General features: G+C 40.4%; 1 protein-coding gene across 8 annotated transcripts; it reads left to right on the top strand.

Annotated features, from left to right (window-relative positions):
• Positions 1-43,891: 43,891 nt before the first annotated feature.
• On the top strand, positions 43,892-101,507 carry NLRP3 (NLR family pyrin domain containing 3). Of its 8 annotated transcripts, none has more exons than XM_081233793.1 (12): positions 43,892-44,066; positions 45,705-45,825; positions 46,039-46,100; positions 46,267-46,587; positions 50,439-50,546; positions 51,062-52,835; positions 57,299-57,466; positions 60,103-60,273; positions 61,321-61,491; positions 96,619-96,789; positions 97,296-97,466; positions 100,835-101,506. In XM_081233793.1, exons 4-12 carry the CDS (start codon positions 46,305-46,307, stop codon positions 100,932-100,934), a joined length of 3,117 nt encoding a protein of 1,038 aa, XP_081089919.1. In that variant the 5' UTR covers positions 43,892-44,066; positions 45,705-45,825; positions 46,039-46,100; positions 46,267-46,304; the 3' UTR covers positions 100,935-101,506. The 8 variants fall into 8 exon arrangements, with proteins under 8 accessions (XP_081089919.1, XP_081089917.1, XP_081089920.1 ...); XM_081233791.1 differs by having other exon boundaries at positions 43,892-44,173; XM_081233794.1 differs by lacking the exon at positions 45,705-45,825.
• Positions 101,508-121,226: the final 19,719 nt, after the last annotated feature.

The raw sequence follows: 121,226 nt of genomic DNA, 5'->3' as shown, positions 1-121,226 counted from the left end.
CCGGACACTCCAAGCCCTTGGACTTCTCCCTTGCTTTCTCCACTGAACCCTCACGCCTTGCGTAATTCTTTCTACTCCCACCCCATCTCCACCGGTGGCCCCCGCCCGGGATCCAGAAGTTTCTGGGGGTCAGCCCCGCCAGTGCCACTTTCGTTCTCTGACGCAGGTGGTCGCGCCTTACAAAGGCCCTGAAGCCTAGGGAGGGGCGGGCTGGCCGCAAGGGAGGGTCTAGAACAGCGGCCTCTCTGCCGTCTCTCTACGGGCTGGGAAGGCGAGGATCGGGGAGGTGTGCATCCTGCCAAGTACATAGGCGCCCGCGCGGGAATTTCTAAGGGTGGGCGCTGTATCTCAAACAGGCTACTCCGGCAGACGGCTGGACCCAGGAGCCGCCCGCCACTGTCGGTAACCACCGGTCACCAACTTTGGTTCCGGGACACCGCGGTAAGAAGGGCTCGCGCTGGCCCTATCACCCTTGGAGGGGTGACATTGCGGGGTCTTAGGTAGTTCCTCCCCTCTCCCATAGATGAATGAGAGAGGGCTTGGGGATGAATGTTTATTCCCAAATTGCCATGCAGGTATTTGAAATCAGAATTAACCGGAATTTCAGTTCTCCCATTTCTAGGGCGGAAGGTTGTTCAAAGAAATTTTAAAAGCAAATCGTTTTCCTAGGGAATCTTCTGAAAAAAGGAAGCGAACACGTTTTTGTCTCTCGATTGTTCCGATGCGTCGTTGATGACAAATTGAATAAACAAGAAGAAAAGGCGTGGCACCGCGCTGGCTTTCCTGCACCGCTGCTGTTGCGCACCTGCGGGGATTCCTCACATTCGCAAATGAAAAAGAAAAGCTGGTCTCCCAGAGTTGAGAACCACTGCCGAAGGGCAAATCGCCCCCGGGTCTGAGCTTCCATCTTCTCCTTCGACTACAGCTCCTCACGAGGTTTTACGAATTTGCCTTTCCTCTCCTTACACTTCCACCGACATCTCTGATACCAAGCGCTTTTTGCACTCGTCTTTCCTACTGGGGACTTTTTTAAAAAAAGAAAAAGATCTGCGAGTTCAGTTTCTTTGGACTGTTGTCCGCCCAGGTCCTGAGGGCTCAGTGAATGCCACTCAGAACGAGAACAGGGAGCCCTTTAAACCTGGAACCTCGCAACAAATCCTTTCCCAACAGGTCTTAGACTGGTGTGTTTCACCCTGTGAGTTGTGCATGGCTTAATCAACGTAGTGGTCCAGTATTATTATTTTTTTAATGGAAGAGACTAGTGGAGATTAGATGGCCAGAGCACATTGTTCTAGTTTTGGAAATGAGTCCATAGACTCTGGTATGTCTGAAATAGGGCTTTTGTTTTCTCAAGATCTGCGAGAAGTAAGAATGAGGGGAGTATCCACCAGCAAGAAACCACTGGTTACTTCATTACAGTTCCTATCTCCACAAGTTTATGGGGTCTTTTAGAGAACAAAAGGAGACAGCCCCGCCTCCCAAATACTTCGGTTTGGGGATCAACACTGGGAGTCTGGGAAGTCCTCAAAAGTAAACTCACAATCTATGTTTGAAAAGCCATTCAAGCATGTGTTTTTGAAATCTACCATAAATACCCATAGATAAAGTGGAATTTGCATTTGAAAAGGGATCCAAATATACATTTAAAAGAGGAATCAGAGGAGTCCCGGCTTTATTGGGAACAACAAAGAGAAGCAGGACCTTGAGTGAGGAAAATGAAAGGAGTTTTTTTGTTGTGTTACTTTAACTTTTAGAACACTTGACAAAATTCTGATTATAGAGGGGGCTGTTTTTTCTTATCAGGCTATGTCAGGTAAATATTGTTCCCTAAATTTTGTTCCCATTTTATACATACATGCATATTTACATACACATAAATACATATGTACTAGATACAATGTTAAATATATTTCTTTGGCTTTCAATTTTAAAAAGTGTGAGAGACAGTAACCATATTATTAGATTATGAGTTCTTAAACAGCAGCCTTTGAAACTGTGTGTGTAATGAAAATTCTGATTCCTGGCTCCCTCCAAAACCTTCCAAATTTTAAGTACTAGGTGAAAGTCTTTCCAATCTGCATTTTAGCATCACTGGTCTGTCAGTATTTCTCAAAGAGCAGTGGGAGCCCACCTACATCAAAACTACCTGGGGTATATGTATATATTGTGAAGTAAGTTTAGTTAACACAATTTTAGCTAAATCCATCACCACACAAAGTTACAGTTGTGTGTGTGAATTTTTTTAAAATTTATTTATCTTATTTTAGGCTGCATTGGGTCTTCATTGCTGCTGCACGCGGTGCTTTCTCTAGTTGCAGTGAGAGGGGTCTACTCTTCCTTGCCATGCCCCGGGCGGCTTCTCTTGTTGCAGAGAACAGACTCTAGGTGCACAGTCTTCAGTAGCTGTGGCTCGCAGGCTCTAGAGCGCAGACTCAGTAGTTGTGGCACGCGGGCACAGTAGTTGTGGCTCACGGGCTCTAGAGCGCAGGCTCGGTAGTCGTGGCACATGGGCTTAGCTGCTCCGCAGCATGTGGGATCTTCCTGGACCACGGCTCGAACCCGTGTCCCCTGCATTGGCAGGCGGATTCTCAACCACTGAGCCACCAGGGAAGCCCATATGTGTGAACTTTTAAGATCTACTTTCTAAGCAACTTTCAAATATCCGATACACTGTGGTTAACTACAGTCACCATGATGTACTTTACTACCCCAGGAAGTAAACTGGAAGTTTGTACCTTTGGACCACCTTCACCCATTTCGCTTCCCTCACCCCCAACCATTGGTGGTTTTTTTGTTGTTGTTTATTGTTTTTTGGCATGTGGGCCTCTCACTGTTGTGGCCTCTCCCGTTGCGGAGCACAGGCTCCGGACGCGCAGGCTCAGCGGCCATGGCTCACGGGCCCAGCCGCTCCGCGGCATGTGGGATCCTCCCAGACCGGGGCATGAACCCGTGTGCCCTGCATCGGCAGGCGGACTCTCAACCACTGCGCCACCAGGGAAGCCCCAACCATTGTTTTTTAATGAGGAAAAAAAAAGGAAAATTCCCCAGGCAGGGCGGGGCTATAACGCCTGAAGCATCCCTCTCTGCCCAAACTCCAGGGGTGGCTTTAGAGTTTAGTTGGGGCGGGCGCGACTCCTCTCTCTGCTGGAGAATGGGAAGGCAGAGATGCACCTCGGTACCCCCCGTAGTGGAGTGGGGCGTTTTAAGTTATGAACTTCCTCAAATGTCTGCTCCTATCGGCAACTCTTCTAAAATTAAAGTGGCTTGCTGGCTCAAAGGCTGAAAAACACTTTTATAAAGTGTACTGCTGCGCGCCGCCTCCCAGGGGAGATCTTGGGGCTCCACCCTTTTTGGGTCTCCCTGGCCTGGGGCTGAGGAGTTACCTCCTTGCAGTCAAAGTCAAAACTTGTTCAGGGGAGTCCAGGACAGGAGGCCCAGAGCCTGCCGGGAGCACACCCAGAGGTCCTGGAAGACAGGAGGGAATACAGTGACAAAGGCGCGATCCATTGTGCGGGGCGGATTCCAGGCCTTCGGAGCACCGCGGAGGTGTTCCGAGGACATCACATTCAAACTGCATCAGTTGGGAAAATGCACTTTCGTTGAAATGGTGACCCGTGGAGAGCCACAAGCTCTGGACATTTAAAAATACAAATTGCAAGATCATGCATTTTCCTTCTCGAGTCGTCATAAATCTATTCCTTGCAACTCCGAGCTCAGCGGGAGTTGAATTTCTCTAGCAGTTTCACTTTGCTGTGACCACCAGAGGGCGCAGAAGATGCTTCGGGCGGTTTGCGGGGTTCAAAATCATCCGTTGAGTCCAGCCCGTGGGCTAGAAAATTGGTGGGGGAGTGTTAACACCACGAAACCCGAGCTACCTTCGCAGAGCTAACCCGGCTGGTCGAATATGTATTGCTGGAAATGCGGAAGCAACTCTCAGGGGAGATGAGCGGCAGACATCCGGGCATCCTTGTCCCGCGCATGCCAGGACCGGCTGAGCTCCCCTTCACGCTCACGCGGGTCCACTTCGGTGCCGCGCGCTCCACACACAGGCCCCTAGACCAGCTCACTGCAGCGCCTGGACAGGGCTTCTTTTTCCTCTTGTCTTTGTTTGACTTAGAGGTACAGGACTGATTTCAGCTGAGCAAGTCCAAGGCTTCTTTCCTGCCTGTTGTGGAAACAGTTGGCTTCTCTTCACACCCATGTGAAAGGGATTCATCCCTGACTCTCCTCAGGTGACATTTGCTTTACAGAAGCAAAGGAATGAAATGAAAAGGGCCTTCCGCTTCTTTCTTTCTTTCTTTTTTTTTTTTTGCCGTACACGGGCCTCTCACTGTTGTGGCCTCTCCCGTTGCGGGGCACAGGCTCCGGACGCGCAGGCTCAGCGGCCATGGCTCACGGGCCCAGCCGCTCCGCGGCATATGGGATCTTCCCGGACCGGGCCACGAACCCAGGTCCCCTGCATCGGCAGGTGGATTCTCAACCAGTGCACCACCAGGGAAGCCCTCACCTCTTTCTTCTTCTTCTTCTTTCCCCCTTCTCCTCTCCCATGCTCCTCCCCTTTGTCCCCTTCCTCATATTTCTCTTCCTCCTCCTACTTTTTCTCCTCCCCTTCCTCTTCATCCTTCTCCTCTTCTAACTTCTTCGCACTGAATTAGGGATTTAAAAGCCCTTGGAGAGGAGTTCTGAAGGCCAGGATGGTATCAGTCTTGCTGACTTTGTCCAGTTTCATGATTTTTGTTCACAGTTGGTTGTAGCAATGTTGTTGGAAGGAAATAAACTACAAAACTTAAGTACATATTTGTGGTTTTGTGTATAATACACACACACCCAAATGTGAATGTTCCCTCATCATATCGTTCTTCTCTATAATTGACTGTGCAACTTTCTAGATTTATCTTTATCTGTATTCAGATATCTTGGGGCATAGTTTTTATCCAGAATGTCTCTGTTCACAGCCCTGCGGGTTAAGGAGTGAACAAGGTATGCAGGTTTCCTGTATTTTTGCTGGTGTGTGTGTGTGTGTGTGTGTGTGTGTGTGTGTGTGTGTTTATCACCTGCATGGGAGATTAAAAAAATTATTTTACTTAAATTCGATCACAAGATACATATATTTGGCATGAAGCTTTCTTCATTTAGCAACATACTATGTGCACTGTGGGTACGATATGAAATAATGATTCCTTATTCATGGGCATTCTTTTCTTTATTCTCTTTGTACAGCAAACAGTTCTTCCCTGAGTACCCCTGAACATAAATCATGTGAACATAAGTCAGTATTCCTTCAGGAGAGAAACCTAGGAAGTGGAGTCACTACTTCAGAGGTTAGTGCAAATTATCCTTTCAGTGCACACTTCCAGGATAAGGTGTAAGCATACCCACTTGCCTGCATTGTGGTCAATGATAGATTATGTCAGACTTTTAAAGTTCCTGCTAATCTAACAGAGAAATGGGTTCTTTTTGTTATAATTTGCATTACCTAATCACTGGGGGGACAAATATCTTTTTATATGGATAACCATTTTTATGTTAATGGCAGCCAGCATCCAAGATGACCTCTATTCCATCTTCTGCTGTTCACACCCTATGTGGCTCCCTCCCACATCCTACCAGGGTTAGTTTGTGAGACCAACAGCTTAAGGCAGAAGGGATGGTATATCCCTTCCAGGATTAAGTTACAAAAGCTTTCATCTTGGTAGCTCCCTTGCCCACTTGTGCTCTCTCCCTCTGTCTATCTCATCGCTCTCATAGAAGTTGGGAAGCCAACTTTTATATTGTGAGCAGTCCTATGGGAAGGGCATTGTGGCCAGGAATTGAAGCCTCTTGCCAGCAGCTGAGTGCCAGCTTGGAAGTGGTTCCTGTAAACACAGGCAAGCCTCAGAGCCTAGCAACTGTCTGAATCTTTTTTTTTTAAATTTATTTATTTTTGGCTGCGTTGGGTCTTCATTGCTGTGAGCGGGCTTTCTCTAGTTGTGGTGAGCAGGGGCTACTCTTCTGCAGGCTTCTCATTGCGGTGGTTTATCTTGTGGAGCACGGGCTCTAGGCACGTGGGCTTCAGTAGTTGTGGCTCGGCGGGCTCAGTAGTTGTGGCTCTCGGGCTCTAGAGCTCAGGTCAGTGGTTGTGGCGCATGGGCTTAGTTGCTCCGCGGCATGTGGGATCTTCCAGGGATCAAACCTGTGTCCCCTGCATTGGCAGGAGGATTCTTAACCACTGCGCCACCAGGGAAGCCCCAACTGTTTGAGTCTTAAATGCAGCCTCCGGAGAGACCCTGAGCCAGAAACACCCACCAAACCACGCCCACATCCCTAACACACAGACACTGAGACTACAATTGTTTGTTGTTTTAAGCAACTTGTTATACACTTGGCAACAGATAAATAATAAAATGTCTTATTTGCTTCTTTATTTTTAAGAGCACTTTACACATTTTGGATATTAATAATTTATTATATAAAATGAGAATCTTGGGTCTACCCTGGTGGTTCAGTGGTTAAGACTACACGCTCCCAATGCAGGGGGCCTGGGTTCAGTCCCTGGTCAGGGAACTCGATTCCACATGTTGCAACTAAAAGATCCTGCGTGCCGCAACTCAGACCCGGCACAGCCAAATAAGTAAATGAATAAATAAATATAGAAAAATAAAATGAGAATCTTTTCACAAATATATAATTCATCATTTATCCTTAAAAAAATTTTTTTTCTGTTATAGGTTATTATAAGGTATTGAGTATAGTTCCCTGTGCTCTGCAGTAGGTCATTGTTGGTTATCTATTTTATATATAGTAGTGTGTATATGTTAATCCCAAGCTCCTGATTTATCCCTCCTCTCCCTTTCCCTTTGGTAACCATAGGTTTGTTTTCTATGTCTATGAGTCTGTTTCTGTTTTGTAAATAATTTTTTACTATTTTTTAGATTCTACATATAAGTGACATCATAATAGTTGTCTTTCTCTGTATGACTTACTTCACCTAGTATGATAATCTCTGGGTCCATCCAGGTTGCTGCAAATGGCATTATTTCATTCTTTTTTGTGGCTGAATAATACTCCATTGTATATATATACCTCATCTTCTTTATCCCTTCATTTGTCAAGGGACATCTAGGTTGCTTTCATGTCTTGGCTACTGTAAATAGTGCTGCTGTGAACGTTGGGGTGCATGTACCTTTTTTTTTTTTTTTTTCTCTTTTTGCGGTATGCGGGCCTCTCACTGTTGTGGCCTCTCCCGTTGCGGAGCACAGGCTCCGGACGCGCAGGCCCAGCGGCCATGGCTCACGGGCCCAGCCGCTCCGCGGCATATGGGATCCTCCCAGACCGGGGCATGAACCCGTATCCCCTGCATCGGCAGGCGGACTCTCAACCACTGCGCCACCAGGGAGGCCCGCATGTACCTTTTTTTAATTAGCGTTTTCTTCTTTTCCAGATATATGCCCAGGAGTGGGATTGCTGGATCATATAGTAACTCTATTTTTAGTTTTCTAAGGAACCTCCATACTGTTTTCCATAATGGCTGCACCTATTTACATTCCCACCAGTAGTGTAGGAGGATTCCATTTTCTCCACACCCTCTCCAGCATTTATTATTTGTAGACTTTTTGAAAATAGCCATTTTGATTGGAGTGAGTTGACACTTCATTGTAGTTTTGATTTGCATTTCTCTAATAATTAGTGATCTTGAGCATCTTTTCATGTGCCTGTTGGCCATCTGTATGTCTTCTTTGGAGAAATCTCTATTTAGGTCTTCTGCCCATTTTTTGATTAGGTTGTTTGTTTTCTTGTATTGAGTTGTAATAACTGTTGGTATATTTTGGATATTAAGTCCTTGTTGGTCACATCATTTGCAAATATTTTCTCCCAGTCCATAGATTTTCTTTTCATTTTGTTCATGGTTTCCTTTGCTGTGAAAAAGCTTATAAATCTGATTAGGTCCCATTTGTTTATTTTTGCTTTTATTTCTATTGCTTTGGAAGACAGACCTAAGAAAATATTGCTATGATGTATGTCAGAGAATGTTTTGCCTATGTTCTCTTCTAGGAGTTTCATGGTGTCATGTCTTATATTTAAGTCTGTAAGCCATTTTGAGTTTATTTTTGTATATGGTATGAGGGAATGTTCTAACTTCCGAGATTTACAAGGGGCAGTCCAGCTTTCCCAACACCACTTGCTGAAGAGACTGTCTTTTCTCCATTGTATACTCTTGCCTCCTTTGTCAAAGATTAATTGATCATAGGGGTGTGGGTTAATTTCTGGGCTCCCTCTTCTGTTCCACTGAGCTATATGTTGTTTTTGTGCTAGTACCATGCTGTTTTGATTACTGTAGCTTTGTAGTATTGTCTGAAGTCTGAAAGGGTTATGCGTCCAGTTTTGTTCTTTTTTCTCAGGATTGCTTTGGCAATTCTGGGTCTTTTCTGGTTTCACACAAATTTTAGGATTGCTTGTTCTAGTTCTGTGAAAAATGTCATGGGTAATTTCATAGGGATTGCATTAAGCCTGTAGATTGCTTTGGGTAGTATGGCCATTTTTTTATTTTTTAGTATGACCATTTTAACAATACTAATTCTTCCATTCCAGGAGTGTGGGGTATCTTTCCATTTCCTTGAATCATCTTTGATTTTCTTTATCAATGTTTTATAGTTCTCAGCATATAAGTCTTACTTGCTCCTTTATTTTCAGGAGCCCTGTACACATTTTGGATAGTAATAATTTATTATATAAAATGAGAATCTTTTCACAAATATATCCTTCATCATTTTTCTTTTAACTTTATATATAACATCTTTTGTCAAATGCAAGATTTAGAATCAAGGAAATATGAAGCTGAGTTTTGCTAAGTGACTGGGGGTATAAACATTTTAAATTGAAGTAGGGAGAGAATATTATAAAATTGAAGAAGATTCTTTGAGGTACTGGGAAACAGTGACCAAGAACCTTGAGATAGGTCCACATTCAGGCCTGGGACTCAGACAAGAGCAGTTTAGGGGAGTGTTGAGAGCAAAGGATTTGGGGCTGCACAACTTTATTTTTTTGGCTGCACTGCATGGCATGTGGGATCTTAGTTCCCTGACCAGGGATTGAACCCACACCCCCTACATTGGAAGTGCAGAGTCTTAACTACTGGACCACCAGGGAAGTGCCTGTGGGGCTGCACAACTTTTAGATCAGCTCAGCTGCCATGTCCCATGGTGTGATCTTTTTTTTTTTAATTATTTATTTATTTATTTTATTTTTGGCTGCGTCAGGTCTTAGTTGCTGCACACAGGATCTTTATTGTGGTGCTTGGGCTTCTCTCTAGTTGTGGTGCACAGGCTCTGTAGTTGTGGTGCGTGGGCTCTCTAGTTGTGGCTCTCATGCTCATTGGTTGTGGCACGGGCTTAGTTGCCCTGCGGCATGTGGGATCTTAGTTCCCCAACCAGGGATCAAACCCACTGCATCCCCTGCATTGGAAGGCATATTCTTAGCCACTGAACCACCAGGGAAGTCCCTTCTATGGTGTGATCTTGTGCACTAATGTAACTTCACTGTAGTTCAGTTTCCTCAAACGATAGTAATCATAGTTAGTTCTCACCCTATAGGGTTATTGTAGGAGTAAAACATTTAATAGATGTGTTATTATATAATGTAATAATATCTACTAATGTACAATACTTCTAGGTTATAGAATAGTACATTTTATATAGCATATGTGTGATTATATAGGCACTATACTATAATTTAGAATACAGTCTACAATATATACAGAACCATTTCTTAAATATAACACGCTGTATTGCAAGCAATGCTTATTATCTAAACTTCAGTTCCCTCATTAATAGAATAAGGATGTTGGTAATAAGAAACATGTATTTGGTCTTTGTCCCTAGTTCCTGACACAGAGTTTCTAAAATCCTTGATACTCCCTGAGTGATATGCATGAGAGAGTATATTTTTTAATTCAAATAAGTCCCTTTCAACCATACCTGAGTTTATACTTATTTGAACTTATTTGAACTCAAGTTGGGCTCATAGGTAGCTTCAGGATGGGGACTGGTTGCCACAGGAACCAATAATTGTGATGAGAGGGTTGGAACTTTCAGCCCCACTGCCCAACCTCCCAGGAGGTGAGAGGGACTGGAGATTGAGTTCCGTCACCAACGGCCAATGATTTAATCAACCATGCCTATGTGATGGAGCCTCCATAAAAAAACCCCTAAATGGTGGGGTTCAGAGGGCTTACAGGTTGGTGAGCATATGGAGGTACTAGGAGGGTGGTGTGCTTGGAGAGGGCATGGAAACTCACCCCCACCCCATACCTTGTCCTATGTGTCTCTTCCATTTGGTTGTTACTGAGTTATATCCTCAAAAAAAAAAACTACTAAATACTTTCCTAAGTTCTGTGAGTCATTCTAGAAAATTATCTACCTTTTATTTTTTATTTTATTGAAGTATAGTTCATTAACAATGTGAATTTCTACTATACATCAAAGTGATTCAGGTATACGTATATATGTATATATATATATTTTAAATATTCTTTTCCATTATGATTTATCACAGGTTATTGAATATAGTTTCCTGTGCTATACAGTAGGACCTTGTTGTTTATCCATTCTGTATGTAATAGTTTGCATCTCTAGCAAATTATTGAAACTGAGTTGGGGAGTGGGCATGGTAACCCTTGCGTTTATAGCTGGTTGGTCAGAAGTACCCGTGACAACCTGGACGTCTGATTGGCATATGTAGTGGGGTCAGTCTTGTGGGACTGAGCCCTTAACTTGTGAGATTTGACACTAATTCTGGGTAGATAGTATCAGAATTGAGTTGTAGGACACCCAATTAGAGTCCAGACATTTGCAGAATCAGTTGTTGGGTAGAGGAAACCCCCACACATTTTGTGTCATGAATGTGAGCAAAAATAGTTCAGAGGGTTAAATAGGGTGATGTCAGCAAAATGTTTTGCATAGTCCTGGCACAAGATTTTCAGAGTAGATTACCTTGAAATTGCTGAGGAAAAAGAAATTGAGTCCTTTTAAACTAATGCATATAATCAAACAGAAATTGATTGTGTACTCTATTTGCAAAACTTGGTTCTGAACCCTGGGAGAAGAAGATGAGGAGGCAACCATGTGTAAGATGGACTTTGAATGTGCTTTTTTTTAAAAAAAAATATATGTCTACTTCTTTATTATGCGGTATTTTTTTTGGAATGTGCTTTTATTTTTAAATTTTTTGTAAATTTATTTATTTATTTTTGGCTGCATTGGGTCTTCATTGCTGTGCACGGGCTTTCTCTAGTTGTGACGAGTGGAGGGCTACTCTTCACTTCAGTGGAAGGGCTTCTCATTGCAGTTGCTTCTCTTGTTGGGGAGCACAGGCTCTAGGTGCGTGGGCTTCAATAGTTGTGGTTCGCGGGCTCTAGAGCGCAAGCTCAGTAGTTGTGGCACACCGGCTTAGTTGCTCCGCAGCATGTGGGATCTTCCCGGATGAGGGCTAGAACCTGTGTCCCCTGCATTGGCAGGCAGATTCTTAACCATTGCACCACCAGGGGAGCCCTGAATGTGCTTTTAATAGTTAGAAGTAAAGGAAATTAGTAATACAACATTGTCAATCAAATATATGCCAATAAAAATTAAAAAGAAAAAGCCATTGGCACACCTACTTAGAAAAAGAAAGAAAGGAAGGAAACTAGAGAAAATTGGGGGAGCATAACAGTCTGACCATTAACTTCTTCCTTCTCTTCCTGATTTCCTCTGGGTTATTCCAGGGGTGTCCAAGGTTCAACCTTTCTGAGGTATGTCGTGGAGTGTGTTTGTGATAGAGGTGAAAGTTGGGCAGTGTTGGAGGGAGGGGATTGTAGGGCCATGGTTCTCCCATGGTGCCCTGGAGACATGGGCCATGCAGGCAAAACTTTGTCTCAGCGAGCTTGGGCTGCTGTAACAAGGTACCACAGACCGGGCAGCTTCAACAACAGAAATTATATCTCACAATTCTGCATGCTACAGGTCTGAGATCAGGGTGCCGGCAAGTTAGGTTTCATTCTGAGGCTTCTTGTCTTGACTTGTAGGTGACTGGATCTTGCAGTGTGCTCCATTACTTCTTCTTTGAGCTCAGAGAGAGAAAGAGGTGTTGTCTTTTTGGTGTGTGGGAAGAGGGCCATGGAGAGCTGGGGCACTTTTGGCTGTTCTTCCTTTTGCTATATAAGTAATCAAGTGTCTGAACCTAAAAGTGGTTCCTTGTATCTTTACCAGCTGGATCAGTCACACAAATCCAAAAGAGGACTCCTAGGACATGTTGGGCTGTGTGGATGGGCATTTCCAGTTGTCAGGACTGAGGAACACAACTAGCATTAAGTGAGGCCAGGGTCTGCCTCGAGGAAGATTATGCTTTTTAAAAAAAATTTTATTGAAGGGTAGTTGATTTACAATGTTGTGTTAATTTCTGCTATATAGAAAAGTGATTCAGATATATATATATATATATATATATATATATATATATATTCAGATATATTCAGATATATATTCAGATATATTCAGACGTGTATATATATATATATATATATATATATATATATATATATATATCCTTTTTCGTATCCTTTTCCATTATGGTTTATCATAGGTATTGAATATAGTTCCCTGTGCTATACAGTAGGACCTTGTTGTTTATCCATCCTATATATAATAGTTTGCATCTGCTAGATTATGCTTCTTGTTTTTGGCTGTATTTGGTCTTCATTGCTGCACACGGGCTTTCTCTAGTTGTGGTGAGAGGGGGCTACTTTTCTTTGCAGTGTGTGAGCTTCTCATTGCAGTGGCTTCTTTTGCTGCAGAGCACAGGCTCTAGGTGTGTGAGCTTCAGTAATTGTGGTGCACAGGCTCAGTAGTTGTGGCTCACGGGGTCTAGAGCACAGTGTATTCTTTTATAATGGAAGGATATTAAACTGGATGATATCTAATATCTTTTTATTTCTAAACAATTGAAAGAGGCTCGCCTGCAGGTTTACAAGAGCCTTTCTTGTGAAAGGGTTTTGATGAAGGGTGGACAGAAGGGCATTTGGTTAACTTAAGTGAGGTGGAGGGGAGGCGCCCCGTGAAGGTGAGTGCTTCACAATGTCGGTCTCTTGGTTACAAAGAGGGGGAGGTTCCTGCTTCCTCGTTTTGCACAGGTGTCAGCCAAACATTTCTCCCCCACCTCCTGTAAGTAACTATATTAATGTTCATCTAGAAAAACAACATCTTTCCCCAGTATCCAGTCATTCGCCTCTCTCCTGGAAATTTCAACACCTTGCACACTCTTTCCTTCAGTGACTAGCTATCTCCTTTCTCTGGTCCTCTGCACTCTCTTCTAGTCCTTGCTTTTCTTTCTTTGTCTCCTTAAGCTAGGAAGGAGGGTGGAAGGTTGAGTGCTACTAACACCCATGACCAGCAGAGGGTAGCAGAGAGTAGCAGAAGCAAATCTGCGGGGATTCTCCCACCCTAGTTAAGCAATGAGGTCAGTTGTTGGGGGCTGCAGGCCAGGCCAGGCCAGGTGGCCGGTTTTGCTTAGAGTCCTAAAGAGGAGAAGAGAGGCAAGGCCTAAGAAGTGTTGAGACCCCCGTGGCCCAAGATGCAGCTGGAGCCGGTTTCTGGAAAGGAGAAGTGCCCAGAATGTGGGCAGGAAACGCATTGTGACAGCAGTTCCAGGCCACTTCCATTTTTTTTTCTTTCCCTTTTATTTTTTTTGTTTAGAGAATCCCAGTACATAAAAAAAAAAAAGAAGAAGTGACAAAGCAGGATTACGAAATTGTGGTGTGTTTTATTTATTTATTTTTTAAATATTTATTTATTTATTTTTGGCTGCGTTGGGTCTTCGTTGCTACGCGCGGGTTTTTTCTCGTTGCGGCAAGCGGGGGCTACTCTTCCTTGCTGTACGTGGGCTTCTCACTCTCTTGTTGTGGAGCACGAGCTCTAGGTGCGTAAGCTTCACTATTTGTGGCACGTGGGCTTAATTACTCCATGGCATGTGGGATCTTCCTGGACCAGAGCTCGAACCCATGTCCCCTTCATTGGCAGGCAGATTCTTAACCACTGCACCAGCAGGGAAGTCCCTGTGGTGTGTTTTAAATGTTTACCTTGAATAAACCTCCCATTTACAGAAAACTGAAGGTCCAGTGCAATGATAGGTTATTTATTTTTATTAAAAATTTTAAAAATATCAATTATTTATTTATTAAAAATTAAGTGACACTTGACATACAATATTAGCTTCAGATGTGTAACATAGTGGTTTAATATTTTTATACATCATGCAATAATCACGCTAAGTCCAGTTACCATCGATCACCATTAAATTTATTATAATATTGACTATATTCCCTATTCTGAATATTACATCCCATGATTTATTTACTTTTTTAATTTTAAAAAATTAATTATTTATTTATTTGGCCACACTACGCAGCATGCGGGATTCCCTACCAGGGGTCGAACACATGTGCCCACTGCAGTGGGAGTGCAGAGTCTTAACCACTGGACTGCAAGGGAAGTCCCGATTTATTTATTTTGTAACTGGAAGTTTGTGCTTCTTAATCACCTTCGCCTATTTCACTCCCCCTGCAACTATTAGTTTTTCCTCCATCTGTGAATTTATTCTAGTTTTGTTTTTTAAATTCCACATATAAGTGAAATATGGTATTTTTCTTTCTTTGTCTGACTTCTCTTACTTAGCATAATACACTCTAGGTCCATCCATGTTGTCACAAATGGCAAGATTTCATTCTTTTTTATGACTAACATTTTATATATATATACATATATACATGTATATATATATATATATATATATATATATATATATATATATACACACACACACACACACACCACATCTTCTTTACCTGTTCATCTGTTCGTGGATACTTAGGTTGCTTCCATATCTTGAAACCTGCAATGAACATAGTGATGCATCTCTCTCTTTGAATTAATGTCTTTGTTTTTTTAGAAAAAATACCCAGAGGTGGAATTGTTGGATTGTATGGTAGTTCTATTTTTATTTTTTATTTTTTATTTTTTTGCGGTACGCGGGCCTGTCACTGTTGTGGCCTCTCCCGTTGCGGAGCACAGGTTCCAGACGCGCAGGCTCAGCGGCCATGGCTCACGGGCCCAGCCGCTCCATGGCATGTGGGATCTTCCCGGACCGGGGCACGAACCCGTGTCCCCTGCATTGGCAGGCGGACTCTCAACCACTGCGCCACCAGCGAAGCCCTATTTTTAATTTTTTGAGGAACCTCTATACTATTTTCCACAGTGGCTGAACCAATTTACATTCCCACCAATGGTGCCTGAGGGTTCCCTTTTATCCACATCCTCACCAACAATTGTTGTTTTTGTCTTTTTGATAATGGCCATTCTGACAAGTGTGAAGTGATATCTCATCATGTGGGGTTTTTTTTGGACTTATTTATTATTTATTTGTTTATTTTATTTATTTTTTGCTGCGTCGGGTCTTACTTTCGGCACATGGGATCTTCGCTGAGGCATGCGGGATCTTTCGTTGCGGCACACGGGCTTCTCTCTAGGTGTTGAGTGCGGGTTTTCTCTCTCTAGGTGTGGCACGCAGGCTCCAGGGTGCGTGGGCTCTGTAGTTCAAGGCACGGGGGCTGTAATTGAGGTGTGCAAGCTCAGTAGTTGTGGTGCATGGGCTTAGTTGCCCTGCGGCATGTGGGATCTTAGTTTCCTGACCAGGGATCGAACCTACGTCCCCTGCATTGTAAGGCTGATTCTGTACCACTGGGCCACCAGAGAAGTCCCCTCAATGTGGTTTTGATTTGCATTTCCCTGATGATTAGTGATATTGAGCATTTTCATGTGCCTGCTGGCCACCTGTATATCTTTGGAAAAATGTTCAGGTCCTCTGCCCATTTTTTAATTGATTTTTTTTTATATTGAGTTGTATGAACTCTTTCTATAGTTTGGATATCAACCCTTACTGGATAAATTATTTACAAATATCTTATGATAGGTTTATTTTGTGCACAAAAAGAAAGAAATATCTGACCTTGTGCAAAATTTTGAAGGTTTTCTTTTCTTTAGCACAAAGATCTCACTCTAGGACTTTAGATGAACTGGATTATATTATACCATTAGGAGCCTGAGCAACAGCTGTTGTTAAATAATTATTCTGACATTTGCTAAAATGGTAAGGAAGACTTTACATAGGACTATTGCAATAGAGGAGAGAGATTAGGCTGAACTCCAAATACAGTTGCTTTCAAATATTTTACTTATCTTATTCATATATTTTAATGTGGACATTTAAAATGTGTAAATCTTTTAGACAATTCATTGTTTTCTAGGTGTTTTCACCTGTTATTTCTGAACTTCTATAGTCCATTTTCCTCTAGAGGTGGGGTGACTAATGTTTTTCACTCTCTCCTTCCTCCCTTCCTTCCTTCCTTCCTTCCTTTCTTCCTTCCTCTCTCTTTCTCCCTTCTTCCTATCTTAGCTATTTTTTAATTTATAATTGAAGTGTAATTAACATACAATGTTATATCAGTTTCAGGTATATGACATAGTGATATGACATTTATCTACATTATGAGATGATTAACACTGTAAGTCAAGTTACTATCTGTCACCATTTAAAGTTATTGTAATATTATCACTATATTCCCTATTCTGATATTATATCTCTATGAATTATTTATTTTATATCTGGAAGTTTGTGCCTCTTAATCCCCTTGGTCTATTTCACTCTCCCCCAACCCCACAATCATCAGTTTGTTCTCTGTATCTATGAATCTATTCTCATTTTGTTTTGTATTTTAGATTCCACATAAGTGGAATCATATAAGTGAAATCATATGGTATGTGTCTTTTTCTGTCTGACTTTTTTTACGTAGCATAATACCTTCAGGTCCATCCATATTATCTTATTTAAATTTTTTATTTTTATTGGGGTATAGTTGCTTTACAATGTTGTGTTAGTTGCTGCTGTATAATGAGGTGAATCAGCTATATGTATACATATATCCCCTCCCTCTTGGACCTCTCTCCCACCCCACCTCCACCCCATCCATCTAGGTCACCACATAGCACCGAGCTGGGCTCCCTGTTCTATACAGCACGTTCCCACTAGCTATCTGTTTTACACATGGTAGTGTATATATGTCAATCCTAATCTCCCAGTTCATCCACCCTTCCCCCAACCAAGTCCACACATCCGTTTTCTACATCTACATCTCTATTCCTGCCCTGTAAATGGGTTCATCTGTACATTTTTCTAGATTCCACATGTATGCATTAACATACGATATTTATTTTTCTCTTTCTGACTTACTTCACTCTGTATGACAGACTCTAGGTCCATCCACTTCTCTACAAATGACCCAGTTTCATTCCTTTTTATAGCTGAGTAATATTCCATTGTATACATGTATCATATCTTTTTTTATCCATTCATCTGTCAGTGGACAGTTAGGTTGTTTCCATGTCCTGGCTATTGTAAGTAGTGCTGCAATGAATATTGGGGTGCATGTGTCTTTTTGAATTATAGTTTTCTCAGGGTATATGCCCAGTAGTGGGATTGCTGGGTCATATGGTAGTTCTACTTTTAGTTTTTTTTTTTTTTTTTTTTCTTTTTGCGGTATGCGGGCCTCTCACTGTTGTGGCCTCTCCCGTTGCGGAGCACAGGCTCCGGATGCGCAGGCCCAGCGGCCATGGCTCACGGGCCCAGCCGCTCCGCGGCATATGGGATCCTCCCAGACCGGGGCACGAACCCGTATCCCCTGCATCGGCAGGCGGACTCTCAACCACTGCGCCACCAGGGAGGCCCTACTTTTAGTTTTTAAAAAAATATTTATTTATTTTTGGCTGCGTAGGGTCTTAGATGCGGCATGCAGGATCTTTCATTGAGCTGCATGGGCTTCTCTCTAGTTGTGGCACGTGAGTTTCAGAGCACATGGGCTCTGTAGTTGTGGCATGTGGGCTCTGTAGTTGTGGCACCCAGGCTTAGTTGCCCTGCGGCATGTGGAATCTTAGTTTTCCAACCAGGGATCCAACCTGTGCCCCCTGCATTGGAAGGCGGATTCTTAACCACTGGACCACTAGGGAAGTCTGTATTTTTAGTTCTTTAAGGAACCTCCGTACTGTTCTCCATAGTGGCTGTATCAATTTATATTCCCACCAACAGTGCAAGAGGGTTCCCTTTTCTCCACACCCTCTCCAGCATTTATTGTTTGTAGATTTTTTGATGATTCTGACCTATGTGAGGTGATACCTTGTACTTTTGATCTGCATTACTCTAATAATTAGTGATGTTGAGCAGCTTTTCATGTGCCTCTTGGCCATCTGTATGTCGTCTTGGAGAAATGTCTACTTAGGTCTTCTGCCCATTGTTTGATTGGGTTGTTTGTTTTTTTGATAATGAGCTGCATGAGCTGTTTGTATATTTTGGAGATTAATCACTTGTCAGTTGCTTTGTTTGCAAATATTTTCTCACATTCTGCGGGTTGTCTTTTCATCTTGTTTATGGTTTTCTTTGCTGTACAAAAGATTTTAAGTTTCATTAGGTCCCATCTGTTTATTTTTGTTTTTATTTTCATTACTGTAGGAGGTGGGTCAAAAAAAATCTTGCTGTGATTTATGCCAAGGAGTGTTCTTCCTATGTTTTCCTCTAAGAGTTTTATAGTGCCCAGTCTTACATTTAGGTCTTTAATCCATTTTGAGTTTATTTTTGTGTATGGTGCTAGGGAGTGTTCTAATTTCATTCTTTTACACGTAGCTGTCCGGTTTTCCTGGCACCACTATTGAAGAGACTGTCTTTTCTCCATTCTATGGGGTTTATCTCTGGGCTTTCTATCCTGTTCCATTGATCTATGTGTCTATTTTTATGCCAGTACCATACTGTCTTGATTACTGTAGCTTTGTAGTATAGTCTGATATCAGGGAGCCTGATTCCTCCAGCTCCATTTTTCTTTCTCGAGATTGCTTTGGCTATTTGGAGTCTTTTGGGTTTCCATATAAATTGTAAATTTTTTTGTTCTAATTCTGTGAAAAATGCCCTTGTAATTTGATAGGGATTACATTGAATCTGTAGATTGCTTTGGGTAGTATAGTCATTTTCGTAATATTGATTCTTCCAATCCAAGAACATGGTATATCTCTCTATCTGTTTGTGTCATCTTTGATTTCTTTCATCAGTATCTTATAGTTTTCTGAGTACAGATTTTTTACCTCCTTAGGGAGGTTTATTCCTAGGTATTTTATTTTTTTTGTTGCACAGGTTAATGGGAGTGTTTCCTTAATTTCTCTTTTTGATCTTTCATTGTTAGTGTATAAGAATGCAAGAGATTTCTGTACATTAATTTTATATCCTGCAACTTTACCAAATTCATGGTTTAGCTCTAGTAGTGTTCTGGTGGCATCTTTAGGACTTTCTATGTATAGTATCATGTCATCTGCAAACAGTGACAGTTTTACTTCTGCTTTTCCAATTTGTATTCCTTTTCTTTCTTTTTCTTCTCTGATTGCCGTGGCTAGGACTTCCAAAACTATGTTGAATAATACTGGTGAGAGTGGACATCCTTGTCTTGTTCCTGATCGTAGAGGAAATACTTTCAGTTTTTCACCATTGAGAATGATGTTTGCTGTGGATTTTATAAGGCCTTTATTATGTTGAGGTAAGTTCCCTCTATGCCCACTTTCTGGAGAGTTTTTTTTTTATCATAAATGGGTGTTGAATTTTGTCAAAAGCTTTTCCTACATCTATTGAGATGATCATATGGTTTTTATTCTTCAGTTTGTTAATATGGTATATCCCATTGATTGATTTGCATACATTGAAGAATCCTTGCCTCCCTGGGAAAAATCCCACTTGCCCATGGTGTGTGATCCTTTTAATGTGTTGCTGGATTCTGTTTGCTAGTATTTTGTTGAGGATTTTTGTTTCTCTGTTCATCAGTGAATTTGGTGTGTAATTTGCTTTTTTTGTGATTTTTTTCTGGTTTGGTATCAGGGTGATGGTGGCCTCATCAAATGAGTTCAGGAATGTTCCTTCCTCTGCAATTTTTTGGAAGAGTTTGAGAAGGATGGGTGTTAGCTCTTCTCTAAATGTTTGATAGAATTTGCCTGTGAAGCCATCTGGTCCTGAAATTTTGTTTGTTGGAAGATTTTTAATCACAGTTTCAATTTCAGTGCTTGTGATTGTTCTGTTTATATTTTTTATTTCATCCTGGTTCAGTCTTGGAAGTTTGTAACTTTCTAAGAATTTGTCCATTTCTTCCAGGTTGTCCATTTTCTTGGCATATAGTTGCTTGTTGTAGTCTCTTATGATCCTTTGTACTTCTGCAGTGTCAGTTGTAATTTCTCCTTTTTCATTTCTAATTTTATTGATTTGAATCCTCTTCCTTTTTTTCTTGATGTGTCTGGGTTAAGGTTTATCAATTTTTTTATCTTCTCAAAGAACCAGGTTTTAGTTTCATTGATTTTTGCTATTGTTTTCTTCATTTCTTTTAATTTATTTCTGTTCTGCTTTTTATGATTTCTTTCCTTCTACTAACTTTGGGTTTTGTTTGTTCTTCTTTCTCTAGCTGCTTTAGGTGCAAGGTTAGGTTCTTTATTTGAAATTTTCTTATGTCTTGCAGTAGGATTGAATTGCTGTAAACTTCCCTCTTAGATCTTCTTTTGCTGCATCCCATAGGTTTGGATCATCGTGTTTTCACTGTCATTTGTTTCTATGTATTTTTTAATTTCCTTTTTGATATCTTCAGTGATCTCTTGGTTATTTAGTAGTGTATTGTTTAGCCTCCATGTGTTTGTGTTTTTTCCAGTTTTTGTTCCTGTAATTTATTTTTAATCTCATAGCATTGTGGTCAGAAAAATGTTTGATACTATTTCAATCTTCTTAAATTTACTGAGGTTGATTTGTGACTCAAGATGTGATCTATCCTGGAGAATATTCTGCTGCACTTGAGAAGAAAGTATATTCTGCTGCTTTCAGATGGAATTTCCTATAAGTATCAGTTAAGTCTATCTGGTCTATTGTGTCATTTAAAGCTTATGTTTTCTTATTTATTTTCTTTCTGGATGATCTGTCCATTGGTGTAAGTGGGATGTTAAAGTCCCCACTATTATTGTGTTATTGTCAGTTTCCTCTTTTGTGGCTATTAGCATTTGCCTCATGTATTGAGGTGCTCCTATGTTGGGTGCATAAATATTTATAATTGTATGTCCTCTAGGATTGAATCCCTTGATCATTATGTAGTGTCCTTCCTTGTCTCTTGTAACAGTCTTTATTTTAAAGTCGATTTTGTCTGATATGAGAATTGCTACTCCATCTTTTTTGATTTCCATTTAAATGGAATACTTTTTCCATCCCCTCACTTTCAGTGTGTATGTGTCTTTGGGTCTGAAGTGGGTCTCTTGTAGACAGCATATATATGGGTCTTGTTTTTGTATCCATTTAGCCAGTCTATGTCTTTTGGTTGGAGCATTTAATCCCTTTACATTTAAGGTAATTATTGATATGTATATTTGTATCACCATTTTCTTAATTACTTTGGGTTTGTTTTTGTAGGTCTTTCTCTTCTTCTTCTTCTCTTGTATTTCCTGCCTAGAGAAGTTCCTTTAGCATTTGTTGTAAAGCTCGTTTGGTAGTGCTGAATTCTCTTAGCTTTTGCTGGTCTGTAAAGCTTTTGATTTCTCCGTTGAATCTGAATGAGATCCTTGCTGGGTAGAGTAATCTCGGTTGTAGGTTTTTCCCTTTCATCACTTTAAATATATCCTGCCACTCCCTTCTGGCCTGCAGAGTTTCTGCTGAGAAATCAGCTGATAACCTTATGGGGATTCCCTTGTATGTTATTTGTTGCTTTTCCCTTGCTGCTTTTAGTATTTTTTCTTTGAATTTAATTTTTGTTAGTTTGATTAGTATGTGTCTTGGCATGTTCCTCCTTGGGTTTATCCTGTATGGGACTCTGTGTGCTTCCTGGACGTGGGTGGCTATTTCCTTTCCTGTGTTTGGGGAATTCTTGACTATAATCTCTTCAAATATTTTCTTGGTCCCTTTCTCTTTCTCTTCTTCTGGAACCCCTATAATTTGAATGTTGGTGCGTCTTGTGTTGTCCCAGAGGTCTCTGAGATTGTCTTCAATTCTTTTCATTCTTTTTTCTTTTTTTAAATAAATTTATTTATTTATTTTTGGTTGCATTGGGTCTTCATTGCTGTGTGTGGGCTTTCTCTAGTTGCAGTGAGTAGGGGCTAGTCTTCATTGTGGTGCACAGGCTTCTCATTGTGGTGGTTTCTCTTGTTGTGGAGCACAGGCTCTAGGCACACAGGCTTCAGTAGTTGCAGCATGCGGGCTCAGTAGTTGTGGCACATGGGTTTAGTTGCTCCGTGGCACGTGGGATCTTCTTGGACCAGGGCTCGAACGCTTGTCCCCTGCATTGGCAGGTGGATTCTTAACCACTGTGCCATCAGGGAAGCCCTCATTCTTTTTTCTTTATTCTGCTCCTTGGCAATTATTTCCATCATTGTGTCTTCTAGCTCACTTATTCATTCTTCTGCCTCAGTTATTCTGCTATGCATTCCTTCTAGTGTATTTTTCATTTTAGTTATTGTGTTGTGCATCACTGTTTGTTTGTTCTTTAGTTCTTCTAGGTCCTTGTTAAACATTTCTTGTATTTTCTCAGTCTGTCCCTCCATTCTATTTCTGAGATTTTGGATCATCCTTACTATCATTACTCTGAATTCTTTTTCAGGTAGGTTGCCCATTTCCTCTTTATTTATTTGGTCTTGTAGGTTTTTACCTTTCTCGTTCATCTGTAACATATTTTTTTGTCATCTCAGTTTTTTTGATGGGTGGACCTGTGTTCCTGTCTTGCTAGTTGTTTGGCCTGAGGCATCCAGCACTGGAGTTTGCAGGCAGTTTGGTGGACCCAGGTCTTGGTGCCAAGATGAGGACCTCCGGGAGACCTCACACCAATTAATATTCTCTGGGACCTGAAGTTCTCTGTTAGACCAGTGGTTTGGACTTGATCCTCCCAGCACAGGAACTCAGCCTCAACCCCTGACCTGGGAACCAGGACCCCATATGCCATGTAGTGGAAAAAAAAAAAGGCAACAAACAGAAAAGAGCAGAACAGTAGCAAAGAATAAAGAAGTAAAATTAGAAAAATATATATACTAGAAAAATTAACAATAGAAATGAAACAAAAACAAACCAAAACAGAACCACAACAGCAAAAATAATAATAATAATAAAGAAAGACAATTAAAAAATAAGAATAAAAATAAAAGATAAAAAAATTCCCTGGTGCCTCCTCTATCAGTGTCCTTGCACCCATGGTGAGCTGCAGCCTATCCCTGCCTCCCCATTAGGCCTCCAGGACCTCTAGGTAGGTCTCTGGACCCACTGTGTCAGCCCCACCTCTGTGTGTGTTCCTCTCACCAGCATCTGTTCCTGGATCTGGCCCAGAGCACACATGCCTGCACAGGTCAGATGGGGTGCAGGCCTCTAGAGGCATGCCCCCAAGGGCTGGCGCAGCTGCAGGAAGCCTTGGAGGGGGGCAGTGCTCAGCCCACCTAGACCCCTGCAGACAGAGGAGGCCCTGTCTGGGGTGGCACATGGTCTTCCAAGACCTGCACAGCAAGAGGAGTCTTTGACAGAGGCAAGGCTCACAGTCAGGACCTGTGTGGCTAGAAGAGGCCTTGGCAGGGTAGGGGCTCAGGCCTGGGGACCCACATGGCTGGGGCGGCCCCGGAGGTTAAGGGTTCAGCCCTGGGAGCCCAGCAGGCTCACCAGGGCCTGAGTGGGTTGGGGAGATTCTGGTTGTGTTCCCCTCTGATCCTCTGATCCCCCTAAGGTCCCTCTGCATCCCTGCTGATCTCCTCGTCATGGCTGGGCCCCTCCAAGCATGGGAACCTCTCCCCTCCCCCAGCCCCCACTCAGGGATGCCAGTCCTGTCCCACCTCCACCTTTCTTCACCCCCTACCCTCCCATGTCCTACGTGGTAGTGTGGGGATTCCTCCTGTCCTCTTAGGTGTCCAAAGTCCACCACCAGCACCTGGTAGGTGCCCTGGTTGTGAGGAGATGTGAACTCCACATCCTCCTACTCTGCCATCTTGGCTCCGCCCCTCCATGTTGTCTTAAATGACAAGGTTTCATTCTTTTTTATGACTGAGGAATATTCCATTGTATATACATACCACATCTTTTTTATTCATTCGTCTTTCAGTGGACACATTGATCGCTTCCATAACTTGACTATTGTAAATAATGCTGCAATGAACATAAGGGTGCATAAATTTTTTTTGTTTCTGCTTATTATATTTATTAAAAATTCTGCTTTTATTTGTACATGCACATGGTCTAAAGATTTAAATGTTATAAATAGAATACAGGGGAAGGCAAGTCTCCTTTTCATTCAGATCTCTAGTTTCTGAATTTCTCCAGTCTTTCTTTCCAGAGGTGAACACTGTTGCCAATTTGTTATAACTCTTTCCAGAAATACAGATATGTGATTGAATACCTCTTTCCTTGTTTTTACACAAATGAAAAGCATTTAAAAACATTAATCATGAATACATACACACATGCTCAAGATTTTTTCATAAATATATTTTCAAAAATAACTCAATAGTTCTTTCCCATTCTTTTTCAAGACTGAATATTTTTTGGTTGTACCAAAATTGATTTATACATTCCCCTAAATCAGTGTGGCTGAAAATGCCAGTCCATGAGATAAGGAAGCTAATCAAAATGTAAATCAACATATTACCTTCTTGTTTGTGGTTGTTTTGCAATGTGCTGAGTTATGTAATAATATAGATGCTGGCACAAGTTTCTCCTCTTGTCACACAGTGGCTACAAAACAGTTTCCAGGCTGACCCTCACCTGTGCTAATACCACCCAGATATCAGGTTGTTACCAGTCTTGAAATATCACAAACAGTACTTCAATGGACATCTTTGTATACATTATGTATTTTTCAAATACATTAAAAATACATATGTAGGATTAATACTTAGAAATAAAAATGTGGGCTCAGTGGATATGTTTATGAAAAATGTCAGTAGCTATTTGTCAAATTGTGGGAAGTTACAGAAGTTTATACTCTCAAATGTGTGATGGTGGCTATTTCCCCATATTCTTGCCAACACTGTGTTTACCACATATTTTAATCCTCATTTTTCTGAAATATAAAAAATATGATTTTTTTGTTTTAATTTCTAATTAATTATCAGTACAATTAAGTATATTTAAAAATATTTTTAACAAGCCATTTGAATATTTGTCTTTTCTATGAACTATATGTTTAAATTCTTTGTCTATTTGGTTTTCTACTGGAATGTTAATTTTCATTGAGTTGATCTATAAGAACATTTTATATAGTTAAAAACTGACTCTTCACTGCTGATATTATTTTTCAACATTGTCTTTTTTACTGCCATTAAAAATGTCTATCTTTTACATGATTACCAGTATTGTATGGATTTGGGGTTACATATCATAATTTAAAGGCACTTACCAATGCAAGATTATGAAAATAATCTTCTTTTGCTTACTTCCAATATTTTTATATATATTTAAATTTTCTTCTATATGACAACTAATGTTATGGGGCAGAAGAAACTACCACCTATAGTGTGGGCAGAGGGAGATGAGATTAAAAAAGAACACATTAAGACAAAAGAGATTAGAAGTCAACCTGCCTTACCCACAGAACATCAGCAGCCAAAGGTCAACTGCTAATGTAGAAGATTAGTAGGTTCTTCTCTGGAGAAACTGGATGCATCTAGAGAAAATATCTTCTCATTCCTAAATTTGGAGTATCCCCAATAAAATTCATAGTTCCATACTCAATTCCACAAGAGAAGTTCCCCATCCCCAGTTTATAAGCCTCATCCATGCCTTCAAACACTTAATCTATTATTTTAGTGCCTCACTGTTAAATATAACACATAATGAAGGATCTAGAGACATTTAAGGAAAAGTAGCAAGATGAGAGGACAATATGTGAGGAAACAATGCAGAGGAAAAATCAATCTAAAAGAAAAAATTTAACAATATACTTATAGATAAACAAGAACAAGATATTGTAAAGTAAAATAATCTGATAGCTAGAACTCTTGGAATTTAAAATTTTGAGTCAAAATTAATAAGAAAATAGAGGGGCTGGAAGTTAAAATAAATAGAATCTATTAGAAGATAGATTCAAATAATGAACAGTTGAAAGAGCTTGGGTCATCAACCAGAAAGATAAAAAAATGCAATTATTAGGATTTATAGAAAAAGAAAACAGAAAACAGAAGGGAGGGAATAATCAAAGAAATACAAGAGGTTTTTCCAGAACTGGTTGGCATTCAGTTTCAAATTGAAATTGCTCCTTGGCTATCCATGCATAAAACATTCACATTATTTTAGAATTTTAGAACCATGGAAGAAATCATCTTATAAGCATCCAGAGAAAAGAAGAAGATGAACAAAGGGAAAGAAATCTCATATAAAGCAATAAGAATATAAATGTTATTATGTTTCTTAAAAGCAACATTTGGTGCCAGAAGCATTATCAACCTAAATTTTTAACCCAGATAAACTGTTAGTCAAGTGTGAGTACAAAACATAAACACTGTCCAGGATGAAGGGCTCAGAATATTTATCTGATGGCTTCTTTCTCAGGAAGCTACTTGCTTCTGCAAATCAAGGGAAAAAATCAAGAAAGAGAAAGGTATGGGATCCTGGAAATGATGGCTCCAACTCAGGTGACTGGCAAGGAAAAGTTCTAGATGGTGACCTTGTAGATCTACAGAAGAACCTGTCCAGGCTGTGTCAGGAGCATTGAGGACCTGAAGGGCAGTCTTTAGGAAAAAAAAAAAAAGGAGACTTCATAGAATTGATTATTTGATAGATTATGTAATGGAGTGTCCAGATATACAAAAATTTATGCAAAAATTATGAAAAAATAAAGGCATATTATTCTCATATTCTCATATTAACTATGAGAAAAAAAGTGCAAGGAGATACTCTTGGTTCAGTCCTTGGCTTTACAGTGAAGAACATGAGCAAAGCCAGCAATTTGTAAACACTGAATGGTTTAACTTAAACTAGTGATAAACTGTACACTAAGTCCCCTACATATGAACCTTCAAGTTGCGAATTTTCAAAGATGTGAATGTGTGTTCGCATGTCCAATCACGTAAGTTAGTTCACATGTCTGGCATACATTGTCACATGTGTGCATCCTCTACAAGTGGTTGTGCTTTTGTGTACTTTACTGTACAGTACTGTATAGATTATAGTAATATAGTATCTTTATTTCAAGCTCAGGATGTCTGGAAACAAGCGTAAAAGCACCAGTGATGTAGCTAGTACTGCTAAGAAGTGCCAAGAGATAAAAATGTAAACAAAAGTGAAAATAATTGAGAGAGTGGAGTGAGGCGAAAAGGTGGTAGACGTCACTCGTTCTTATAATGTGAATCATTCAACCATTGGCACAATTCTAAAGAACAAGGAAAAGCTCATGGAACATGTGAAGTCTGCTCTGCTGATGATGTTGATAGTAATATTGAAGAACCATGGAAAAGTGATAGAGGAGATGGAGAAACTTCTCAGTATGTAGATGCAGGATCAGCATCAGTGTCAAGTCCCACTCAGCTTAATGCTGATTCAAGAGAATATAAAAGCCTTTATGAAGACTTGAAGAAGAAACACGGTGAAGAATCAGAGGGCGCATCTTTTAATGCCAGCCATGGCTGGTTTCATTGGTTCAAGGCTAGATCCAACCTTCACAACCTAAAAGTAAGTGGTGAGGCAGTGAGTGCAGATACAGTAGCTGCCTGGGAATTTCCTGAAATGCTTCAAGAAATTATTGATGAAGGTGCATATTTACCCAAGCAGGTTTTTAACTTGGATGAGACAGGATTGTACTGGAAGAGGATGCCACACTGAAGTTACATCAGTAAGGAGGAAAAGTTGATGCCAGGCTATAAAGGCAGCAAAGGATAGGCTAACTCTGTTGTTTGGTGGCAATGCTTCTGGCGATATGAAGCTGAAGCATCTCTAAGTTTATCATTCAGAGAACCCAAAAGCCCTTAAAAACATAGCCAAGGGCTCTCTTCCTGCTGTGCAGAAAAGTAACCCCAAAGCCTGAGTTACACAGACAATTTTCTAGGACTGGGTTTTCTACCACTTTATCCAGGAGGTAGAGAAATATTGCTTAGAGAAGGACATCCCATTCAACATTGTTTTGCTGCTTGACAATACCCCCCATTCATAGACAACTTTCATCCTAACATCAAAGTAGTGCATCTGCCCCTGAATCGTCGCTCATCTAACCTATGGACCAGGGAGTTACAGCGACTTTCAAGACATATTATTTACATCACGCTTTTTGTCAGGCCGTAAAGGTGAGTGATGAATTGGGAACAATCTTGTGACAATTTTGGAAGGACTACAACATCTACAAGGCCATAAAAAAATTGACTTTGCTTGGTGTGAGTTTACAGCCATCACCGTGAATGGGGTTTGGAAGAACGTTTGCCTGCAGTTCATGATTTTCGTGGATTTGAGAAGGTGGATGAGGAGTCCAAAGAGGTCTTCAGCAACTTAGTGACCCTCAGAGAGAAGCTGGAGCTAGATCTGCAAGAGGATGACTTCACTGAACTCCTTGCTGTGCAACACAAGGAACTTACTAATGAAAACCTGATAGAATTGGAGGCCCAGAGAAAGGATGGATAGAGACAAGAGGAAGAAGTAACTGAAGAACTGAAGAGATTCATGACGCATGAAATGGCAAGGGGATTTTCTTTATTTGAGGAGGCACTGGTAGTTTTTGAGGCACAGGATCCAAATGTAGAATGGTACACGAAGGTTGCAGCAGCTGTGCAGACTGCAATCCAGTGCTACCGTGTCATCTATGATGAGAAAAAATGAGCTACTACCCAGATATCACTGGATTGTTTTTTCAAGAGGGTAGATAGAATTGAATCCAGCAAGGAACCAGAACCTGTGCCATCAGCGTCAGGTGTGAATGAAATTGTAGCTTGCCCTCCCTCTCCTATTGCTGATGATCCTTCAGCTCTACCATCTCCCACCTCCTCTCCCTTCACCAGTCAATAACTCTTCTTGTCTGTTTACTCCATGCCAGCCCCTGTATGCCAGCTGTTGTACTGTACTTCTGTATTTTTCAAGGTACTGTACTGTAAGATTAAAAATGTTTTCTTTGTTTTTTGTGTTTGTTTGTTTTTTATGTATTATTTGTGTGAAAAGTATTATAAACCTATTATAGTACAATATTATATAGCCGATTGTGTTAGTTGGGTACCTAGGCTAACTTTGTTAGACTTACAAACAAATTGGACTTATGAACATGCTCTTGGAAAGGAACTCGTTCATATGTAGGGGATTTACTGCACTGGGGGAAGAGAAGGAAGGGAAGTGAAGAGAAGGTGTTAAAAAACTAAATCTGCAACTGTCATAAAAGGAAGTGAACAATGTCTAAAATGGAAAAATCAAGAAATTAGCAGTGTAAGCAAATTTAAAAGTAAAACCATAAACATAAAAAAAGAACCAAAAATGTTAAAAGTAGGTGCTTCTGAGAGTGGAATAGGATGGAGAGGGTAGTTGTTTATCTAAGATTTTCACTTGGATGCATATGACACAAAGCCCAAATCATGGTGACTTAAATAAGACTTTGTTGTAGTTGTTTGCTTTCTATTCAGAGGAAGGGGACTGGCTCATGATGCCATTGAGGTCACAGATACTTTTACTCTTTCTGTGCAGTCTTTTTTAGCATGTGGCTTTTGTTCTTATAGATTCAAGATGGCTTTTGTACCTCAGGTTCTGCAGCTGCATACCAGGCATCTTAGCATGTGGCTTTTGTTCTTATAGATTCAAGATGGCTTTTGTACCTCAGGTTCTGCAGCTGCATACCAGGCAGAAGAGGAAGGACAAATTCTAAAAGATACATTCCAGCTGTCTTCTTTTTTTAAAAAAATAAGAGCTTTTAAAAAAATAATAGTTGTGTTGATATATGATTATTCATATACTATACAATCTAACCATTTAAATTATGCAATTCAAAGTTTCTTAGTATATTCACATAGTTGTGCCACCATCACAGTTAATTTTAGAACATTTTCATCAGTACAAAAAGAAACCTTGTTTCCATTTGAAGTCACATTCTATTTCCTCCCAAATCCTCAGCCCTAGGCAACCATGAACATACATTCTGTCTGTATAGATTTGCCTACTATAGACATTTTATACAAATGGAATCATACAATATATGGTCTTTTGTGAGTAGCTTCTTTCACATAATATGTGTTTTAGGTTCATCCATGTAATTGCATATATCAGTCACTGGTTACTTTTTATTGCTGAATAATATTTCACTGGGTGGACATGCCACATTTTGTTTGTCCACTCATCAGTTGAACGTTTGGGTTGTTTCCACTTTTTGGCTATTATAAATAGTGTTGATATGAACATCCATATAAAAGTTACTGGCATGGAAACTCTACCCTATGAGTAAGTTGGTGCAAAGGCCATTGGCAAATACTCTCAGTTTTCCATGGGTGAAGGGTAAAGCTAGAATTTTACCCTCTGTAACTTGGAGTTGGAGGGGATGAGAAATATTGGCTTCTTGTCCTTTCTGGTGATATCCCTTGATTGACGGATGAGGTTAAGGGTTTACTATTTTCTTGGCCTCACTCACCCAGATTGAAGCTTTCCTCCTGCTGAGGGAGTGCGTAGGGGATGCAGATAGGAAGGGAAAGAAGGGGCTGGTTGCAGCTCAAGGGCCACAGATTCTCACTGTTCCTATGGAGATTTAGTAGATTTTCTTTAGTAAACGCTTCATTTGCTGTCTACCTTTAGGACAATTTCCTGAAACTTTAAATGGTTGTTATTTTTACAGTTTTCACCAGTTGTTGTTATTTTGCTTGGGAATGGGTCCATAGGGCTCTTCACATTGTCATTCCAGAAGTGAAACTTATACAAGAGCTTTCTTAGAAGAGCAACTCAGTGACTTCTGCTAATATCTCATTGGCTAGTATTGTGACAATGGCCACTCATGTCTGTGAGGGAGGCTGGGAATGAGCCACTTAACTAGACACATAAGCACCCCATGTAGGGCTGGTGGAAAATGGGGTTTAACCAGTGCTATTGTCACAGAAGTGTTGAACTACTATGTGGTTTTTGAAATAAATTATTTTGATAAAAGTTAATTTCTAGAATGTGAAAACAAATTCACTGCCCATGAACATCAATTTACAACATCTTCTTTTTTCATTCCATGATTGGCTTAAGTTTGTACTCTAGTAGGTTTGTTTTTTATTTTATTTTTTCTCTTTTCCAAAAAGCAGGCATGGAAATGGTACTTTTTAAAAAATTAATTAATTTATTTGTTTTTATTTTTGGCTGTGTTGGGTCATCGTTGCTTTGCACGGGCTTTCTCTAGTTGCGGCAAGTGGGGGCTACTCTTCGTTGAGATGTGTGGGCTTCTCACTGCGGTGGCTTCTCTCGTTGCAAAGCACGGGCTCTAGGTGCGTGGTCTTCAGGAGTTGTGGCACATGGGCTCAGTAGTTGTGGCTTGTGGACTCTTGAGCGCAGGCTTAGTAGCTGTGGCACACGGGCTTAGTTGCTCGGTGGCATGTGGGATCTTCCAGGGCCAGGGCTTAAACCCGTGTCCCTTGCATTGGCAGGCAGATTCTTAACTACTGCACCACCAGGGAAGCCCTGGAAAAGATACTTTAAAAGTTCTTATCTGTTTAAAAATGTTACTCTTGGGACTTCCCTGGCCTTCCAATGTTTAAGACTTCACCTTCCAATGCAGGGGGTGTGGGTTTGATCCCTGATTGGGGAGCTAAGATCCCACATGTCTTGTAGCTAAAAAGCCAAAACGTAAAACAGAAGCAATATTGTAACAAATTCAACAAAGACTTTAAAAATGGTCCACGTCAGGGCTTCCCTGGTGGCACAGTGGTTAAGAATCCGCCTGCCAGCCACATAGTACAGGGAGATCAGCTCGGTGCTTTGTGACCACCTAGAGGTGTGGGATAGGGAGGGTGGGAGGGAGACGCAAGAGGGAGGAGATATGGGGATACATGTATATGTATAGCTGATTCACTTTGTTATAAAGCAGAAATTAACACACCATTGCAAAGCAATTATACTCTAATAAAGGTGTTTAAAAAATGGAAAAAAAAAAAAGAATCCACCTACCAATGCAGGGGACACGGGGTCGAGCCCTGGTCCGGGAAGGTTCTACATACCGCAGAGCAACTAAGCCCGTACACTGCAACTACTGAGCCTGCACTCTAGAGCCCACTGTACCACAATTACTGAGCCTGCGTGCCACAACTACTGACGCTTGTGAGCCTAGAGCCCATGCTCAGCAACAAGAGAAGCCACCGCAATGAGAAGCCCGTGCACTTCAATGAAGAGTAGCCCCCACTCAATGCAACTAAAGAAAGCCCACACACAGCAACAAAGACCCATTGCAGCCAAAAATAAATAAATAAATGTTTATAAAAAACCAAAAAAAATGGTCCATGTCAAAAAAATCTTTAAAAAAATATGTTTCTCTTTATTATTTGCTTAAAAGAATGTTGGTGCTATATACAATTCTTAAGCCAAACTTTGCTTTAAGATTTTGATGAAACATTGCTGAGATTTTGATCAGAAGTTTGTGGGCAGCTTAATTGCTATTCTTAATAAATGCTTTTACCTGCTTATTTTTGTCCATAGGATTATTTTTTCAGTCTTTGAAAGGTATGCCCAAATGTTGCACATTCTAAATCAGTTTTCCCTGTGACACACTGTGCCTTTTCAATTAGTAAATTCAAGCATTTCTCTATTTTAGGAAGTTTTCTTTAAGTCTTTGATATTTTTTCCTATTTCATTTGCTCTTATCTTCAGGGACAAAATTTATGTATATGTTGGATCTCCTTTGTCTTATATACCGTTCCTTTGGCTTTAAAATTCTCTTAAACACTTTGTCCTTTCTTCTTTCTCTTTCTCAATTTCTCAAGCATGTTCTCCATGCTTGAATGATTTAGCAGATTCTATCTTTCTTTTCTGCTGCTATGGTGATCTTCATTTCTGCGAGGCTTTCCCCTTTCCATTTGACCTGAGTTTGTCGGCTCATCATTTTATCTCCCTTTCTTCATGTTGTCCAATGCTTTATGCCTGTTCTTCAGACTCTTATGTGTAATAGATACTGTTTTTGATAAATTAAATGATTTCATGGAGAACTAGGGGCTCTTGTTTTTTAAAAAAATTATTGAATTATAGTTGATTTACAATATTGTGTTAGTTTCAGGTGTACAGCAAAGTGATTCATTTATACATATATGTATATTCTTTTTCAGATTCTTTTTTATTATAGGTTATTACAAGATATTGGATATAAGTCCCTGTGCTATGCAATAAATCCTTGTTGTTTATCTATTTTATACATAGTTGTGTTTATCTGTTAATCCCAAACTCTTAATTTATCCCTCTCCCCACTTTCCCCTTTGGTAACCATAATTTTGTTTTCTATGCCTATGAGTCCGTTTCTGTTATGTAAATAACTTTATATTATTTTTTAGATTCCACATATAAATGATATCATATATTTGTCTTTTCTGTCTGGCTTACTTCACTTAGTATGATAATCTCTAGGTCCATCCATGTTGCTACAAATGGCATTATTTCATTTTATTTTATGGCTAATTTTCCATTGTATATATGTACCACATCTTTATCCACTCATCTGTTCATGGACACTTAGGTTGCTTCCATGCCTTGACTGTTATAAGTAGTACTGCTGTGAACATTGAGGTGCATGTATATTTTCAATTTAGAGTTTTCATTTTTTCTAAATATATGCCCAGGGGTAGGATTGCTGCTTCATATGCTAACTCTATTTTTATTTGTTTATTTATTTATTTGGCTGTGTTAGGTTTTCGTTGCTGCGTGTGGACTTTCTCTAGCTGTGGCGAGCAGGGGCTACTCTTCATTGTGGTGCTCAGGCTTCTCATTGTGGTGGCTTCTCTTGTTGCAGAGCATGGGCTATAGGTGTGTGGGCTTCAGTAGTTGCAGCGTGCAGCCTCAGTAGTTGCGGCACGTGGGCCCTAGAGTGCAGGCTCAGTAGCTGTAGCTCATGGGCTTAGTTGCTCTGCGGTATGTGGGATCTTCCTGCACCAGGGCTCGAACCCATGTCCCCTGCATTGGCAGGTGGATTCTTAACCAATGCACCACCAGGGAAGTCCTAGTTTTTTTTAAATTAATTTTTATTGGAGTATAGTTGCTTTACAATGTTGTGTTAGTTTCTACTGTACAGCAAAATGATTCAGCTATACATACACATATATTCCCTCTTTTTTGGATTTCCTTCCCATTTAGGTCACCACAGTGCATTAAGTAGAGCTGCCTGTGCTATACAATATGTTCTCATTACTTGTCTATTTTATACATAGTATCAATAATGTATATGTGTCAATCCCAATTTCCCAATTCCTCCCCCCACCCTTTCCCCCTTGGTATCCATACATTTGTTCTTTATGTCTGTGTCTCTATTTCTGTTTCACAAATAAGATCATCTATACCATTTTTCTAGATTCCATGTATATGCATTAATATACGATATTTGGTTTTCTCTTTCTGACTTGCTTCACTCTGTATGACACTCTCTAGGTCCATCCATGTCTCTACAAATGACCTAATTTCGTTCCTTTTAATGGCTGAGTAATATTCCATTGTATATATGTACCACATCTTTATCCATTCATCTGTTGATGGACATTTAGGTTGCTTCCATGTCCTGGCTATTATAAATAGTACTGCTATGAACATTGGGGTGCATATATATTTTCGATTTAGAGTTTTCATTGTTTCCAAATATATGCCCAGGAGTAGGATTACTGGTTCATATGGTAACTCTATATTTAGTTTTTTAAGGAACATCCATACTGTTCTCCAAAGTGGCTGCATCAATTTAAATTTCCACCAACAGTGTAGGAGGGTTCCCTTTTCTCCACACCCATTCTAGCATTTATTATTTCTAGATTTTTGATGATGGCCATTCTGACTGGCATGAGGTGATACCTCATTGTAGTTTTGATTTCCATTTCTCTAATAATTAGCCATGTTGAACATTTTTTTCATGTGCTTGTTGGCCATCTATTGTCTTTTTTGGAGAAAAGTCTATTTAGGCCTTCTGACCATTTTTTGATTGTTTTTTTTTTGTTGTTGTTATTGAGTTGTGTGAGTTGTTTGTATATTTTGGAATTTAATCCCTTGTCAGTTGCATCATTTGCAAATGTTTTCTCCCATTCTGTAGGTTGTCTTTTCATTTTGTTTATGGTTTCCTTTGCTGTGCAAAAGTTTATAATTTTGATTAGGTCCCATGTGTTTATTTTTGCTTTTATTTCTTTTTCCTTGGGAGATTGACCTAAGATAATATTGCTATGATGTATGTCAGAGAATGTTTTGCCTATGTTCTTTTCTAGGAGTTTTATGGTGTCATGTCTTATATTTAAGTCTTTAAGCCATTTTGAGTTTATTTTTGTGCATGGTGTGAGGGTGTGTTCTAACTTCATTGATTTACACGCAGCTGTCCAACTTTCCCGGCACAGTTTGCTGAAGAAACTGTCTGTTTCCCATTTTATATTCTTGCCTCCTTTGTCGAAGATTAATTGACCACAGGTGTGTGGGTTTATTTCTGGACTCTCTATTCTGGGAGGACTAGGGCTTCTTAATTGTATTAGTTTTCCATGGGTGCCATAACAGATTGCCACAAACTTATTGGTTTGAAACAATAAAAAAATGATTAACTTTTACTTCTGCAGGTCTGAAGTCAAATATGGGTCTCGGGGTGTTAAAATTATGGTGTCGGCAAGGCTGCATTCCATTCTGGAGGCTCTAGGGGAGACCCTGTTTCTTTGCCTTTTCCAGCTTCTAGAGGTATCTTTTCCTTGAGTCCTCACATCAAATCACTCTGAACTCTTCTACCTCCCTCTTCCACTTATAAGGACCCTTGTGATTATATCAGTCACACCTGGATGATCCAGGATACTCTCCCCAGTTTTGTCACCTCATTAGCAAACTTGATTCATGTGCTCCCTTAATTCCCTTTTGTCATATAAGTTTATATATTCGTGGTTTGTGGGAACTAGCATGTAGACATGCTGGGGGGGGGGTGCACTATTGTGCCTGCCCCACTAACTTCCACCTGCTTTGGAATGCTACTAACTTCCACCATGCTACTGTATTTAAGTGTTTTCCATTATCTTTTATTTGCCAGATGCCTTTTCTTCTTTTGTTTTTCCCACCTGCATTATCTTTACATAGTTTCCATGATAGTTCCTTTAAAAAATTTATCACTTTTCTTTGAAGTAATGGCGTTTTTCCTGTACAGCTCTTTTTGAAAAAGTAGTTGGAGGAAGAGGTAGCATATATCCCCAAGGCTTCTGTGGATATAATTCAGGGGGTCTGTTAACTTGGATGGGAAAATTTTTAATCTTGATTTTCTCTAATGAAGGCAGGCAACACAGCCCAGTAGTATACATAGATCCTATACATTTGTCACCAGTAGATATTAAAGATATTTTCTTTTTAAAAAAATAAATTTATTTATTTATTTACTTACTTACTGGCTGCATTGGGTCTTCGTTGCTGTGCACGGGCTTTCTCTAGTTGCAGCGAGCAGGAGCTACTTTTCGTTGTGGTGCGCAGGCTTCTCTTGTTGTGGAGTATGGGCTCTAGGAGCCTGGGCTTCAGTAGTTGTGGCATGTGGGCTCAGTAGTTGTGGCTCGTGGGCTTAGTTGCTCTGCGGCATGTGGGATCTTCGCGGACCAGGGCTTGAACCTGTGTCCCCTGCATTGGCAGGTGGATTTTTAACCACTGCGCTGCCAGGGTAGTCCCTAAAGATATTTTGATATCACTTTACAGATATACTGAAATACCAGTTACCCTCGTCATTTCTTCCAGATTATAACAGTTATTAGGCCCACTGCTAGATCTCATTAATTGAGGCATAAATATCACAAACTTAAAAAAATATTTTGGTACCTGTATTTCAATATGTATCCCTTTGTAATCTTCTGTGCTTTATTTTATGCATTTGAAAATATTATTCTGAGAGGGACCCATGCACGTCAGCAGGTTGCAGTGTGGGTCCAGCCTTCCTGCCTTTTGCCCTGTTCTTGCTGTTCCTCTCTGCTGGGTGTGGTCCCCTTCCGAAAAACAGGAAGTCTCCTTGACTCATGTCAAAACCCTGCATGTCACAGTTTTTGGGTGATTTAGCTTGGACTTCTCCTTAGCTATCCAGTGTCAGAAAGGATCAGGCTCCTAGTGGTTCACTCACAGTTTCTCCCCACACTGGTAACAGTTAACCACCCACTCTTGAAAACGTATGTCCCTGTTTCATCCCAACATCCTTCCACTACTGTGGTCCACAGGGTTCAAAGATGTTTGGTGATTTGCCCATATACCCAGACCTTGCAATTCAAAGGAGGGTGAGGCTGGGATTGCTGTTTCCCACTAGTGTGTGTTCCCTACTCTGGAAAACCTTGGATTCTCTTTATTTGCCTGCAGATGGTCTCTCTCATTGTGTCCCTTCTCACTCCAGTCCCAGGCCCTAAGAGCATAGGGGCCCTCTCATGATTGGTGACTTCATAGAAGTGGAAGTTCTTCTTTTGCTTCTCTTTGTTGTTCTGGGTTGATTTCAGAGAAGACACAAGAGTTAGAGGTTTCTCTTCTGCTATCTTTAATAGGAAATCTTTTTAGCTTCTTTCCATAACTTTTAAAAAGTTGCCGAAATTCATTATAATAGAGACAATACAGAATTGCATGTAGTGGAAATGTCTCCTTCTTACCACATAGTGACCTCTTTTAGGGATGATATCAGAAGCAAAAATGTGATGTGTGTCTATTTTCCAGTCTTTTCTATATATTTATATAAACATTTAAAGTATCCAACCATCCACAATTTATATAGATGTAGCTGGTAAAGTGAAATATAATTGCTTACTTTTAACTGAGTGCTAGGAGTAGCACTTGTACTACAGTTTTTCTTTACTCTCTTCTGGGTTAAATGAGAGAGAGGGAAAATCAGGGGTGGAAATGTATAAAACAACTGATTTTCTTCTTTTTTACTGTAGAAAATATATATAACATGCAATTTACCATTTTAATAATTTCTAAGTGTACCATACAGCAGTGTAATGTACATTCACATTGCTGTGCACCATCCATCTCCAGAACTCTTCTTCTATTTGTTTGTTTTTGGTCATGCTGTGTGGCTTGCAGGATCTTAGTTCCCTGACCAGGGATCAAACCCATGCCCCCTGCAGTGGAAGCACAGAGTCCTAACCACTGGACCGCCAGGGAATCCCAAGAACTCTTCATCTGGCAAAACTGAAACTTTGTACCCATCAAACAATGAGTCCCCATTTCCCCCTCCCCTGGGTCCCTGCCAACCACCATTCTTTCTGTTTCTGTGAATGTGACTATTCTGAGAATCTTACATAAGTGGAACAGTATTTGTTCTTTTGTGACTGGCTTATTTCACTTAGCATAATGTCATCATGGTCATGTTGTAGTATACTGAGGAATTGCTGATAAGGAGGGTGGACTCTAATTTATAGGCAAATTATCAACTGTGCAGAAGGTAGCATCCCTTAACCCCTGCCAGTTGTTTAAGGGTCAACTGTACTTCTGAGTAGTAGTTTATCTATTTTCCTCTCAAAACGTTTATCTGTTTTCCTTCTGGTTTTGAGTTTGCAGTAAAAGCTCCTAGATTTGCTTCAACTTGGAATGTGTCTTCCAGAAACACAATAGGGAGCACTGATGGGTGGGGGGGATCATTTAAAAGTAGATGAGACAGTAAGCCATAGTTGGAACCCCATGACAAGGGTCTCTGACCCTAATGCTGTTTATAAAAAGTAATTCTAGAGAAAAGCTTATGAACACAGAAAAAGGGAAAGCTAAATGGGAACAAAGATACTGATTCCAAATATGATTCATGGGATGTTTGTGTGGAGGACTTGTCTCTTAAAAAGCAGGACTTGACAACTTTTTTCACAATTGTCAGCCAAATCTTCTTTAATCCATTACTCAGAAGGTATAGAGGTCCAAGAATAGGGGGTCTTTGAAACACTTGGGCTCATAAGCCCATGGAAACCCATCTCAACTGGGGATGGTGACTGCCAGGACAAGGGTGTGTTCCCAGCATTCTGAGCCCCAGGGAAATACACCTTGTGGGAAAGAGGGAAGAGCACAGTTGCAACATAAAGTGATTATGCCAGGCTTCTCCCTACAAAAGATCCCGAAGACTCAGTAATGCTAAATTGTAACTTTATTTTCAAAAATTGAATTTGTCTTTGTGAAAATTCAAATTGTGCATCACTGCCCCTTCCTGCCACATAATGTTTCCTGCCATGTGATTTGCCCAACAGTCACTTTCAGTTTAAAATGCAGTCTCTTTCTAAGAAAGCTCAGCTGCCTTGGGACTCTCTACCTCCTGTCTCTTCTCTTCTCCCTAGTAGGGGAAGGGTGTCTGGCTGCTGGACTGATCTCTGTCCTTTCTGGGCCCCTCTGAAATCTCCCCTGGGTACCAGCATCCTTCCCAGCTGCTTCTGGCACCACATCCTCATCCTAGTCTTAGGTGCCTTGGAATTTCTGGTTGTCCTAGAATGCATGCTCCCTCCTTGGGTCTGGGCCAGGTAGGGTTTTGTGAATATGTCATGGCCTGCCCACCTGGCATCTCAGGCACCATTTCCTTGTTTTAGAAGATAGACTTCTCTGGGAGGTGTGTACTCTCTCTGGGCTACATCTGGGACAGTGAGGCATGTTTTCCTCTATTCTCAGATCCCCTGCATCCACTAGTAGTTTCTGTAACTCCTCATCCTGGAGCTTGGGCTGCAGGTATGCTGTTGGGCTTTTGGTCCTTACCCAGGGACTGTGTTAGTCAGGGTTCTCCAGAGAAACAGATGTATGTGTGTGTGTGTGTGTGTGTGTGTGTGTGTGTGTATAATATACTGAATGTTTGTGTCCCTTCAAAATCCACATGTTGAGACCTAATCCCCAGTGTGATTATTATTTAGAGGTGGGGCCCTTGGGAGGTGATTATGTCTGAGGGGGGAACCCTTATGAATGCAATTAGTGCTCTTCTTATAAAAGATCCCAGAGAGGTCCCTCACTCCTCCTGCAAAGTGAGGACAGAGTAAAAAGATGACCTTCGATGAATCAGGAAGCAGCCCTCATCACTCATTGAATCTGCTGGCACCTTGATCTTGAACTTCCCAGCCTTCATAACTATGAGAAATAAATATTTGTTGTTGAAGTCACCCATTTTTTTAGTATGGTATTTTTGTTATAGTAGCCTGAACACACTCAGACAATATATATGTACATATATATATATTGTGTGTATATATATATATGTATATATATATCACATTTATATATATGTAACTATGTCTATATTTATATCAACATCTATATCTATCTATCTATCTATCTATCTTGAGGGATTTTAAGTATTTGGCTCATGTGATTGTGCAGGCTGGCAAGTCTGAAATCTGCAGGGCAGGCTGGAGACTCAGGGGAGAAGTTGATGTTGCATTGTTGAGTCTGAAGGCAAACTGCAGGCAGAATTCCTTCTTTCTTGGGGGATCTCAGTCTTTTCTCTTAATACCTTCAACTGATTATGTGAGGCCTAACCACATTATGGTGGGTAACCTGTTTTACTCAAAATCTACTGATTTAAAAGTTAATCTCATCTAAAAAATACCTTCACAACAGCATCCAGACTGGTGTTTGGACAAATGTCTGGGTACCATGGCCTGGCCAAATTGACACATTAAATTAACCATTGCAGGGACTCTCCAGTCTCCTGTTGAAATGTTCATGTTCTTTGAAATTGTTCTCGTATCACCTTACAATCTTCCCTGTGCTATAGTTTATGAGATAAAATTTATTTTATGAATTCATGAATGCTCATGCTATTTGGAGCTCAACGAAGATTTTCTCTCTCAAAAAGCCTACATTCTTTCATAAAAGCCTTCCATTCAAGACCATTGTTCTACCTTGAAATTCAGAGCTGGCTGATAACTCCTTATTTTGTGGCCATGCTGCCACAGGGAAAAACTATGATGAGCAAATGGTGAGGAAATGGTAGCGGCTGACAGCTAGGGTCTTTTGTAGAACTATTTAACAATCCTCAGGACACTGATGCCCACCCGTTAGCCCAGGCACAAGTCGATAGCCATGCTACACCTGTACTGGTGAGTATTAGCTCAGTGTTGACCTCAGGGAAATCAAAACTCACAGAGAAGAATAGTCAATCATACCTCACCTCAACAATGGCATCTATGTATAAGTTGCCTTTGGATTTAAGGAACAGAGAAACCATATTAATTGGCTTAAACACCCGAGCATTTCACTCTTGGGCTGGTTGCTTCAGTGGACATGTTTCTTCCATCTCTGGCTCTGCCATCCTTAGAGTCTTTTATGTTCCCTTATAGTCATTAAATGGCCACAGCAGTTCCAGGCATCATAACCTGATGTGACCACATCTATTGGCAGTAAAGGACCAAACCTTATGGAAAGTCTTTCTTCAGAGCACAGACTGTTTTATATGAAGTCCTGGTCTTATAACCAGAACTTACTCACCAGCCCACTCCTTAAACAATCATTATTAGGAGAGCAGGATCCAATTATTGGGTTATATAAACCCCCCTTAATTTGGAGAAAAGAATTAACTTTTCCCGAGTCCTGTAAGGAAAAAGTGAAATCTTGCACAAAATTGGGGTCCTTTTAGCAAGGAAGAAGGCAGAATAACAAGCAAAGCATGGTGATTTTTTCCCCTGATTAGTTATTATACATGATTAGAGTATATTTTCAAAATTCTGGAATGACATTTGAACATAGAGTATATTTTCAAAATTCTGGAATGACATTTGAACACTGCTTTCTACCTTACATTTCCCTCTCAGGTATTGTTTGATTGATCTGCTGTCTCTCTCTCTGGCCTCAGCATCTGGATTCCTCACTGCTCCTGCATGCACCCTGGCCCTTAACAACATGCAGAGCTTTAGACTCAGGTCTTGCTATCCTGCCCTTACTTCAGTGGGAGTAGGTGCCTCTCTTTCATCTCTTGGAGCATTTTGCACATAATTCTGTAAAAATGGTAGTAACAGGAGCTACCCATGGATGCCAGCTTCTTTGATTCAGGCTGTGTTCCAAAGGCCTCACATCTACCCATTTGCTCTGTCCTTATGACAACCATCTCCTACTGGTGCTATTGTCACCCCTATTTCACAGATGAGGAAACTGAGGCATGAAGTAGCATACCAGTGCCCCTCTGTTAGACTTGGATGCTTTTCCTTCTTGCTCCAAGTTTCCTGCACTCTCCTGGGGGTGGTGAGTGCTTCTCACTCACCATGCTCTATGGAACTCATGCCACTGTTGGACTGTGGTCCTGCAGCCATATTGAGAGCTAGAAAAGCAGGTCTGGGTGTCTCTCTCTCCTCCAGCTCCTCTTAGGTAAGACAAGGTGCTTTTCAGCTTTGTGTTCATACCTGACACACACTAGGTACTCCATAAGTGTTAGTTGAACAAGTAAGTCAGTGAGTCAGAGAGCAGAGTTTGTGCCCATCCAAAGGAATTTAAATCAGGATCTTGAAGAGATATCTGCTCCCATGTTCATTGCGGCATTCACAATAGCCAAGATGTGGAAACAACCTTGTCCATAATAGAAGAATGGATAAAATGTCCATAAATAGAAGAATGGATAAGACAAACAAAGCGTCCATCAATAGATGAATGAATAAAGATGTGGTATATATATACAATGGAATGTTATTCAGGCATGACAAAGAAAGAAATCCTACCATTTGCAACAACATGGATGGATCTTGATGACATTAATAAATAAATGAGACAGGAAAGATAAATACTGAATGAAATCACTCATGTGGAATTTAAAATAGTCATTGAAACAGAGTAGAATGACAGTTGCCAGGGGCTAGGGAGAGGAAGAAAAGGGAAAATATTAGTCAGAGGGTGGGCAGTTTCTATTATGCAAGATGAAAAAGTCCTAGAGATCTGCTGTAGAACATAGAGCCTGTAGCTAATAATACTGCATTGTGGACTTCCCTGATGGCACAGTAGTTAAGAATCCACCTGCCAATGCAGGGGACATGGGTTCGAGCCCTGGTCCAGGAAGATCCCACATGCCGTGGAGCAACAAAGCCCATGTACCACAACAACTGAGCCTGTGCTCTAGAGCCCACGAGCCACAACTACTGAAGCCCGCGTGCCTAGAGCCCGTACTCTGCAACAAGAGAAGCCACTGCAATGAGAAACCCGTGCACCACAACGAAGGGTAGCCCACGCCTTGCTGCAACTAGAGAAAGCCTGCGCTCAGCAATGAAGACCCAACACAGCCAAAGATAAATAAATAACTAAATAAATGTATATAAAAAATACTGTATTCTGTACTTTATATTTGGTAAAAGGGTAGATCTTATATTGTGTTCTCACAACACACAAAAAATCATAATCATAATAGGGTGGGGAGAAACTTTGGGAGGTGATAAATATGTTTATAGCCTTGATGGTGGTGATGGTTTCACAGGTATATACTTACCCTTAATAAAGTGGTCAAAAATATAACAGTCAATTGTTATTGTACTGTCTGCAGACTGCCTCCACGTGACAGCTTGAAAGTGCATGGGATTTGCAGTCTGATGGCCAGGTTATGCTCTCAATTCTCTATATTCCAGCTCCGGTAGTATTCTCCAACGTACTTCCCTCTCTGTCAACAAAACACTCACGTGGCTGCTGTCAGAGTTACAGGGAACATCCACTGAGTAGCAGTTGAATTTCCTCCCATTCTCTACCCCAGTGGCCACGGAGGAGAGGCTGACATCTCTGGCTACAACCAGTCTCAGCTTTGAGAACTTCAGTTTGGAAAATCCAGTGATGTGAGTAATCGTTAGTCTCTGCCTTTGTCTGTGATGCAAGCCTGTTCACTCCATAGTGAGACCACATCCTTCCTGCTGGGCTGTGACTGCTATAAAATTCATCTAGTTTCCTCTCCGGCTGTTCCTGAGGCTGGCATCTGGGTGAGTCCAGCTCTGTGGAGCGGGATGGCTGAAATGGTCTTGGGAAGAATGGGGAGATTGTGTCAAGGGCCAGAACTTGACTAGAGGTTTCTTTTGCCAGCCTTCAGGTCTGTCCTTCAACAGTGCTTCTGGAATGTTCTTTTATGTTTATCAGTATTTGGGTGCTATGTGTGCGAGTGCGAGTGTGTGTGTGTGTGGGGGACGGGGGGTGAGGACAGGAGCAGCAACCACTGCTTACACCCATGACTCCAGCAGATTTGCCAAGCATTCCCCCAGGGAGAGGATAGATGGGATGCATAAAAGCAAATGAGTATTTTAGAAACCAAGGGACAGAGAAGGTAAAGGTCAGAGTGAGGTGCACTAGGGTTAGGGATAGGGGAGCACAGAGGAAAGGCAGAGTCCTGATGTGGATGGAAAGATCAATGGAATGGGACCTGGGAGGGTCTGCAGAGCTGGTGGATCTGTCTGGAGTGCCCCCTCCCTTCCTGCCACCTGCCAGATGCATAGGGAATGTATTTGGCATGGGGTGTATGAGGCCAGGAGTGGAGAGGCAAGAATGAAGATAGAAGGAGAGATGAACATGTTTGAGATGTCTTGAACATTAAACTGTGTTCTTTATAAATTCCATTTTGGAGAGTTCCAAAGCTTCATAGGGCCCCTCCCTTCCTTTAACATCACTTATGTCTTTGGGCTAATGTTGTGCTTTTCCAAATTCAGTAATATGAAGGGATAAATTCCAAACAAAACCAATGTGTTCATCCATCTAAAATCTAGGAGATGTGTATGATCAAAAGATATAGCAGCTTATTTCTAGTCTTTGTGGAGCTCAAACTCTAGTTAGGAAACTGAATTGTTGAACACTATAATGAAAGACTCTGTGTGATAAAACCTGGGAAAATGTCTTTGTCTTTTAACCATTTATTTTTTTTTTTATTTTTTTTTTTTTTTTGCTGTACGTGGGCCTCTCACTGCTGTGGCCTCTCCCGTTGCGGAGCACAGGCTCCGGACACACAGGCTCCACGGCCATGGCTCGCGGGCCCAGCCGCTGCGCGGCATGTGGGATCTTCCGGGATAGGGGCACGAACCCGTGTCCCCTGCATCGGCAGGCGGACTCTCAACCACTGCGCCACCAGGGAAGCCCTAACCATTTATTTTTATCATCTTCGATAATTTTTCCTCCTATCTGACTGAGATACCTACTTAAGTGGTGGAAGAAACGGTCTCACACTTTTTAAGCTGAGAAAAATGCAACGTTAGGGGCATGACTCAGAAATCAATGACCCTGGTCTAAATCCTGGCTTTGTCCCTCCTGGCTGTGAAACCCTGGGCAAGTCACTTAGCCTAAGACTCAGTCTCTACTTCCATACCATGGGACTAGGAATATAATCTTTGGGCTTTGTGCATCAGTGCAGCACCTAGCCCATGAGATGCTCTCAATAAATGTGAGTTCTAATAATTATTATAATTGTGATTTTTGTAAAGAGACATTAAAGAAATATATGTGTTTATTATTCTCCCTTATCACCCCAAGTTCCATCCCATTTCAGTTTTTATCAATCAGTGGACTGATAAAAGGGCTATTGCAGACCATCCTCTCCTCTACATGCTTTTATGTTCTCTCTCCTTTTCTCTCTCTAGACATATGCTGCTCTGTTATCGCCATAATTACTCATTCCTGGCATCCCTCTTTTGTCCCTTACTCATCTTTCCTTGGTTCAAAACAGAAACAAGAAACCAGAGTCTTTCAGTTGGAAGGAATGTAGAAAACATATTTTCCACTCTGTCATTTTATAGACGAGGAAACTGAAGTTGAAGAATAGTGAAGAATTTGTCCAAGGTCACACATAGCCAGTGATCAGTGGGACCAAAGTTCTCTTGGTGATACATCAAGGTGGCATCAGGAAGTGGTTTAAGATACACATTGCAATGTTAATGTGACTGTGTTTGTGGGTTTAATTGTTTCTCTCCACAGGGGCACTTTTTTTCCATGGCTCAGGACACACTCCTGGGTCAAGTCAATAGGAAAACTCTCTGGTAAGTATTTGACTCACTTTTCAAAACTAAAGATGGCAACTCGTTAGTCTGGTGATTTTTTTTTTCCTTTCAATCTTCTGGGTTTTTGACAGTTTAGTTCTCTCTGAGGGTAGACTTCTTAAAAGACTTATTATCCATATGCTGTTTTCACCACCCGGTTCCCCAGTGTGGACCTATGCCCAAGGACTCTGACCAGGGCTGCAGATGAGCATGGCAAGTGTCCGCTGCAAGCTGGCTCGTTACCTGGAGGATCTGGAAGATGTAGACTTTAAGAAATTCAAGATGCACTTAGAAGACTATCCTAGTCAGAAGGGCTGCACGTCACTTCCTCGGGGTCAGACAGAGAAAGCAGATCACGTGGATCTAGCCACTCTGATGATTGATTTCAATGGAGAGGAGAAAGCATGGGCCATGGCCAAGTGGATTTTTGCTGCAATCAACAGGAGAGACCTTTACGAGAAAGCTAAGAGGGATGAGCCAGAATGGGGTGAGTGGAAGGAAGACAGTATATTTTTTTAAATTGTGATAAGATACATATAATATAAAACTTACTGTCAACCATTTTAAAGTGTATGATTCATTGGTGTTAAGCACATTCACACTTTTGTGCAATCAATCTCCAGAAATCTTTTCATCTTTTTTTTTTTTTTTTTTTTTTTTTGCGGTACGCGGGCCTCTCACTGTTGTGGCCTCTCCCGTTGCGGAGCACAGGCTCCCGACGCGCAGGCTCAGCGGCCATGGCTCACCGGCCCAGCCACTCCGTGGCATGTGGGATCTTCCCGGACCGGGGCACGAACCCGCGTCCCCTGCATCGGCAGGCGGACTCTCAACCACTGCGCCACCAGGGAAGCCCCATCATCTTGCAAAACTCTGTATCCATTAAACAACTATTCCTCATTCTACCCTTCCCTCAGCCCCTGGCAACCTCTTTCTGTCTCTATGAATTTGACTATTCCAGTACCTTTTATAAGTGGAATCATACAGTATTTGTCTCTTTGTGTCTGGCTTATTTCACTCAGCATAAACATCCTCAAGCTTCACCCATGTTGTCACATATGGCAGGATTTCATTCCTTTTTAAGGTGGAATAATATTTTGTGGTATGTATATACCACAGTTTGTTCATCCATTCATCCATCAATGGACTTTCTGGTTGCTTCTAGCTTTTGATTATTGTGAATAATGCTGCTATGAACATGGCTGTACAAACCTCTTTGAGACCTTGATTTCAATTCTTTTGGGTATATGCCCAGAAGTGGAATTACTGGATTACATGGTAATTCTAGTTTAATTTTTTGAGGAATGTTTTCCGTAATGGCTGCATCATTTCACACTCCCACTAGCAGTGTACAATTGTTCTAATTTCTCCACATCCTTACCAACACTTATTTTATATATATACTTATATATTTTTGATAGTAGCAGTCCTAATGGGTGTGAGATGGTATCTCATTGTGGTTTTGACTTGCGTTTCCCTATTGACGAGTGACATGAGCACCTTCTCATGTGCTTGTTAGTCATTTGTTTATCTTTGGAGAAATGCCTGTTCAAGTCCCTTTCCCATGTTTTAATTGGGTTGTTTGTCTTTTTTGTTGTTGACTTGTAGGAGTTCTTTATATATCCTGGATATTAACCTCTCATCAGATATATGATTTGCAAATGTTTTCTCCCATTCTATGGGATGCCTTTTCACTCTGTTGATGGTATCCTTTGACAAATCAAAGTTAGTATGTTTGTTTGTTTTGTTTGTCTGTTTAAATTTATTTTATTTATTTATTTTTTGGCTGTGTTGGGTCTTTGTTGCAGTGCGTGGGCTTCTCACAGCGGTGGCTTCTCTTGTTGCAGAGCACAGGGTCTAGGTGCATTGGCTTCAGTAGTTGTAGCACTTGGGCTCAGTAGTTGTGGCTCGTGGGCTCTAGAGTGGAGGCTCAGTACTTGTAGTGCACGGGCTTAGTTGCTCTGCAGCATGTGGGATCTTCCTGGACCAGGGCTCGAACCCGCGACCCCAGCATTAGCAGGCGGATTCTTAACCACTGTGCCACCAGGGAAGCCCAGTATGTTTGTTTTTTAATCACTTGTTTTATTATCTTGGTTTCATCTTCTTTTTTCTTCTCATGATAGTGCTATGAGAAGATGGAGGAAAGCAGTTTACTTTTTTCTAGCTCATTTAAAAACCTAACTCAGGGCTCACATACCACTAGGAATCTTCTCTGATTAGTTACACTTTATCCAAATCTCCCCTGTGCCTGAAACTTCCTCCAGGTCTCCATCTAGCTCCTCATGTGTCTGCCTGCATAGTCAACAAACTTGAATCTCTGCTTCCCATGGCTCAGGGGGCAATCATCTCTCACCTTATAGAGCTATGTAATTTCTTGGGAAAAGCTTTTCCTATGGGCATTACTTTGGGTGTTGGAATGATCAAAGAAATTCTCTTCATCCTTGTGGACATGCTGAGGGTGAGGTTCTTCCTTCTGGCTCTGGTTCTGAGCAAGGGAAGGGTACAGGGATGGGCTCAGAGGAATCTAGAAAATCACAGGATGATGATGTTGAGCTAGCGGAAAGGGGGAATAAAAATGAATCAGCGTTTCTGAAATGGTCAGATAAAAATGGTGGTGTGTATGTAGTATATCCATGTGATTTGAAGCCAGTTTTATATATTTGAACTTCTGTTTTCTAATGAATGTTTACCCTGTTTACCCTGTTTTTTCTTCCAACCCGGTACTGTCCATATTGGCATGTCTAAAGTCAATTAAAATGTATTTATACTGGCAAAAAAAAATGAATCATCAGGTCAGAAGCACAGTGAACTGGGGAAGCAATATGGGTCTATTGAGGGAGATAAAAATAATATGGGGACATGAGGGCAAGGGCATACACCAGTGGGATGTTATAAACAAATTGCGTGTAATAACACAGTTATAAATGTGTCAGTACTTACATACTCAGTAACCTTTTTAAAGTATAATAATCATAGTGGCAGAAGTAGTTCACTAAGCAGTTTTTGTGGATTTTATTCATTCTTCACAAGAACCCCGGGAAGCCTGTGCTTTTTCAAATGAACTTTCAGTTTTATTATACTGAGTGAAAAAAGCCAGTCACAACCCCTGGTGGTTGCCAGAGGCTGCAGGGAATAGGGAATGAGAATTGTTGTTAAATGGGTATAGAGTTTCATTTTTACAAGATGAAAAATAATTCTGGAGATTGGTTGCACAACCATGTGAAGTAAGCCTGGAAAAGGTTTTGGTTGTCCATGACTCTGTTCTAATCAGAGCGAAGACTGGGATTCAATGCCAAGTGTGTCTTTGGTGGAAGCCTGGCTCTTAACCACTGTGCCATTTGGCTTCTACATCTGGGTTTTGGGGTGGAGGAATTATAACTAGGGTTAGAAGTTTTTTGTTTTTATGGGGGGTGCTGGCTAGGGTTAGGTTTTAGGTAAGAATTAATTTTAGTCTTGGTTTGAGTTAATGTTTAGATTTTGTTTTGTGGTTTTGTGTGTGTTGGATTAACAGCATTGCCATTCAGAATAAGTAGACACCTATCAGGAATCCTTTATGTAGCTCTTCGGTTCCTGCCCACCTAGAGTTTTCTGTCCCATGTGTTTCCCTTGGTGCCTAGCTCTTGTTCTACTGTGTCTAATTTCTCCTATAAGATGCTTCTTTGGAATATGGTTTTCACTGATTGTTTAGATCTGTGATTCTCAACTGTGGATGCATGTTGGAGCTTTTAAAATATAGTGGTGCCTGGGCTCCACCTCAGAGAATTGACAAAGGATCACTGGGGGTGGAGTCCTGGAATCAGTGTTTTTAAAGCTTTCTAGGTGAATCTAAAGTCAGCCAGGATTCTGAATACTGAAATAGAGAAATAGACATAAGCCAGATTGGTTATTCTTACTCTTGAAGACTCAGGATATGGGTAAGATGAATTTCAGGTGTTTGGAGACAAGGAAGGATGATATTGCTGGCCTTTAGCCATCTTGAGGATATTGGAAAGTGTGTGGGATGGCCTTGAAACCAGAGCACCAGGGAGGGAGTCTGCCAAAGACAAATGAGGATAAGAAACCTTGATGCCTCACATGTTTACTGTTTGATTTCCAGGCTTGGGAGACAGATTCCAAGACTGGATACAGTGTGGACATAATTCTGGGTGGTATCCATTGCTTTGAAATTAGGAGTACAGGAATGCCCCCAACTGGACGTTCAACTGAGCTGTATTCTGGTTTAGGAGATGTTCAGGGCAGGTGCCTTTGACCTGTGCCAGGTGTTAGATATTGGATCTCAATGACCACTTTAATCAGGAGTCCTGGGTTTTGACACTGAATTTTTCTTCCTTTTACTCTCAGACAATGCAAATGTTTCTGTGATAAGCCAGGAGGAAAGCCTTGAAGAGGAGTGGATGGGTTTACTGGGGTACCTTTCCAGAATCTCTATTTGTAAAAAAAAAAAGAAAGGTAAGCAATGGGGGTGGCACTTCTAGTTGGGTTTGGAGACCTGGTTCTGTAGGTACTTGAAGCTAGGAAGGTGGATAACTTGGTGATCCTAACATGTTCCTGCCCCTTGGGGTGAAAAGTCCTGTCTCAGGAAATCCACTTCAGCTTAAGAAATAGATTCATGTTTGCATGGCTCCTTGGAGTCCCAGAACCAAGGGGAGGCAATTGAGTGTTTCAGGTTTTATCAGGCATGAGCTGTAGACTACCTAAAGGAGTAAGATTGAATAAAAAGGATCTTCTGGACAGGGCCAGTTCATATGGTGCTTTGCTGTTCTTTTGTTTAACCGTGTCTAGGAAGATTTTGACACCCTAGATTTTCTGGGGCTGTTCATACCCAGGCAGTGGAGAGAAACTGCAACTCCCATTCCTCAATTCCAGTTACCATTCCTTATAGACCATCGGTCCTTGTTGATAGCTCATCTCTGGTGGATGTGCTCAGGCTTCTTCCAAAATCTAACTTTCTGTCTCTGCCACAGATTACTGTAAGAAGTACAGAAAATATGTGAAAAGTAGATTCCAGTGTATCAAAGACAGGAATGCCCGTCTGGGTGAGAGCGTGAACCTCAACAAACGCTTCACCAGGCTGCGTCTCATCAAGGAACACCAGAGCCAGCAGGAGAGAGAGCATGAGCTCCTGGCCATTGGTAGGACCTCAGCCAAGATGCGGGATGGCCCCGTGAGTTCCATGAACTTGGAATTGCTTTTTGATCCTGAGGACCCACACTCTGAGCCTGTGCACACGGTGGTATTCCAGGGAGCAGCGGGCATTGGGAAAACAATACTGGCCAGGAAGATCATGTTGGACTGGGCGTCAGAGGAACTTTACCAGGACAAATTTGACTATTTGTTTTACATTCACTGTCGGGAGGTGAGCCTTGGGATGCAGAGGAGCCTGGGGGACCTGATCGCCAGCTGCTGCCCTGGCCCAAACCCACCCATAGGCAAGATTGTGAGCAAGCCTTCCAGGATCCTCTTCCTTATGGATGGTTTTGATGAGCTTCAAGGTGCCTTTGATGAGCACACAGAAACACTCTGCACAAACTGGCAGAAGGTGGAGCGGGGAGACATTCTCCTGAGCAGCCTCATCAGAAAAAGTCTGCTTCCCGAGGCCTCTCTGATCATCACCACAAGACCTGTGGCCCTGGAGAAACTTCAGCACTTGCTGGGCCGGGCTCGTCATGTGGAGATCCTGGGTTTCTCAGAGGTCAAAAAGAAGGAATATTTCTTTAAGTATTTCTCAGATGAGCAGCAAGCAAGGGAAGCCTTCAGGCTGATTCAGGAGAATGAGATCCTCTTCACCATGTGCTTTATTCCCCTGGTCTGCTGGATTGTGTGCACTGGGCTGAAACAGCAGATGGACAGTGGCAAGAGTCTTGCTCGGACATCCAAGACCACCACTGCAGTGTATATATTCTTCCTCTCCAGTTTGTTGCAATCCCAAGGAGGGAGCCAGGGGCACCACAACTCTGCCACCCTCTGGGGTCTCTGTTCATTGGCTGCAGATGGAATCTGGAACCAGAAAATCCTGTTTGAGGAGTGTGATCTCAGGAATCATGGCCTGCAGAAGGCAGATGTGTCTGCTTTCTTGAGGATGAACCTATTCCAAAAGGAAGTGGACTGTGAGAAATTCTACAGCTTCATCCACATGACTTTCCAGGAGTTCTTTGCTGCCATGTACTATCTGCTGGAAGAGGAGAATCAGGGGGAGATGAGGAACATGCAGCGGAGTAGTTTGAAGCTTCCCAACCGAGATGTGAGGGTCCTTCTCGAAAACTATGGCAAGTTTGAAAAAGGGTATCTGATTTTTGTTGTCCGTTTTCTCTTTGGCCTTATAAACCAGGAGAGAACCTCCTACTTGGAGAAAAAACTGAGTTGCAAGATCTCTCAGAAAATCAGGCTGGAGTTGCTAAAATGGATTGAAACAAAAGCCAAAGGCAAGATGCTACAGATTGAGCCCAGCCAGCTGGAATTGTTCTACTGTTTGTATGAGATGCAGGAGGAGGACTTTGTGCAAAGGGCCATGGTCTATTTCCCCAAAATTGAGATCAAGCTCTCCACCAGAATGGACCATGTGGTTTCTTCTTTTTGTATTGAGAACTGTCGCCACATGGAATCACTTTCCCTGAGATTGCTCCGTAACTCATCCAAGGAGGAGGAGGAGGAAGAGGAGGAGGAGGAAGAGGAGGAAGTTCAACACTCTGATGTGAACCATTGTGTCCTCTCTGATCCTCATGTTGCATATCCTCAGCGGTAAGGAGATTCTGCTTCAGGCAGGTGGTAGTATATGTCTTCTATTTTCTAACCACCTATCTCTTGGCACTTGCTCTCTCTCCTTCTCAACTGTCTTGCAAATGCAGTTGCCACAGCTACATAATAATGCCACCACCACTCATTTCTACCAGACCCCTTCATTGGCATATATTGACTAGTAGAGAAAGGGTAGGTGGACAAACACCATGAGAAAAAAGCCAATGAAACAAAAAGCAAATGTTTGGTGGATGCCAATTTAGCACAAGGCATTCTGTGGGGGAAAGAATGGAATAAAAATGTTCATAAACTCAAATTGCTTGTAAAGTACTTGGGGCTTTAGTGCATAATACCCTATCAGTACCTAAGGGGCAAAACAACCCCTTTGACTCTGCCCAGGAACACAGAGGACAGAGGGCCCTCGGTGTTGGATGCTTGGGGGAGGTTTCTTGGAGGAGTGAAGTTTGAGCCTGCCGTGAAGGACTGATAGGATGTGTGTGAGTGGAAGAGAAGGTAAAGGGATTTGTGCAATGGGTTCTTGTATGAAGAAAGCATGAATATGGTCTGAGGAAGAGTACTTATGTTGGAGAAAATGGGGAGGGATATGGTTTCACTGGAAAAACCAATGAGGGGAAATCGAGGGAAATAGGGCTGGAAAGGAGAGAGTGCTCCAAGGCCCCCACCTTGTGTTTGCAGCCAGGCATTCATCAACAGCACCCCCTTCAGGGTCTGTTCACCCACTTGCTAGGGGGTTGGACGCCAGTTGCTGTGTGTGTACAGTGAAGGGATTGAGTTCCTTGACTTCTAAGTCCTTGCACAGAAACTGCCACTGCTACAGTGGCTGTGGGGAGGTGGCTGCTCTGTGAATGCTTGGGTTTAACCGCTATAGAAGACACTTGACATAGGACAAAATTAAGGAGAAAGAGAGCTGACCCTTTCACTGGCAGCAATACATTTTCAGCTCCCTCTCTTTGCCTCAGCACCACTACCAGGATGACTTTTCTATTTACTGTCGGGTCATCAAGGACCACCTGCTGGGGTTTCAGTGGTGGCTAAGACCAAGGTCCTGCTCACAGCAACTTACAGTTGGGTTGTGGGGACAGGCAGAAAACAAGGGCAGTTGGTAGAGAGGATGGGCTTTGGCAAGAGCACTGGTGGAGTGCACCTGAAGCACATGGGTGGAGCCCTTGAATAGCCAGACCCTGAACGATGGGGCATGAGAGAGCCATGAATGTGCAAAGGGCAGCCCAGATTGAGGGAACAGTGGGTTCAAAGGGTGGGAGGTGGGAAATCAGGGTACATTTTGACAATGGCAAATAGTTCAGAATAGCTAGAAAGAAGATGGGAGAGGGAGAGAAAGAGAGAGGGGGACTAAGAGAAAAGGATCTGCTCTCTAGGGCTCTAAAATTGAAGCTGAGTAAACAAGACATCTGACAAAGATCACACAGCTGTGAGGAAGGCTGGCGGAGACTCAGACTAAAACTCGTGATGAAAAGCCTGATGCCCATCTTGCTAGATGACAGCTACCTTCTTCTGAGGGCAGGAGCTTGCTTTGCGTGTTCTAGAGCCTTCGAAGGGCCAGCAGCATGGGCATCCACCTGGTGCCTGTTAGAAGTGCAGGACTGCAGGCCTAATCCTAGATCCATGGAGTCAGAATCTGCATTTTAACAAGAGCTGAACTTTGAAATCACCTAGAAGTCTTTTTTTTAAACATTTTTATTGGAGTATAATTGCTGTACAATGGTGTGTTAGTTTCTGCTTTAGCCACTATGGAGAACAGTATGGAGGTTCCTTAAAAAACTACAAATAGAACTACCATATGGTCCAGCAATCCCACTACTGGGCATATACCCTGAGAAAACCATAATTCAAAAAGAGTCATGTACCAAAATGTTCATTGCAGCTCTATTTACAATAGCCAGGAGATGGAAGCAACCTAAGTGTCCATCATCGGATGAATGGATAAAGAAGATGTGGCACATATATACAATGGAATATTACTCAGCCATAAAAAGAAATGAAATTGAGTTATTTGTAGTGAGGTGCCTGGACCTAGAGTCTGTCATACAGAGTGAAGTAAGTCAGAAAGAGAAAGACAAATACCATATGCTAACACATATATATGGAATCTAAGAAAAAAAATGTCATGAAGCACCTGGAAGTCTTAAAAATATCAATATGCTTGGTACCACCTCAGAGATTCTGACTTTATTCCTATGGCCTGGCCTAGGGATTTTCGAGAGCACTGCTCATGCTATTGTGCAGCCAATGTGAGAACTGGTCTCTGGGTCACTTAGCAGAGTGTCCAGGGCCATGGGCAGGAGAGCCGACTGTTGAGGGAGGAGAAGGATGCCTGAGGGAAGGGCCAGAGGGTATTCATAGTCAGCCAAAGCCACAGGCTCTTTCTTAATTGTTTTTTACTTTTAATTTTGTTATTATTATTTTTTATTGAGGTATAGTTGATGTACAATATTATATAAGTTTCAGGTATATAGCATAGTGATTCACAATTTTTTTTTTTTTTGTGGTACGTGGGCCTCTCACTGTTGTGGCCTCTCCCGTTGCGGAGCACAGGCTCCGGACGCGCAGGCTCAGCCGCTCCGCGGCATGTGGGATCTTCCCGGACCGGGGCACGAACCCGCGTCCCCTTCATCAGCAGGCAGACTCTCAACCACTGCGCCACCAGGGAAGCCCGTGATTCACAATTTTTAAAGGTTACATTCCATTTATAGTTATTATAAAATATTGTCTATATTCCTTGTGTTGTACAATGTATTCTTTTTTTTACATCTTTATTGGAGTATAATTGCTTTACGATGGTGTATTAGTTTCTGCTTTATAACAAAGTGAATCAGTTATACATATACATCTGTTCCCATATCACTTCCCTCTTGCGTCTCCCTCCCTCCCACCCTCCCTATCCCACCCCTCCAGGCGGTCACAAAGCACCGAGCTGATCTCCCTGTGCTATTCGGCTGCTTCCCACTAGCTATCTATTTTACGTTTGGTAGTGTATATATGTCCATGCCTCTCTCTTGCTTTGTCACAGCTTAACCTTCCCCCTCCCCATATCCTCAAGTCCATTCTCAAGTAGGTCTGTGTCTTTATTCCTGTTTTACCCCTAGGTTCTTCATGACATTTTTTTTCTTAAATTCCATACATATGTGTTAGCATATGGTATTTGTCTTTCTCTTTCTGACTTACTTCACTCTGTATGACAGACTCTAGGTTTATCCACCTCATTACAAATAGCTCAATTTCGTTTCTTTTTATGGCTGAGTAATATTCCATTGTATATATGTGCCACATCTTCTTTATCCATTCATCCGATGATGGACACTTAGGTTGTTTCCATCTCCTGGCTATTGTAAATAGAGCTGCAATGAACATTTTATAGTGTATTTATTTTACACATAGTAGTTTGTACCTCTTAATCCCCTACACCTATCTTGTTCCTCCCCCTTCCTTCTCCCTACTGGTAACCACTAGTTTGTTCTTTATATCTGTGAGTTTGTTTCTTTTCCATTTTACTCACTAGTTTGTTTTATTTTTTAGATTCCACATATAAGTGATATCATACAGTATTTGTCTTTCACTTATTTCACTTAGCATAATACCCTCTAAGCTCATCCATGTTGTTACAACAAAATTTCATTATTTTTAAATTTAATTTAGTTTTTAATTTTTATTTCTTTAATTAAAGTATAGGTAATTTATAGTGTCATGTTAGTTTCAGGTGTACAGTGCAGTGATTCAGATAAATATATATGTGTATATATATATATATATATATATATATATATATATATATATATATATATATATATTCTTTTTCAGATTCTTTTCCCTTATAGGTTATTACAAAATATTGAATATAGTTCCCTGTGCTATACAGTAGGTCCTTGTTGGTTATCTATTTTATATATAGTAGAGTGTATATGTTAATCCCAACCTCCTAATTTATTCCTACCTCCCACTTTGGTAACCATAATTTTGTTTTCTATGTCTGTGAGTCTCTTTCTGTTTTGTAAATAACTTTATTTGTATTATTTTTTAGATTCCACATATAAGTGATATCATATAGCATTTGTCTTTCACTTATTTCACTTAGCATAATACCCTCAAGTCCATCCATGTTGTTGCAAATGACAAAATTTCATTATTTTTTATGGCTGAGTAGTATTCCATTGTGGTGTGTGTGTGTGTGTGTGTGTGTGTGTGTGTATACATCGCATCTTCCTTATCCATTCATCACAGGCTCTTTGAATCATAGGTGTGTAGAACAGTCTTACCAAGGCTCCTCTAGCCTTTTTCATTCCTCAGTGCACAATCTTTGGTTCTGTGACTCATTTCTTAATTCCCAGGAGGCCTTCGAACTGGTGTCAGCCACTCCTGGCCCCTAGATTCAGTTTGCTATTCTTAGAGACTGACTTTGTTTTCTGTCCTTCCTTCCTTCCAATTTCTAGATTGGTGAACTATCTCACTTCCAGCATTTGCAGGGGCATCTTCTCAGTCCTGAGCGATAACTGGAACCTCACTGAATTGAACCTCAGTGGCAATACCCTGGGAGACCCAGGGATGAAGGTATTATGTGAAACACTCCAGCAACCTGGATGTAACATTCGCAGATTGTGGTAAGAACACGTGTGTGTGTGTGTGTGTGTGTGTGTGTGTGTGTGAGGGGGAGAGAGAGAGAGAGAGAGAGTAAGGGAGAAGAAGGACCAGATTAGTGATTAGTTTTCTAAGGTTGTCATAACAAAGTACAACAGACTGGGAGGCTTAAACAATAGAAATTAATTTTCTCACAGTCCTGGGGGCTAGAAGTCCAAGACGAAGTTGTCAGAAGGGTTGGTTTCTTCTGCATCTTCTCTCCTTGGCTTGTAGTTGGCTGTCCTCTCCTTGTGTCTTCACATGGTCTCTGTGTGTGTCTGATTTCTTCTTCTTACAAGAACACAAGTCATGTTGGATTAGGGCCTACCCTAATGACCTATTTTAACTTAATTACTTTTTAAACACTGTCTCCAAATATAGTCACATTCTGAGGTCCTAAATGTTGAGACTTCAACATGAAGTATTTGGGGGGATGCAATTCAGCCCATAGCAAGTGGGAAGGCAAAGTTGATTGGAGGACAGTTGTTTGGGAAGTTTAAGATGGGGAAGAATAAAGGGGAACTGAAAGTAGGTCATTTGTTGGTGTCATGAAAAGATGTGACTTTCAGTGTCTTCCATTTCTTCATTAGCCATGCTTACAGATGAGATTTGAAGAGTTTCATCAAATACAGCAATGGCTACCTGGGCTGGAACCCATCAAAATATTTTGCATAGATTAAATTGTCACAGGGAATCTCTTGCAGATTTATTAATAAAATGCTTGCTGTGAGCCCACACTGTGAATCAGACTCGCATGCCCTGAGTTGAGCACACAGTTGTATTGGCCATCCCTCCAGCCCTCTTCCATCACACATCTGCATTTCTGATGAGCTACACAGCCAGTGTTAAAGCCCACCACTCCAGGACATTTTCATTCCTTCCTCCCTTGCTCATCATAACCACTCCATCACCAGTCTTATTTTACCTATTACACAAACCATTGTTCACTTTTCCTCATCCTCACTTTATTACTGACTAGAGTCCTTAGACTCCTTAATTAACAGAAAGTAACTAGAGGCCAGATGATGAATTCAGGTAAGGCTTTATTGGGGCTCGTGCTACAGCACAAGGGAAAAAAAACAAGTAACACGTTCCCTTGCTCACTCTCTGAGTGGGGGTGAGCTGGTCCTTTAAATGGGGTGAGGGTAGGGGCCAGAGGTGTGGCTTAGGTGGTCTGCCACCCCCTTGGTGGTGCTCTGTGCAGGGATCATGCGCAGTACCCTGCTTTTGCTCCTGGGACCTCAGAAATGGCAGTTGGGTTTTGACCTTTTTGTATCTTATTGTTCATAATTTGCCCCAACTGCACACATGAATGCAGTTATGTTTAGTCCCTTATAGTTTCTTTGTATTCTGTTGCTTGAGCAGATATTTGTCCAGGTGCAAGCACTGCAGTAAAGAGTCCCAGGTCCCAGCCTATCTCAACTCCACCAGCCCAGGTCCAACAACCACCATGATTTGCCTGGATAGTGCAATAGACTCTAAGACCATAAACTTCTCATGACAGGATTCATGTTTGTTCTGCAATTGTCTCTATAATGTCTGGAGACATTGTTCTTACCATGTGTTCATGCTCAAAAATACATATTGAATGAATGTTGGCTGTTTGGTCTCCCTGCATCTACTTTTGCCACTCACCAATCATTCTCTGTACAAAAGACAGAGTGTTATTTAGAAAATTATACTTTGATCATGGCATTTCTATGCTTAAGTGCTTTTTCTTTGCTCTTTTGACAAATTTAAAATGTTCTTCTTGCCTTCAAGGCTCTGACTGGTTTTGACATTTAACCTTCCTCTCCACCATCATCCCATGCCACCCTCCCCATCGCCCCTGTGGGTGCCCCTGTGTGATTCCAGAAAGTGAGACACAAATGGGGAGGCATGGGTGAGAATGAGATGTTTTGCAGATAAGATCTATCATCCATTCGCTTCTGGTTGGTGTGGAAATGGAGGCAGAAAAGATGATCCAACAAGCTCCAGGACATTTGAACTATTCGCCTGGAGATGAGCTGGAATATTGTTCTTGCTCCTCTGATAGGGACTAATTGTTGTTGTTGGTGGTGATGGTGGTGACGGAGTGTGTTTGTGTGTGTGTGTGTGTAAAGCAAATCAAGAATCAGAGCTGCTTGCTCCTTCAGTTTAGATGAAGGGCTGGGATTAAATCATCAAACAGTATAGCAGGGACAAGGTTGGCAAAGAGAAAAGGTAGAAGGGTACAACCCTAGAGAGAACAGTATCCATCCAAAGGAGTTTCAGCTGTTAGGAACATGTGGTAAAAAGGTGGAACCCATAGGTTCACCATTATTTTCATTTACAAAACAGGAACTTGCCATTTACATACTCATATATATGCCCATTATTTATGGAGGGTGTTCACTGGCAGCTGTGGTCTCAGACTGTGAGCCAGTGAGCCCAACAGCTAACTTCCCAATATGTCTTAAGCTGTAGTCAGGAGTTCTGATAAGATGATACTTTCTTTCATAAAAATTTAGTTATAACTTTCTCTTTGTAACGTGAGAACACAGTGCCCCTTCCTGGCGCTAAAAACCAACCTAGACCAGAAAGCAGCAACAGAAAAGCAGCCCAAGTTCTGATGTTTTCTGTTTCTGTGCTTGGCGTGAAGGTTGGGGCAGTGTTGCCTTTCCCATCAGTGCTGCTTCAACATCTCCTCGGTCTTGAGCAACAATCAGAAGCTGGTGGAACTGGATCTGAGCCACAATGCCCTGGGAGACTTTGGAATCAGACTTTTGTGTGTGGGACTGAGACATCTATTTTGCAATCTGAAGAAGCTCTGGTGAGTCTGAACTAATTTCCCTCAAGAAGTATGAGCTGGGGCTTCAGTGAGTCACGATGGTTAGAATTTTAGTGTGAGAATGGCCTTTGCTGCTCAGAGGAATCCCTCTGTTTATCTCTGGGTGTTTGTCAATAATTAATTCAGTTAGTGTTTGTTGTAGTAAAAGCCATATACTCAGCCCTGGAGGGGAACTTAAAAAATCAGAAATGTCATGCTTGCCTTTAAGGTATTTACAACCTAGCTGAGAAAATAAAACCAATGTACTGCATTGCTATAGAAGAGTTTTGGGACTTGATGACAGGGCCTTGGTCCACACAGAATAGGAAAAACGATACTAAAGCAATGCAGACACTTGACATTCTATGCAGCTCTTCATTAAATGCTTCTGGGAGACTTGAATTTTGAAGAAGACAAAAAAGCACTTGAAAATGGTAGGGCTGATTCACACCCATTAGGGTGGCTATTATAAAAAAGCAAAGCAAAACAAGACTACATATTCAGTAAAATAAGCCAGAAGAAAAAGGGCAAATATTGTATGATTTCACTTATATGAAGTACCTAGAATTGTCAAATTCATAGAGACAAGATGTAGAATGGTGGTTTCCAGGGGCTCAGGGGAGGTGAATTGGGAGTTATTGTTTAATGGGTACAAAATTTCAGCTTGGGAAGATGAAAAGAGTTTTGGAGATAAACAGCGGTAGTGTTGCACAATTATGTGAATGTACTTAAGTGCTACTGAATTGTAGCACTTATAGATGAACACTTATAAATGTTTACAATGGTAAATTTTATGTTATGCATATTTTACCACAATAAAAATACATGTAGAGATCTGGTAAGATGTTGTAACATTGCATGGGCTTGGAAGGTGTTTACATGCTATTATACCAACCAGAAAAAGAAGCAAAAAGTTAATAAAGAGCTTGGATGTACTCTTTCCATGTGTGGACTGGACTATAGGCAAAGGCAGGACAAGTGCTTTCTTGAGTCGCAGCAGAGTGGGGAGTGGGATGAGAGAGGTGTTGTGACATTCTGCCATTTCTGAAGGTTGGTCAGTTGCTGTCTCACATCGGTGTGTTGTGATGATCTCGCATCTGTCCTGAGCACCAACCATTCCCTGACCAGACTCTACTTGGGGGAAAATGCTCTGGGAGACTCAGGAGTTGGAATTTTATGTGAAAAAGCAAAGAATCCACAATGTAACCTGCAGAAACTGGGGTAAGTCTTCACGAGTGTCTCAGCAATAAAGCAACTTATATTTAGGGATACATTGTTTGGAAAATGTGAATGGGGGTTACTCTAAAAAAGATTAATCAGATGGAGTTGAGGTTAAAGAATGGAAGAGACAATATCTGAAGTAGTTTGAAGCACTAGATACTACCCACTGCTAGTAAGTTAGTTATGTCTATGCTACTGAATGCAAGTTCGTGTGCCCAGCACACAGTGAGGCAAAACAAACTGAAACATTGCAGTTTGGAGTAGAGAAATGTTTATTGCAGGGCCATGCAAGGAGATGGGCAGCTCATGTACCCCCAAACCCTGCACTCCTTTAGGGGTTTCAGCAAACATTTTTAAAGGCAAGTTGAGGGAAGGGCGTGGGTGGTTTTTGCAGACTTCCTGGTGTCATAATCCCTTGTTCTTGCACTGTCCACGTAGGTCAGGTCACACTGTTCCCATAAACCTCCAGCAAGACAAATGTTACCCTCTGTTCTGCAACTTTTTATCTCCAAATGGATGACTCTTAAAAATCAGAGCCTTGAGAATAGGCTATTCTGGCTACAGGCAATGTTCTTATACAAAGGGGCAAAGCATGACTCAGCACAGGCAACAGAGCACAAAGATTAAAGTAAAAGAACCAGATCTAATATGGAGTCAGATTTGTTCTTCTCTATTACATATAGAAGTGGAGATTCTCAGAGTTGAAAGAAAGTTTAGGAATTGTGCAGCCCAGTGAAGCAGCGAAACATTTGCTTCTAAGACGTTCACGTGGGTAGTCACCCGTTTTACGGGTAAAAATTTCTAGGCATGCTAGTCATTGCTACACTGCCTGCAGTTCTTATTTCTATGCAGCCCCTTCTTTGTTTTTTGTGCGTTGGTCCTTGTTCTGTTCCCCAGGGTCTGCTAAGAGATGCTGATCTCAATTCCTCAGAGACAACAGTCACACTCTAGGTCTTCTCATATTTTGCCTGGATGTCTCTAAACCCTTAACCCTTAACTTGGCTTAGCACCTTCACCTATTTAGTTATGTTGTCCTAGGTGAGGGTTGGTCTGTTAATGTCTCTATTCGAAGTACAATGCCCAGACCTGAACCTGATACTCCTAAAGATGTGTGGTGGATCTTTCACCTCCTGTGGCAGGGCACTATACTGTCACCAGTGAAGCCTGGGATTTCCTTATATTTCTGGCAATCACATTAGATCATGAGTTCTACTGGATGTCTGCAGTCAATAATAATACACATTTTGGGGGCGTTTCTAACACCAGTAACCAATTCTCTGCAGACACCAACTGGGTGTCTTACAAGTCAATTTGATTTTGACGCTAACTACCCAGAGTTATTACAGACCCTTCAGCTAAGGTCTCAGTCCAAAAAGACTGCCTCCACCAACCCCTGCCAACGTCAGACATCAATTTCAAGTAGTGGGTCTGCAGATTACTCACACTTCTTTCTGACTTGGCTACAAATTGAGGATTCACACGACCCCCTACTCAGGTGGGAAAATTTGCTAGAGTGACTCACAGAAATCAGGGAAATACTTTATTTACATTTACATTTTTTATAAAGGGTACAAATAATCAGATGAAGAGACACATAGGGTGAAGTACAGAAGGGTCTGGAGCCCAGGGGCTTCTATCCCCATGGAGTTGGGGTGCTTTACCCTCCTGGCATGTGGATATATTCACCAACCAACCCAGAAGGTCTCCAAATCTCATTGTTCAAGAGATTTTATAGAGATTAATCTCCAGCCTTCCTCCCCTCTCCTTCCTGGAAGTTGGTGGATTCGGCTGAAAGTTCCAACTTTCTAATCGCTTGGGCTTTCTGATGATCAGCCCATGTGAGCCTATCTAGGGGCCCGAACTTAAGCTACCTCATTAGCATAAATTCAGGTGTGATCAAAAGGGGCTCCTTTGAATAACAAGAGACACTCTTATTACTCAGGAAATCCCCAGGGTTTTAGGACCTCTGAGCTGGGAATGGGGGACAAAGACCAAATGTATTTCTTGTTTTAAATTTTTTAAACATCTTTATTGGAGTATAATTGCTTTACAATGGCGTGTTAGTTTCTGCTTTATAACAAAGTGAATCAACTATACATATACATATATCCCCATATCTCCTCCCTCTTGCATCTCCGTCCCACCCTCCCTATCCCACCCCTCTAGGTGGTCATAAAGCACCGAGGTGATCTCGCTGTGCTATGCAGCTGCTTCCCACTAGCTATCTATTTTACATTTGGTAGTGTATATATGTCCATGCCACTCTCTCACTTCGTCCCAGCTTACCCTTCCCCCTCCCCACGTCCTCAAGTCCATTCTCTATGTCTGCGTCTTTATTCCTGTCCTGCCCCTAGGTTCTTCAGAACTTTTTTTTTTTTAGATTCCATATATATGTGTTAGCATACAGTATTTGTTTTCCTCTTTCTGACTTACTTCACTGTGCATGACAGACTCTAGGTCCATCCACCTCATTACAAGTAACTCAATTTTGTTTCTTTTTATGGCTGAGTAATATTCCATTGTATATATGTGCCTACCACAAAAATAACCACTGATACGTGCACTTTACCGTGTATCACTGCTCTTCCATGTTCTTTACATGGGTTATCTCAGTTGGCCTCACAAAAACTACACTGAGTAGATATCAGTGTCTCCAATTGAAAGATGAGAACGTGAGGCTTAAAGAGCTTAAAGGCAGTGGAACCCAATGCAGATGTAGTCCACTGTAACCCACCACCCACCCCTTAACTCCAGCACAGCACTGCCTCATGATGAGTTGCTAGCAGGCTCTCTAGAAGGCTTCTACAATATATCCTGCCCTCTCCAACCTGTGTGGCACCTCACATTTAGGTCTGTTAAATTTCTTCCTATCTTTCTTTTGACTCATTTTCTAGGCATTTTAAAAATTTAATTAAAAAAATATACAGCAGGTTCTTATTAGTAATCTATTTTATACATATTAGTGTATACATGTCAATCCCAATCTCCCACTTCATCCCACCACCTCCTCCACCCCCCTGCTTTCCCCCCTTGGTGTCCATACATTTGTTCTCTACATCTGTGTCTCTATTTCTGCCTTGCAAACCGGTTCACCTGTATCATTTTTCTAGATTCCACATATATGTGTTAATATACGATATTTGTTTTTCTCTTTCTGAATGACTTCACTCTGTATGACATTCTCTAGGTCCATCCATGTCTTTACAAATGACCCAATTTCATCCCTTTTTTATGGCTCAATAATATTCCATTGTATATAGGTACCACATCTTCTTTATCCCTACATCTGTCGATGGGCATTTAGGTTGCTTCCATGACCTAGCTATTGTAAATAGTGCTGCAGTGAACATTAGGGTGCATGTGTCTTTTTGAATTATGGTTTTCTCTGGGTATATGCCCAGTAGTGGGTCATAAGATAATTCTATTTTCAGTTTTTTAAGAAACCTCCATACTGTTCTCCATAGTGGCTGTACCAATTATATTCCCACCAACAGTGCAAGAGGGTTCCCTTTTCTCCACACACTCTCCAGCATTTGTTGTTTGTAGATTTTCTGATGATGCCCATTCTAACCAGTGTGAGCTGATACCTCATTGTAGTTTTGATTTGCATTTCTCTAATAATTAGTGATGTTGAGCAATTTTTCATGTGCCTCTTGGCCATCTGTATGTCTTCTTTAGAGAAATGTCTATTTAGGTCTTCTGCCCATTTTTTGATTGGGTTGTTTGTTTTTTTAATATTGAGTTGCACGAGCTGTTTATATATTTTGGAGATTAATCCTTTGTTCATTGACTCGTTTGCAAATATTTTCTCCCATTCTGAGGATTGTCTTTTTTATAGTTTCCTTTGCTATGCAAAAGCTTTTAAGTTTCATTAGGTCCCATTTGCTTATTTTTGTTTTAATTTCCAATACTCTGGGAGGTGGGTCAAAAAATGTGCTGCTGTGATTTATGTCAAAGAGTGTTTGTTCTTCCTATGTTTTCCTCTAAGAGTTTTATAGTGTCTGGTCTTACATTTAGGTCTTTCATCCATATTGAGTTTATTTTTGTGCATGGTGTTAGGGAGTGTTCTAATTTCATTCTTTTACATGTACTGTCCAGTTTTCCCAGCACCACTTATTGAAGAGACTATCTTTTCTCCATTGTATATCCCTGCCTCCTTTATCGTAGATTAGTTGACCATAGGTGCATGGGTTTATCTCTGGGCTTTCTATCCTGATCCACTCATCTATATTTCTGTTTTTGTGCCAGTACCATATTGTCTTGATTACTGTAGCTTTGTAGTATAGTCTGAATTCAGGGAGCCTGATTCTTCAAGCTACAGTTTTTCTCCTCAAGATGGCTATGGCTATACGGGGTCTTTTGTGTCTCCATACAAATTTTAAGATTTATTGTTCTAGTTCTGTAAAAAATGCCATTGGTAATTTGATAGGGATTGAATTGAATCTGTAGATTGCTTTGGGTAGTATAGTCATTTTCACGGTATCGATTCTTCCAATCCAAGAATATGGTATATCTCTTGATCTGTTTGTGTTATCTTTGATTTCTTTCATCAGTGCCTTGCAGTTTTCTGAGTACAGGTGTTTTACCTCCTTAAGTAGGTTTATTCCTAGGTATTTTATTTTTTTGTTGTTGCAATGGTGAATGGGATTGTTTCCTTAATTTCTCTTTCTGATCTTTCATCATTAGTGTATAGGAATGCAAAAGATTTCTGTGCATTAATTTTGTATCCTGCAACTTTACCAAATTCATGGATTAGCTCTAGTAGTTTTTTGGTGGCATCTTTAGGATTATCTATGTACAGTATCATGTCATCTGCAAACAGTGACAGTTTTACTTCTTCTTTTCCAACTTGTATTCCTTTTATATCTTTTTCTTCTCTGATCGCCGTGGCTAGGACTTCCAAAACTATGTTGAATAATAGTGGCAAGAGTGGACATCCTTGTCTTGTTCCTGATCTTAGAGGAAATGCTTTCAGTTTTTCACCACTGTGAATGATGTTTGCTGTGGGTTTGTCATATAGGGCCTCTATTATGTTGAGGTAGGTTCCCTCTATGCCCACTTTCTGGAGAGTTTTTTTCATAAATGAGTGTTGAATCTTGTGAGAAGCTTTTTTTTGCATCTATTGAGATGATCATATGGTTTTTATTCTACAATTTGTTAATATGGTGTAGCACATTGATTGATTTGCATATATTGAAGAATCCTTGCATCCCTGGAATAAATCTCACTTGACCAAGGTGTATGATCCTTTTAATTTGTTGTTGGATTCTGTTTGCTTGTATTTTGTTGAGGATTTTTGCATCTATATATATCAGTGATGTTGGTCTGTAATTTTCTTTTTTTTGTATTATCTTTGTCTGGTTTTGGTATCAGGGTGATGGTGGCCTCATAGAATGAGTTCAGCAGTGTTCCTCCCTCTGCAATTTTTTGGAAGAGTTTGAGAAGGATGGGTGTTAGCTCTTCTCTAAATGTTTGAAAGAATTCACCCATGAAGCCATCTGGTCCTGGACTTTTCTTTGTTGGAAGATTTTAAATCACAGTTTCAATTTCATTCCTTGTGATTGGTCTGTTCATATTTTCTATTTCTTCCTGGTTCAGTCTCGGAAGGTTATACCTTTCTAAGAATTTGTTCATTTTTTCCAGGTTGTCCATTTTATTGGCATAGAGTTGCTTGTAGTAGTCTCTTATGATGCTTTGTATTTCTGTGGTGTCTGTTGTAACTTCTTTTTCATTTCTAATTTTATTGATTTGAGTCCTCTCCCTCTTTTTCTTGATGAGTCTGGCTAATGATTTATCAATTTTGTTTATCCTCCCAAAGAACCAGCTTTTAGTTTTATTGATCATTGCTATTGTTTTCTTTGTTTCTATTTCACTTATTTCTGCTCTGATCTTTATGATTTCGTTCCTTCTGCTAACTTTGGGTTTTGGGTTTTTTTTCTCTAGTTCCTTTAGGTGTAAGGTTACATTGTTTATTTGAGATTTTTCTTGTTTCTTGAGTTAGGATTGTATTGCTATAAACTTCCATCTTAGAACTGCTTTTGCTGCAACCCATAGGTTTTGGATTGTCGTGTTTTTGTTGTCATTTTTCTCTAGGTATTTTTCGATTTCCTCTTTGATTTCTTCAATGATCTCTTGGTTATTTAGTAGTGTATTGTTTAGCCTCCATGTTTTTGTGTTTTTAATTTTTTTCCCCTGTAATTTATTTCTAATCTCATAGCGTTGTGGTCAGAAAAGATGCTTGATATGATTTCAATTTTCTTAAATTTACTTAGGCTTGATTTGTGACCCATGTGCACTTGAGAAGAATCTGTAATCTGCTGTTTTCAGATGGAATGTCCTATAAATATCAGTTAAATCTACCTGGTCTATTGTGTCATTAATACTTGTGTTTCCTTATTAATTTCCTGTCTGGATGATCTTTCCATTGGTGTAAATGAGCTGTTAAAGTCCCCCACTATTATTGTGTTACTGTCGATTTCCCCTTTTATAGCTGTTAGTAGTTGCCTTATGTATTGCGGTGTTCCTATGTTGAGTGCATATATATTTATAATTGTTATATCTTCTTCTTGGATTGCTCCCTTGATAATTATGTAGCGTCCTTCCTTGTCTCTTGAAATTTTCTTTATTTTAAAACCTATTTTATCTGATATGAGTATTGCTACTCCAGCTTTCTTCTGATTTCCATTTGCATGGAATATCTTTTTCCATCCCCTTACTTTCAGTCTGTATGTGTCCCTAGGTCTGAGGTGAGTCTCTTGTAGATAGCATATATATGGGTCTTATTTTTGTATCCATTTCAGCGAGCCTGTGTTTTTTGGTTGGAGCATTTAATCCATTCACATTTTACATAATTATCTATATGCATGTTCCTATTACCATTTTCTAATTGTTTTGGGTTAGTTTTTGTAGGTCCTTTTCTTCTCTTGTGTTTCCCACTTGGAGAAGTTCCTTTAGCATTTATTGTAGAGCTAGTTTGGTGGTGCTGAATCCTCTTAGCTTTTTCTTGTTTGTAAAGCTTTTGATTTCTCAGTCAAATCTGAATGAGTTCCTTGCCAGTAGAGTAATCTTGGTTGTAGATTCTTCCCTTTCATTACTTTAAATATATCATACCACTCCCTTCTGGCTTGTAGAGTTTCTGCTAAGAAATCAGCTCTTAACCTTATGGGATTTCCCTTGTATGTTATTTGTCATTTTTCACTTACTACTTTTAATAACTCTTCTTTGTCTTTAATTTTTGTCATTTTGATTACTATGTGTCTCAGCATGTTTCTCCTTGGGTTTATCCTGCCTGGGACTCTCTACACTTCCTGGACTTGGGTGGCTATTTCCTTTCCCATGTTATGGAAGTTTTTGACTATAATCTCTTCAAATATTTTCTCAGGTCCTCTCTCTCTCTCTTCTCCTTCTGGGACCCCTATAATGTAAATCTTGTTGCATTTAATGTTGTCCCAGAGGTCTCTTAGGCTGTCTTCATTTCTTTTCATTCTGTTTTCTTTATTTTGTTCTGTGGCAGTGAATTCCGCCATTCTGTCTTCCAGGTCACTTATCCATCCTTCTGCTTCAGTTGTTCTGCTATTGATTCCTTCTAGTGTGTTTTTCATTTCAGTTATTGTATTGTTCATCTCTGTTTGTTTGTTCTTTAATCCTTCTAGGTCGTTGTTCTTTAATTCTTCTAGATCTTTGTTAAACATTTCTTGCATCTTCTCGATCTTTGCCTCCGTTCTTTTTCCGACGTCCTGGATTCATCTCCACTATCATTATTCTGAATTCTTTTTCTGGAAGGTTGCCTATCTCCACTTCATTTAGTTGTTTTTCTGGGGTTTTACCTTGTTCCTTCATCTGCTACATAGTCCTCTGCCTTTTCATTTTGTCTGTCTTTATGTGAATGTGGTTTTCATTCCACAGGCTGCAGGATTGTAGTTCTTCTTGCTTCTGCTGTCTGCCCTCTGGTGGATGAGGCTATCTAAGATGCTTGTGCAAGCTGTCTGGTGGGAGCAACTGGTGATGGGTAGAGCTGGGTGTTGCTCTGGTGGACAGAGCTCAGTAAAACTTTAATCCATTTGTCTGGTGATGGGTGGGACTGTGTTCCCTCCCTGTTGGTTTTTTGGCCTGAGGCAACCCAGCACTGGAGGCTACAGGCTCTTTGGTGGGGCTAATGGGGGACTCTTGGAGGGCTCACAACAAGGAGTACTTCCCAGAACTTATGCTGCCAGTGTCCTTGTCCTCGTGGTGAGCCACAGCCACCCCACCCCACCTCTGCAGGAGGCCTTCCAACACTAGCAGGTAGGTCTGGTTCAGTCTCCTATGGGATCACTGCTCCTTCCCCTTGTGTTCTGATGTGCACTACTTTGTGTGTGCCCTCCAAGAGTGGAGTCTCTGTTTCCCCCAGTCCTATCGAAGTCCTGCAATCAAATCCCACTAGCCTTCAAAATCTGATTCCTTGGGAATTCCTCCTCCCGTTTCTGGACCCCCAGGTTGGGAAGCCTTACGTGGGGCTCAGAACCTTCACTCCAGTGGGTGGACTTCTGTGGTATAATTGTTCTCCAGTTTGTGAGTCACCCACCCTGTGGTTATGGGATTTGATTTTATTGTGATTGTGCCCCTCCTACCATCTCATTGCGGCTTCTCCTTTGTCTTTGGATGTGGGGTATCTTTTTTGGTGAGTTCCAGTGTCATCCTGTCCGTAATTGTTCAGCAGTTAGTTGTGATTCCGGTGCTCTCACAAGAGGGAATGAGTGCACGTCTTTCTACTCTGCCATCTTGAAGAAATCTCTGTGCTGGTGTCTGGACTTATTGAGGCTTAGGTTCTTTGTGTCTCAGTGCAGAAGATCTTCAGCGAGAGGCACAGTGATAGGCAAGAAGTAGATTTATTAATGTAGGATGCTTGTAAGAGATGCAAGCGGGCAAGTGAGAGAGCTGTCTAGGCATTTTTGAATCATGATCCTGTCAGTATTACCTAGACATATAACAAGCAAACTGTAAATGTCTTCATTAATGTTACTGACAGAAATACCAACCAGATCAGCACCAAATACAGCAGGAAAGGTCTTTACTGAGGAATAATCTGTTAATCCATAATTGAAACCCATAGATGTTCACAAAGCTCTGTTACCTCCTTGGGCCTGTCCCAGTGACCCATCCTCAGGTATTGCCAAACTCTTTACCAAAAAAAGTCTATATTCAATGCCTTCATTTCCTTCCCTTATATCATTACTCTATCTCAGCAATTTGGCTTCTGCTACTCTTGGTTTGCTCAAAAGATATGATTGAGCCCCTTTATTTTCCAGGTACTCTGGGGGCTCAGTTGTGGGTGTTGATAGTAGCAGTGAGTAAAACAAACCGAGACCCGGGTTTCACAAACATTCTTATAGTGGGTGATAAACTCTAGACAATAGACAAGCAAAACAATGTACAATATATGTAAGTGGTATAATAAAAACTGGAGTGACAATGAGGACTACTTCCTTGCCCAAGTGTTCAGTAAATGCCTCTCATGCAGATGACATGGGATCGGGTACTAAATAAACTGAGAGTGAGAGCCATGAAGAAGCCAGGGGAAAACACTCCACACAAAGCAAAAAGAAGTGAAGAGGCTCAGAGCATAAACTCTCAGTTGACCCTCAGTGATCCTGTTTCTGACTCTTGTAGATTCTCATCAGTCCTAATCCTAGTTAAAATCTGTTGCCTTTAATTCTGTTCATCATCTCCTCCTTGAAACCCTTCTTTCTTGTTTTTAGGGCACTGCTCAGTTTTTCCTGCTAATTTTATAGCTTCTGCTTCTCTGGCTTCTGCATTGACTTCTCTTCCTGTGGTCTGGGGATTTCACGATTGGTTTTCTTTTTCACTAAATGTTTCTACACTCTCTGGGAACTCTCATATGCCCCTCAGCTTTGAAAACAACCTGTATACAGGTGGCTCCCCAAACAGATCTTAAACCTAGATGTTGCTCTTGTGCTTTTTTCTTTTTAAATAGACATTTTTTTTAGAGGGGAATTAGATACAGCAAAATTGAGAGGAAGATACAGAGATTTCCCATGTGCCCCCTACCTCACATATGCATAATCTCCCCCATTATCACCATCACCCCCCAGAGTGGTACATTTGTTACAGCTGATGAACCTACACTGACATATCGTAATCACCCAAAGTTCATAGTTTACATTAGGTTCACTCTTCATTTGGTATGCTCTGTGGGTTTGGACAATTGTATAATGATATGTATCTACTATTGTAGTAACATAGAGAGTAGGTTTACTGCCCCCCAAATCCTCCATGCTTGGTCTATTCATCCCACCCTCACTTCTAATCCCTGGTAACCACTGATCTTTTTACTGTCTCCATAATTTTGCCTTAAACAGAATATCATACAGTTGGAATCATACAATATGTAGCCTTTTCAAATTGGCTTGTTTTATTTAATAATATGTATTTAAGTTTTTGCCATGTCTTTATAGCACTGACTAGTATTCCATTGTCTGGATGTACCAGTTTATTTATCCATTCACCTAATGAAGGATATTTTGTTTGCTTCCGAGTTTTGATAATTATGAATAAAGCTTCCATAAACATTTGTGTACAGGCTTTTGCATGGACATAAGTTTTCAGCTCCTTTGGGTAAATACCAAGGAGTGATATTGCTGGATCATATGGTAACAAATGTTTAGTTTTGTAAGAAACTGAAAAACTGTCTTCCAAAGTGGGTATAAAATTTTGCATTCCCACCACCAATGAATGAGAGTTCCTATTGCTCCATATCATTGCCAGTATTTGGTGTTTTCAGTGTACCAGACTTTGGCTGTTCTGATATGTATGTGGTGGTATCTCATTGTTGTTTTAATTTGCATTTCATTGATGACATATGATGTGGAGCATATTTTCATAAGTTTATTTGCCATCTGTATATCCTCTTTGCTAAGGTGTCTGTTAAGGCATTTAGCCCATTTTTTGACTGGATTTTTTCTTTTCTTATTGTTGGGTTTTAAGTGTTCTTTGTATATTTTGGATAATAGTCCTTTATCAGATATATCTTTTGCAAATATTTTCTCCCAGTGTAGCTTGTTTCTTTATTCTCTTGACAGTGTCTTTCCCAGAGAAGAAAATTTTAATTTTGATAAAGTCCAACTTATCAATTATTTATTTCTTGGATCATGAGTTTGGTCATAGCCAAACTAAAGTCATTGCCAAACCCAAAGTCCTCTAGATTTTCTCCTATGTTATCTTCTAGGAGTTTTATAGTTTTGTGTTTTACCTTTAGGTCTGTTTTGAGTTAATTTTTTGTGTTATTTTTGTGAAAGGTATGAGTGTCTGGATTCATGTTTTTGTGTGTGGATGTTTAGTTGTCCAGCACCATTTTTTGAAAGGACTTATCTTTGCCCTTGCTCCTTTGTCAAAGATCAGTTGACTATATTTATGTTCCTCTATTTCTGGGCTCTCTATTATGTTCCATTGATCAATTTGTCTATTCTTTTGTCCTCATTACTGTTATTTTACAGTAAGTCATTGAGCTGAATAGTGTCAGTCCTCCAAATTTGTTCTTTTACTTCACTATTTTATTAGCTATTCTGGGTCTTTTGCTTCTACATATAAACTTTAGAATCATTTCATCAATATCCACACACACAGAAAAACTTGCTGGGAAGTTTATTGGGACTGCATTGAATCTATAGATCACGTTGGGCAGAACTGACATCTTGACAACATTGAGTCTTCCTATCCATGAACGTGAAATATTTGTCCATATATGTAGTTCTTTGATTTCTTTTATCAGGCTTTTCTAGTTTTCCTTATGTAGATCTTATACATATTTTGTTAGATTTATACCTAAGTATTGTTGCTGAAATTCGGCCTCTGTTCACCTGCACCGAATAAAAATGTGGACACAGAGTTTTGGATGAAGTAGAAAAGAATAGCTTTATTTCTTTGCCAGGCAAAGGGGGCCACGGTGGGCTAATGCCCTCAGAACTGTGAGTCCCACCCTGGAGGGTGTAGTAAGGAGCCTTATAGTGTTCAAGGAGCAGGGCGTGGTCAGCTTGTGGACATTCTTCTGATTGGTTGGTGGTGAGGTAATCAAGAGTCAGCATCATCAACCTTCTGGTTCCAAATGGTCTGGGGTCTATGCACTTGTGGGCAGCATACAGTTAACTTCTTCCACCTGGTGGGGGTTTCAGTTTCTGCAAAACAGCTCAAAGGACATGGCTCAGAATAGTATCTATAGTCCTTGAGGAAGAACTAAAGGTCCTTGACTTTGTTTAATGACTAAAGTATTTTTATTTTGTCTTGCTTGACTGTTTTCCTTTCTTTCTGCATTTTCTCACTTCTCTGATTAAATTTATTCTTTGACTAAAGTTTTTCTTCAGACAAAAGTCAGGTGGAGGACATGGGTGTAGGTCTATTCTGGGAAGGCCTCATAGGGTCCTGCTCGGTTAAAATGTTTCAGTGTTTTGGGTGCTAATATAAATGGTATTGTGTTTTATTTCAAATTCTACTAGTTCGTTGCTAGTATAGGAAAGGGATGGATTTTTTAAAATTAAAATTTTATTTTTTATTAGAGTATAGTTAATTTACAATGTTGTGTTAGTTTCAGGTGTTCAGCTAAGTGATTCAGTTATACATATTCATATATCCATTCTTTTTCAGATTCTTTTCTCATATAAGTTATTATAGAATATTGAGTAGAGTTCCCTGTGCTATACAGTAGGTCCTTGTTGATTATCTATTTTGTATATAGTGGTGTGTATATGTTAATCCCCAAATCCTAATTTATCCCTCCCTCCCCACATTTCCCCTTTGTTAACCATGAGTTTGTTTCCCAAATCTGTGAGTCTGTTTCTGTTTTGTGAATAAGTTCATTTGTATCATTTTTTTCTTTTGAGTCCACATATAAATGATATCATATGATATTTGTCTTTCTCTGTCTGACTTACTTCACTTAGTATGATAATTTGCATATCCCTCCATGTTGCTGCAAATAGCATTGTTTCATTCTTTTTTTATGGCTGGGTAATATTCCATTGTATATATGTACCACATCATTTTTTAAAATAGTTGATTTACAATGTTGTGTTTATTTCTGCTGCACAGCAAAGTGATTCAGTTATACATATATTTATATATACCTTCTTTTTTCAATATTCTTTTCCATTATGGTTTGTCCCAAGATACTGACCATAGTTCCTTGTGCCATACAGTAAGACCCCATTGTCCATCCATTCCATATATAGCAGTTTGCAACTGCTAATCCAAAACTTCCACTCCATCCCCCCAACCCCCTCCCCCTTGGCAATCACAAGGCTATCCTCTATGTCTGTGAGTCCATTTCTGTTTCATAGATAAGTTCATTTGTGTCATATTTTAGATTCCACATGTAAGTGATATCATATGGTATTTGTCATTCTCTTTCTGAGTTATTTCACTTAGTATGACAATCTCTAGTTCCATCCCTGTTGCTGCAAATGGCATTATTTCATTCTTTATTTTTTTAAGTTTTGGCTGCATTGGGCCTTCATTGCTGCGTGTGGGCTTTCTCTAGTTGCGGCGAGTGGGTCTACTCTTCGATGAGGTGCACGGGCTTCTCATTGCTGTGGCTTCTCTTGTTGTGGAGCACAGGCTCTAGGCACGTGGGCTTCAGTAGTTGTGGCACGTGGGCTCGTAGTTGTGGCCCATGGGCTCTAGAGTGCAGGCTCAGTAGTTGTGGCCCACAGGCTTAGTTGCTCCATGACAGGTTGGATCTTCCCGGACCAGGGATTGAATCCATGTCCCTGCATTGGCAGGCAGATTCTTAACCATTGCACCACCAGGTTGCTATTTCATTCTATTTTTATGGATGGGTTGTATTTCATTATAAATATATAAATATATATATATATAACACATTTTTTAACATCTTTATTAGAATATAATTGCTTTACAATGTTGTGTTTCTGCTGTATAACAAAACTGAACCAGCTATATGTATACATGTATCCCCATATCCCCTTTCTCTTGTGCCTCCCTCCCACCCTCCCTATCTCACCCCTCTATGTGGTCACAGGCTACCAAGCTGACCTCCCTGTGCTATGCAGCTGCTTCCCACTAGCCATCTGTTTTACATCTGGTAGTGTATATGTGTCAGTGCTACTCTCTCACTTTGTTCCAGCTTACCCTTCCCCCTCCCTGTGTCCTCATAACCTTATATCCTGCAACCATGCTGAAATTGCTTTTTCATTCTAGGAGTTTTTTTGTCAGTTCTTTCAGATTTTCTATATGGAAGATCATGTCCTCTGTGAACACAGCTTTATTTTTTCTTCCCAATCTGTATACCTTTTATTATTTTTCCTTTTGCTGTCTTATTGCATTAGCTAGTACTTCTACTATGATGAAGAAAAGGAGTGGTGAGAGGGGACATCCTTGTCTTTTTCCTAATCTTAGTGGGAAAACTTCAAGTTCCTTACCTTTAAGTATGCTGTTACCAGTAGGTTTTTTTGTAGATTTTTTAAAACAAGTCCAGGAAGTTTCCCTAATTCCTAGTTTGCTGAGTACTTTTATCATGAATTGGTGTTGGATTTTGTCAAATGCTTTTTCTGTATCTATTGATATGATCATACATTTTTTTCTGTATTCTGTTGATGTGATGGATTATATTAATTGATTTTCAAATGTCGATTCAGTCTTGAATACCTGGGATAAATTCCATGTGATCATGGTATATAACTTTTTATGCATTGTTGGATTCAATTTGGTAATATTCTGTTGAGGATTTTTGCGCCTTTGCTCATAAGAGATATTTATAATGCTGGCTTCATAGAATGAGTTTGGAAATGTTCCCTTTGCTTCTCTCTTCTGAAAGAAGTTGTAGAGGATTGGTAAAATTTCTTCCTTAAACATTTGTTAGAATTCATCAGTGAAACCATCTGTGTCTAGTATGTTCTCCTTTGGAAGTTTGTTAATTATTGATTCAATTTCTTTAATAGATAAAGTTCTATTCAGACTATTTTTTCTTGTTTGAGTTTTGGCAAATTTTGTCCTTAAAGGATTGGTTCATTTCGTCCAGCTTATAAAATTTGTGCACATAGAATTTTTGTAGGATTCCTTTATTATCCTTTTAATATTTTGGGGAACTGTAGAGATTTCCCTTTTTTCATTTCTGATATTAGTAATTTGTGTCCTCTCTCTTTGTTTTTCATTAGCCTGGCTAGAAATTTATCAATTTTTTGGGTCTTTTCAGGAGATCAGTTTTTGGATTCATTGATTTTCTTTTTCTTTTCTTTTTTTAAAAAAATTATTTTTGTCTGTGTTGGGTCTTCACTGTTGCGTGCAGGCTTTCTTTAGTTGTGGTGAGTGGGGCCTGCTCTTCCTTGTGGTGCGTGGGCTTCTCATTGCAGTGACTTCTCTTGTTGCGGAGCACCAGTTCTAGGTATGTGGGCTTCAGTAGTTGTGGCTTGTGGGCTCTAGAGCACAGGCTCAGTAGTTGTGGCACACGGGCTTAGTTGCTTTGCATCATGTGAGATCTTCACGGACCAGGGCTCGAACCTGTGTCCCCTGCATTGGCAGGTGGATTCTTAACCACTGCAACACAAGGAAAGCCCAAGATTCATTGATTTTCTTTTTTTAAAAATTTATTTATTTATTTATTTATTTATTTATTTTTGGCTGTGTTGTGTCTTTGTTGCTGTGTGTGGGTTTTCTCTAGTTGTGACAAGCGGGGGTTACTCTTTGTTGTGGTGCACGGGCTTCTCATTGCAGTGGCTTCCCTTGTTGCGGAGCATGGGCTCTAGGAGTGTGGGCTTCAGTAGTTGTGGCACGGGGTCAGTCGTTGTGGTTTGCAGGCTCCAGAGCGGAGGATCAGTACTTGTGGAGCATGAGCTTATTTGCTCCACGGCACGTGGGATCTTCCTGGGCCAGGACTCAAACCCATGTCCCCTGCATTGGCAGGCAGATTCTTAACTACTGTGCCACCAGGGAAGCCCTCACTGATTTTCTTGATAAGAATTTATTGTTTTCAATTTCATTGATTCCTGCTCTAATTTTTATTGCTTTTCTTCTGCTTACTTTGCATTTAACTTGCTCTTCTTCTTCTAGTTTCCTAAGGTGGAAGCTTAGATGATTGATTTTTATTCTTTATTAATATATGCATCCCTTGCTATAAATTTCCACCTAAGCACTGCTTTTGCTGCATCCCACAAATTTTAAGTTGTGTTTTTGTTTTCATTTAGTTTAAAATATTTTAAAATTTCTTTTGAGATTTCTTCCTTGATCCATGCTTTATTTAGAAGTGTGTTGTTTAGAAAATTGACTGTGTTATGAAATTCCATGCTAAAGGTACTTTGCCTGGGACATTAATATTTATAACTAACCTGTCCTTTGATTTGCATTAATAATGTACCTTGGGATTACACAAAAAATAATTCATAAATATTCTGGTAAAGGGGAAAATGCAATAATTAAAACACAGTAATTAACATGGAAAGAAAAAGAAGTGTCTTGTTTAGTGTCCATGTATTTTGGAATTTTCCAGCTATCTTTCTGTTATTTATTTCTAGTTTCATCTGATTGCAGTCTGATTTGTTTTTTAAACTTGTTAAGATATGTTTTATGACACAGAATTTGGTCTACCTTGGTGAATGTTACATGTGAGCCTGAGAAGAATGTGTATCCCTCTGTTGTTGGATGAAGTAGTCCATAGATGTCAGTTTTTTAAAATGTATTTTTTTGAAGTATAGTTGATTTACAGAGTTGTGTTAATTTCTGCTGTACGGCAAAGTGATTCAGATATATACATATATACTCTTTTCCATTATGTTTTATCACAGGATATTGAATATAGTTCCCTGTGCTATACAGTGGGACCTTGTTGTTTATCCATTCTAAATATAATAGTTTGCATCTGCTAATCCAAAACTCCCAATCCCTCCCTCCCCTACTCCCACTCCCCCTTGGCAACCACACGTAGTTGTCAATTATTTTCAGTTCATTGATAGAGTTGCTGAGTTCAACTATGTCCTTACTGATTTTCTGCCTGCTGGATCTGTTAATTTCCGATAGAGGGGTGTTAAAGTCTCCAGCAATGTGTTATAGATACATATTTTTTTCTCCTTGCAGTTCTATCAGTTTTTGCCTCACATATTTTGACTTTTTTTAGGCACACATATGTTAAGGATTGTTATGTCTTCTTGGAAGATTGACCAATATAAACATCATATAATGTCCCTCTTTATCCCTAATAATTTTCATTGCTCTGCAGCTGCTCTGTCTGAAATTAATATAGATACTCCTGCTTTATTTTTTATTTTTTAAATAAAAAAATTTTCAAGCTTTATCAACGTATGATTGACCAATAAAAGTCATATATATTTAATATGTACCACATGATGTTTTTATATATGTATACATTGTGAACTAATTTCCACAAACAAGTTAATTAACATACCCATCACATTGTTACTTTTTGTCCGTGTGTGGTGAGATCACTAGAATCTACTCTTAGCAAATATCAAATATACAACATATTAACTTGGTGAATGTACAGTCACCAAGCTGTACATTCAGTCTTCAGAACTTATAACTGAAATTTTATATTCTTTGATCAATATCTCCCCTTTTCCCCCATCCCTCCAACCGCTGGTTACCCCCATTCTACTCTGTTAACTATGAGTTTGGTGGGTTTTTTGTTTTTTTTGATTCCACATATAGGTGAGATTACATGGTATTTGTCTTCCTCTCTTTGGCTTAAATCACTTAGCATAATGTCCTCTGGGTTCATTCATGTCACAAATAGCAGGATTTCCTTCTTTTTTAAGGATGAATAATATTCCATTGCATATATGTATATCTAACTATCTATCTATCTATCTATCTATTTATCTATCTGTCATCATCTATCACCTATGCCACATATCCTCTGCTTTCTTTTGATTAGTGTTAGCATGCTATATCTTTCTCTATCCCTTTACACTTGTTTTTTAAAACATTGTTTCCATTCCTGTAATTTTAATCTGTATGTGTTTATATTTAAAGTGGATTTCTATTTATTTATTTATTTATTTATTTTTGGCTGCCTTGGGTCTTTGTTGCTATGCACAGGCTTTCTCTAGTTGTGGCGAGTGGGGGCTACTCTTTGGTGCAGTGTGCAGGCTTCTCATTGTGGTGGCTTCTCTTGTTGCAGAGCAAGGGCTATAGGTGCACGGGCTTTCATAGCTGTGGCACATGGGCTCAGTAGTTGTGGCTCATGGTCTCTAGAGTTCAGGCTCAGTAGTTGTGGTGCATGGGCTTAGTTGCTCCACAGCATGTGGGATCTTCCCGGACCAGGGCTCAAATCCATGTCCCCTGTATTGGCAGGCGGATTCTTAACCACTGCACCACCAGGGAAGTCCTAAAGTGGATTTCTTGTAGACAATAAACAGTTGGGTCTTATTTTTTGTTCACTCTCTGATACCTGCCTTTTAATTGATTTATTTAGATCATTGATAAATTAATTATTGCCATTGTTGGATTAATATCTCATATTTGTTCCCATTTTCCATTTATTGCTCTTGTTCTTTTATCTTATTTTTGTCTTCATCTCTTTTTCTGCCTTTTGTGGCTTTAAGTGGACCTTTTATATAATTCCATTTTGTCTCTTTTCTTAGCACATCCATCATACTTTATTTTTTTTGGCTGTGCTGCCCGGTTTACAGGATCTTTGTTTTCTGACCAGGGATTGAACTGGGCCCATGGCAGTGAAAGTGCTGAGTCCGAACCACTGGACAGCCAGGATTCCCTCCATTTTACTTTCAAAAAATTTTCTTAGTGGTTGCTCCAGAGTTTGCAATACATATTTACAACTAATCTGTCTACTTTCAAATAACCCTATGTCACTTCACAGTATGAGTACCTTATAATAACAAAGTAATCCTAATTCCTCCTTTCTGTCCCTTGTATAATTGCTGTCATTCATTCAATTTATATATAAGGATATATATACACATAAATATAAATCATTGAATACATTGTTGCTCTTATTTTGAACATGATGTTATCTGTTTGATCAATTAAGAATAAGAAAAATAAAAGTTTTTATTTAATCTTCACTTGTTCCTTCTCTGGTGCTCTTCCTTTCTTTATGCACATCTGACGTATATTATTTTCCTTCTCTCTAAAGAACTTTTTAAAGTAACATTTCATCTCTTGCAAGGTGTTCTATTGGCGACAAATACCCTCAATTTTTGTTTGTGTGAGAAACAAAGGCTGAATAATATTCATTTTTGATGGCTAATTTCACAGGGTTCAGAATTCTAGGATTTTTTTTCTCTCAACACTAAATATTTCACTCCATTCTTTTCTTGTTTGCATGATTTCTGAGAATAAGTCAGTTGTAATTCTTATCTTTGCTCCTAAACAGAAAAAGTATTTTCCCCCCTCTGGCTTCTTTCAGGATTTTTCCTTTACCTTTGATTTTTTGTGTTCTGAAAATGATATGCCTAGCTATAGTTTTTTTCCCCATTTTTTTTGGTATCTATATTGCTTGGCATTCTCTGGATCTGTGATTTGGCATCTGACATTAACTTAGTGAAAATTTTTGGTCATATTTGTTTCCTGTAATTCTTCTGTTCCATTCTCTTCTCCTTCTGGTATTTCCATTATGTGTGTGTTACACTCATGTGGCAACTTTTATAGTTATTCCGCAGTTCTTGGATATTCTGGGTTTTATTTTCCATCTTTTTTTCTGTTTCTGTTTGCTTTCAGTTTTAGAGCTTCCTATTAAGATATCCTCAAGCTCAGAGATTCTTTTCTCAGCAATGTCCTGTCTCCTAATAATCCCATCAAAGGCACTCTTCTTTTCTGTTACAGTGTTACTATTTTTTTGGTTTTTGTTGTTGTTGTTTTAATCTTAGCTTTCCTTTTTGGTTCCTTCTTGAAATTTCCATCTCTCTGCTTACGTTTTTTTATGGTTTATCATAGGATACTGAATATAGTTCCCTGTGCTATACAGTAGGACCTTGTGGTTTATCCATTCCATATATAATAGCTTACATCTGCTAACCCCAACCTCCCACTCCATCCCTCCCCTAAGCTCCTAGGCTCAGGTTTTTGTTTTTTTTTCTATAGAGCAGGTTTTATTAGTCATCAGTTTTATACTCATCACTGTATACATGTCAATCCCAATTGCCCAATTCATCAAACCACCACCCCCACCACCCCTCAGCTTTCCCCCCTTGGTGTCCATACGTTTGTTCTCTACATCTCTGTCTCAATTTCTGCCCTGAAAACTGGTTCATCTGTACCATTTTTCTAGGTTCAACATATATGCATTAATGTACGATATCTGTTTTTCTCTTTCTGACTTACTTCACTCTGTATAACAGTCTGTAGATCCATCCACTTCTCAACAAATGACCCAATGTCATTCCTTTTTATGGCTGAGTAATATTCCATTGTATATATGTAAAACGTCTCCTCTATCAATTCGTCTGTCAATGGGCATTTAGGTTGCTTCCATGACCTGGCTATTGTAAATAGTGCTGCAATGAACATTGGGGTGCATGTGTCTTTTTGAATTGTGGTTTTCTCTGGGTATATGCCCAGTATTGGGATTGCTGGATCATATGGTAATTCTATTTTCAGTTTTTTAAGGAACCTCCATACTGTTCGCCATAGTGGCTGTATCAGTTTACATTCCAACCAACAGTGCAAGAGGTTTCCATTTTCTCCACACCCTCTCCAGCATTTATTGTTTGTAGATGTTCTGATGAAGCCCATTCTAACTGGTGTGAGGTGATACCTCATTGTAGTTTTGATTTGCATTTCTCTAACAATTAGTGATGTTGAGCAGTTTTCCATGTGCTTCTTGGCCATCTGTATGTCATCTTTGGAGAAATGTCTATTTAGGTCTTCTGCCCATTTTTGGAATGGGTTGTTTGTTTTTTTAATATTGAGCTGCATGAGCTGTTTATAGATTTTGGAGATTAATCCTTCGTCTGTTGATTCGTATGCAAATATTTTCTCCCTTTCTGAGGATTGTCTTTTCATCTTCTTTTTGGTTTCCTTTGCTGTGCAAAGCTTTTAAGCTTCATTAGGTCCCATTTGTTTATTTTTGTTTTTATTTCCATTACTCTAGGAGGTGGATCAAAAAAGATCTTGCTGTAATTTATGTTAAAGAGTGTTCTTCCTATGTTTTCCTCTAAGAGTTTTATAGTGTCCAGTCTTACATTTAGGTCTCTAATCCATTTTGAGTTTATTTTTGTGTATGGTGTTAGGGAGTATTCTAATTTAATTCTTTTACATGTAGCTGTCCAGTTTTCCCAGCACCACTTATTGAAGAGACTGTCTTTTCTCCATTGTATATCCTCGCCTCTTTTGTCAGATTAGTTAACCATAGGTGAATGGGTTTATCTGTGGGCTTTCTATCTTGTTCCATTGATCTATGTTTCTGTTTTTGTGCCAGTACCATATTGTCTTGATTACTGTAGCTTTGTAGTATAGTCTGAAGTCAGGGAGTCTGATTCCTCCAGCTCCGTTTTTTTCCCTCAAGACTGCTTTGGCTATTCGGGAACTTTTGTGTCTCCATACAAATTTTAAGATTTTTTGTTCTAGTCCTGTAAAAAATGCCATTGGTAATTTGATAGGGATTGCATTGAATCTGTAGATTGCTTTTGGTAGTATAGTCATTTTCACAATATTGATTCTTCCAATCCAAGAACATGGTATATCTCTTGATCTGTTGGTATCATCTTTAATTTTTTTCATCAGTGTCTTATAGTTTTCTGCATACAGGTCTTTTGTCTCCCAGGTAGGTTTAGTCCTAGGTATTTTATTGTCTTTGTTGCACTGGTAATTTGAAGTGTTCCCTTAATTTCTCTTTCAGATATTTCATCATTAGTGTGTAAGAATGCATGAGAATTCTGTGCATTAATTTTGTATCCTGCAACTTTACCAAATTCATTGACTAACTCTAGTAGTTTTCTGGTGGCATCTTTAGGATTCTCTTCATATAGTATCATGTCATCTGCAAACAGTGACAGTTTTACTCCTTCTTTTCCAATTTGTATTCGTTTTATTTCTTTTTCTTCTCCGATTGACAAGGCTAGGACTTCCAAAACTATGTTGAATAAGCGGTGAGAGTGGACATCCTTGTCTTGTTCCTGATCTTAGAGGAAATGCTTTCAGTTTTTCACCATTTAGAATGACGTTGGCTGTGGGTTTGTCGTATATGGCCTTTATTATGTTGAGGTAGGTTCCCTCTATGCCTACTTTCTGCAGGGTTTTTATCATAAATCGGTGTTGAATTTTGTCAAAAGCTTTTTCTGTATCTATTGAGATGATCATATGGTTTTTATTCTTCAATTTGTTAATATGGTGTAGCACATTGATTGATTTGCGTATATTGAAGAATCCATGCATCCCTGGGATATATCCCACTTGATCATGGTGTATGATCCTTTTAATGTGTTGTTGGATTCTGTTTGCTAGTATTGTGTTAAGGATTTTTGCATCTATAATCATCAGTGATATTGGTCTGTAATTTTCTTTTTTTGTAGTATCTTTGTCTGGTTTTGGTATCAGGGTGATGGTGGCCTCATAGAATGAATTTGGGAGTGTTCCTTCCTCCACAAATTTTTGGAAGAGTTTGAGAAGGTTGGGTGTTAGCTCTTCTCTAAGTGTTTCATAGAATTCACCCATGAAGCCATCTGGTCCTGGACTTTTCTTTGTTGGAAGATTTTTAATCACAGTTTCAATTTCATTCCTTGTGATTGGTCTGTCCATATTTTCTATTTCTTCCTGTTTCAGGCTTGGAAGGTTATGCCTTTCTAAGAATTTGTACATTTTTCCAAGGTTCTCCATTTTATTGGCATAGAGTTGCTTGTAGTAGTCTCTTAGGATGCTTCATATTTCTGTGGTGTCTGTTGTAACTTCTCCTTTTTCATTTCTAATTTTATTGATTTGAGTCCTCTCCCTCTTTTTCTTGATGAGTCTCGCTAATGGTTTATCAATTTTGTTTATCTTCTCAAAGAACCAGCTTTTAGTTTTATTGATCTTTGTTATTGTTTTCTTTGTTTCTATTTCATTTATTTCTGCTCTGATCTTTATGATTTCTTTCCTTCTGCTAACTTTGGGTTTTGTTTGTTCTTCTTTCTCTAGTTCCTTTAGGTGTAAGGTTAGATTGTTTATTTGCCATTTTTGTTTCTTGAGGTATGCTTGTATAGCTATACACTTCCCTCTTAGAACTGCTTTTGCTGCATCCCATAGGTTTTGGATTGTCATGTTTTCATTGACATTTGTCTCTAGGTATTTTTTGATTTCCTCTTTGATTTCTTCAGTGATCTTTTGGTTATTTAGTAATGTGTTGTTTAGCCTCCATGTGTTTCTGTTTTTTACGTTTTTTCCCCTGTAATTTATTTCTAATCTCATAGCATTGTGGTCAGAAAAGCTGCTTGATATGATTCCAATTTTCGTAAATTTACCAAGGCTTGATTTGTGACCCAAGATGTGATCTATCCTGGAGGATGTTCTGTGCGCACTTGAGAAGAAAGTGTAATCTGTTGTTTTTGGATGGAATGTCCTCTAAATATCAATTAAATCTATCTGGTCTATTGTGTCATTTAAAGCTTCTGTTTCCTTATTTATTTTCATTTTGGATGATCTGTCCATTGGTATAAGTGAGGTGTTAAAGTCCCCCACTCTTATTGTGTTACTGTCAATTTCCTCTTTTATAGATGTTAGCAGTTGCCTTATGTATTGAGGTGCTCCTATGTTGGATGAATATATATTTATAATTGTTATATCTTCTTCTTGGATTGAGCCCTTGATCATTATGTAGTGTCCTTCCTTGTCTCTCGTAACATTCTTTATTTTAAAGTCTATTTTATCTGATATCAGTATAGCTACTCCAGCCTTCTTTTGATTTCCATTTGCATGGAATATCTTTTTCCATCCCCTCACTTTCAGTCTTTATGTGTCCTTAGGTCTCAAGTGGGTCTCTTGTAGACAGCATATATATGGGTCTTATTTTTGTATCCATTCAGCAAGCCTGTGTCTTTTGGTTGGATCATTTAATCCATTCACGTTTAAGGTAATCGATATGTATGTTCCTATGACCATTTTCTTAATTGCTTTGGGTTTGTTTTTGTAGGTCCTTTTCTTCTCTTGTGTTTCCCAATTAGAGAAGTTCCTTTAGCATTTCTTGTAGAGCTGCTTTGGTGGTGCTGAATCCTCTTAGCTTTTTCTTGTCTGTAAAGCTTTTGATTTCTCTATCAAATCTGAATGAGATCCTTGCTGGGTAGAGTAATCTTGATTGTAGGTTCTTCCCTTTCATCACTTTACATATATCATGCCACTCCCTTCTGGCTTGTAGAGTTTCTGCTGAGAAGTCAGCTGTTAACCTTATGGGAGTCCCCTTGTATGCTATTTGTCATTTTTCCCTTGCTGCTTTCAACAATTTTTCTTTGCCTTTAATTTTTGCCAATTTGATTAGTATGTGTCTCGATGTGTTTCTCCTTGGGTTATCCTGTATGGACTCGTTGAGCTTCCTGGACTTGGGTGGCTATCTCCTTTCCCATGTTAGGGAAGTTTTTGACTGTAATCTCTTCAAATATGTTCTCAGGTCCTTTCTCTCTCTCTTCTCCTTCTGGGACCCCTATAATGCAAATGTTGTTGCATTTAATGTTGTCCCAGAGGTCTCTTAGGCTGTCTTCATTTCTTTTCATTATTTTTTCTTTATTCTGTTCTGCAGCAGTGAATTCCACCCTTCTGTCTTCCAGGTCACTTATCTGTTCTTCTGCCTCAGTTATTCTGCTATTGATTCCTTATAGTGTAATTTTCATTTCAGTTATTTTATTGTTCATCTCTGTTTGTTTGTTCTTTAATTCATCTAGGTCTCTGTTAAACATTTCTTGTATCTTCTCGATCTTTGCCTCCGTTCTTTTTCCGACATCCTGGATCATCTTCACTATCATTATTCTGAATTCTTTTTCTGGAAGGTTGCCTGTCTCCACTTCATTTATTTGTTTTTCTGGGGTTTTATCCTGTTTCTTCATCTGGTACATAGCCCTCTGCCTTTTCATCTTGTCTATCTGTCTGTGAATGTGGTTTTTTTTCCACAGGCTGCAGGATTGTAGTTCTTCTTGCTTCTGCTTTCTGTCCTCTGGTGGATGAGGCTGTCTAAGAGGCTTGTGAAGGTTTCCTGATGGGAGAGACTGGTCCTCTCTCTGCTTACTTTGCCTGTCTGTTCTTCCATGCTGTTTACTTAATCCATTAGATCTCTTAGGGTATTAGTTAGAATTATTTTAAATGCCTGGTCTGATAATTTCACATTCCTGCCATATCTGACTCTGGTTCTGATGTTTCCTCTGTTTCTTCAACCTTTATTTTTTGTCTTTTAAAATGTTTTGTAACTTCTTCTTGAATCCTGTACATGAGGTACTGTGTAGAGGGAAGTACTCTAAATAGAACTTTAGTAATGTGGTAATGAAGTGTGGGAAGAGTTGAAGCATTTTATAATCCTATGATTAGGTTTCAGTCTTTTAGTGAATTTATACATCTGGACTATGAATTCTCAGTGCTTTTCAACTGCTTCTCAGTTTTTTCCCTCCCTTCTTAGCAGAACAGGATGCCTAGAGTAGGCTGAAGCTGAGTATTTCCCTTCCCTAAGATCAGTTAGACTAATAATATCCCAGCAGGTTAGGCTTTGGGCAACTATTTTCTCCTGAGGACAAGTATTGTTGAAAAGAACAGAGTGCTCTGGTATATAGGCATACATTAATTTATTGATCTTTGCTTTATTGTGCTTTGCAGACATTACAATTTTTACAAATTGAAGGTTTGTGGCAACCCTGTGTTGAGCAAATCTATTCGCACCATTTTCCAATAGCATTTCCTCACTTTGTGTCTCTGTGACACATTTTGGTAATTCTCGCTGTATTTCATACTTTTTGATTATTATTATATTTGTTATGGTGATCCATATGATCAGCAATTTTTTTTAAGATGTTGGGGGTAGGAGTTTATTAATTCATTTATTTATTTTTGCTGTGTTGGGTCTTCGTTTCTGTGCGAGGGCTTTCTCTAGTTGTGGCAAGCGGGGGCCACTCTTCATCGCGGTGCACGGGCCTCTCACTATCGCGGCCTCTCCTATTGCGGAGCACAGGCTCCAGACGCGCAGGCTCAGTAGTTGTGGCTCATGGGCCTAGTCGCTCCGCGGCACGTGGGATCCTCCCAGAGCAGGGCTTGAACCTGTGTCCCCTGCATTAGCAGGCAGACTCTCAACCACTGCGCCACCACGGAAGCCCGATCAGCAATTTTTGATGGTTACATTGTAACTGTTTTAGGGACACCACAGACCACACCCATATAAGTCAGTGAACTTAACTGATAAATGTTGTGTGTGTTCTGACTGCTCCACAGATCAGCTGTTCCTGTGTCATCTCTCTTCCTCTCAGTGGGCCTCCCTATTCCCTGAGACACAACAATATTGAAATTAGGCCAATTAATAACCCTACAATTCTTCTAAGTGTTCAAGTGAAGAGTCAATCAATATGGCAAACTTCATGGTTGTCTTTTTTAAAAAAAATTATTGAAGTATAGTTGATTTACAATGTTGTGTTAGTTTCTACTGTACAGCAGAGTGACTCAGTTATACATATGTATACGTTCTTTTTCATGTTCATTTCCATTACGGTTTATCACAGAATGTTGAATATAGTTCGCTGTGCTCTACAGTAGGACCTTGTTGTTCACTGTTGTCTTATTTCAAGACATCGCCACAGCCACCCTAAACCTCAGCAACCACCATTCTGATCGGTCAGCAGACATCAACACTGAGTCAAGACCTTCCACCAGCAAAGATTATGACTCACTGAAGGCTCAGATGACGGTTAGCATTTTTTAGCAATAAAGTATTTTTTAATTAAAGTATGCATATTGGGTTTTTTAGACATATTGCTATTGCACAATTAATAGACTACAGTATAGTGTAAACATAACTTTTATATGCACTGGGAAACCAAAAAATTCGTGTGACTAATTTGGTTGCGATATTTGTTTCATTACAGTAGTCTGGAACCGAACTGACAAAATCTCTGACGTATGCTTGTATTTTAAAATGGTTCCTTTACTCCTCCCCATACTGAAAGCACAGAGGGATTTTCCCCTGATATTTAATGTGAGAACTTGGTTGAACTCCTGAAGGTAAAACTCTCAAAAGTATGCAGGTCCCCTTATGACGGGGCCCTCTGGTGTTTTTATTGTTCAGACTTGTCCACAACTAGCCTTTAGTTATTCGTCAATTACAATTCAGGTTTTCCTCCCTGGGATTCCCACAGAGGTTTAAGCTCATGGGTTTCTGATCCAGGAAGTTATGATTCTTTGTATTTGCCTCTCTGTCTCCCCAATTTTGGGGGCAGCAAATTGTGCTGTGGCCACACTTCTCGTGGATTTAAGAAGTATTGTTGATTCGTCAGCTTGTTCAGCTTTTACCTTGTTGTTAGGACGGAATGGCAACTTCTAAGCTTTCTACATGCTGGCCTGGAAACTGGAAGTCCTACTTGTGCGTTTTTTAATTGCAAAAGTAATACATGCTTAGTGTGAAAATGTTAAATAATACAAATACATGAAGTAAGAATTGAAAGCTCTTTTTCAGCTCACTTCCCGAGAGAACCATTTACAGCAGGCTGATGAGCAAACTTCCAGACATTTTGTTATACATGAACAATCATCCATCCATTTATCTGTCCATCTACCCACCCATCTTAATACACTCTGTGTATTGGTTTTCTAGGGCTACTGTAATAAATTACCACAAAAGGAGTGGCTTAAGCAACATTTATTTTTACTTTTTTTCTTTCAATTTTATTGGCATATAATTGAAGTACAGCACTGTACAAGTTTAAGGTGTGTAGCATAATGACTTGACATATATATATTGCAAAATGATTACCACTGTTAATATCCATCACTTCATATAGTTACAAAAAATGTTTTAGAATTACTGTCTTAACAACTTTCAAATATACCATACAGCAGTGTTATCTATAGTTATTACTTGTCTTTTTGATGATGGCCATTTTAACAGACATGAGGTAGTATCTCATTGTGGTTTTAATTTACATTTCCCTGGTGAGTAGTCCTGTTGAGCATCTTTTCATGTACCTGTTGGTTATTCGAATATCTTCTTTGGAAAAATATCTATTCAGGCCCTTTGATCATTTTTAAATTGGATTATTTGCTTTTTTGCTATTGAGTTATATGAGTTCTTTACATTTTGTATATTAACCTTTTATCAGATACATGATTTGCAAATATTGTCTCCCATTCTGTAGTTTGCCTTTTCATTTTGTTATTTCTTTTGCTATGCAGAAGCTTTAGTTTTATGTAGTCCCATTTGTTTATTTTTAATTTTGCTGCTAATGCTTTAGGAGTCATATTAAAAATATATCATTACTAAGAACCATGTCAACAAGCTTTGTTTTCTATATTTTCTTCCAGGAATTTTATGGTTTCAGGTCTTATCTTTAGGTCTTTAATCCTATTCGAGTTGATTTTTGTGAGTGATGTATGAAAGGGGTCTAGTTTCATTCCTTTTCATGTGAATATCTAATTTCCCCAGCACCATTTATGGAAGTCTTCTCCATTGAGTATTCTTGGCTCCTCATCAAATATATGTTGACGGCATATTCATGGGATTATTTCTGGTCTCTGGATCCTGTTCCATTGGTCTATTGTCTGTTTTTATGCCACTATGATACTGTTTTGATTACCATAGCTTTACAATATACTTTGAAATTAAGAGGTATGATGCCTCTAGCTTTGTTTTTCTCTCTCAGGATTACTTTCGCTATTCTGGGACTTTTATGGTTCCATATAAATTTTAGAAGTGTTTTTTCTACTTCCGTGAAAAATTCCAGTGAAGTCTTGATAAGGATTGCATTGAATCAGTAGATGTCTTCAAGTAGTATGGACATTTTGATGATATTAATTCTTCCAATACATGAACAAGGGATATCTTTCCATTTGTTTATGTCTTCTTAAATTTCTTTCACCCGTGTCTTATAGTTTTCAGTGTATAGATCTTTCACCTCTTTGATTAAGTTTATTCCTGAGTATTTTATTGTTTTTTGATGCTACTGTAAATGGGATAGTTTTCTTTATTTCTTTTTTATATAATGTTATTAGTGTATAGAAATGCTACTGGTTTTTGGAAGGCAGCTATGCTCACCACTATGCCACCAATGCTACATGAAATGTTACTGACATTTGTATGTTGATTTTGTATCCTGCAACTTTACTGATTTCATTGATTAGATCTAACAGTTTTTTGGTTGAGTCTTTAGGATTTTCTATATAAAAATCATGTCATCTGTAGAGTCAATTTTACTTCTTCCTTTCCAATTCTGATACATTTATTTCTTTTTCTGGCCTGATTGCTCTTGCTAGGACTTTCAGTACTATGTTGAATAGGAGTGGGGAAGGTGGGCACTTTTGTCATGTTTCTGATTATAGAGAAAAGCTTTCAACATTTCACTGTTGAGTATGATGTTAATTGTGGGCTTGTAATATGTGGCCTTTATTATGATGGGGTATGTTCCTTCTATACCTAATTTGTTAAGAGTTTTTATCATGAACAGATGTTGAATTTTGTCAAATGCGTTTCTGCATCTACTGAGATGGTCATGTGATTTTTTATTTCACTTTATTAATGTGATATATCACATTGATGGATTTGCATATGTTGAACTATCCTTGCATCCCAGAGATAAATTCCACTTGATCATATTGCATGATTCTTTTTTTTTCTTTTCTTTTGGCTGTGCTGGGTCTTCATTGCTGCACATGGGCTTTCTCTAGTTGCAGTGAGCAGGGGCTACTCTTCATTGTGGTGCATGGGCTTCTCATTGTATTAGCTTCTCTTATTGCAGAGCACAGGCTCTAGGTACATGGGCTTCAGTAGTTGTGGTGCATGGTCTCAGTAGCTGCAGCTCGCAGGCTCTAGAGCACAGGCTCAGTAGTCGTGGTGCACGGGCTTAGTTGCCCTGTGGCATGTGAGATCTTCCTGGACCAGGGATTGAACCCATGTCCCCTGCATTGGCAGGCAGATTCTTAACCACTGGACCATCAGGGAAGTCCTGCATGATTCTTATAATGTGCTGCTGAATTCAGTTTACTAGTATTTTGTTGAGAATTTTTACATCTATATTCATCAAGGAAATTGGTCTCTGGTTTTCTTTTCTTTTTTAAAATTAATTAATTTATTTTTTCTGTGTTGGGTCTTCGTTTCTGTGCGAGGGCTTTCTCTAGTTGTGGTGAGTGGGGGCCACTCTTCATCGCGTAGCGCAGGCCTCTCACTGTCGCGGCCTCTCTTGTTGCGGAGCACAGGCTCCAGACGCGCAGGCTCAGTAGTTGTGGCTCACGGGCCTAATTGCTCCACGGCATGTGGGATCCTCCCAGACCAGGGCTTGAACCTGTGTCCCCTGCATTAGCAGGCAGATTCTCAACCACTGCGCCACCAGGGAAGCCCTGGTTTTCTTTTCTTATAGTGTCCTATCTGGTATCAAGGTAATGCTGGCCTCATAAAATGAGTTAGGGAGTGTTCTCTCCTTTTTGAGTTTTGGAAAAGTCTGTGGAGAATTGGTGTTAATTCTTCTTTAAATTTTTAATAAAATTCACTAGTGAAGCCATCTGGTCCTGGGCCTTTTTTTGCTGGGAGTTTTTTTTATTTCTGATTCAATCTCCTTACTAGTAATTAATCTGGTTAGATTATCTATTTCTTCCTGATTCAGTCCTGATAGCTTGTATGTTTCTAAGAATTTTTCCATTTCTTCTAGATTGTCCAGTTTGTTATAGTTGTTTATAGCAGTTCTTATGACCTTTTGTATTTCTGTGATATCAGTTTTAATGTCTGCTCTTTGGGTTATAATTTTATTGATTTGTGTTTTCTTTCTCTCTCTCCTTTTGTTTTGCGGGGGGAGATTTCTTGCTAAAGGTTTGTAAAGTTTGTTTATCTTTTCAAAGGTCCAACTCTTAGTTTGTTATTTTTTTCTATTACTTTTCTACTTTTTATTTTACTTATTTCTGCTGTAATCTTTTATTTCCTTCCTTTTGTTAACTTTGGGCTTTGTTTATTCCTCTTTTTCTAGTTCCTTGAGGTGTAGAGTTAGTTGTTTAATTAAGATCTTTCAATTTTCTTGATGTATGCATTTATGGCTAGAAACTTTCCCATTAGAAATGATTTTCCTGCATCCTATAAGTTTTGGTATGTTGTTTTTAATTTTTTTGACTCAAGCTATTTTATTTCTCCTATAATTTTTCTTTGACCCATCAGTTGTTCAGAAGAGCATTGTTTAATTTTCATGTATTTTTGAGATTTTCAATTATCCTCCTGTTATTGATTTCTAGTTTCATACCATTGTGGTCTAAGAATGGTATAACTTGGTATAATTTCAATCTTCTTGAATTTGCTAAGACTTGTTTTGTGGCCTAACATATGATCTATCCTAGAAAATGTTTCATGTGCACTTGAGAAGAATGTTCTGCTATTGTTAAAATGTTCCAAACAAAATTTATTTTGTCTTAGTAATGGAGGCTAAAAGTCCAAGATCAAGGTGTTGGCAGGATTTGTTCCTCTGACAGCTGTGAGGAAGAATATGTTCCATACTTCTCTTCCAGCTTCTGGTGGTTTACTGGCAATCTTTGACATTCCTTGGCTTATAGATGTATCACCTCAGTCTTAGCCTTCATCTGCACATGGTGTTCTCACTTTGTTGGTGTGTGTCTATCTTTGAGTTTAAACATCTCCCTTTTATAAGGATATCAGTCATATTGGGTTAGGGCTTACCTTAATGACCTCATTTTAACTAATTACATCTTCAGTGGCCCTATTTCTAAATAAGGTCATATTCTGAAGTACTGGGGGATAAGAATTCAACATATGAAATGTTGGGGGACATGATTCAACCCCAAACACTCTGTCTATCCAAACTGGAATCATTATGAGACCATTTTTCCATGATTTACTTTTTTCATTTATTGTGGACACATTGCCATGCTGGTATATACAGATCTACAGATTTTGGCATAATGCTCTATACTATACATTATGGTAATATATTTGGCTGCTCATTGAATAATGAACCTTTGGATGAGTTTCTATTTTTTCACTATTACAAATAACTCTGCAGCAAGCATATTTATATATACAACTTTATGTGTGTGTATTTGTTTTCAGACAGATACCTACAAGTGGAATTAATGAGGCAAAACTTTTAGGCATTTTATATTTTGTTAGGTATAGCCAACATTTCTTTTCTTGAAATTTAGGTCTTTCTCTCTGGCTGCATATTGCCCCTGCCCCTTCCACTATATTACACAAGCATCACACACTAAGCATTTGCAAAATTCTTTATTTCTTGTAACTTTTTTCCCACTCCTCTCCTTTTTCTTGCCCTCTCTATTCTGCCCTCTTGCCCTCTCTATTCTGCCTTGTTGAATAGTGGGACTTTCTAGAGAGCTGACAATTAAACAGAGGCTAATTCTAATCTTGTGTTTACTTTCAATTTCCTCTGCCTCTCTTCTTTCTTTTACATAACAACAGAGGGAATTTTCTGAAATGCAAATTTGATAATACTGGGCTTTTGCTCAAAAAACCTTCAAACATTCTTCTTTGAAATCAGGGTAAATTTGATATATCTTAGCTTGGCACACAAGGCTATCCCTGATCAGCCCTAGATTGCTGCTTCTTCCCTCTTGCCTACCACACCCTTCACTCTTTTGAGTCATACTGAAGTTTTAGTTCTAAGAACTTGGCCCACTCTTTCACCCTTCCTCACCCTTGCATACCATTTTCCTTTTGCCTGAAGGTTACCCTTACTCTCCCATTCCTACTGTCCATCTAGAAAGCTCCTTCTTATTCTTCAACTGATTTCTCTGATCCTCAGTTTTTCTATTTAAAAATAGCTATAAAAACAACACGTGCATCTTGGTTTTGTAATAATTCAATGAGATAATCCTATTTAAGTCATCATCACACAGCCAAGCAGTTAGTAGATACTCAATAAATGTTAAATCTTCTTCCTCAGTTTTCTTTGAGACATTTTTGTGACATAAGGCATATCATTAGTAAATTTTTAAAAAATCAGTAACAATATAATACATGGAAAGATATCTTTGTTTAGTAAATGTAGATCTGAGTCAAATGGATTGGGTGAAACCAAGATATATGATTCTTCTAATCTAGTGGTTTGGTTGGTATGGCTTGGTTGTTTGATTTTCTAAACATTTCATTATGTACTCTGTGTACCCATCACTCAGTCTCAGTGGTTACCAACATTTTGATAATCCCGATGTGATTTATTCTTAACAAAACCACCCTATCTACTTGTAATTGCTGCCACTTCACTGTGTACTTCTCCTCAAACATCTGTTGCTAATACTTTTTAGCCCTTTTCTGGAAATAGTAGTAAATCTTACTATTCTGTAACTTTAAAAATATTCTGTCTTTTCCTTTTTGAGGACCATCTCTAGTCTTCTGGAATGGTTTTCATCTTTGCCAGTGTCTTAGTCTATTTGGGCTGCAGTAACAAAAATACCATGGACTGGGTGGCTCAAACAACAAACATTTATTTCTCACAGTTCTGGTGGCTGGAAATCCAAGATCAAGGTACCTGTAGATCACCTGGTTCCTAGTGAGGACTCTATTCTTGGCTTGCATACAGCCACTCTTGCTGTGTTCTCACATGGTGATAGTGGGGAGGCAGCTCACTGGGGTCTCTTTTAAAAGGGCACTAATCCCATCATGAGGATTCTACCCTCAAGATCTAATCACATCTTAAAGCCCCCACATTCTATTGGATTGGCCAAAAAGTTCTTTCGGGTTTTTCTGTAAGATGTTACAGAAAAACCCAAATGAACTTTGTGGCCAACCCAATAATACCATCACATTGAGAGTTAAGCTTTCAACATATGAAATTTGGAGGAGAGGGGACTACAAACATTCAGTCTATGACAGCCAGAAATCCTGAAAATCCCTTCTGCATGTCCACTGAAGATCCTCTGATAAAATTCTCCTTAGCTGGAAAGAAGAACTTACTATAAACCACTCAATTGTTTTTGCTCATCCCTCTTGGGCTTCATTTCCCTCTTTGTCTTGCTTACTCAGTCTTTTTTGTTGTAATTCATTCTTGACTGGGAAGATGGAGACTAGTGGATAGATAATTATTTCTGTTTCCTTTTGGTCATCTGTTCATGCTATGCTGCCTGAATCACTTCTTTCTGTATTTTTATTTTTTCTGATTCTAAGACACCTTGTAACTTAAAAACATGTCATTGTTAAGAAAGAAATGTGACCACATGAGATATTCTTAAATCAAAGCTTTGTTGAAGGCCTAGCACATGTGACTTTCTGCATACTGTATATTACTCTCTGAGCTTCTATGCAGGAGTGACACAGCTCTCTATTTCAGAGCCCTTATGCTCTTGTTGGGTGATAGTATATTCTCAACTTGACCCAAGAGTAGTACATCAAAAATCTTAGTTCCACTGCGTATAATGCAAACCTAGGGCTTTGTACTCTGAGAAGCCATTTAAAAGGCAGAAGTTAGTGTGAAATGAACAGAAGGGCCAATAGAGCAGGGGATGGCTCTAGAAGGTGTAAGTCTGGGTCCCCTCTCTACCAAATATTCTCTCTCTGACCTTAAAAGCAACACATGATTTGATGAGCTTCAGCTTTCTAATCTGTAGAAAATATTCAATAGTTACAGCTGCACTGCCACCTTGCTTGGTTGGTATAAGAATCAAATAAGGTAGGCCTCTGCAGTGTTAATATAATAATAATGAGAATTATTTGTAAGAGACAATCTGGGATGTCTTTCTGGAAGAAGTGGTAGTGAGGAACATGTATGGCCAGAGGGAATATGTGTAAGAAGGAGGAATGTGGAGGGAATGTGGATCAGTTTGCTTTTGCTCTGTCTCTTCTGCTGATCCCAGGAAAGCATCTGCTAAGAAATCATTTGTCTCTTTTATGGGGCCAGAGATAGGGAGTCATGCTCTCCTCAGATTATATCCAAGATGCTGGCCTTTAAGTTGAAGCATGAAGCTTTTCAGATAAAATGAAGTTCCTGTGTTGAGACAGCTGTGCAATGTTCAAGGAAGTCTGGGCATTGAGGATTCTTCTCCCTGTTCCTTCTACAGGTTGGTGAATTCTGGCATTACGTCAGGTGGTTGTCTAGCTCTGTGCTCGGTGCTCAGCACAAACCAGAATCTCACACACCTTTACCTACGGGGCAATGCTCTTGGAGACGTGGGGTTCAAGCTACTCTGTAAGGGACTCTTACATGCCCACTGCAAGCTTCAGGTGTTGGAGTAAGTCTCTGAGCTTATTACAGTGATGGGAATGCATGGTGGCTACAGGGAAGGGGATAGTTGAGGGGAATGTTGATGAGATCATCTATATCTGAGAGCCTTCCTAGGGCTTGGCTTCTTACAGGATTATGGGACTAGGGGGAGCTGTACTTTTAGATGGTGTAAAGGTAAATACTGAAGTTCCTTTCACCATAAATCTCTCTACCACAAAAGAGTGGGGGTGGTATGGCACTAGTGTTTTAGGAAAATCTGGGCGGGGAGACACAGAATTTGGGAAAAATCATTTCATATACTGCTGTTAATCATTTGAACTGCAAAATCCAGTAGACTGGAAAAAATATTCTCATCTGAAGAGGAGAGAATGATAACCCTTGGCACATAAGGCAGTTCCAAGCTTGTTAATCCTGAGCCTTTCCTGCATTTGAAATATTACAGGCTAAGATCTGGGAGACCGGTGGAGGATAATTTAAGGGGACATTTTCTTGAAATCACCTTCTTTCTTGCAGATTAGACAACTGCAGCCTCACCTCACACTGCTGCTGGGGTCTTTCCACACTTCTGACTTCTAACCAGAGCCTGCGAAAGTTGAGCCTAGGCAACAATGACCTGGGTGATCTGGGGGTCATGCTACTCTGTGAAGTGCTGAAACAGCAGGGCTGCCTCCTGAAAAGCCTGAAGTAAGTGTGCTCTGTAGAGATTTGTGTGGCAGGGCTCCTAGTGCTAAGGAAAAGTTGGCCAGTTTCCAAAATCCAGGTTGGCTTCATTTGCACTCTGGGTGAGGTTGGGCCTGGGCCAGTTGCAGATTTATTTTTATTTATTTATTTTTTTTATTTTTATTTATTTATTTTTTTGGCTATATGCGGGCCTCTCACCGTTGTGGCCTCTCCCGTTGCGGAGCACAGGCTCCGGACGCGCAGGCTCAGTGGCCATGGCTCACGGGCCCAGCTGCTCCGCAGCATGTGGGATCTTCCCAGACCGGGGCACGAACCCGTGTCCCCTGCATCGGCAGGCGGACTCTCAACAACTGCGCCACCAGGGAAGCCCCAGATTTATATATGTATACAATAATTGAGTCATGAACTACGTATTCAATTTCATCCAGACATTTAGAATAATCAAGGTTCATTTGGGTGTGAAAAGACCTTTCATCCATATTCCTAAAAGAAACACAAGTCCCAATGAGAAATAGCCAGAGAATTGTATTTCTGTGCAAGGTATCATACTTTGTAGAACTAGACCTGTCCATGGGTCATCCTTATTGCAAAAGTCCTTGCATAGTAGGGGTGTTGTTGGTCTTGTTTTGGAGAATTTCTAAACAGAAAGTGCTCCAGAAACATCAAGATTAGAAATTCCATAAACTTTGGCCTGTCTTCAGGGTGTTGGGACCGTTGGCTCCTTTCCATCATCAATGATACCACTGAGGTACACATTACCTTGCTAGTAAAAGCTTCCTAATTAGTTTCATAACTTCTGTCAGCTCTGACGATCACAGTCTCCACTAAAGACATTTCTTTCACTTGGTTTTAGGGTCAACACACCATCCTCTGGATTTTCTCCTACTACATTGGCTGTTTCTGCTCAGTCTCCTCTGGCATCCCTTCATCATTCTGACCTTTACATACTGAATCCCCAGGACTCAATCTGGGTTAATTTTTCTCCTTTACACCTTCTCCCTTGTTTACATCATCTAGTCTTCTGGTTTTATCATATATGTGCTGTTCCCCTCCCCCCAGTTCATATCTCCATGAATTCCATGTTCAAATGCTTGTCTCACCTTTCTACTTGGATGTCTAATAAGCCTCCCAAATTTCACATGTCCAAATCCAAACCTGTGCTGTTCCCTTCTGTCTAAAATCTGCTTCTTCACTATCTCAGTCAATGGTAACTCAGTGTGAATTGTTCAGGTCAAAACAATCCTGGTGTCATCTTTGACACATCTTTTTCCTTATGCACATATCCAATCCACTGGCATGTCCTGTTAACTCTGCTTTCACAGCATGCCTACTCATTGACCACTTTTTGCCAGCTTCATGGCTCCTACCCTAGTTCAAACCATTGTCACCTCTTGTCTGGATTGTCCTGGTAGCATTCCACCAGGCTACTCTGCATCTACCATTGCAGATGGAGGGTGTAGCTAAAACATCAGTCAGAGCATATCACTCCTACCAACATGTTTCTATCACAAGGTAAGAGCCACAAACTCATGGCAGTGTCTAAGGCCCCATGTGATCTGGCTCCTGCTGTTTTTGCAAAGTCATCTTCTAACGCTAGTTCCTTCTGCTCCGCTCACACTGGTTTCCTTGCTATTTCGAAAAACACTGTCACCTCCGAAACTATGCACTTGCAGTTCCCTCTGCCTGGAACTTCCACCCTTTGATATCCACATGCCTTATTCCTGTGCATCATTAAATTCTCTGCTCAGGGTTTTCTCTGTGAGTCTGACTGTAACCATCCTACTGAAAATAACAGCCCAGCATGCCTTTCCTCTTCTCTGCTTATTTTCCTCCATAGTGTTGACCATCATAATACATGCTATATCATTTTCTTGTTTATTTATTATCTATATCTTACCCCTAGTTTATAAATTCTATTAGCCCAGAAATTTCTGTCCTTGTCCATGGCCTCAAGGCTGAGAACCAATTGGAATACAGGTTTGAATAAACACTAGTTCAGATCAGCATTGTATCCTTGTGTGGACACAGTGGAACATGTTTCTTGCAATAAAAGCCATTTCCAGAGCTAAGAGAAATAGGAACAAAAGGAATTATTGGTCAGAATGAAGCTGGGGACATTGCTGTATGTGGGCTGATTGACCCAGCCCTGAACGACACTCTGGAGATAAGGGACAGGCTCAAAATAGACTGGGGAACCCATGGATGCAGTCAACCTGTCTTGTGAGCTCAGGTTGCCATAACAAAATAGCATAGACTAGGTGCCTTAAACAAATCATAGACATTTATTTCTCACAGTTCTGGCAGCTGGAACATCCAAGACCATGGCACTGGCTGATTTGGTTTCTGATGAGAGCTCTCTTCTGGGCTTGTTGTGTCCTCACGTGTACACACACAGAGAGAGAGAGATAGAGAGTGTGTGCTGTGGTATCTCTTATTATAAGCGCACTAATCCCATCATGAGGACCCACCCCCATGACCTCATCTAACCCTCATTACCTCCCAAAGACCTCATATCCAAATACCATCATATTGAGGGTTAGGGCTTTAACATATGAATTTTGAAGGAACACAAACAGTCCATAACACAACCAAATCAAGATTATTAGAAATGATTCAGGACAAATGGTATGATTTCTTAGTTAAGTTGCAAGGGAAATTTAAAAAAAGAGAAGGAGGAAGAACTGATATCAAAGAAGACTTGAGAGGCATACCAAGCAATTACAATGTGTGGATCTTTTCTTTTTGGCTGCATTGTGCGGCTTGCAGGATCTTAGTTCCCCCACCAGCAACTGAACCTGGGCCATGGCAGTGAAAGCACCAAGTCTTAACCACTGGACTGCCAGGGAATTCCCAATGTGTGGACTTTATATGGCTCCTGATTAAATGAACATAATATAAAAGCTTTATCAGACAATTGAGAAAGTTTAAACACTGATTGGACATATATTGATATTTAGAAATTATTGTTAACTTTTTTGGGTGTGATAATGGCATTGCAGTTATGTTTTAAAAGTCTGCATTTAGTTTCACACATTGAAATATTTATAGATGCATGAACTGCTGTGTTTAAGATAATCCACTGATGTGAGGAGTGGGTGGGTGATAGACGAAACAAGATTGGCCATGAGCTGTTAACTGTCAAACCTGGGTAATGGGATTCATTATACTATTCTCTCTGTATTTGCACATGTTTAAACATTTCCAAACTTGAAGGTTAAAAATACTGAATATCACAGAAACCACACTAGGCATGAAGTGCAGCATTGGAAAGCTTAAAAGTGTGAGGCTGAGGAGATGAGATTTTTAAAGCCAAAAGCTGAAAGTGTTTATTTGAAGAATACAATCCAAAGCTTCTCTATTTGCTTTTACAGGTTGTGTGGAATGTATTTCAATTATGATACAAAACGTGCATTAGAAACACTTCAAGAAGAAAAGCCTGAGTTGACCATTGTCTTTGAGCCTGCTCGGTAGTGGTGGAAGCAGGGCTGCCAGACGCCAAGTTTCTTTGCCTTCCCTGCCATCTAGGTGTGGATAAGTGGTAGTGAGTACTCCTCCATCAGGGTTAAGACCACCACTCTGTGATTCTTCTGGTCCAGTGAGGAAGAGTGGAAGCTTGCTGATGGTGCCTTTGCCTAGAGAATGTGAGCATCTCCTTTACGTCTGGGTTGAAGACACCAGGGCAATAAAATCATCAAACTACGCATTTCTCACCATAGTGCCTCAGTCAGAGGATTTGTTTCTCTTGGTGACCTCATGTAACTAACTCATTCAATAAAGCACTTTTTCTTTTTCTCTTTTTGCTCTAGCTCTCCTTTCCCTCATATCTTCCCCCTCCCTCTTTTTTTGTTTACTTTTGACTGTATCATTCCTCCTGCCATCTTTCTCTTAACTGACCATAACAGAATGAGTTAACTGTATATTATGTTGCAATTTTGTGGCAGCAACTTATTTATTTTTAATCTTTGAACAGTTATATTTTCTAATAAAATAATTCATTTTATTGTATTTTAGCTGGTTTAAAATTTGGAAAATAGAAAAACTTTATTGTATTTATTGAGTTAACTTGTTTCCTTAATTTTAAGAGAGGATGCCTAGAAATCTTTTTACTTATTTATCTAAACTACTAAAGATAAATTAAATTGCTTCATGTATTAAAAAATCTCTTTGCCAAATGATTCAATTGTAATGAATAAGGAAAAAATGTCTTATCCTAACTCTGATGGTTGAAATTTCAGCTCTGGTAGGACAGGAGGTTGAAATCATGCAAAAGAAAGTTTTAGAGTAGAGGGAGCCTATATTCATAAATAGAAGTATTATGTAGAAAATGCATTTTGCCTTCAGTTATAAGAACTTATCTTGGATTTATCACATTCCAGGAGCATTTCATCTACCACACTTCACATAGCATTAAATCATTAATATATATTGAATGATTGCTTCTCCACACATGGAGCAACTCTTAAACCACATGGAATTTTTCAGGATGGAAATACCACTTCCGTTTTCAAATGAGTCATCTAGACCTCTGCTTGTCAAAGTATAGCCTATGGACTATTGATGTAAGGAGATTCTGCAAGAATGTAAATCAATCGAATTACTAAGTATGCTTTTTAGATGAGCTGACTTTTTTCATGACAAGACTTTTTCAATAAGGGAAGCAGTATGTGATTTATATTCTGGTGCAAAGTCTTTTTCTAGTCTAGTACTAGCACTTTTGAGTAACTCTGATCTTGATATTTGTTTTTTTGCATCTTAGTGAAGTGAGATATTGCAGACTGCCTCTCTGCCACAAACACCTTGACATGCAGGATAAAATATAATTACAAAAACACAGCTAAGCTGGAAAGACAGAAGAAAAATTTCTGTTCATTAAGATCTCAAAATTGGATTATGAGTATACCTTTCAGTGGTCAAGAGGAATATCTGAATAGATAAATACCCCACAATATAACTATTAATTTGGAAAATTCCATGAGGTTTTCCACACTAGTAGAACTAAAAAATAAGTAAAGTTGATGGACAGAAAATCAATATAGAAACATCAACACATGCAGTTGGAAAGAAGTCATTCGTTCCAACCATCACAATTAAAATTGGGTGAGGCATGAAGCAGCAATGGGTGGTAAAACCTAATAGGAAATTTAAATGATAAGCAGTATTCTTGTGTAATCTGAAATTATCTTTTTACAGTTGGCTAATCAGTTGCAAAAGAAAAATAGTAACTATATAAAGAGCAGAAATTGGACAGTACCTGACCATCTAATAAAAAATATCAGCAGATGGATGTCTGCTTTTAGGTGAGATGACTTGAGATGGAACCAATATCACTACTGTGTGTTTCTGGTTGAGAACCCGGAATTTAATCATCAGCAAACACCAGACAAACTCCAAATGAGGAAGTTCTGTTAAAAGGGGGAGGGGACTATAGTCTTCAAGAATGTCAATGTCAGTGTTGACAATGGGTAAATCTTGGGGTGGGAGGGTTATGGAATTATTCTTTAGACTGTTCTTATTCTTGCATCTTTTATGTACATATGACATATTTCCAAATAAAAGGTTTAAATAATCAAAACAGCAGTATTTCTAAGCACTTGCAATTTAAAAATGTAATAAAATCCTATTAATCAAGGGACTTCCTTGCTGGTGCAGTGGTTAAGAATCCACCTGCTAATGCAGGGGACATGGTTTCAAGCCCTCGTCTGGGAAGATCCCACATGCCGCGGAGCAGCTAAGCCCGTGCACCACAACTACTGAAGCCCGTGCACCTAGAGCCCATGCTCTGCAACAAGAGAAGCCACCGCAATGAGAAGCTCACACACTGCAACGAAGAGTAGCCCCACTCGTCACAGCTAGAGAAAGCCTGTGCACAGCAACGAAGACCCAACGTAGCCAAAAATAAATGAATAAATTTATTTTTAAAAATCCCATTAATCGTAGCAATAAAAGTTATTAAGTATGCAAACAAAAGAAGAGCAAAGAACATTTTTCTCACCATCCAAGTCTACAAAGATTTACCCACTACAGTCACTGACCAACAGTGCACTCTGTGTTTCAGACAGGAAATTAAAGATGACAACAGGATGCTCTGTGCTTTGGACAAACAGGTTCCTTAGATAGTCAGATGTAGCTCAGGAAGAGTTTTAATAAACCCAGTTTCTTTCATCTTCTCATAGATAGAAAAGCACGTTAATCATTAACTTGAGATATCTGTTCTTTATGACTAGCAGTAATCTTTTACCAAGATGTATACTTGACTACGTGCATTCCCTAGCCAAAAAAAAAAAAAAAAAAAAAAAATCACATATATACTGGCTTCTTCCCCTACCTCTTTGAAGCAGTTCCTCAGAGCTATCTGAGAGGTTGTCTCCTGGGCTATAGTCCTCAGTAAGACCCTGAATAAAATTTAACTTGTGTGTTTTTCTTTGTCAATATTTACCTGGAGTGAATCTCTTAAAAATTAAAAGTTGTAAAAAACCATACAAAAGAGGACCTGAATGAATGGAAAGATGGAGATATGTCATATTCATGGATGGGAAGTTTCAAAGGCATGACAATGCTATCTATTCCTCCCCTCAAACTAAAATTTGATGCAATTGTCATTAATATACTGACAGGGATTTTCACAGAACTGAGCAAGATAATTTTTTAAATGTATAAGAAAAATAGGGATCAAAGAATATCCAGAAAAAATTTGACAACGTAGGAAACTTGCCACACTAGATATTAAAAAGCTATAAAACTGATCGATGTAGTATATGCAGGATAGAGTTCACTCACAGGCATAGGCATGCATGGAAATATAACTTGTGATATTGAAAATGTTGAAGAAAGGAAGGACTAGTCAACCTGGCTGGGACAAACAGCCATGCACATGGTAACATTGTATTTCTGCCTTTTTTCATACAAATAAATTCCAAAAGTAATGAAGACACATTTTTTAAAGGTATTTATCTATTTATTTGTTTGTTTATTTATTTATTTGTTCATTCATTCATTCATTCATTTATTTATGGCTGTGTTGGGTCTTCATTTCTTTGCGAGGGCTTTCTCCCGTTGCGGCGACCGGGGGCCACTCTCCATCGTGGTGTGCGGGCCTCTCACTGTCACGGTCTCTCCCGTTGTGGAGCACAGGCTCCAGACGCGCAGGCTCAGTAGTTGTGGCTCACAGGCTTAGTTGCTCCGTGGCATGTGGGATCTTCCCAGACCAGGGCTCGAACCCGGAAGACACATTTTAAAAGTAAAGCTACATGTACAACAGTGTGACTATAGTTAACAATAATGTATTGTGTAATTGAAGTTTGCTAAGAGGGTAGATCTTAAGTGTTCTCACCACACACACACACACAAAAGGAAAAGTGCAGCTATGTGAGACAATAGATATGTTAATTAGCTTGACTGAGATGATTGTTTCACAGTGCATACTTATACCAAAACATCACATTGTTTTCTACCTATCTATCTATCTAATTTTTATTTGTCAGTTATAACTCAGTGAAGCTGGGGGAGAAACAGAATGACAGGAAAGTGCATTACATGACATAAGCACATTGACACAGATCATTACATTAACAGAATGCAGTCACAATAAAAGCACATTGTTTTCTTCAGGGAAAAAAGTATAAACACTTTAGAAGAAACTAGAGCAAAACATGTAAGTTTAGGTAATGTGCTTCTTGAAATAAATATAAAATACACAAAGTATAAAGGAAAGGTTGATAAACTATAAAATGTAAAACTTTTGAGCTTTGTTGTAAACATAAAATATTAGCCCCAGCTTGAATCCTCTTGTGCCCAGTTCTGGCTCACATTTCACTCCAGCCATTGTTGTGCTCACCAGCTGCACACAGATGCAATATGATAGTATGTCAAGTCAGAGGTATCACCTATCTTTCTTTGCCTTTCAGCCACGAGGCTTCTCTGATACTCCATGAGACATTTGCTGAACAACCCCATGCTGCCCAGCCTGCCAATACAACAAAGCTAATGCCTTTGAGTAACAGGGGTGGAGACCACTATGAAGGTTTCCTCTTCCTTTCAGTGATATATTCTACATGCTTTTCAGAAGGCCTTGCTAGGACTGAGACCCTGTAACTTACTGTAGGGGCCAGCTTATTACACCTCCCTTGTGTTTGCTTTCCTTCTGCTATGGATTATGTTGACTTGAATGAAAATGCACAATGCAAGAACTGTGAGTGTAGTTTATTCAGTGTCTTACTGAGGTCTATAGCCTGGGAGAGAGCCTCTAAGATAGCTCTGAGAAACTGTTCTGAAGAGGTAACGGGGGAGGCCTACATAAATATGATTTTGCTGAAGGGTACTTGTAATCAATCACACATTTCAGTAGAAGATTGCTGCTGGGCTTCCCTGGTGGCACAGTGGTTGAGAGTCTGCCTGCCAATGCAGGGGACATGGGTTCGTGCCCCGGTCCGGGGAGATCCCACATGCCGCGAAGCGGCTCGGCCCATGAGCCATGGCCGCTGTGCCTGTGCATCCGGAGCCTGTGCTCCACAAAGGAAGAGGCCACAACTGTGAGAGGCCCGTGTACCGCAAAAAAAAAAAAAAAAAAAAAAAAAAAAAAGAGTGGTGAGAGTGGGCAACCTTGTCTTGTTCCTGGTCTTAGAGGAAATGCTTTCAGTTTTTCACCATTGAGGACGATGTTGGCTGTGGGTTTGTCATATATGGCCTTTATTATGTTGAGGAAAGTTCCCTCTATGCCTACTTTCTGCAGGGTTTTTTTCATAAATGAGTGTTGAATTTTGTGAAAAGCTTTCTCTGCATCTATTGAGATGACCATAAGGTTTTTCTCCTTCAATTTGTTAATATAGTGTATCACGTTGATTGATTTGCATATATTGAAGAATCCTGGCATTCCTGAATAAACCCCACTTGATCATGGTGTATGATCTTTTTTAATGTGCTGTTGGATTCTTTTTACTAGTATTTTGTTGAGGATTTTTGCATCTCTGTTCATCAGTGATATTGGCCTGTAGTTTTCTTTCTTTGTGACATCCTTGCCTGGTTTTGGTATCAGGGTGATGGTGGCCTTGTAGAATGAGTTTGGGAGCATTCCTCCCTCTGCTATGTTTTGGAAGATTTTGAGAAGGATAGGTGTTAGCTCTTCTCTAAATGTTTGATAGAATTCTCCTGTGAAGCCATCTGGTCCTGGGCTTTTGTTTGTTGGAAGATTTTTAATCACAGTTTCAATTTCAGTGCTTGTGATTGGTCTGTTCATATTTTCCATTTCTTCCTGATTCAGTCTTGGCAGCTTGTGCATTTCTAAGAATTTGTCCATTTCTTCCAGGTTGTCCATTTTATTGGCATAGAGTTGCTTGTAGTAATCCCACATGATCTTTTGTATTTCTGCAGTGTCAGTTGTTACTTCTTCTTTTTCATTTCTAATTCTATTGATTTGAGTCTTCTCCCTTTTTTTCTTGATGAGTCTGGCTAATGGTTTATCAATTTTGTTTATATTTTCAAAGAACCAGCTTTTAGTTTTATTGATCTTTGCTAACATTTCCTTCATTTCTTTTTCATTTATTTCTGATCTGATCTTTATGATTTCTTTCCTTCTGCTAACTTTGGGGTGTTTTTGTTCTTCTTTCTCTAATTGCTTTAGGTGCAATATTAGGTTGTTTATTCCAGATGTTTCCTGTTTCTTAGGGTAGGATTGTATTGCTATAAATTTCCCTCTTAGAACTTCTTTTGCTGCATCCCATAAGTTTTGGGTCATTGTATCTCCACTGTCATTTGTTTCTAGGTATTTTTTTATTTCCTCTTTGATTTCTTCAGTGATCACTTCGTTATTAAGTAGTGTATTGTTTAGCTTCCATGTGTTTGTATTTTTTACAGATCTCTTCCTGTAATTGGTATCTAGTCTCAAAGCGTTGTGGTTGGAAAAGATACTTGATACAATTTCAATTTTCTTAAATTTACCAAGGCTTAATTTGTGACCCAAGATATGATCTATCCTGGAGAATGTTCCTTGAGCACTTGAGAAGAAAGTGTATTCTGTTGCTTTTGGATGGAATGTCCTATAAATATCAATTAAGTCCACCTTGTTTAATGTATCATTTAGAGCTTGTGTTTCCTTATTTATTTTCATTTTAGATCATCTGTCCATTGGTGAAAGTGGGGTGTTAAAGTCCCCTACTATGATTGTGATTGTGTTACTGTCGATTTCCCCTTTTATGGCTGTTAGCATTTGCCTTATGTATTGAGGTGCTCCTATGTTGGGTGCATAAATATTTACAATTGTTATATCTTCTTCTTGGATCGATCCCTTGATCATTATGTAGTGTCCTTCTTTGTCTCTTCTAATAGTCTTTATTTTAAAGTCAATTTTGTCTGATATGAGAGTTGCTACTCCAGCCTTCTTTTGGTTTCCATTTGCATGGAATATCTTTTTCCATCCCCTTACTTTCAGTCTGTACGTGTCTCTAGGTCTGAAGTGGGTCTCTGGTAGACAGCATATATATGGGTCTTGTTTTTGTATCCATTCAGCCAGTCTGTGTCTTTTGGTGGGAGCATTTAATCCATTTACATTTAAGGTAATTATCGATATGTATGTTCCTATTCCCATTTTCTTAATTGTTTTGGGTTTGTTATTGTAGGTCTTTTCCTTCTCTTGTTTCTTGCCTAGAGAAGATCCTTTAGCATTTGTTGTAAAGCTGGTTTGGTGGTGCTGAACTCTCTCAGCTTTTGTTTGTCTCTAAAGGTTTTAATTTCTCCATCAAATCTGAATGAGATCCTTGCTGGGTAGAGTAATCTTGGTTGTAGGTTTTTCTCCTTCATCACTTTAAATATGTCCTGCCAGTCCATTCTGGTTTGCAGAGTTTCTGCTCAAAGATCAGCTGTTAACCTTATGGGGATTCCCTGTGTGTTATTTGTTGTTTTTCCCTTGCTGCTTTTAATATGTTTTCTTTGTATTTAATTTTTGACAGTTTGTTTAATATGTGTCTTGGCATGTTTCTCCTTGGATTTATCCTGTATGGGACTCTCTGTGCTTCCTGGACTTGATTAACTATTTCCTTTCCCATATTAGGGAAGTTTTCAACTATAATCTCTTCAAATATTTTCTCAGTCCCTTTCTTTTTCTCTTCTTTTTCGGGAACCCCTATAATTCGAATGTTGGTGCATTTAATGTTGTCCCAGAGTTCTCTGAGACTGTCCTCACTTCTTTTCATTCTTTTTTGTTTCTTCTGCTCTGCAGTAGTTATTTCCACTATTTTATCTTCCAGGTCACTTATCCGTTCTTCTGCCTCAGTTATTCTGCTATTGATCCCTTCTAGAGTATTTTTAATTTCATTTATTGTGTTGTTCATCATTGCTTGTTTCATGTTTAGTTCTTCTAGGTCCTTGTTAAATGTTTCTTGCATTTTCTCTATTCTATTTCCAAGATTTTGTATCATCTTTACTATCGTTATTCTGAATTCTTTTTCAGGTAGACCGCCTATTTCCTCTTCATTTGTTAGGTCTGGTGGGTTTTTATCTTGCTCCTTCATCTGCTGTGTGTTTTTCTGTCTTCTCATTTTGCTTATCTTACTGTGTTTGGGGTCTCCTTTTTGAAGGCTTCAGGTTTGTAGTTCCCAATGTTTTTGGTGTCTGTCCCCAGTGGCTAAAGTTGGTTCAGTGGGTTGTGTAGGCTTCCTGGTGGAGGGGACTAGTGCCTGTGTTCTGGTGGAGGAGGCTGGATCTTGTCTTTCTGGTGGGCAGGTCCACGTCTGGTGGTGTGTTCTGGGGTTTCTGTGGCCTTATTATGATTTTAGGCAGCCTCTCTGCTAATGGGTGGTGTTGTGTTCCTGTCTTGCTAGTTGTTTGGCATAGGGTGTCCAGTACTGTAGCTTGCTGGTCGTTGAGTGAAGCTGGGTCTTGGTATTGAGGTGGAGATCTCTGGGAGATTTTCGCCATTTGATATTATGTGGAGCTGGGTGGTCTCTTGTGGACCAGTATCCTGAACTTGGCTCTCCCACCTCAGAGGCACAGCACTGAGTCCTGGCTGGAGCAGCAAGAGCCTTTCACCCACACCGCTCAGAATAAGAGGGAGAAAAAGAAGAAAAGAAAGAAAGAAAGGGAAGAAAGAAAGAAAGAAAAGAAAGAAAGAGGATAAAATAAAATAAAGATAAAATAAAGTTATTAAAATAAAAAATAATTATTAAGAAAAAAGTGTTTTTTAAAATTAAAAGAAAAAAAAATGGACGGACAGAACCCTAGGACAATTGGTGAAAGCAAAGCTATACAGACAAAATCTCACACAGAAGCATACACATACACACTCACAAGAAGAGGAAAAGGGGAAAAAATAATAAATCTTGCTCTCAAAGTCCACCTCCTCAATTTGGGGTGATTCGTTGTCTATTCAGGTATTCCACAGATGCAGGGTACATCAAGTTGATTGTGGAGATTTAATCCGCTGCTTCTGAGGCTGCTGGGAGAGATTTCCCTTTCTCTTTTTTGTTCGCACAGCTCCCGGGGTTCAGCTTTGGATTTGGTCCCGCCTCTGCATATAGGTCGCTGGAGGGCATGTGTTCTTTGGTCAGACAGGACGGGGTTAAAGAGCCGCTGATTCGGGGGCTGTGGCTCACTCAGGCAGCGGGGAGGGAGTGGTGCAGATGCGGGGCGAGCCTGCGGCGGCAGAGGCCGGCGTGACGTTATACCAGCCTGAGGCACACCGTGCGTTCTCCCGGGGAAGTTGTCCCTGGATCACGGGACCCTGGCAGTGGAGGGCTGCACAGGCTCCCCGGAAGGGGAGTGTGGATAGTGACCTGCGCTCACACACAGGCCTCTTGGCGGCGGCAGCAGCAGCCCCAGCGTCCCACGCCCGTCTCTGGAACTCCTTTAAGCGGCGCTCTGAATCCCCTCTCCTCGCGCACCAGGAAACAAAGAGGGAAGAAAAAGTCTCTTGCCTCTTCGGCAGCTCCACACTTTTCCCCAGACTCCCTCCCGGCTAGCCGTGATGCACTAACCCCTTCAGGCTGTGTTCACGCCGCCAACCCCAGTCCTCCCCCTGCACTCCGACCACAGCCCGAGCCTCAGCTCCCAGCCCCGCCCACCCCGGTGGGTGAGCAGACAAGCCTCTTGGCCTGGTGAGTGCCCGTCGGCACCGATCCTCTGTGCGGGAATCTCTCTGCTCTGCCCTCCGCACCCCTGTGGCTGCGCTCTCCTCCGCGGCTCCGAAGCTTTCCCCCTCCGCCACCCGCAGTCTCCGCCCGCGAAGGGGCTTCCTAGTGTGTGGAAACCTTTCCTCCTTCACGGCTCCCTCCCACTGGTGCAGGTCCCGTCCCTATCCTTTTGTCTCTGTTTATTCTTTTTTCTTTGCCCTACCCAGGTACGTGGGGAGTTTCTTGCCTTTTGGGGGGTCTGAGGTCTTCTGCCAGCGTTCAGTAGGTATTCTGTAGGAGTTGTTCCACGTGTAGATGTATTTCTGGTGTATCTCTGGGAGGAAGGTGATCTCCGCGTCTTAATCTTCCGCCATCTTCCCCGGAAGTCTCCCTTCAGCTATTCTTGTATGTCTAATCCCCACGCATGTTTTAGCTGTAGTAAGATTCCCTTAAACCTGGAGAGTTGGGACCCATGGAATAGGTAACACGCAGTGTTGATTTAAAGGGTCTGCATTTGCTCACGTAACCTCACCAATCCTCTCAGCCCCAAGTGTCCAGCCTTATGTCTCATCCAGCTGTGGGTGTAGATGTGGTCAATCCAGGTTGCATCAGAGCCCCTGAATGAATTTTGTAAGAATTTCGCTGTGTTTGTGCTTTGTTTTTGAAATTTATTTTTATAATGGGGTTTAACTGATTTTCACTGCCGTGTTTATGCCGCTCTACACACAATTGATTCCCTTACGGAGACATATCAATACATAGGTTTTAAGATTCTTACTAGTCAGATATATTCCTCTGAGGTGAATAGGGGGTGTTGAGTCCAGTTCACTGAGCAAGGAGTAGGTCTTGTCTATTACATATTTGGTTCATGGAACGGTACCTGTGCTAATTTGAAACTCTGGTTTTATGCATCACCCCACCTCACCTTTCCCCTTAAGCAGGCATGTGTGTTTTCTAAATTTGAGACTCTGTCCTCTGTTGTAATTCAGTTCATGTGTAGCCATGTTTACATTCCCTTTGTAAGTGATATCTTATGATGTTTCTTTTTCTGTGTGACTTATTTCACTTAGAATCATCGTACCTAAATCCACTCATTATGCTGCTACTGGCCTTATGACATTGATTTCATGGCTGAGGGATATTCCATCGTTCGTAAGTACCACAACTTCTTTATCCATTTTTCACTTTCCTGGGATATTTTAGGTATACCGAAGTCGAGGTTCTTGTAAGCAGAGCAGCCCTAAATTTTGGGTGTGTCTTGTTGATTTTCAGTTTTCCCAAAGTATACGCCCATGAGTGGAAGTGCCCTAGGCTCTGTAGCTCTGTTTTTTAGATTTTTTAGGAAACACCATGCACTTTTCCAGAGTGGCTGTTGGCAATTTACATCTCGCCCATCAGCGTAACAAGGCTCCCTGTTCTCCACGGCCTGTCCTGCCTTTCTGGTTTCTACAATTTTTTCGGATGTACCTTTTGACTGGTGGGAAGTGAGACTCCTTTGTAGAGTGGATATGCATTGCCCGCTTGCTAGGTTGGCCAAAAAGGGCGTATGCGTTTTTTCCTGAATATATTCAGGAAAAAACGCATACGCCCTTTTTGGCCAAGTGCATCACTGTCAAAGTTCTGCCGCTTTTCACGTGCTTTAAAGGCGATTCCAATCTTCCTCTTGAAATCTGTTTTCTGCAATTCTTTTTATTTTTTTTTATTTTTTTTTATTTTTTTTTATTTTTAAGTTTATTTATTTATTTTTTTAATTAGTTTCTGCTTTATAACAAAGTGAATCAGTCATACATATACATCTGTTCCCACATCCCTTCCCTCATGCATCTCCCTCCCTCCCACCCTCCCCATCCCACCCCTCCAGGCGGTCACAAAGCACCGAGCTGATCTCCCTGTGCTCTGCGGCTGCTGTTTTCTGCAATTCTGCCTCGCTTTCAAGTCCTCCTCGTTGCCTTACCTCAATATATTTTTGGACGTTAGTTGTCCTTTATAACTCTGCAGCTTTGTGAATTGCAGTGTCCCTGAGCTCCATTTTTCAACTCGCTTTTTTGTGAGCTGGCCGCAAAACCGCAGGATTGCTTCAGGCCCTATTCTGCTTCTGGGGCGGCAGGCTGAGCCTTTGTTTAATTCTTCTTCCTGATGGGAAATTAGAGTGACATGTGCCCGTCCAAATGCCTACAGCTAGTCTCTCATTGGTTCCCCCTCTTCCCGTTCATCCTCTGCACAATTTGCAAACTCTGCGAAACAGGAGGTTAAAGGCGCTGACTCTCCAAGTGGGGAGATTGATAGTAAAGGGGTTGGAATGGCGAACCCAAGCACCAGGAGTGGAAAAATGAGGTGCCTTTTAGAAACTTTTCCCGATCACACGGTGTACCATCCTCTGGGTTTCCCATGCATCTTTTAGCTGTAGTAAGATTCCCTTAAACCTGGAGAGTTGGGACCCATGGAATGGGTAACACGCAGTGTTGATTTAAAGGGTCTGCATTTGCTTACCGAACCTCACAAATCCTCTCAGCCCAAAGGGTCCATCTTATGTCTCATCCAGCTGTGGGTGTAAGATGTCGTCAATCTAGTTTGCATCAGAGCCCCTGAACGAATTTTGTAAGAATTTTGCTGTTTTGTGTTTTGTTTTTGAAGTTTATTTTTATAATGTGGTTTAGCTGATTTTCACTGCCATGTTAATGTCGCTCTACACACACTTGATTCCCTTACGGAGACTTATCAATACATAGGTTTTAAGATTCTTACTAGTCAGATATATTCCTCTGCGGTGAATAGGGGGTGTTGAGTCCAGTTCATTGAGCAAGGAGTAGGTCTCGTCTATTACATATTTGGTTTATGGAACGGTACCTGTGCTAATTTCAAACTCTGCTTTTATGCATCACCCCACCTAATCTTTCCCCTTAAACAGGCATAAGTGTGTTTTCTAAATGTGAGACTATGTTCTTTTTTGTAATTCAGTTCTTGTGTAGCCATGTTTACATTCCTTTTATAAGTGATATCTTATGATAAGTTTCTTTTTCTGTGTGACTTATTTCACTTAAAATCATCGTACCTAAATCAGCACATTATGCTGCTACTTGCCTTATGACATGGATGTCATGGCTGAGTGATATTCCATCGTACGTAAGTACCACAACTTCTTTATCCATTTTTATCTTTCCTGGGATATTAAAGGTGTACCAAAGTCAAGGTTCTTGTAAACAGAGCAGCCCTAAACTTTGGGGTGGCTGTGTCTTGTTGATTTTCAGTTTTCCCTAGGTATACGCCCATGAGTGGAAGTGCCGTAGGCTCTGTAGCTCTGTTGTTTAGATGTTTTAGGAAACACTATGCACTTCTCCAGAGTGGCTGTTGGCAACTAACATACCGCCCATCAGTGTAAGAAGGCTCCCTGTTCTCCACGGCCTGTCCTGCCTTTCTGGTTTTTACACTTTTTTCAAATATCCCTTTTGACCTGTGGGAAGTGAGACTTTTTTGTAGTGCGGATTTGCATTGCCCGCTTGCTTGGTTGGCCAAAAAGGGCCTATGCGTTTTGCCCTGAATCAGGGCAAAACGCATAGGCCCTTTTTGGCCAAATGGATAATTGGCATAGTTCAGCTGCTTTTCATGTGCTTTAACTGCGGGTCCAATCTACCTCTGGAAATCCCTCTGTGCAATTCTGTCTTGCTTTCAAGTCCTTTTCGATGACTTACCTCACGACATTTTTCGATGATAGATATCCTTTACAACCCTGAAGGATTGAAAATTGTAGGGCCCTGAGGTGGATTTTTCATATTTTGTGGGGAACAGGCCACAAACAGCAACATTGCTTAAAACCCTATTCCTTATTGGAAATTAGATTGGCATGTGCCTGTTGAAAAACCTAGGGCTTGTCTCTTATTGGTTCCCCCCAATTCGACTTCATTCTCCGGACAAATTCCAAACTGTGCAAAACAGGATGTTGAAGGTGCTAATTTCCCCAAATGGGGAGATTGTTAGGAAAGAGGCTCGAGGTGGGAAGCCGACCACCAATAGATGAGGATATGAGGTGCCTTTTCCAAACTCTTCCTGGTCACACAATGTACCATACTCTGGGTGTCCAATGCATCTTTTAGGTGTCAGACGAGTCCCCTGCCCCTGGAGATTTGGGACCTATGGAAGGGGGACCAAGCATATTACTGTAAAGGGGCTGCATTTGCTGAGCCATCCTCACCAAGCCTCTCAGCCCCATGAGTGTCCAGCCTTAGGTCCCATCCAACTCTGGGTCTAGATGTGTTCAGTTGAGGTTGAATCACAGCCCCTGAACGAATTCTGTAAGAATTTATCTCTCACTCACTATCTTTTTTTTGGGAATTTATTTTTATAATGGGGTGTAGGTGATTTTCAGTGCTGTTGTACATCCACTTGATTCACTTACAGAGAGACATCAATAAACTATTTTTCTGATTCTGACCAGTCGTATATAATCTTTTCCGGTGTGTAGTGTGCTGAGTCCAGTCCTTTGAGCTTTAGTGTAAGCCTTGTTGATTGCCTATTTGGTCTATGGAACGGTATCTGTACTCATTTCAAACTCCTGGTTAATGCCTCACTTCAACCGACCTTTGCACTCTAGCAGTCATAATTGTGCTTTCTAAATGTGTGATTCTGTGTCTCTTTTGACATTTAGTTCATTTGTCGCAATTTTGGTATTCCACCTATAACTGATATCTGCTGATAAGTTTCATTTTTCTGTCTGACTTATGTCACTGAGAATTATCGTACCTAAGTACACCCGAGTTGCTGCAACTGGCCTTATTTCATTGATTTCATGGCTAAGTTATATTCCATTTTACATAAGTATCACATCTTCTTTATCCATGTTTTCCTTCCAAGGAGATTTCGGTTGTATCCAGGTCATTGAAGAAGTTCTCACTCTTTCCATGTCCTTTCGAGGCGAGACCAATCTCCCTCTTGAAATCCCGTTCCTGCAATTCTGCCTTGCTTTCAAGTCCTTTTTCGTGACTTACTTCAAGGCATTTTTCCACATTACGTATCTTTTACAATGCTGCAGGATTGTGAATTGCAGTGCCCCTGAGCTCCACTTTTCAACTTGTTTCTTTAGGAACTGGCCACCAAACAGCAGGATTGCTTCAAGCCCTATTCTGGTTCCGAGGGCAAGCTGAGCCTTTGGTCAATTCCTCTTCCTCATTGGAAATTAGAGTGGCATGTGCCTGTCCAAACACCTAAGCGTTGTCTCTCATTGTTCCCCCCCGTTCCAGTTCATCCTCCGGACAAATTCCAAAGTGTGCAAAAGAGGGTGTTGAAGGTGCTGACTTCCCCAAGTGGGGCGATTGCTAGGAAAGAGGGTGGAGGTGGGAACCTGAGCACCAGGAGATGAGGAGATGAGGTGGTTTTCTCAAACTCTTCCCTATCCGAAGGTGTACCATCCTCTGGGTGTCCCATGCATGTTTTAGCTGTACGAAGGGTGGCCTGCATCTGAAGATTTGGGACCCATGGAATCAGGACCAGGCAGTATAACTCTAAAGGGGCTGCATTAGCTAACTCATGCTCACCAAGCCTCTCAGCCCCACGAGTGTCCAGCCTTAGGTCCCATCCAGCTGTGTGTTTAGATATGCTCAATCCAGCTTGCATCGCAGCCCATGAATGAATTCTGTAGGAATTTATCTCTTACTCAGTGTCTTTTTTTAAATTTATTTTTATAAGGGGGTGTAGCTGATTTTCAGTGCTGTGTTTCTTGCTGCTGTACATCCACTTGATTCATTACAGAGAGACATCAATAAATTCTTTTTTGGATTCTTACCAGTCGTATATAATCTTTTCTGGTGTGTAGATTGTGCTGAGTCCAGTCCTTTGAGCTTTAGAATAAGTTTTGTTGATTCCCTATTTGGTCTATGGAACGGTATCTGCTCATTTCAGACTCCTGGTTTATGCCTCACCTCAATTGACCTTTGCACTCTAGCAATCATAAGTGTGTTTTCTAAATGTGATTCTGTGTCTCTTTTGGCATTTGGTTCATGTGTAGCAATGTTGATATTCCACCTATAACTGATATCTTATGCTAAGTCTCTTTTTCTGATTTATGTCACTGAGAATGATCGTACCTAAGCACACCTGAGTTGCTGCAACTGGCCTTATTTCATTGATATCATGGCTGAGTTATATTCCATTGTACATAAGTATCACATCTTCTTTATCCATGTTTTCCTTCCAAGGAGATTTCGGTTGTATCCAAGTCAAGGCTCTTATAAACAGACCAGCACTAAACGTTGTGGTGCCTGTGTCCTGTCGAGTGTTGCTTTCCCCAAGATATACACCCATGAGTGGAAGTGTCGTATGCTCTGTAGCTTTGTTTCTGAGATTTTTTTTCGGAAACACAATACACTTCTCCAGAGTGCCGTTGGCAATTTACCTTCCCACAATCACCGTAAAAAGGCTCCCTTTTCTCCATGCCCTATGCTTCATTTCTGGTTTTTACACATTGTGAGGATGGCCTTCGGAGTGATGTGAAGTGATATCTCTTTGTAGTGTTGATTTGCACTGCACGCCTCTTTGGTTGGCGAAAAGGCACATATGCGTTTTTCCTGAATATGTTCAGGAAAAACACATACGCCCTTTTTGGCCAATGGCATCGTGGAAGAAGTTCTATCCCTTTCCATTTGCTTTCACGGCGAGTCCAATCTACCTCCTGAAAACCCCTTCCTGCAATCCTGCCTTGTTTTCTTGTCCTTTTTCGTGACTTACCTCAAGGCATTTTTCCAGGATGGCTTCCAACCGTATTCTGGTTTCGGTGGCAAGCTGAGCCTTTGGTCAATTCCTCTTCCTGATAGGAAATTAGAGTGGCATGTCCCTGTTCAGACACACCTCGGGCTCGTCACTCATTGTTCCCCTCTTCCCCTTCATCTTCCAGACAAATTCCAAACTGTGCGAAACAGGATGTTGAAGGTGCTGACTTCCCCTGGTGAGTAGATTGTTAGAAAAGAGGCTGGAGTTGGGACCCAAGCACCAGGAGATTAGGAGAGGAGGTGCCTTCTCCAAACTCTTCCCGATCAGATGGTGTACCATCCTCTGTGTGTCCCGTGCATATTTTAGCTCTAGGAAGGTTCCCCTGCACCTGGAGATTTGGGACCCTTGGAATGGGGCCAGGCAGTATTATTCTAAAGGTGCTGCATTTGCTGGCCCATCCTCACCAATTTTCTCACTCAACGAGTGTCCATCCTTAAGTCCCATCTTTCTGTGGGTCTAGATGTTGTCAATCCAGGTTGCATCAGAGACCCTGAAGGAATTCTGTAGGAATTTCTCTCTCTCTCTCACTGTCTTTTTTTTTGTAATTTATTTTTATAATGGGGTACAGCTGGTTTTCAATGTTGTGTTTCTTGCTGCTGTGTTTCTTGGTTTCTAAATGTGTGACTCTGTTTCTGTTTTGTAATTTAGTTCATGTGTAACCATTTTTAGATTCCACCTATAAGTGATAGCTCATGATAAGTCTCTTTTTCTGTCTGATTTATGTCACTTAGAATGATAGTACCTAAGTCCACACGAGTTGCTCCAACTGGCCTTATTTCATTGATTTCCTGGCTGAGGTATATTCCATTGTCTGTAAGTACCACATCTTCTTTATCCATTTTTGTCCCCCAAGGACATTTATGTTGTATCCAATTCGCGGCTCTTGTAAACAGAGAAGCACTAAACTTTGGGGTGCTTTTGTCCTGTAGATTTTTGGTTTTCACAGGATATACGCCCATGAGTGCAAGTGTGGTATGCTCTGTATCTCTGTTTTTTTAATTTTTTAGGAAACACAATACACTTCTGCAGCCTGGCCATTGGCAATTGACATTCCCACCATCAGCATAGCAGGGTTCCATTTTCTCCAAGCCCCATCCTGCATTTCTGGTTTTTACATTTTGTGAGGATAGCCCTTCCGACTGGTTTGAATCGATACCTCTTTGTAGTGTTGATTTGCATTGCCAGCCTGTTTTGTTGGCCAAAAAGGGCGTATGCGTTTTTCCTGAATATATTCAGGAAAAACGCATACGCCCTTTTTGGACAACTGTGTTATTGGTGAAGTTCAGCTGCTTTTTCATGTGCTTTAATGGCTAGTTCAATCTACCTCTTGAAATTCCTTTCCTGCAATTCTGCCTTTCGTTAAAATCCTTTTCCATGACTTACCTCAAGACATTTTTCCATGATAGGTATCATTTTAAACCCTGCAGGTTTGTGAATTGCAGTGCTCCTGACCTCCATTTTTCAACTTGTTTCTTTGAGATCTAGCAACAAAACAGCAGCATTGCTTCAAGCCCTATTCTTGTTCCGGGGGCAAGGTGAACCTTTGGTTATTTCCTCTTACTAAATGGAAATTAAAGTGGCATTTTCCTGTCCAAACACCTAGGGCTTGTCTCTCATGGTTCTCCCCCTTCCGCTTCATCCTCCGAACAAATTCCAAACTGTGCGAAACTGGATGTTGAAAGTGCTGACTTCGTTAAGTGGGGAGATTGTTCGGAAAGAGGCTGGTGGAGGGAAACTGAACACCTGGAGATGAGGAGATGAGGTGCCTTTTCCAAACTCTTCCCGATCAGATGGTGTACCATCCTCTGGGTGTGACAGGCATGTTTCAGCCGTAGGAAGGGTCCTCTGCAAGTAAGGGGAACACCAGGGATCTTTCCAAATCAGTGTCTCCCAGAACCCCAAAACTGGGGAAGTTTTAAGCTACGGGTACATGCATGTATGTTCATGAAGGGCCTTGGGCAGTAGGCAGAGTCCAAGCTTTAGATGATTGAGGGTCAGAAGTGGTCACCATCAGCCTCCCTTAAGTTACATTTTATGTGGCCTTGGTAGATGATGTAGATATACATATCTGTTTTTTCAGATTCTTTCCCCTTATAGGTTATTACAAAATATTGAGTGTAGTTCCCTGTGCTATACAGTAGGCCCTTGTTGATTATCCATTTTATACATAGCAGTGTGTATGTATTAATCCCAAAATCTTAAATTATCCCTCCCGCACCTTTCCCTTTTGGTAACAATACGTTACAAGATTTTATATTCCACAGAAATGGGGGAGCAGAAAGAATGGTATAATTTTCAATGGAAAAGCATTCAAAAGAAGACTGAAGCCTCAGCCAAGATCATTAGATGTACATCCTGGGAAAACAATCACTTAATTTCTCTAAACTTGACCTGACAAATAATACAATAACCCTCCACTGACCTTGCTTATAATAAAGTGATGGAAATATCAAATGGAAGTGTTAGAAACATCTTATTTTACACAAGCTTTATACACTGTGCTGCGTTCCTTACAGTTTGGTTCACACATCTGTTCACTGAAGTTACAATGTTCTCAATTTCTGTTACTGATCCTCCAGACTGGGCCCCAACAAGGGTCCCCCTGCCCAGTATCATTGGAGTCAACAGATCGAGACTGAGTTTGGTTCAGAAGCAAAGGAACACTTTATATTTTGATCAGAGAATGGAGAGGTGAGAGCGGGTGCTCCTCCGTGGGCTGTGGGTGGGGCTGCTGTGTAGGGATCCCGGCAGCGTCAGCGGGAGGGAGGGGGCGGAGCTCTCGAGGGTCGGGTTGGCTGGAGCTCAGGCTCTATGTCCCGGAGTCTGCACGAGGCCCGCGAGCTGAGGTGTCAGCCCAGCCATTTTGCACTAGGAAATCGGGTCTGAAGTGCTGGGTATGGGACCTCTGCATGCGGAACCCTAGGAGCACGTGAAATTAGAAAAATCACAAAGGAAAAAAAGATTAGACTTTATTTTATTGCCCAGAATCTATTTTTATCTCCCAGGAATTTTTAATGGGCTTTGCTGGTGACAGACCCCTCTGCCTTTTGTCCCGTTCCTCATTCTTGGGGTGTTGAGGGTGCAGACCTCTCTTCTGTAACTGCTTCGTGCTCAGTTGGGAGTCCTCATACCCGGGGGGGGAGGGGCAGAACTCCTCCCCGGCAGCCTCCAGGTGAGGTTGATTGTCCCCAGGCCTCCTGCCTCACTGCTTGTCCGCCTGAGCACCAGCATTGGAAGTGGTATAGATTCTAATGACCTTTAAGCGTCCAGGAAAGAGATGAGCAGAGACGCTGGGGGGGACAGGTTTTACCCCGCCCCACGTTTGTTCAGCCACCTTAGGCTGATGGTTTCTGCCAGCCTAGATGCTCTGACCAGTAGTCTGCGCTTTCTTCAATTAGGCCCCTGAATTAATGTACAAACAGCACCAGGTGTCAGAGCCCTGCCTGCTCAACTCCCAGACAATCCAGGGCCGGTGGTGATCCAGGACCATGACGGCCACTGAGTCAACAGCCTTTTGAAGTAGCCAGGAGTCCAGCTGGTCTCACTGACCACCGTCACTGCGGTGTTTGTAGGCTTTTCTATGGTGACAGCATTATCTACGGTTCCCCCGCCAAGCTTATTATTTCCCCTCTGGGTGCAGTAAGTCCTGCAAGCAGTAGTCTGCTCTTTTGGGGCACATTCTTGTTGTTTTCTGAGAGAAGCTCCAGGTCAAGTGATGGTCACACGAGTCGTCATGGGGACCCATTGCCCCAGGTTGTCTCTCTGGAGGTTGGAGTTGGAGGGCCTCCTCTCTCGAGGTCTGTGTGCCCATGGAGCGACCCCTGAAACTTCAGGGCATGATGGGTGGTTAGGATTACCACGTGGGGTCCTTTTCCCTTAGGAGGGAGCTAGCCTTGCGGGCTGCTGA

Source organism: Mesoplodon bidens, assembly GCF_964165515.1.
Source record: "Mesoplodon bidens genome assembly, chromosome: 4".
In the NCBI taxonomy this organism is placed as follows: domain Eukaryota; kingdom Metazoa; phylum Chordata; class Mammalia; order Artiodactyla; family Ziphiidae; genus Mesoplodon; species Mesoplodon bidens.
The sequence above is the reverse complement of the archived record's forward strand: the minus strand, read 5'-3'. Positions and strand labels throughout refer to the sequence as shown.

What these genes read in the sequence shown, in the direction of transcription:
- NLRP3 (XM_081233794.1), top strand. Translation starts at nt 46,305, where the DNA reads ATGAGCATGGCAAGTGTCCGCTGCAAGCTGGCTCGTTACCTGGAGGAT. An exon ending in GAGGGATGAGCCAGAATGGG is followed by an intron (nt 46,588 to 50,438) that starts GTGAGTGGAAGG and finishes TTTTACTCTCAG; the next exon opens with ACAATGCAAATGTTTCTGTG. An exon ending in TGTAACCTGCAGAAACTGGG is followed by an intron (nt 61,492 to 96,618) that starts GTAAGTCTTCAC and finishes TTCCTTCTACAG; the next exon opens with GTTGGTGAATTCTGGCATTA.